Consider the following 129,004-nt stretch of genomic DNA (forward strand, 5'->3'; position numbering starts at 1 on the left):
TGACTTTACCTTACCTCTGACTCCACCTCACCCCTGACTCTACTTTACCCCTGATTTCACCTCACCCCTGACTCCACCTCACCCCTGACTCCACCTCACCCCTGACTCTACCTCACCCCTGACTCCACTTCACCCCTGATTCCACCTCACCCCTGACTCCACCTCACCCCTGACTTCACCTCACCCCTGACTCAACCTCACCCCTGACTCCACTTCACCCCTGACTCCACTTCACCCCTGACTCCACCTGTACTCCTCGCTACAGACCACCTGGCTATATTGTACCTTTGATACCCTTTGGAAATGCTTTAAGAAATTCAATGAACCGTCACAGTTCTTGTATTTATACGGCAGGAGAAGCGATTGTGAATCCAGTAGTAAACGTTCGATAAACTGGCCTGGATATACCTGGTGGAGTCCATCATGACTGCTAGTTTCCTCTTCACTGCAACCTCTTATCAATATTAAAACTAACAGAACACGGATCGGCTTCTTCAAAAACACATTCATTGTGTCTCCGATAAGAGAATTATTTTTACTGGATCTGGTTAGGTACCTTTTGGTGACAACTCCTTCCTAATCGGCTGAATGCAGGGCCATCTTTAACGAAGGGCAAAAGGGGAAGCTGCCCTGGGCCCAGTCCTTTTTGTGCCCGCGCTGCCTGCAAATAGCTCAAAGGTGGATTTGGCTATCACTCAGGAGATGAGGGCAGAATTGAATGTTGGGGGTAATTGGTTGAGTGTTATGTCTGCAGCCTGTGTGGTGACTGGCCAGCTCAGTAAGGTAAACCTTGGCCGGGTAGAGCGCCTGTGTAGGGATTGGTGTAGTATGGGGAAGGGGTCCTATGTAATGATGGGGGTAGTATAGGAGAGGTGGGTCCTGTATAATGATGGGGGGTAGTATAGGAGAGGTGGGTCCTGTGTAATGATGGGGGTAGTATGGGGTTCTGTGTAATGATGGGTAGTATGGGAGAGAGGTCCTATGTTATGTTGGGGGTAGTATGGGGGAATGGGTTCTGTGTAATGGTGGGGTAGTATGGGGAAAAGGTCCTATAATTATGGGGTAGTATGGGAGAGGGGGGTCCTGTGTAATGATGGGGGTAGTATGGGGTAGGGGGTCCTGTGTAATGATGGGGGTAGTATAGGAGAGGTGGGTCCTGTGTAATAATGGGGTAGTATAGGAGAGGTGGGTCCTGTGTAATGACAGGGTAGTATGGGGGAGGGGGTCCTGTGTAATGATGGGGGTAGTATGGGGGAGGGGGTCCTGTGTAATGATGGGGGTAGTATAGGAGAGGTGGGTCCTGTGTAATAATGGGGTAGTATAGGAGAGGTGGGTCCTGTGTAATGATAGGGTAGAATAGGAGAGGTGGGTCCTGTGTAATGACAGGGTAGTATGGGGGAGGGGGTCCTGTGTAATGATGGGGATAGTATAGGAGAGGTGGGTCCTGTGTAATGATAGGGTAGAATAGGAGAGGTGGGTCCTGTGTAATGACAGGGTAGTATGGGGGAGGGGGTCCTGTGTAATGATGGGGATAGTATGGGGGAGGGGGTCCTGTTTAATGATGGAGATAGTATGGAGAAGGTCCTGTGTAATGATGGGGTAGAATGGGGGAGAGGGTTCTGTGTAATGATGGGGGTAGTATGGGGAAAGGGTCCTATAATTATGGGGTAGTATGGGAGAGGTGGGTCCTGTGTAATGATGGGAGTAGTATGAAGGAGGGGGGCCTGTGTAATAATGGGGTAGTATGGGAGAAGGGTCCTGTGTAATGATGGGGGTAGTATGGGGGAGAGGTCCTGTGTAATGGTAGGGGTAGTATGGAGGAGGGGGGACTGTGTGATAATGAGGGTAGTATGGGGTCTTGTGTAATAATGGGGGTAGTATGGGGGAGAGGGTCCTGTGTAATTATGGGGTAGTATGGGGGAGGGGTCCTGTGTAATGGTAGGGGTAGTATGGGGGAGGGGGTCCTGTGTAATAATGGAGACAGTATGGGAGAGGAGGTCGTGATATAATGGGGGAAGCATGGGTGAGGGGGTCCTTTGTAATGATGGGGGTAGTATGGGGAAAAGGTCCTATAAATAAGGGGTAGTATGGGAGAGGAGGGTCATGTGTAATGATGGAGGAGAGGGTCCTGTGTTATGATGGGGGTAGTATGGGGGAGGGGGTCGTGGTATGATGGGGGTAGTATGAGGGAGGGGGTTGTATGATGGGGTAGTATGGGAGAGGGGGTCCTGTGTAATTATGGGGGTAGTATGGGGGAGAGGGTCCTGTGTAATTATGGGGGTAGTATGGGGGAGAGGGTCCTGTGTTATGATGGGGGTAGTATGGGGGAATGGGTTCTGTGTAATTATGGGGGTAGTATGGGGAAAGAGTCCTATAATTATGGGGTAGTATGGGAGAGGGGGGGTCCTGTGTTATGATGGGGGTAGTATGGGGGAGGGGGTGCTAAGTAATGATGGGGGTAGTATAGGGGAGGGGGTCCTGTGTAATGATGGGAGTAGTATGGGGGAGAGGTCCTACGTTATGGGGGAGGGGTTTTGTGTTATGATGGGGGTATATGGGACAGTGGGTCCTGTGTAATTATGGGGTAGTATGGGGGAGGGGGTCCTGTGTAATGATGGAGGAGGAGAGTCCTGTGTAATAATGGGGGTAGTACGGGTTCCTGTGTAATAATTGGGGGTAGTATGGGGTCCTGTGTAATAATGGGGGTAGTATAGGGGAGAGGGTCCTGTGTAATTATGGGGTAGTATGGGGGAGGGGTCCTGTGTAATGGTAGGGGTAGTATGGGGGAGGGGGTCCTGTGTAATAATGGAGATAGTATGGGAGAGGAGGTTGTGGTATAATGGGGGAAGCATGGGGGAGGGGGTCCTTTGTAATGATGGGGGTAGTATGGGGGAGGGGGTCCTGTGTAATGATGGGGGTAGTATGGGGAAAAGGTCCTATAATTAAGGGGTAGTATGGGAGAGGAGGGTCCTGTGTAATGATGGAAGAGAGGGTCCTGTGTAATGATGGAAGAGAGGGTCCTGTGTTATGATGGGGGTAGTATGGGGTCCTGTGTAATGATGGGGGTAGTATGGAGGAGAGGGGTCCTATGTAATGATGGAGGAGGAGAGTCCTTTGTAATAATGGGGGTATTATGGGGTCCTGTGTAATAATGGGGGTAGTATGGAGGAGAGGGTCTTCTGTAATAATTGGGGGTAGTATAGGGGAGGGGGTCCTGTGTAATTATGGGGTAGTATGGGGGAGGGGGTCCTATGTAATGATGGAGGAGGAGAGTCCTTTGTAATAATGGGGGTATTATGGGGTCCTGTGTAATAATGGGGGTAGTATGGAGGAGAGGGTCTTCTGTAATAATTGGGGGTAGTATAGGGAAGGGGGTCCTGTGTAATGATGGAGGAGAGGGTCCTGTGTTATGATGGAGGTAGTATGGGGGAGGGGGTCGTGGTATGATGGGGGTAGTATGGGGGAGGGGGTTGTGGTATGATGGGGGTAGTATAGGGAAGGGGGTCCTATGTAATGATGGAGGAGGAGAGTCCTTTGTAATAATGGGGGTATTATGGGGTCCTGTGTAATAATGGGGGTAGTATGGAGGAGAGGGTCTTCTGTAATAATTGGGGGTAGTATAGGGAAGGGGGTCCTGTGTAATGATGGAGGAGAGGGTCCTGTGTTATGATGGAGGTAGTATGGGGGAGGGGGTCGTGGTATGATGGAGGTAGTATGGGGGAGGGGGTCATGGTATGATGGAGGTAGTATAGGGGAGGGGGTCGTGGTATGATGGGGGTAGTATGGGGGAGGGGGTCGTGGTATGATGGGGGTAGTATAGGGAAGGGGGTCCTGTGTAATGATGGAGGAGAGGGTCCTGTGTTATGATGGAGGTAGTATGGGGGAGGGGGTCGTGGTATGATGGGGGTAGTATGGGGGAGGGGGTTGTGGTATGATGGGGGTAGTATAGGGAAGGGGGTCCTGTGTATTGTGAGAGCGAAATTTCATGGGGGGGCCAAGAAAATGTTTGTCCAGGGTCACTCGATATTGAAGACGGCCCTGGCTGAACGGTGAGCAGGGCCCCATATCGCCATCAGCTGGACGTTCCATTATTGGTGTATTGCACACAGATATTAGGATTTCCTGGAAGATGTCCTCCTAGTTTGGTAGAGAAGATGGGGGAGGGGATAATTGGTGGATATTAGAGAACAAAGGAAACGTTGACGTGTAAAGTGTTAATGGCGCTGTGACGCGGGCGTCTTACCGGTCCCTCTAGATATTTAACTGTGAAGCACCCAAACCTGCAACTTCCATAAAACTCTCTTCCTAAACAGTGACAGACTTTCATCTTACATTAAAAAAAGATCTGAGACTCTCGCTGACTAAAAATATATTTTATGGTAACTTGGAAAATAGAAATCCTCGTTGTCCATTCTTAAGAAGTTGGATCCGGCGTCCGACTCATCTAGGCGATGACACGGAAAATAACGGGAATATCCATGATATGTGCAGTTCTTGAATCCCATCCCAGGTGGAACTATCTATGTAACGTTGTGTACGAATGCTTTTACCAAGGAATAGAGGATGGGCAATCTTAGGAAAAGAATACGTTCCCCCACTTTGGGATGTCTCTAGAGCAGTGATCGGTCCCGACAGTACACACGGTTAGATGTTAAGCCAGACCAGAGTGAAAGAAGGTCAGGACACATTCCATGGAGTCCTGGGATAAAACCCCCATGCCTCACACCATTGGAGGTAGGTTTTCCAGATGCAATGGCAGACCTTGCAAAGGGTGGATTTGCCAAAACTTTAAGAGTATAGGATTTTCAGAATTTGGGACTTATGCTTCAACACTCATGCTGGCAAAACCTTGGAACCTAAGGCAGGGTGGTAGCCCACTCCTTGGAATCGAAGATCCAGGCGATATGAAAGAGCCCACAGAGACTCTGGCAGTAACCAGATGAGGCCTGAGTAGCACATCAGCCCAGACCAGTATGGTGAGATGAGATAAACCAGAATGCTCTTCCATTTTAATCCTGGAGAGCGGATGAGGAAAATGTTATAGAGGAAGAAAGGCAAAGATCAGGTTAAACTAACTCTACAGAATCCTCAGAACTTTCACTGCGAAGGCTGGAGGATCCCTGGACCCAGAGACAACCTCTCCGTTTGTTAAAGCTGGAAAGTGGGAGGTCCATGTCTGGAGTTCATTATCTGCGAGAGAAATCTTGAACCATCTCTGGGTAATGAGACCATACTTTTGAATCCAGATGTTGTCAACTGAAGAAGTCCTCCTTCCAAGTTTGCATGCCTGGAATGTGCATGGCAGCCAGAGCTGGGACATGAAGTTCTGCCCATAACAGAATCTGCTCAGCAATATCGTTTAAATGTGAGACATTTGGTTCCTCGCTGACGGTCAATGGGCTGTCTGGGTTGAAAGGCCCTACAGTCAAGAGACTGAGCTGTGAAGGAATAACCAAAAGACTCCTAATTCCATTAAAGTGAGTGGGAGGGGAGCTTTCACGTGACCATGTCCCCTGCACTGAGAAGGTGTTCATGATTGCTCCCCAGCCCGTCAGGCTGGTATACGCCATAGGAAAATTCAAGACTGATAAAAGGAAGGATTTCCGTAACTCCAGAGCCAGATTGATGGCCCATCAGGTCAAGAATAAGCTGGTCCTGAGCATCAGATGCATTATGAGCTTTCTTGTCCTGTGGAGCCAGGATAAGCTGCAGCTGTAGTTAAATGGGGTTTACAGAACGGAGACAGCCACCCCGCCCAGACCCTCATGTAAAGACGGAGGGCTTAAAATCTTCTGGACTGCAGAGTATGAACATGTGAGTGGAGAGAAAATAGTTTATCAGAAGAAAACCCAAGATTGAGCGGTTCCTAGAGGAAAGCCTAGATATTCCAAGTAGTGAAACAGTTCCAGCGCAGACTTTAGGGGGTTCAGGGTCTTGAGTAGAAACTAATAAGTTCTGTACTGACTGTTCCCTCAGTAGAATGTCATCTATGTATCCCACTATAGGAATGTCCTGTAAGCAAGGGAGAGCAAGTACAAGGGCTGCCACCTTGGTGAAAACCAGAGCGGCAGTGGACAGGGCAACACATTATTGCTGTTGTCTGCTCACAGCAAAACACGGATAGTATTGATGAATTGTAAAGAGGGGGGCATGGAAGTAGGAATCCAGGATGTCTACAGAGGGCAAAAAGGGAGGCTGAGCCTAATCTGGTAGTTTCAATGTGGAATTATTGCATTTGTATGAAGACATTGAGCGCCTCAGATCCAGGAAGGAGTTCATGGCACCTTGCCTTGCAAAGAGTGAACAGTACTGAGAAGAAACCTTGAAACTACCCATACCGGAACAAGGGCTCCTGGGAAAGGAGTTGTGTCAGAACAGCATGGACATCTGCTAGTCTGACACAGGTTTGCGGCAGAGCTTGGAATTCTATCCTTTGGACACCATGTTCTCACTCATACATCTGAGACACTTTCAGTCTAGGTGGCTGCCAGGGTAACACATACGTTCCCCCACTTTGGGATGTGGGGGTGTCCCTAAATGTGAGGAGGACTTACAGGCATTGAGTAACCCTACGGCATTAAACATTTAGAAGTCCAAGGTTTGCAGTGGAACTTTTCATAACCTAGGTTAGAAGGTTACCTAGCCTGAAGCTTAGCCTGTATCCTAGGGGAAAACCGTGCTTTCTTCCAGTGATGTCCCTAATAAGGTTGTCCAGGAAAACACAATGAAGGCGTCCACCATCAAGGGACCCACATTAAAAGTCTATTATCCCTGATGTTCTGCAGATCAGTATTGAGCCAAGGGGTCTTCCACATATGTACAGATAGGAGACCCTGTTCTTCTCACAGTGGATCCCGGAAGAGCTATGCTATACAGAGTACTGGCCGATCCAGAAAACTGCAAATTACAGACACTGTAGTATCAAAGAAGCTCGATTGTTGAAAATCGTTTTAAAAAAAAATGGAAAAACAAGAATTTTGACTTGCTTGTAAATTCCAAATCTTGCAGAATATTATAGGATACAGGCTTGTTATTCATAGACCTTCAGTTATAGTCAAGTACTTTACCCCTATAACCCTATTCCACTCGGTGAGTCCCCAGTATTGTAGCAAGCAATGCAGGGTAACACAGGAACAGAGGGGGGGGGGGTGCTCTCTTGAAATTTATAGGCAAGTCAAAATTCTTATCTTAATTGAATAAGAATGGTGGGCAAAAACAAGGCAAACAGATACTGTATGTACCAAATGCCCCAACAATAACAACGGTCAGCAGACCCAACTTGGGGGGCTGCCGCAAGAACCTTGCAGCCAAAAGCTGCATCTGCAAAAGGTTGGACAGCCATCTGGTAGAATTTGGAGAAGGTATGAGCTGAAGACCACGTGGCAACCTTGCAAAGCTAGGCAACAGAGGCTTGATGGCTGAATGTCTAAGAAACCCCCACCAATCTGATGGTGCAGCATGTAAGAGTGCTGGAGGTGTCCTATCATTCAGAGTGTGTACTCCTCAGATGAGTTATCTTAGGTAGAAGAAAGGTTAGACTTAGACTTGGATGTAAGACTACTTTGTCTTAGAGAAGGATCAGGAATTGCTCTTTACATGGGAGATATGCTAGTTCAGAGACAAGCCTGACAAATGTGAAACTAAGAAGGCCACTTTGTAGTAAAGATCATCCAAAGAGAGGTATCTGATGGGTTCAAATGGTGGTTTCTACAGGACAGAGAAAAACAAATTAAAGCAGAATTTCACCGTTTTCTTACAGGTACCTCACACCTACAGGCAGATTGCTACTGCGATCCAATGGAAGTTCTCCTAACCCCCTCCACATAACCTTATGGGACACAGGTCCCAGAAAGCAGTGGGACCATTCTCAAAGTGCAACAGAGCTCACACATGTGCGGTGGGCAGCTGGCTGTGACGCTACAAGGAATCACAGCTGGCTGCCCACAGTAAACATGGCAGCGCAAGGGACCTGAAGACTGATGAAGAACCGGTTTGGGTGAATACGGTGCTAGACCCCTGGACAGGTAATTTTCCTTTTATTAAAGTGGAAGTAAACCCTCCTATCATTTTCAGCCAAGGGAGCTGCCATCTTGGCCTCTGTTTAATTTTCAACTGCCATGATGCTCCACCTGTGACCAGTTATGACACCAGCCATTGGATGGTTTGACGGTTTGGTTGAGAGCACATCCAATGTGACAGTTAGCATTTCCAGCATGCCGGGAATGTAACTGTTTTTTTAAACTATTATATCCTTGGGTTTACTTCCACTTTAAAAGTCAGCAACTACAGTATTTGTACAGGATTTGTAGCTGCTGATTTCAATCAGGGAGAAGAACTGCTTTAGGATCCCAAGGAAGCACAGGAAGTGCTGTAAAGGAGATCAGATCCAAGAAACACCCTGAATAAAGGTTTTCATCTGGGAAAATTAAAGTATAACTAAAAGGCAAAACTTTTTCTTTAGTTTTGGATTAAGTGGAGATGGATTAGCACCCCGGCCAGTTGTGGTTGCGGTCTTTGCCTCCGTTAGGGATATTCTCCCTCTCTATTTCTCCTGTTTACCATTATCCTTGAAAGTGAAACCCAGACAGAAAGTCTGGCTTGTTTGAAAGAGGTCATTGATCGTCTTTTAGGAGTTTAAAGCGGAGTTCCACCCAAAAGTGGAACTTCCGTTTTAGGTAGGAATAACCCCCTGACATGCCACATATGGCATGTCATTTTTTTTGGGGGGGGGTACCTAGTTTTGACATGTACCCGCTCCCACTTCCGATCGGAGCGCCCTGAGTGGAAGTTCTCCTCTCCCCCTCCCTCCCTGCAATCTTCTGGGACATGTCAGAGGTCCCAGAAGATTGCCGGCCAATCACGACGCGTAGCGCAACTCGCGCATGCACAGTGCGTACCCGGCTGTGAATCCGCAAACTGTCACAGCCGGGTGCCCACACCAGTGATGCCGGCGCCGCAGAGCAGAGAGGGAGAAGAGCGAGGCTTCGGGCGGCCGCATCGCTGGACCGCTGGACAGGTGAGTGTGTTTAGGCTCGAACTCCGCTTTAAGTATTTTGTTTGTGTACCAGGATCTTCTGGGCCAGGTTGCTGCACACTGAAGGAAAGGCAAATACTGTACGAACCGGAACAAGGTCCAGGGAATTATAAAATTATCCAATGCCAGTGCTAGAGGGTCCTTGGTACTGGCAACAAACAGGTAGCTTGTTGTTGTACCTGGAGATCAAGATGTCCACATCTAAGGTTTCCCATTTCTGACCTAGGAGAATGAAGATGTCGGGCTTAAGGGCTCATTTCCTTTGGTCCAGGCGGTGACAGCTGAGGTAACATGCCTTACAATTATCCATTCCTGGCATGATCAGACTTACTTCCACTAAGGCTGCCTGATGCCCACCATGCTGACACCCCTCATATTGTGGGACACTTTTAAGGCTTGGCTACGGGGGATATACATTACCGGTATTGCTGCGGTCCGCAGGAATTCTGTGCAGTCTCAGGAACAGCTGGAGGCGGCCCTCCGCGCTGTGGAGGAGGCGTACACGGCTTCCCCTAATGCTGGCGGATACACGGCCTGGCAGCGTGTACTCTGAGAACTTTCCGTGTGCAGGTCTGCCATGACGCAGAAGTCCCTTCTCTCGACGGCTCAGCACATATTTGAGTTTGGTGACAAAAACGGGCGTCTCCTTACCTGGCTGTCGAGGGAACAGACTGCCTCTACCCTTATGGGCCGTGTCCACTCCATAAATGGTGACCTCTTGACGGACCAGGATGCCATTAACGACCGCTTCCGTCAGTACTACCAGACCCTCTATACTTCTAGGGCGACGTACTGCACCCGTTACCTGGAGCAGTTCCTTGATGGTATACCTTTCCCCAAGCTGGATGTGGTCGCTAGGGACAGACTGGATGGCCCTGTCACTCTGGAGGAGCTTCAGACTGCCTTGGCCCGCATGCAGCCCGGGAAGGCCCCGGGCCCTGACGGGCTATCTATTGAATTTTTTTCATGTTTTTCAGGACTTGATGGCGCCCCGCCTGGTGGAGTTGCTGGGTAAGTTTGAGGAGCTGGATGCCTTGCCGGCTTCGCTGTCTGAGGCCTTGATTATGCTAATACCCAAGCCCGGCAAGGATCTGGAGGATTGTGCCTCGTACCGCCCAATCTCCCTGCTCAATGCCGATGCCAAGCTGTTGGCCAAGGTTTTGGCCCTCTGTCTGGCTACGGTTATTGAGACCTTGTCCATGTACACCAAACGGGCTTCATGCCTGGGAAGGGTACTGATATTATTATCATCCACCGTCTTTTCCTCAATCTGTCTCCTATGCAACTTAACTCAGGTTAAAGGGTAGTGGCCTCCTTGGACGCTGAAAAGGCCTTCGACTCTGTCGAATGGCCTTACCACTGGGCGTGTTGTGTCGCTTAGGTTTTGGACCTACATTCTTGCTCTGGTTGGAGCTACTTTACCACCAGCCTGTGGCACGGGTTCGAACCAATGGTACTATCTCCAATGTGTTCCCACTAAGCAGGAGGCCGAGGCAGGGGTGCCTCCTGTCGCCGGGGCGCTTTTTGCCCTGGCGCTGGAGCCGTTGGCTATGCTACCACGTCATTCTGAAGATGTGCGGGGTTGGTAGATTGGCCCCCTTGAGGAGAAGGTGTCACTGTACACGGATGATACTCTGCTGTACCTTGTCGACGCGGCCTCCTCCTTGCAGGCCGCCCTGGCCATCTTTGAGACTTACGGTGGTTACTCAGGTGTCTGGATTAACTGGGGTAAGTCTGTGCTTTTCCCGCTAGACCCTGATGCCAGGGTCACCAAGGATCTCGGGGCACACTTTGGTAATAATGTACTGCCTGTTTTGACTCATTTGCGTGAACGCTGTGCTGCATGGGCCACTTTGCCTCTGAAAGTCCTGGGCCGCATCAATATTATTAAAATGATTTTTTTGCCAAAATTCCTTTATGTTTTTCGTAACTCCCGCTCATGGATTACTAACGCCGTTTTTGGAGACTTGGAGGGCTGTCTTGGCTCCTTTCTTTGGGCTGGGGCGCAGCCCCACTTGGCGCGGTCTACTATGCAACTCCCGGTTGACTTGGGGGGCCTGGCCCTCCCTAACTTTAAACTGTACTTTTGGGCAGCTATGCTGGTCACTATTCGTTGGTGGTTCTCGGGTTCCCGGTTGCGGCGATTTGCATGGAGGCGATTTGCCTGGTAATCTGGCCTACCATGGCTCGGGTGCATATCTGTCCCTTCCTCTCCACACTAGAGCGACTCTTAAGGTTTGGACAGCGGCTAGGGCCCATTTTCTTAAACCTAACACCTGGTCCCCCTACCACCATCTGTGGGGTAACCCCTCGCTGCCACATCTGTGGATGCTTCCGGATCCGCAGCTGTGGGCTCGGTGTGGTATACAACGGCTACGAGATATTATGCCCCTTGGGACACTTCGCTCGCTTCCGGACTTGAAACGATCGTTCAACTTACCCCGCTGAATCGGCTTCTGCTATCTACAACTGCGACATGCAGTTGGGGCCCAGTTTCCGGTCACCCCTGTCCTGCAGACTGACCGCTTGGAGGACGTGGTGGCGCAGGCAGAATTGCCTAAGCCACTATCGGCCATCTATGCTACCCTGCTAACGATGGACTCACCTAGGCTGGAGAGACTCTGGCAGAGGTGGTCGACGGACATACCTGACCTGAACAGGGAGGATTGGGTGGACTGCTTTATTATGCTAAGAAGGAGATTGGGTCTCTCCTTTAACCCCCCACGACGACCTCGTGAGAGGCCCTGGTTAACGGGGCTCTCCCACTGTATAAACGTACTTATATTCACAGAAACTGCCCCCAGAAGTGAGAAAGTCCGGCAACCCTGGCTGGACTGTTAGACTTATTTTTGTTACTGTTTTGCTTGCCTTGTCTGCCCGATTCTCCTGTATTCTGCTTACTGTACCCCTCTTGTATTATGGGTTATGTGGTACGCCCCCCCCCACTTGGTTTCTCTACCTGTACACCCCCCCCATGTGATGATGTACACTGGCTACACTTTGTTGTATTCTGTATATTTTTTTCCTCATTTTCAATAAAGAGCAACCATGTTTGTAAGAAAAAATGGCTGCCTGATGCCCCGAACCCCATGGTGGTTGATATTGGTTACATCTGAGGGGTTATCTGAGTGTACCCTGACCAAGTGACCCTAAGGCCCCTTTCACACTAGATCAGTTTTTCAGGCGGATCTGAATGGATGCTCCATGCATCTCTATGGGGCATCGGATGTCAGCGGTGAAATGTCCACTGACATCCGATCCGGTCCATCAAATCTGGAAGGAAGGAAACCCTATTTTCCATCCGTCCAGCGGATGGGATCGGATGAGAACAGACAGGCGGTCTGTTCTCATCCGATTCCCCCATAGAGAAGAGCGGGGACCTGACAGCTCCACACACAGCACGGAGACGGAGCTGCCACCCGCCTGCTCAGGGGGGATCGGCGGATCGATCCCCCGCTGAGATAAACGGAGTCCGCCGACTGACTCCCTTGTGTGAAAGGGGCCTTAAGAGGGTGGGTCCAGTGATTCTGAGCTAGTTTTATTGTTGTGAGCTCCAGGATGTTGATTTTTTGGTTCCCTGAACTATGAGAGATTGGAACCTTCAAATCAGTTATCACCCTCCATTAAAATGTCAGAAACAACTTCCCCATTGTCAAGGCCGGATTCAAAATCCACCAAGCTAAAGAGTTCCTTGCTTGGATGAAGAGGCGCATACAGAGGGGCAGCTTGTCCCAGGCCAGTAAGATGTTGTATTGGAGAGGCTTTGAACGAAGGAAAAGGAATGCCCTTAAATGAGGCCCAGAACTCTCCGAGAATTTCACCGAGGGAAGTCTCAGATTTTAGGATCTGAGCAAAGAGAATTTTATTTTCTGGAAGAAAGACTTTAGCCTGGGCTGTGCTCTATAAACCTTCAAAAGAGGTCTCACTGACTCTGAATGGCCACATAGAGAAGGTAATACGAGGAAAGAATTCTATGTATTCATGTTATAACCCTTCTCTCATAGAACGTGACCTCCACTGACAGACAGATTATGGATTGCTGGTGGAAACCTCCTCCATGCTTTCCTGGAAGCATCCCAAAGGTGTTCTATCAGGTTGAGGTCAGGACTCTGTGCAGGCCAGTCAAGTTCCTCCACCCTAAACTCACTCATCTATATTTTGAGGGACCTTTCTTTGTGCACTGGTCCAAATAATTTGGTGGAGGGGGGATTATGGTGTGGGGGTGTTTTTCAGGGGTTGGACTTGGCCCCTTAGTTCTAGTGAAGGGAACTCTTAAGGTGTCAGCATACCAAGACATTTTGGACAATTTCATGCTCCCAACTTTGTGGGAGGAGTTTGGGGATGGCCCCTCCCTGTTCCAACATGACTGCACACCAGTGCACAAAGCAAGGTCCATAAAGACATGGATGAGTGAGTTTGGGGTGGAGGAACGTAACTGGCCTGCACAGAGTCCTGACCTCAACCTGATAGAACACCTTTGGGATGAATTAGAGCACAGACTGCAAGCCAGGCCTTCTCGTCCAACATCAGTGCCTCACTTCACAGATGCGCTTCTGGAAGAATGGTCAAACATTCCCATAGACACACTCCTAAACCTTCTGGACAGCCTTCCCAGAAGAGTTGAAGCTGTTATAGCTGCAGGGGGGGGCAACTCAATATTGGACCCTACAAACTAAGACTGGGATGCCATTAAAGTTGATGTGTGTGTAAAGGCCGGCGTCCCAATACTTTTGGTAATATAGTGTATGTTCACTTGTGCTGTTCCTATCATTTATCCAAGATGGAGATTCCTTAATAATTGTAATAAGAGCAGCAGTTATTTCATTCTTAGCCATAAGGAGCCATTGTCCTCCTCTGGCCAGGGATGAGGGAGATCCTCCTCTGGCCGGGGAGGAGGGAGATCCTCCTCTGGTCGGGGATGAGGGAGATCCTCCTCTGGCCGGGGAGGAGAGAGATCCTCCTCTGGTCGGGGATGAGGGAGATCCTCCTCTGGACGGGGGTGAGGGAGATCCTCCTCTGGTTGGGGATGAGGGAGATCCTCCTCTGTCCGGGGATGAGGGAGATCCTCCTCTGGCCGGGGATGAGGGAGATCCTCCTCTGGCCGGGGATGAGGGAGATCCTCCTCTGGTCGGGGATGAGGGAGATCCTCCTCTGGTCGGGGATGAGGGAGATCCTCCTCTGGCCGGGGGTGAGGGAGATCCTCCTCGGGTCGGGGATGAGGGAGATCCTCCTCTGGCCGGGGATGAGGGAGATCCTCCTCTGGCCGGGGATGAGGGAGATCCTCCTCGGGTCGGGGATGAGGGAGATCCTCCTCTGGCCGGGGGTGAGGGAGATCCTCCTCAGGTCGGGGAGGAGAGAGATCCTCCTCTGGCCGGGGATGAGGGAGATCCTCCTCTGGCCGGGGATGAGGGAGATCCTCCTCGGGTCGGGGATGAGGGAGATCCTCCTCGGGTCGGGGATGAGGGAGATCCTCCTCTGGCCGGGGATGAGGGAGATCCTCCTCTGGCCGGGGATGAGGGAGATCCTCCTCTGGCCGGGGATGAGGGAGATCCTCCTCTGGTCAGGGATGAGGGAGATCCTCCTCTGGCCGGGGATGAGGGAGATCCTCCTCTGGCCGGGGGTGAGGGAGATTCTCCTCTGGTCAGGGATGAGGGAGATCCTCCTCTGGTCGGGGATGAGGGAGATCCTCCTCTGGCCGGGGATGAGGGAGATCCTCCTCTGGCCGGGGATGAGGGAGATCCTCCTCTGGTCAGGGATGAGGGAGATAAGGTCTCTGCTTTGCCAACTTTTTAATGACCAGAATGTCTCCGGCTATCGCTGTGCCCAGTCAACATCCACTTTTTGGTGGAATATTTTGCTAGTAAATGACATCACAGAAACACAAAGAAATTCTTCTCCGGTAAAATCTCCTTATTGAATTCAGTCCAAAAGGTCAAAGGAATTTTAGAAAACTCGAAGCCTTCACAACGCACAAGAATAAAATAAAGATCAGTTCATGTTTTTAACCCTAAAAACAATTCTATTCTACACGTCATTTCATCATCAAAGCGGTCACGGGATACTTTGATCAATAAATTAATTATATAAAAGGTGGCGCTTCCAGCCATTGATCACAGACCGTGTGTGGGGACAACTCCACAGAGAGTTGATGGGAAGAACGTTCGCTCTCCTCTCTGCGGTTTGGAATGTAATGACAGCCGCGCCTGTTTGGGGTGTGAGCGTCGCGATGACACGAGGGGATGAGATGTTTGAAGTAAAATGACTTTACTGAATTCATTATCGCATTATGAGATTATAGGACTTAGCAGCTGACAAAAGGAACCTTGCGTTGGGGATCTGCAGAATCAGCAAAATAAGATTGACTCATCCTCCATATTAATATTCCAGGCGGGAGGCCCATTTCTGTCTGGACTCCGGCAGCTGCTATCATCATTCCTCCATAGTAATACAATGGACTCCTCCCGTACAGAGCTCCCTATCAATATTTCAGGTGGAGGCCCATTTCTGTCTGGACACCGGCAGCTGCCATCATCGTTCCTCCATAGTAATACAATGGACTCCTCCCGTACAGAGCTCCCGATCAATACTCAAGGTGGGGGCCCATTTCTGTCTGGACACCGGCAGCTGCCATCATCGTTCCTCCATAGTAATACAATGGACTCCTCCTGTACAGAGCTCCCGATCAATACTCAAGGTGGGGGCCCATTTCTGTCTGGACTCCGGCAGCTGCCATCATCATTCCTCCATAGTAATACAATGGACTCCTCCCGTACAGAGCTCCCGATCAATACTCAAGGTGGGGGCCCATTTCTGTCTGGACACCGGCAGCTGCCATCATCGTTCCTCCATAGTAATACAATGGACTCCTCCCGTACAGAGCTCCCGATCAATACTCAAGGTGGGGGCCCATTTCTGTCTGGACACCGGCAGCTGCCATCATCGTTCCTCCATAGTAATACAATGGACTCCTCCTGTACAGAGCTCCCTATCAATATTTCAGGTGGAGGCCCATTTCTGTCTGGACACCGGCAGCTGCCATCATCGTTCCTCCATAGTAATACAATGGACTCCTCCCGTACAGAGCTCCCGATCAATACTCAAGGTGGGGGCCCATTTCTGTCTGGACACCGGCAGCTGCCATCATCGTTCCTCCATAGTAATACAATGGACTCCTCCTGTACAGAGCTCCCGATCAATACTCAAGGTGGGGGCCCATTTCTGTCTGGACTCCGGCAGCTGCCATCATCATTCCTCCATAGTAATACAATGGACTCCTCCCGTACAGAGCTCCCGATCAATACTCAAGGTGGGGGCCCATTTCTGTCTGGACACCGGCAGCTGCCATCATCGTTCCTCCATAGTAATACAATGGACTCCTCCCGTACAGAGCTCCCGATCAATACTCAAGGTGGGGGCCCATTTCTGTCTGGACACCGGCAGCTGCCATCATCGTTCCTCCATAGTAATACAATGGACTCCTCCCGTACAGAGCTCCTGATCAATACTCAAGGGGGAGGCCCATTTCTGTCTGGACACCGGCAGCTGCCATCATCGTTCCTCCATAGTAATACAATGGACTCCTCCTGTACAGAGCTCCCGATCAATACTCAAGGTGGGGGCCCATTTCTGTCTGGACTCCGGCAGCTGCCATCATCATTCCTCCATAGTAATACAATGGACTCCTCCCGTACAGAGCTCCCTATCAATATTTCAGGTGGAGGCCCATTTCTGTCTGGACACCGGCAGCTGCCATCATCGTTCCTTCATAGTAATACAATGGACTCCTCCTGTACAGAGCTCCCTATCAATACTCAAGGTGGGGGCCCATTTCTGTCTGGACACCGGCAGCTGCCATCATCATTCCTCCATAGTAATACAATGGACTCCTCCTGTACAGAGCTCCCTATCAATATTTCAGGTGGAGGCCCATTTCTGTCTGGACACCGGCAGCTGCCATCATCGTTCCTTCATAGTAATACAATAGACTTCTGTACAGGCTCCCGATCAATACTCAAGGGGGAGGCCCATTTCTGTCTGGACACCGGCAGCTGCCATCATCGTTCCTTCATAGTAATACAATAGACTTCTGTACAGGCTCCCGATCAATACTCAAGGGGGAGGCCCATTTCTGTCTGGACACCGGCAGCCGCCATCATCATACTTCCATAGTAACCTTCAGATCCTCTGAGGAATCCTTGGCCTCAGCTACACTGGAGTAAGCTGGTCTTATTTCATGTAAGGCGGAGTGCAGCGAATACATGTGGGCCCGATGATGTCCTAAACTCGAGGCCCCACAGATGTAGTCTATACTTCTCGGTGGGGTCTTTACAAAGATTACAAATGGTATTCAGGATATCCATACACAATGGATGGCCAGCAGATTTCTTTTAAGTAATACATGAATGAGGCTGCCTTGATTTTAACGCTGCAGTTCCCTTTAAATGCTGGACTTTACTAGAGGCTCCTGCACTACAGGAGTTGGGAATTCAGCATTGAGTGCCTCCACATCCATCCTATATTTTATATCTACAGCCAACTTTAGGGTCCATCAGTCTGTGGTGGCAATATCTCATTTAAACCTAACCTTTAAAAACATTAAAGAGTCACAATTCATTGCTCCATTATTCCAGGCCTGGGGTTCTTCCTCCCATGATTTCAGGCCTGGTGTCTCCCCTTGCCCCTCCAAGATCCCAGGCCTGGGGGTGTCCTCTCTCCTCCCCCAATATGGTGTCTCCATTCATGCCTCCATTCATCCCTCGCTTTGTCTCTCTCATCACCAGGCCTGGTGTGTGCTTTCATTTCTCCTGAGCCCGGCCCCGCTGCCTATCCCTTTACTATCCCAGTGATTCCACTGTGCCTCATCCTGCTTCACTCATCCTTTCATTTTCCGGAGCCTCCTGCCTCCATTTATCCTTCTATTATCCAGGGTCTGATTCCTCCACCCATTCCTTTATATAGAGAAGAATATACACAATGCTCAAAAATAATAATAGTAATACAAACCAAATAGAAAACATCGCAATGAGCAACAAATTGTGCAAAAAGAGATCATGTGCAAATAAAAGTCATAACAACGCATCACTATAAAAACCGTCCATGATAAATAAATATAATCTATAAATAGTCCATGATCAATAAATATGATCTATAAATAGTCCATGACAAATAAAGAGTCCATATGTGCAATGAATCAATCCATCATAAAAGGGTTCTGTGTAACAATGGACTAATAAGATCCGTCACCAGCAGCCCCCTTACACGCAGGCCTCTTACCAGATGTGCAGGACCATAAACAGTAATGGTCAAACAGACAAAAAACGGTAAAATAACCGGGAGGGCTGCCGTCAATGGATCCCGGGGGGGGAGACTTAAAACAGAAATAAACCAGCATGTTTTTTTTTTTAAAGCCCGTGGTGTGTGAAACACACTCAAAAGACTTACAACCGGTGCATAAAAAAGTGCACACACGCAAAACGTGAGCCACACAAAAAGTGCACAAGACGTACACATAGCCCTCCTCTGAAGAGGAAGGGCCTTAACCCTGATCCCCGGGGCGCAAGGCTCCTGACGGGGACTGAGGTACTCACTTTGGCCCACCCAGCCAAAGCCAGACAGACCCCGTTCTCCAGGGGGACTGCAGAAACAGCCTACCCCGAGTACTAGGTGGGGCTCCCCCGAAGGGAAGGGAGACCCCATGAGAGAGGGCGAACTAAGCCAGAAGGCCATATCCACCCCCTCCCAAGACGTTCAGGGCAGGCCTGAGGACCTACGCCATACTAATGGTGCCAGTGATCAACAAAAAAGGGACAAACGTGAACACACAACAAAGAAAAAAAGAGTGGGGAAGGGGAAGTGCAGAAGTGCAGGGTAGTGTCAAAGTGCAGGACCTTGACAGGCCCCCCCGGCCAGGAATAAAAAATTCCTCTGGTACTGGCCAAAAGGCCCATCCCAAGAGGCAGGTGCGGAAAAAGTGTGTGTGGTGCAGTGACCAAGGTGCCGAAAAACTCAGGTGAGCTTCCCCTCACCAGTGAGAATTAAGGCACCCCTGGGCTGCCACCCCAGGGGCACGTACACCACAGACTTTTTCGTTCCCGACCTCCGGCCAGACCAGTGTAGCCTATCCCCACCAGCAGACATCGGAACCTGGACAGCTTAGGGAAAGCCTACCTTCAACTGGGGACAGGCCTTCTGCAAGGCCAGAATCAAAACCCAGGAGAGAAAGCCCTCCCATCGCCATCCCTGTTCCTCAGCCCATTACATCCAGGAGCAATTCCACCGACCACCCAGTCAGACCGGCTTTCTTGCTCCCTTCAAACTGGTTAGAACAGCTTAACCCATTCGAATCAGAAGGCAGCGGACCCCACATGCTTTCCCGGACATGACCTACTCTCCATACCCCAAGGACGTCTGGGCGCTCCGGGTTTCGGTCATGCCGGTACTAGCTGAGGTCCATACCAACTGATAAGAACAGATACTACACTTGATCTTAGCCAAAAGGCCGAGAAGCTAAACAAACCAGCATGTGTTTTACCAAAATGGAGAGCAGCAGGCTGTCAGCTCACATAATACCGCTTGTGGGCAGCTGGGCGTGCTTAACGTCACTTGTAGGCCACTTACTGACGCGTTTCGTCATCAACAAGATGTCTCTACGGAGGATGGGCGAAGTGACAAACACCGCACACCAGGAGATTTAAATAGCGCCTATGCCTGCTAAAAGAACGAAGGATAGATCGTTATCCCTAAATTCGCACACCTTGGGTCAGCATTATGTGGTTCATTGATGTGCTGACGAGAGCGCCATCATGTGGCTAAAATGCCATAAAACATTGAGGTGCCGTTGACAGCGCCATCTTGTGGACTAAAAAGAAACTGAAAATAATAAGCCAGAAACCTGCTGCAAAAACAAATAATTACACCAAATATAGAACAATACCGCTATTCTATCCATCCTGAGTGCAATATGAATGAACTCAAGGTCATTATTATACCCTGAATGCAACAAACATATAAACCCAATCAAAATATATCAAGAAGTACTTAAAATCAAAAACAAAAAGAGGAAAAATTAGGAACTAATTGATAGAAAATCCAGCCACAGAGGAATGAGGCGGAACGATGTGGGCAATGTTAGATATTGTTGATAAAACAATTTATGTCCCACTGAACGGGACAGAAGATTTGAGGGAATAAATCCACAATTTGATTCCATCTGCAGGGAGACTTCCGATTAGAAGGACCCGGGACACCCACCTGGTCATCTGATTATTAACGGCAACAGCGGAACACCAATGATGGATTCATTGCACATAGGGACTATTTATAGATCATATTTATTTATCATGGACTATTTATAGATCATATTTATTTATCATGGACTATTTTTATATTGATGCGTTGTTATCACTTTTATTTGCACATGATCACTTTTTTCACAATTTGTTGCGCATTGCAATATTTGTATTATTATTATTATTTTTGAGCATTGAGTATATTCTTCTCTATATAAAGGAATGGGTGGAGGAATCAGACCCTGGATAATAGAAGTATACATAAATGGAGGCAGGAGACTCGGGAACATGGAAGAATGAATGGAGGCAGGAGGCTCGGGAACATGGAAGAATGAATGGAGGCAGGAGGCTCGGGAACATGGAAGAATGAATGGAGGCAGGAGGCTCGGGAACATGGAAGAATGAATGGAGGCAGGAGGCTCGGGAAAATGGAAGGATGAATGGAGGCAGGAAGCTCAGGAACATGGAAGGATGAATGGAGGCAGGAGGCTCAGGAACATGGAAGGATGAATGGAGGCAGGAGGCTCGGGAACATGGAAGGATGAGTGAAGCAGGATGGGGGACAGTGAAATCACTGGAGACGCACACACAGGAGAGGAAGGACTCTGCTGGAGTTTTGTGACACGCCAAGGACATGTGACTTACAGCATACTGTGCAGACTTGTACCGAGATATCTACACTGGAACCGATTTCCCCTGAAGACTCCTCTGACCATACATCGTCAGTTCACCACATGGCCCTCTATACCCAACTACCTATATACCCTTAGATACAGATCCACCCTACAAATCGAGGGGCGTCTGACTGGCCTGCTGTAGCTGGGACCCTCGTCATACCTCTAGAGAAATGGCGGCGGTGGTACCCATGTTGTCTCTACTAGGACAGCACTATTACATCCTTCAGCTCCAGCCAAGCAGACCTCCCCCCTCCATCTCCTTGTGTCCCCTCCCCCTCCATCTCCTTGTGTGCATTGATTTTATCTCACACAGCTACTTCATCATTGAGGTTTTCATACAAATCATACAACTCCATCTATATACCCCTGAGGAAAGGTGGTTTCACTTAAAAAGTGTCGGCTTTGGAGGATTTCCCTTCCATCATCTTCACATTCCCGATGAACATTTCTTGCAAGCCGTGTTTATTATTATATAACTCTTCATGTCTATCACACACGGACACGCTTCATTGATGAACATGCATGTATTGTAACGTGTATCCGGACATTTCAGGTGTCCGATTATTTATAATGTTTTATTGATTTGAATGAACCGATCATTTTTTACAATCAGATGTGTGTCGCCCCATAAAGTCCCCCCATATTAGGGGGTTCTCTGTTCATGTCACATCGGGACGATGACAACCCACATACTGGATTTAGAATATTTGGGGACTAATTTTGAGCACCTCGTATATTCTTCTCTAGAATTCTCTGACTGGTGTCACTCTTTATTGGGGTGCTGAATTCTCTGACTGGTGTCACTCTTTATTGGGGTGCTGAATTCTCTGACTGGTGTCACTCTTTATTGGGGTGCTGAATTCTCTGACTGGTGTCACTCTTTATTAGGGTGCTGAATTCTATGCCTGGTGGCACTCTATTGGGGTGCTGCTGAATTCACTGCTTGGTGTCACTCTTTATTGGGGTGCTGCTGAATTCACTGCTTGGTGTCATAGAAACATAGAATGTGTCGGCAGATAAGAACCATTTGGCCCATCTAGTCTGCCCAATATATCTGAATCCTATGAATAGTCCCTGGCCCTATCTTATATGAAGGATAGCCTTATGCCTATCCCATGCATGCTTAAACTCCTTCACTGTATTTGCAGCTACCACTTCTGCAGGAAGGTTATTCCATGCATCCACTACTCTCTCAGTAAAGTAATACTTCCTCATATTACTTTTAAACCTTTGCCCCTCTAATTTAAAACTGTCCTCTTGTGGTAGTTTTTTTTCTTTTAAATATGCTCTCCTCCTTTACCGAGTTGATTCCCTTTATGTATTTAAAAGTTTCTATCATATCCCCTCTGTCTCTTCTTTCTTCCAAGCTATACATGTTAAGGTCCTTTATCCTTTCCTGGTAAGTTTTTTCCTGCAATCCATGTACTAGTTTAGTAGCTCTTCTCTGAACTCTCTCTAGAGTATCTATATCCTTCTGGAGATATGGCCTCCAGTACTGCGCACAATACTCCAAGTGAGGTCTCACCAGTGTTCTGTACAGCGGCATAAGCACTTCTCTCTTTCTACTGCCTATACCTCTCCCTATACATCCAAGCATTCTGCTGGCATTTCGTGCTGCTCTATTACATTGTCCTCCCACCTTTAAGTCTTCTGAAATAATTACTCCTAAATCCCTTTCCTCAGATACTGAGGTCAGGACTGTGTCAAATATTCTATATTCTGCCCTTGGGTTTTTACGCCCCAGGTGCATTATCTTGCACTTATCCACATTAAATTTTAGTTGCCAGAGTTCTGACCATTCTTCTAGTTTTCTTAAATCCTTTTCCATTTGGCGTTTCCCTCCAGGAACATCAACCCTGTTACATATCTTTGTGTCATCAGCAAAAAGACAAACCTTACCATCGAGGCCTTTTGCAATATCACTTATGAAGATATTAAACAAAATTGGTCCCAGTACAGATCCCTGAGGTACCCCACTGGTAACATGACCTTGTTCTGAATGTTCTCTATTGACTACAACCCTCTGTTGTCTGTCACTCAGCCACTGCCTAATCCACTCAACAATATGGGAATCCATGCTCAATGACTGCAGTTTATTGATAAGTCTTCTATGTGGGACAGTGTCAAAAGCCTTACTAAAATCTAGATATGCAATGTCTACTGCACCTCCACCGTCTATTATTTTAGTCACCCAGTCAAAAAAATCTATAAGATTTGTTTGACATGATCTCCCTGAAGTAAACCCATGTTGTTTTTCATCTTGCAATCCATGGGATTTAAGATGTTCCACAATCCTATCCTTTAATAGGTTTTCCATTAATTTGCCTACTATTGATGTCAGACTCACTGGTCTATAGTTGCTCGGTTCCTCCCTACTACCTTTCTTGTGAATGGGCACGACATTTGCCAATTTCCAATCTTCCGGGACGACTCCTGTTACTAATGATTGGTTAAATAAATCTGTTAATGGTTTTGCCAGCTCACCACTAAGCTCTTTTAATAATTTTGGGTGTATCTCATCAGGACCCTGTGACTTATTTGTCTTCACTTTAGACAGCAATCTTAGAACGTCTTCCTCTGTAAAGACACATGCATCAAATGATTCATTAGTCATCCTTTCAAGTGGAGGTCATTCTCCTTTTTCTTCTGTAAAAACTGAACAGAAGTATTCATTAAGGCAGTCGGCTAGCCCTTTATTCTCTTCTACATACCTTCCGTCCTTTGTTTTTAATTTAGTTATTCCTTGTTTTAATTTCCTTTTTTCATTTATATATCTGAAGAATGTCTTATCCCCCTTTTTCATAGACTGAGCTAGTTTTTCTTCTGCCTGCGCTTTAGAAGTTCTTATAACTTGCTTGGCCTCTTTCTGCCTAATCTTGTAGATTTCCTTATCTTCATTGCTCTGGGTTTTTTTATAATTACAAAATGCTAGCTTTTTATTTTTAATGATTTGGGCCACTTCTGCTGAGTACCACAGTGGTCTCTTCCTTTTTTTGCTTTTACTGACAAGTCTAATGCAATTTTCTGTTGCCTTCAATAATGCACCTTTTAAGTAGTCCCATTTCTCCTGGACTCCATGTAATCCGTACCAGTCATCTCTTTATTGGGGTGCTGCTGAATTCTCTGGCTGGTGTCACTCTTTATTGGGGTTCTGCTGAATTCTCTGCCTGGTGTCACTCTTTATTGGGGTGCTGCTGAATTATCTGGCTGGTGTTACTCTTTATTGGGGTGCTGCTGAATTCTCTGACTGGTGTCACTCTTTATTGGGGTGCTGCTGAATTCTCTGACTGGTGTCACTCTTTATTAGGGTGCGGCTGAATTATCTGGCTGGTGTTACTCTTTATTGGGGTGCTGAATTCTCTGACTGGTGTCACTCTTTATTGGGGTGCTGAATTCTATGCCTGGTGTCACTCTATTGGGGTGCTGCTGAATTCACTGCTTGGTGTCACTCTTTATTGGGGTGCTGCTGAATTATCTGGCTGGTGTTACTCTTTATTGGGTGCTGCTGAATTCTCTGGCTGGTGTCACTCTTTATTGGGGTGCTGCTGAATTATCTGGCTGGTCTTACTCTTTATTGGGGTGCTGCTGAATTCTCTGGCTGGTGTCACTCTTTATTGGGGTGCTGCTGAATTCTCTGGCTGGTGTCACTCTTTATTGGGGTGCTGCTGAATTCTCTGGCTGGTGTGACTCTATTGGGGTGCTGCTGAATTCTCTGCCTGGTGTCACACTTTATTGGGGTGCTGCTGAATTCTCTGACTGGTGTCACTCTTTATTGGGGTGCTGCTGAATTCCTTTCTTTTATATTTGTACTGAGTGCGGATTTTACCATTCCTGGCATCACTGCTGATTGCCCCATTATTTTGGATAAGATGGCCCCCACCCTTCCAGTCCCATTGTTCTGAGCTTGGTGTTGTTACCCCAATTTTAGAAAAGTGATGTTTGATACCCCAATATTATGGGCCCCTTTATCCCTGCTGGGAGCTCAGCCTGTAACCCACTATGGGCCCCTTTATCCCTGCTGGGAGTTCAGCCTGTAACCCACTATGGGCCCCTTTATCCCCGCTGGGAGCTCAGCCTGTAGCCTACTATGGGCCCCTTTTTCCCCCTGGAAGCTCAGCCTGTAACCCACTATGGGCCCCTTTATCCCCGCTGGGAGCTCAGCCTGTAACCCACTATGGGCCCCTTTATCCCCGCTGGGAGCTCAGCCTGTAACCCACTATGGGCCCCTTTATCCCCGCTGGGAGCTCAGCCTGTAACCCACTATGGGCCCCTTTATCCCCGCTGGGAGTTCAGCCTGTAACCCACTATGGGCCCCTTTATCCCCGCTGGGAGCTCAGCTTGTAACCCACTATGGGCCCCTTTATCCCCGCTGGGAGCTCAGCCTGTAACCCACTATGGGCCCCTTTATCCCCGCTGGGAGCTCAGCCTGTAACCCACTATGGGCCCCTTTATCCCCGCTGGGAGTTCAGCCTGTAACCCACTATGGGCCCCTTTATCCCCGCTGGGAGCTCAGCCTGTAACCCACTATGGGCCCCTTTATCCCCGCTGGGAGCTCAGCCTGTAACCCACTATGGGCCCCTTTATCCCCGCTGGGAGCTCAGCCTGTAACCCACTATGGGCCCCTTTATCCCCGCTGGGAGTTCAGCCTGTAACCCACTATGGGCCCCTTTATCCCCGCTGGGAGCTCAGCCTGTAACCCACTATCCTCTGAGGAAGGCCCCAGCCTAGCCTTAGCCATTTGTACCCCCTGGGAATTCAGAAATCATTGGTTGTATTTTCAGTCCTGAAGTCCATGTTGGGGTTCTTTCAATCCGATCCCCGGATGTTCTCAGAGATTGGAGGCACCTCAGTAACACGGCTGACTTTCCTGCGGAGTCCTTCCCCAACTCATGGAGGGAATAGAAGAAAGAGCGGAAGGGATTGGATATCTCTTTATTTATATTCGGAGTTCTTATAACTATTATAGAGATAATAAAATTTTATTAACAAAACCCCCCAATGATAAAAACTATAAAAACTGAGAATTCCGGGAAATTCACATCTGGAGTCTTTTTTTAATTCTGGTAATTCGTCTTTCCACCTAAAATCATCGGATTTCTGGTAATATCGGTGTGTTCCCGCACCTTCATGGTGGAGTGTTCAGTCCCGCACAGCCTCTGCAGGAGATCGCACCCCCAGGCCATCTGCAGGAGATCGCACCCCCGGGCCATCTGCAGAGCCTCCCTCCGACGAAGCCCCCGGGGGTTCAGTTGAAAAGTTTGCTCCTTTGGAGAATGTCGGTGGCGGAGGTGAACTGACGCACTTCTCTTCTGAAGTCTCGCAGTTTGCGGAGCTCCTTCTGGTACAATGCCGACGTCGGCTTCTTCAGATAGCGCACTTCGTTCAGCAGCTTATCACACAGATAATGGAGCCACAGAACATTGGAGTGCGGCTTGTACAAGGACCAGCTGTTCCTGGAGGACCAAAAACACGACACCGGTTATATACAGCGCCTTGTAAAAGTATTCACACCCCCTGAAATCTCCCACATTTTCTCATGTTACACCCAGAAATGTATTTTATTGGGATTTTAAGTGATAGACGACACAAAGTGGCCATAATTGTGAAGTGGAAGGAAAATGATAAATGATACAAATAAATCTGTGAAAAGTGTGGCTGCATTTGTATTCACCCCCCGGAGTCAATACTTTGTAGAAGCGCCTTTCCCTGCAATTACAGCTGCGAGTCTTTTTGGGGATGTCTCTACCAGCTTTGCACATCTAGAGAGGACATTTCTCCCCATTCTTCTCTGCAGAATATCTCATCTCTGTCAGATTGGATGGAGAGCGTCTGTGAATTTTCAAGTCTTGCCACAGATTCTCAATGTGATTTAGGTCTGGACTGTGACTGGGCCATTCTAACACATGAAACCATTCCATTGTAGCTCTGGCTGGATGTTTCGGGTCGTTGTCCTGCTGGAAGTTGAATCTCCGCCCCAGTCTCAAGTCTTTTCTTCTAAGATTGTCCTGTATTTGGCTCCATCCATCTTCCCATCAACTCTGACCAGCTTCCCTGTCCCTGCTGAAGAAAACCATCCCCACACCATGATGCTTCCACCACCATGTTTCACAGTGGGGATGGTGTGTTCAGGGTGATGTGCAGTGTTAGTTTTCCCCCACACAGAGTTTTGGTCTCCTCTGAGCAGAGCTCCTTCTTCCACATGTTTGCTGTGTCCCCCACATGGCTTCTCCCAAACTGCAATCAGGACTTCTTATGGCTTTCTTCCACCAATGGCTTTCTTCTTCTCACTCTTCCATAAAGGGCAGATTTGTGGAGTGACGACTAATAGTTGTCCTGTGGACAGATTCTCCCACCTGAGCTGTGGATCTCTGCAGCTCCTCCAGAGTTCCCATGGGCCTCTTGGCTGCTTCTCTGATGAATGCTCTCCTTGCCCGGTCAGTTTAGGTGGACGGCCATGGCTTGGTAGGGGCCCGGCCGGTCAGTTTAGGTGGACGGCCATGTCTTGGTAGGGGCCCGGCCGGTCAGTTTAGGTGGACGGACATGTCTTGGTAGGGGCCCGGCCGGTCAGTTTAGGTGGACGGCCATGTCTTGGTAGGGGCCCGGCCGGTCAGTTTAGGTGGACGGCCATGTCTTGGTAGGGGCCCAGCAGAAGGAGGGAAGGCAGCCACAGCCATATCTGTGGGTCGGCCTCTATACCACCAGGGATCGGACTTGTCTTTAGGGGATTGGATAACACATCCAGGGACACCCGGATCCGTGAATTGGCATTTATTTGCTTATCTCTGGTAAGCAGGTTATTCTGGTGAAGGTCCTTAGTGGATCATTAGTCAACTTGAGTGATCCTTTACGCCTATCTACCCACATTATCTGGTAATTACATTAGGATATAGGTGTTGGCTTATCCTACGGCTTCTATTATTCATTTGGGATTGCTGTCATTGATTTGCCTATATATATCATTTATCTGGTAAGCAGCCTGTGATGGTGGTGGTCCTTACTAGCACTTTTCTTTTCTGACACACACGGGAGAGGTTTCATACAATTTTATACAGTATCACGCTATGTTTTTGTATTTGTTTTTCACTCCAACATTTATACCAGGGCTTGACAAATTTGCCTGAAATCTAGGAGCCAGCTAAAAAAGTTAGGAGCCAGTTTTTTTTTTTTAAACTAACAACCAAGCTTTATTTAATAAAACGGATACTAAATTTACACAAATACCACTAGAACCCCACTCTCCTCTATAGCACAATTGGATGGAAACAGACTGTCTCTCTTTTTCCATCCGATGCCATCTGATCCGATCACCGATCCATAGAGGAGAATGAGGGGTCCGATCAGGTCTGTCTGAAAAACTGTCAGGCGGACCCGATCAGACAGCCCGTGTGAAAGGGGCCTTCGGCTGTGGCACGGCGATAAGGAAAAAAAAAGATATAAAAAAAAAATATGATATATAATATATATATATAATAATTAAAAAAAAAAGAAAAAATGTATTATTTATTTTTTTTTTAATTTAAAAAATAAATTAATAATAATAAAAACACTCCCTGTCCACTTACCTTTAAGCAAAGGTAACTGGACAGAGAGATGAAGCCTGCAAAAACTTCCCATCTCCTTCCAAAGAGCAGATGAGAAGGAAGGCATTGAGAACATGCATTACTCCCAGCCACCACAAGAAGGCGCCAGTTCCCCTAGCCTCTCATCTCACAGAAGAAGGCCGAAAAGCCGGGGCCTCAATTTATGGATGGCGTGGAAGTCCGTGCACTCGGAAAAGAAGGTGGGGGCGCAAAAGGGACAGGACACCTCCTGAAGGGCCCCCCAGGCGCCAGGTTGCTAATTCTAGTCGCAAATGCGACCTGGCGCCCGGGGTTTGTCGAGGCCTGATTTATACAACTGTGATCTTGGGACGGCTATCGCTGGTGAGGAATCCTTCAGAGATTTTCATCTGGCTTGGCTATTTACATGCAAGGCTCAATATACTGCTACATTTGATAAGCAGTAATTTTATTCATTTTCTGCACGGGTGGATATTCGTTTGATTATTTGGACTTTTTGTGGATTTCATTATTCTCACACATATCAAAACAATTTTGGGACTTTTTGTTTGGACTCAATTTGATATATGTTTTGTGTCACTTAGCGCAGCTTCCTTTATCCCTGACCTGTCTGGGGTGTTCCTTGGCCTTCATGATGATGTTTGTTCACTAAGGTTCTCTAACAAACCTCTGAGGGCTTCACAGAACAGCTGTATTTATACTGAGATTAAATGACACACAGGTGGATTCTATTTACAAATTAGGTGACTTCTGAAGGCAATTGGTTCCTCTAGAATTTAATTAGGGACATCAGAGTAAAGGGGGGTGAATACAAATGCAGCCACACTTTTCACAGATTTATTTGTATCATTTATCATTTTCCTTTCACTTCACAATTATGGCCACTTTGTGTCGGTCTATCACATAAAATCCCAATAAAATACATTTACCTTTCTGGGTGTAACTTGACAAAATGTGGGAAATTTCAGGGGGTGTGAATACTTTTTCAAGGCACTGTAGAAACTTTACAGACTCATTCTACAAACACAGGAAAGCCAGAATACTGCAATATAATCAGAGAGAAGCCCCCCCCCCTCCCCAATGCCTATAAAAAAAAGGAGATCACTACAAAAAGAAAGAAAAGGATTTTTCCTACAACTTTCCTGTAAAATCCTTTTCTTGGAGAACATCACGGGACACAGATCCGGTAATAATGACTATCTGGGTTATACGCCACCTATAGGTGAATGGACACTGGCAACCAATAGACAGGAAGTTCTCCCATATAACTCCTCCCATACAGGAAGAACCTCAACAATGAAGATCCTGGAATAAGAGGGGAGGGACCTTTGTGTCCCGGGATGGACTCCAAGAAAAGGATTTTACAGGTAAGCTGTAGGAAAAATCCTATTTTCTTTATCGTACATCACGGGACACAGATCCGGTAATAATGACTATCTGGGTTATACGCCACCTATAGGTGAATGGACACTGGCAACCAATAGACAGGAAGTTCTCCCATATAACTCCTCCCATACAGGAAGAACCTCAACAATGAAGATCCTGGAATAAGAGGGGAGGGACCTTTGTGTCCCGGGATGGACTCCAAGAAAAGGATTTTACAGGTAAGCTGTAGGAAAAATCCTATTTTCTTTATCGTACATCACGGGACACAGAGCCGATAATAATGACTATCTGGGATGTCCTAAAGCAATGCCCTTGAGGGGAGGAGACACAGAATCCCATAACTGCCCCCCTGGGCAAAGAACACTAGGAACTTCTAGTGCTGCTTGCAACACGCTAATAATAAACCGAGTCCCTTCTCCGCCTCTAAGATCCACTTGGTCTTCAGTTCATACATTCACAAGGTATTATAAAGTAGCAGCTTTGTAAATCTGAGCCATAGATCCTGGATGATGAACTGCCCAAGCACCCACCCTCTAGTGAATGCAACAATCTTTCCTATGGAGTCTGAGGATTTGGAAGAAAGGAAGGTAAAACTATATCCTAGTTTAGGCAAAAAGGATGGATGAGGCCGAAGGACCACTTTATCCTGATGAAGGATCAAAAATGGTTCTCTACAGGAAAGAGCCGCTAAATCTGAGACCCTACTGGCCAAGGTTATTGCAACCAAAAAAATAGATTTTTGTAAAATCTTACCGTAAAATCCTTTTCTCTTAAGCTCATTGACAGACGCAGTCCTCTTGATTAATATCAAATTGGGTTATGCTGCCCTCTACAGGAGTAGGACTAGGCCGAAGGAAAACGTAGAAGGTAACACAATATCTTCATTCAGATGAAACTCCGACACCACCTTAGGAAGGATGGATTCGGACAAAGAACCACCTTATCCCTATGAACCACCAGATATGGGGAACGATAAGATAATGCGGCCAGTTCTGACACCCTGCGTGCAGAAGTAATGGCCACCAAGGCGGCCACCTTCTGGGATAACGTAAGCAAGGGAATCTCCCTGATATTTTCAAAGGGAGGTATCTGAAGAACCGACAATACCAAATTAAGATCCCAGGGCGGTAAAGGCACGCGCACTGGCGGAGCCAAGTGCTGCACCCCCTGGATGAAATTCCGCACCAAGGAATGGGTAGCCAAAGGTTTCTGAAAGAAAATTGCTAACGCTGAAACCTGACTAGACAGAAAAAAACTGACATCCTGTAGCAGGGAGAGAGAGGATATACCCTCTGGGACTGCCCCTAAGGTGTGGCCAGAACTTTTTCCTTCTGCCTAGTCCTACTCCTGTAGAGGGCAGCATAAACCAATTTGATATTAATCAAGAGGACTGCGTCTGTCAATGAGCGACAGAGAAAGACCAATTTCCTTACCAAGAATACCAAGGGAATCTGCCCGATAGGTTCTGCAGCACCGAGAGTACAAGATTCAGATCCCAAGGACACAGGGGTGGCTTAATTGGCGGGACCATGCGAATCACACCTTGCATAAATGTCCGCACCAAAGAGTGCATCGTCTCTGGAAATAAAAAAACCAACAAGGCTGAGACTTGACCTTTAATGGTCCCTAAGGGGAGGGGAACCCTTGGGGGAATCAAAAATGGAGAAAGATCTGGGAGTCTTGGTTGATGATAGATTAGGCAACAGCATGCAATGTCAAGCGGCAGCTGCCAAAGCCAGCAGAATATTAGCATGCATAAAGAAAGGGATGCATTCCAGAGATAAGACTATAATCCTTCCACTTTATAAAACTCTGGTCTGACCGCATCTGGAGTATTCTGTCCAGTTCTGGTCGCCAGTCCTCAGGAGGGATGTGTTGGAGCTGGAGAGAGTCCAGAGAAGGGCAACTAAACTAATTAGGGGATTGGAGGACATTAATTATGAAGAGCATCTGCAATCGCTCAATTTATTCTCCCTGGAGAAGAGACGTCTGAGAGGGGACATGATAGCAATTTATAAATATCTCAATGGGGATCTCGGCATAGAAAAAAAGCTGTTCAGTCGAAGGGATTGCATGAGGACTCAAGGGCATACAATGCGATTAGAGGAGAAGTGTTTAACCTCAGGCAACGTGGGGGGTTCTTTACTGTTAGGGCTACCAGATTGTGGAATTCTCTACCACAAGAGGTGGTTTCTGCGGGTAGTATGGTGGCTTTCAAAAGACTCTTAGACGTACATCTCAAGGATCAGAACATTCAGGGGTATGAGAGATGATTACGGCCACACACACCTACACAGGGGGAACTGGATGGACTATTGTCTTTATTCAACCTCACCTACTATGTAACTAATGCCAGTTTTAAGAGCCCCCATACCTGAATAAAAGCAAGAATTCTTCCAATGACATCCTTAGGAGGATACCATTTCTTGGATTCACACCAAGAAATATAGGATTTCCAAACTCTATAATGGATTCTCCTAGAGACCGGTTTCCTGGCATTAATCAATGTAGCCAAAACCATGCCCGAGATCCTTCAAGATTCTGGTTTCAATAGCTTGGCTGTCAAATTCAGTGACCATAAAACAGGATGGAATATGGGACCTCAGGAGAGCAGATCTGGACAACATGGAAGCAACTATGGCTCCCCCATGGCCTCTGCAAACCAAGGCCTCCTGGGCCACGCAGGAGCCACCAGGATCACCGGCTTCCCTTCCACTTGAATTCTGCTCAACAACCGTGGCAGAAGTTGGATGGGAGGAAATGCATACATAAGGCTGAATTGTGACCAAGGAGTAACTAAGGCATCTGTTCCGGTAGCGATCGGATCCATGGTTCTGGACACAATTGTCCAGCTTGTTGTTGAACCTGGATGCCAATAGATGTACGTCGGGTGTACCCCAATGTTGACAGATCAGCGGAAACACCTCAGGATACAAGGACCAATCCCCTGGGCACAATTTCTGGCAACTTAGAAAGTCTGCCTGCCAATTGTCCACCCCCAGGATGAATATTGCTGACAAACATGGAACATACCTCTCTGCCCATGTCAGAGTCCGCAACCTGCTTGTCCAATGACACAGCGCCAAACGGGCTGCCCTGGTTTCCAAGATGTTGATGGGCAAGAGTCTCTGTACCCGAGACCAAGTCCCCTGGACTGAAAGATCCTCCAAGACAGCCCCCCAAAGCATCTGTGGTTACAACCTTCATGGTTACTGGCAAAAAAGATTTTCCTTTGCTTAGGTTGATGAGAAACCATCCACCAAGACAGATCCTGCCTGACCCTCGGGGGAAGAGACATAGGAGAGACCAACGCTTGGACCTTTGTGTTCCAAGCAGAGAGAATACTGTTCTGAAACAGTCTGGAGTGGAATTGAGCAAAAGGAACTAAATCAAAAGAGGCCCAATAGTATCATGCATAGTCGTATGACGGGAAACTTTTTCCTCCCTACAAACCGAACCAGACTTCTTAGGGCTACAACCTTTTTTGATGGCAAAATAACTTTTGCCTGTTGAGAACAAGACCCAGATATTCCAAGACTGGAACAGGTTTTAAGGTTGATTTCTCTAGATTGATAATCCAACCCAAATCCTCTAGGCACTGGATCGTTAGGGATACGTCTTGTGTTAGCCCTAAGCATGAACGATTCTTTAACAGTAGGTCGTTCAGGTAACCCATGACAGAGACACCTCGGGGCCTTAAAAAGGCGAACACCGGGGCCAAGTTTTTTGTAAACACCTGGGGAGCTTTAGCCAGACTGAACAGTAGAGCTACAAACTGGAAATGGCACTGTCCTACTGCAAACCGCAGGACCTCTGAGGGAGCCTGAAAGATTGGTACATGGAGGTATGCATCCTTCATGTCTAGGGAAGCCAGAAAATCTTCTCTTCCTAGAGAGGCTACCACAGAGCTGGTTGATTCCATGCGAAAAAGACCGAACGGTCAGATACTGGTTCAGAGCTTTGAGATCTAGAATGGGTCTTACCTCGCCATTTGGTTTTGGCACTGTAAAGAGGTTTGAGTAAAAACCTGTGAACCTTTCGCTAGTTGGAACCTCCACAATCACGTCCTGTACCCACAAATATTCCGGGGCTAGAACAAGGACTTCCTTTTTACTGGGCACACAGGACATTTGAACCCAAAAACTGAGAAGGAGGAAACTCTCTGAACTCAATCATGTAGCCCCGTGCCACTGTGGACAAGACCCACCGGTCCTGCACCACTCCCCTCCAAGTTTCTGAGAATTGTAGGAGCCCCCCCCCCCCCACCGAAACCAGAGGGGGGCGCCCCCTTATAAAGGAGGATTTGGAACCTGCTTTAATGGGCCTTTGGACCCAAGGTTTTTTCTGACCTTGATTTTGAGGTCTTCTAACCCCTGACGGCTGAGGCCATCAGAACTGCCTAGAAGAGGATATGGACCCTAACACTTGGAGCTTTAAAAGATGGAGGTTTAACCCTTCTTTTACCGGCACAAATGTGCTTTTCCACCTATAATTTTCTGGATATATTTATCCTCACCAAAGAGACGTTCCCCATGGAAAGGAAAAGCTGTCAGAAGGTAATTCTGAGGACCAATTCTTAAGCCACAGAACTCTGCACATATCAACAGAGAGAAGAACAACTCGGAAAATCTATTGGATAGAATCCTTATGGGCATCAACCACAAATCACAAAGCGTGAGGGAACTCCGCCAAATCTTCAGAAGATTCCCCTGGAATAGGCAGACTTCTAGTCACCCTTTTTATAGCGATCCTTTAACCACTTTACCTCTGCTCACAGTAATATTACTGCGGCAGAGTGGCTCGTTATCGTCTGACGACGTAGTACTACGTCGTCAGACACTCCCCCTTCTGGGCGGCGCTTGCGCGCCGCCGGAGGCTCGCTCCTGCTGTTTTCATTCACAGCGGGAGTCGGGCCAGGGGAGGAGCAGCGGCGATCGCCGCTGCTCTGCCCCGATCGTCGGGGATCGAGTCTGGAGATCCGCCCGCTGTGTGTAAACACAGCGGGCGGATCTCCATAGTGACAGGGAGTGACAGATCGGAGTGTTCAGCATAGCTGGACATCCGATCTGTCCATGACTCACTCAGTCACCTCCCCCCCTACACGTCAGTAAGCACCAGGCATACATTAACCCCTCCCTCTCCAATAAAATTAACCCCTTCCCTGCCAGTGTCATTTTTACAGTAACAGTGCATATATATAGCACTGATTACTGCAGTGATGTCACTGGTACCCCCAAAAGTGTAAAAAATGTCAGTCAAGGGTCCGATCTGTCCGCCGCAATGTCGCAGTCCCGCAAAAAAAAAATCGCAGATCGCCGCCATTACGCGTTAAAAAAAAAACACCAAAAATGACAGAAATCTTTCCCTTTGTTAGTAAACGCAATAACTTTTGCGCAAACCAATCAAAATACGCTTATTGCGATTTTTTTTACCAAACATAGGTAGCAGAAAACAAATTGGCCAAAAATTTTTAAAAAAATTGGTTTTTACATCTTTTTTGGGGGGAATTTCATATAAAAAAATGTTAAAAATATTGTTATTTTTTCAAAATAAATGCTCTTTTTTTGTTTATAGCGCTAAAAGTAAAAATCGCACAGGTGATCAAATACCACCAAAAGAAATCTCTGTTTGTGGGAAAAAAAGGACGTAAATTACGTTTGGGTACGGCGTCGCACGACCGCGCAATTGTCTGTGGCCTGGACGGAAGACAGCAAAATCCTCCGGTGGTAAAGTGGTTAAGGACTGGCAAACACCTAGAACCGCTATAGATGGTTGAATAGCAGAGCCAGCAACGGCAAAGCAAGCGTTAAGTAGGGATTCCAACTTTTTATCTGCTGGATCTCCAAGGATCGAGGCAATTAGCATATATGCATGCAGTTCAAGGCAACTAAGCTTTTATGCAATATGCGTTTACGGAAGCATGTAAGCATGCGTTTTATGCAATATGCGTTAATGCAAACAGGTGTTCCCATGAAAACATGCATCCACGTAATTAGCAAGTATGCGTTTATGCAAACATGTAAGTAAGCATGAGTTCATGCAAACACGCACCTATGCAAGCAGGCAGACGTGTTTTATGTAAGTAAGCAGGCATGTAACATGTTTATTATGCTGCACTCGGTCCCATCTGATTTTTCAGGATACGCCAAGCAAATTGACACCAATACAGCCTTAATATTGCTTTAAAAAAGCCTAAAAATAAGTTCCTGCAGACCAAATGCACGCTATTCTGGAGACATAACTCCTTAAAGTGCACTGATACCCGTACAGGGGTGTATCCACAGACAGTACACGCCCCCTGGATTAGGCAGTAAGTATACAAATATACCTTTATGCCTTGACTGGTCACCTGACTCTCCCATAGAAATGTAGCTATGGGCTGACGTTCTGTCTCAGAGGCCTTGCTCATCCTTCAGCCCACATGGTCCCCAAAAAATGGCCGTCCTACTTCTGGTCTATACAGGAGTAGGCCATACTGAGCGAACCTTCGCCCTCTAGTGGCTGGAGGAGACACCGCAGTCCAATACTCCTGAGAAGTACACAGGCCATGCACTGTACACTGCCCTCAGTGGCCACTGGGAGAAAGACCAGAACGACAGATCTCTCTTACCAGTCCGGGGCAGGATCCTTAGAGGTCCCAAACTTCACCCATCATGGCGGGCTTTGTTAGTCAGTGGACCTTCAAGGACTGGGCCCCCCTTTTTAATGGGTTCAACACCCTTGGACACGTAGAGCACCCCCGCTGGCAAACTCCTTGGGATAATAACTAACCAGGGTTCCATTTATCAGGGTCCAGCGCCCAGATGGGTCTCATTACAGGTAAAACCTCAGGTCTTCTTAGCCGAGGCTCGGGCACCATCCTTTTAGCGCTTAGCCATTCGAATGGATCCAATCAGAACGCCCCTAAACTAGGACATCATTCTTAGGATTGAAGAGCTTTAACAGCCATGACCACCACCTCCAAGACACTGGCGAAAAAACTGAGGTTCTCCCTGTATGGGAGGAGTTATATGTGAGGAACTTTCTGTCTATTGGTTGCCAGCGTCCAATCACCTAACTGTAGTGTATAACCCAGATAATCATTATTACCTTCTTTGTGTCCCGCGATGTACGATAAAGAAACTGTCCCTGGAAAATCTGCAGCTGAAGTCTAGAACCCAAGCAACCCTACAGCTGCTGTCTGCACCCCCCTGCCCCCCTAAAGGCACTTTACTATCAGCAACCTGCAGCCACTCTGTGCAATCAGCAGTTGTGGTCCTAAGGTCCTATGGTTGGGTTTTTTTGTGTTGGTTGAACCAGACGGATTTGTGTCTTTTTTCAACCTGGCTAACTATGTAACTATGACTACGCCCTGATATAGGTGCCCCCCGCCCACCCCCGAACCCACCCTGGCCGCCCTACAGTCACTCTTCAAAGTCCAGGCCAACTGACTGAAATCCTCTACAGACCTCAGCCCCTCCATACATCCGCAGACCTCGGCACCCCCATACATCTGCAGGCCCCGGGACCCCCATACATCTGCAGGCCCGGGACCCCCATACATCTGCAGGCCCCGGCACCCCCCATACATCTGCAGGCCCCGACACCCACCATACATCTGCAGGCCCCGACACCCCCCCAGACATCTGCAGACCTCGGCACCCCCATACATCTGCAGGCCCCGGCACCCCCATACATCTGCAGGCCCCGGGACCCCCCAGACATCTGCAGGCCCCGGCACCCCCCAGACATCTGCAGGCCCCGGCACCCCCCAGACATCTGCAGGTCCCGGCACCCCCATAAATCTGCAGGCCCCGGCACCCCCCAGACATCTGCAGGCCCCGGCACCCCCCAGACATCTGCAGGCCCCGGCACCCCCCAGACATCTGCAGGTCCCGGCACCCCCATAAATCTGCAGGCCCCGGCACCCCCCAGACATCTGCAGGTCCCGGCACCCCCCAGACATCTGCAGGTCCCGGCACCCCCATAAATCTGCAGGCCCCGGCACCCCCCAGACATCTGCAGGTCCGGCACCCCCATACATCTGCAGGCCTCGGCCTTTTAGTAAAGGATAGAATATCCCTCTCTATAGGTTGCTCTCTAATCTAACCTACCTTTGTTCACCATCGGCAGGGACCCAACAGCCAAATCTACAGAACATGGCAAAGTTCTCTACCGTCTCTGACAAGGTAATGAAGTCACTCTCCAGAGTCCCCGGGGAACTCTACCCCCACACTCTATGACCCTCGGCAATGCCTTGACAGTTCCCAGTCATCCTTCATCTATGGGCCACGGCCCGCTGAAAAGATGCCTCTCCTATGATCTAGTTGAGTAGACAGTGAATGGAGGCGGCCATGACGTTTATGAATCAGATAAATTGGTAATGTTGCTTCACAAATGTTAAATAACTCTTTGAATGAACTTACTGGTTCTCCTCTCGCATCTTCCGATAGACATCGAACTGCAAATCCCCCTCCCCCAGGAACAGGTCCTCATCCGTAGACAAATCACAGAATACGGTAAGTCCATCTGCAAAAGATAGTAAGATGAGCTTTCGCAAGACGCGAGGTGGTCTACCGGGACACTCTAGAGGAAGGGGGGGAGCAAGGTGGTCTCCCAGGACACTCTAGAGGAAGGGGGGGAGCAAGGTGGTCTACCGGGACACTCTGGAGGAAGAAGGGGGGAGCAAGGTGGTCTCCCGGGACACTCTGGAGGAAGAAGGGGAGGAGCAAGGTGGTCTCCCGGGACACTCTGGAGGAAGAAGGGGGGGAGCAAGGTGGTCTCCCGGGACACTCTGGAGGAAGAAGGGGGGGAGCAAGGTGGTCTCCCGGGACACTCTGGAGGAAGGGGGGAGCTAGGTGGTCTCCCGGGACACTCTGGAAGAAGAAGGGGGGGAGCAAGGTGGTCTCCCGGGACACTCTGGAGGAAGGGGGGGAGCTAGGTGGTCTCCCGGGACACTCTGGAGGAAGGGGGGGAGCTAGGTGGTCTCCCGGGACACTCTAGAGGAAGGGGGGGAGCAAGGTGGTCTCCCAGGACACTCTAGAGGAAGGGGGGGAGCAAGGTGGTCTACCGGGACACTCTGGAGGAAGAAGGGGGGAGCAAGGTGGTCTCCCGGGACACTCTGGAGGAAGAAGGGGAGGAGCAAGGTGGTCTCCCGGGACACTCTGGAGGAAGAAGGGGGGGAGCAAGGTGGTCTCCCGGGACACTCTGGAGGAAGAAGGGGGGGAGCAAGGTGGTCTCCCGGGACACTCTGGAAGAAGAAGGGGGGGAGCAAGGTGGTCTCCCGGGACACTCTGGAGGAAGGGGGGGAGCTAGGTGGTCTACCGGGACACTCTAGAGGAAGGGGGGGAGCAAGGTGGTCTCCCGGGACACTCTAGAGGAAGGGGGGGAGCAAGGTGGTCTCCCAGGACACTCTAGAGGAAGGGGGGGAGCAAGGTGGTCTACCGGGACACTCTGGAGGAAGAAGGGGGGAGCAAGGTGGTCTCCCGGGACACTCTGGAGGAAGAAGGGGAGGAGCAAGGTGGTCTCCCGGGACACTCTGGAGGAAGAAGGGGGGGAGCAAGGTGGTCTCCCGGGACACTCTGGAGGAAGAAGGGGGGGAGCAAGGTGGTCTCCCGGGACACTCTGGAGGAAGGGGGGAGCTAGGTGGTCTCCCGGGACACTCTGGAAGAAGAAGGGGGGGAGCAAGGTGGTCTCCCGGGACACTCTGGAGGAAGGGGGGGAGCTAGGTGGTCTCCCGGGACACTCTGGAGGAAGGGGGGGAGCTAGGTGGTCTCCCGGGACACTCTGGAGGAAGGGGGGGAGCTAGGTGGTCTCCCGGGACACTCTGGAGGAAGGGGGGGAGCAAGGTGGTCTCCCGGGACACTCTGGAGGAGGGGGGGGGGGGTAAGGTGGTCTCCCGGGACACTCTGGAGGAAGAAGGGGAGGAGCAAGGTGGTCTCCCGGGACACTCTGGAGGAAGGGGGGAGCTAGGTGGTCTCCCGGGACACTCTGGAGGAAGAAGGGGGGGAGCAAGGTGGTCTCCCGGGACACTCTGGAGGAAGAAGGGGGGGAGCAAGGTGGTCTCCCGGGACACTCTGGAGGAAGAAGGGGGGGAGCAAGGTGGTCTCCCGGGACACTCTGGAGGAAGGGGGGGGTAAGGTGGTCTCCCGGGACACTCTGGAGGAAGAAGGGGAGGAGCAAGGTGGTCTCCCGGGACACTCTGGAGGAAGAAGGGGAGGAGCAAGGTGGTCTCCCGGGACACTCTGGAGGAAGGGGGGAGCTAGGTGGTCTCCCGGGACACTCTGGAGGAAGAAGGGGGGGAGCAAGGTGGTCTCCCGGGACACTCTGGAGGAAGAAGGGGGGGAGCAAGGTGGTCTCCCGGGACACTCTGGAGGAAGAAGGGGGGGAGCAAGGTGGTCTCCCGGGACACTCTGGAGGAAGAAGGGGGGGAGCAAGGTGGTCTCCCGGGACACTCTGGAGGAAGAAGGGGGGGAGCAAGGTGGTCTCCCGGGACACTCTGGAGGAAGAAGGGGGGGAGCAAGGTGGTCTCCCGGGACACTCTGGAGGAAGAAGGGGGGGAGCAAGGTGGTCTCCCGGGACACTCTGGAGGAAGAAGGGGGGGAGCAAGGTGGTCTCCCGGGACACTCTGGAGGAAGAAGGGGGGGAGCAAGGTGGTCTCCCGGGACACTCTGGAGGAAGAAGGGGGGAGCAAGGTGGTCTCCCGGGACACTCTGGAGGAAGAAGGGGGGAGCAAGGTGGTCTCCCGGGACACTCTGGAGGAAGAAGGGGGGAGCAAGGTGGTCTCCCGGGACACTCTGGAGGAAGAAGGGGGGGGGAGCAAGGTGGTCTCCCGAGACACTCTGGAGGAAGAAGGGGGGGGGAGCAAGGTGGTCTCCCGGGACACTCTGGAGGAAAAAGGGGGGAGCAAGGTGGTCTCCCGGGACACTCTGGAGGAAGAAGGGGGGGAGCAAGGTGGTCTCCCGGGACACTCTGGAGGAAGAAGGGGGGAGCAAGGTGGTCTCCCGGGACACTCTGGAGGAAGAAGGGGGGGAGCAAGGTGGTCTCCCGGGACACTCTGGAGGAAGAAGGGGGGGGAGCAAGGTGGTCTCCCGGGACACTCTGGAGGAAGAAGGGGGGGGAGCAAGGTGGTCTCCCGGGACACTCTGGAGGAAGAAGGGGAGGAGCAAGGTGGTCTCCCGGGACACTCTGGAGGAGGAAGGGGGGGAGCAAGGTGGTCTCCCGGGACACTCTGGAGGAGGAAGGGGGGGAGAAAGGTGGTCTCCCGGGGACACTCTGGAGGAAGAAGGGGGGGGAGAAAGGTGGTCTCCCGGGACACTCTGGAGGAAGAAGGGGGGGGAGAAAGGTGGTCTCCCGGGACACTCTGGAGGAAGAAGGGGGGAGAAAGGTGGTCTCCCGGGACACTCTGGAGGAAGAAGGGGGGGAGCAAGGTGGTCTCCCGGGACACTCTGGAGGAAGGGGGGGAGCAAGGTGGTCTCCCGGGACACTCTGGAGGAAGGGGGGGGGAGCAAGGTGGTCTCCCGGGACACTCTGGAGGAAGGGGGGGAGCAAGGTGGTCTCCCGGGACACTCTGGAGGAAGGGGGGGAGCAAGGTGGTCTCCCGGGACACTCTGGAGGAAGGGGGGGAGCAAGGTGGTCTCCCGGGACACTCTGGAGGAAGGGGGGGAGCAAGGTGGTCTCCCGGGACACTCTGGAGGAAGGGGGGGAGCAAGGTGGTCACCCGGGACACTCTGGAGGAAGGGGGGGGAGCAAGGTGGTCACCCGGGACACTCTTGAGGAAGGGGGGGGAGCAAGGTGGTCACCCGGGACACTCTGGAGGAAGGGGGGGGAGCAAGGTGGTCACCCGGGACACTCTGGAGGAAGGGGGGGGAGCAAGGTGGTCACCCGGGACACTCTGGAGGAAGGGGGGGGGAGCAAGGTGGTCACCCGGGACACTCTGGAGGAAGGGGGGGGGAGCAAGGTGGTAACCCGGGACACTCTGGAGGAAGGGGGGGGGCGAGGTGGTCACCCGGGACACTCTGGAGGAAGGGGGAGGGGGGCGAGGTGGTCTCCTGGGACACTCGGGAGGAAGGGGGGGGGGGGTGCGAGGTCGCCTCCCGGGCACTCTGAAGGGGGGGGGGGCGCGAGGTCGACTCCCAGGCACTCTGGAGGAAGGATCCCCCAGCACAAAGGTCTAACAATACATTGGCAAGAGTGGGGGGCCCTTACGGGAATTATGGGGGGGAGCATTTATTTTAGGTGGAGGGCTATGTTCTCACCTTTATCCAGACGGGAGAGGGTGTAGTCGATGATCTTCACCTGCACTCCGGCACTGGGGATTTGGAAGATCTTGCCCTGTAGAGAGGCAGAGAGCGTCCGGGCGGAACATTTCTCGATGAGGAGATTGCCCCAATGTAAGTCCCTACGGAGGGAATGTGGATACATTACTAATGTCTGAGAGGAACCCGTCCCTACGGAGGGAATGGGGATACATTACTAATGTCTGAGAGGAACCCGTCCCTACGGAGGGAATGGGGATACATTACTAATGTCTGAGAGGAACCCGTCCCTACGGAGGGAATGGGGATACATTACTAATGTCTGAGAGGAACCCGTCCCTACGGAGGGAATGGGGATACATTACTAATGTCTGAGAGGAACCCGTCCCTACAGAGGGAATGCGGATACATTACTAATGTCTGAGAGGAACCCGTCCCTACGGAGGGAATGCAGATACATTACTAATGTCTGAGAGGAACCGTCCCTACGGAGGGAATGGGGATACATTACTAATGTCTGAGAGGAACCCGTCTCTACGGAGGGAATGGGGATACATTACTAATGTCTGAGAGAAACCTGTCCCTACGGAGGGAATGCGGATACATTACTAATGTCTGAGAGGAACCCGTCCCTACGGAGGGAATGCGGATACATTACTAATGTCTGAGAGGAACCCGTCTCTACGGAGGGAATGCGGATACATTACTAATGTCTGAGAGGAACCCGTAACTACGGAGGGAATACAGATACATTACTAACGCCTGAGAGGAACCCGTCCCTATGGAGGGAATGCGGATACATTACTAATGTCTGAGAGTGACCCGTCCCTACGGAGGGAATACGGATACATTACTAATGTCTGAGAGGAACCCGTCCCTACGGAGGGAATGTGGATACATTACTAACGTCTGAGAGGAACCCGTCCCTACGGAGGGAATGTGGATACATTACTAATGTCTGAGAGGAACCCATCCCTACGGAGGGAATGTGGATACATTACTAATGTCTGAGAGGAACCCATCCCTACGGAGGGAATGGGGATACATTACTAACGTCTGAGAGGAACCCGTCCCTATGGAGGGAATGCGGATACATTACTAATGTCTGAGAGGAACCCGTAACTACGGAGGGAATACAGATACATTACTAATGTCTGAGAGGAACCCGTCCCTACGGAGGGAATGGGGATACATTACTAATGTCTGAGAGGAACCCGTCCCTACGGAGGGAATGGGGATACATTACTAATGTCTGAGAGGAACCCGTCCCTACGGAGGGAATGCGGATACATTACTAACGTCTGAGAGGAACCCGTCCCTACGGAGGGAATGCAGATACATTACTAATGTCTGAGAGGAACCCGTCCCTACGGAGGGAATGGGGATACATTACTAATGTCTGAGAGGAACCCGTCTCTACGGAGGGAATGGGGATACATTACTAATGTCTGAGAGGAACCCGTCCCTACGGAGGGAATGCGGATACATTACTAATGTCTGAGAGAAACCTGTCCCTACGGAGGGAATGTGGATACATTACTAATGTCTGAGAGGAACCCGTCCCTACGGAGGGAATGCGGATACATTACTAATGTCTGAGAGGAACCCGTAACTACGGAGGGAATACAGATACATTACTAACGCCTGAGAGGAACCCGTCCCTACGGAGGGAATGCGGATACATTACTAATGTCTGAGAGTGACCCGTCTCTACGGAGGGAATGCGGATACATTACTAATGTCTGAGAGGAACCCGTCCCTATGGAGGGAATGGGGATACATTACTAACGTCTGAGAGGAACCCGTCCCTACGGAGGGAATGCGGATACATTACTAATGTCTGAGAGGAACCCGTAACTACGGAGGGAATACAGATACATTACTAACGCCTGAGAGGAACCCGTCCCTACGGAGGGAATGCGGATACATTACTAATGTCTGAGAGTGACCCGTCCCTACGGAGGGAATACGGATACATTACTAATGTCTGAGAGGAACCCGTCCCTACGGAGGGAATACGGATACATTACTAATGTCTGAGAGGAACCCGTCCCTACGGAGGGAATGCGGATACATTACTAATGTCTGAGAGGAACCCGTCCCTACAGAGGGAATGCGGATACATTACTAACGTCTGAGAGGAACCCGTCCCTACGGAGGGAATGTGGATACATTACTAATGTCTGAGAGGAACCCATCCCTACGGAGGGAATGTGGATACATTACTAATGTCTGAGAGGAACCCGTCCCTACAGAGGGAATGCGGATACATTACTAATGTCTGAGAGGAACCCGTCCCTACAGAGGGAATGCGGATACATTACGAATGTCTGAGAGGAACCCATCCCTACGGAGGGAATGCAGATACATTACTAACGTCTGAGAGGAACCCGTCCCTACGGAGGGAATGTGGATACATTACTAATGTCTGAGAGGAACCCGTCCCTACGGAGGGAATGGGGATACATTACTAATGTCTGAGAGGAACCCGTCCCTACGGAGGGAATGTGGATACATTACTAATGTCTGAGAGGAACCCGTCCCTTCCCAAGATGGCGGCACACACTTACCGGTGCTCAAACCGAAGTTCTTCTTCACCCACTGCCAAAGCCGCGGTCACCTGGTGAAGAATGCTGCGAGAGGCCGACACAGATGGGAGCTGGGGGAAGGGAATGTTTTCTATCAGTTTTTGGGGTTAGTCTTCCCAGTCCCCCCTCCCCCACAAGTAGTTAAGTCAAGTTTACCCACCTTAGAACTCATTCGCTCCAGGTCGTCTCCACCGAATTCAAACTCCAGAACCATGAAAAGCTGTTCTTCACCAAACAAATCTGAGAGAAGAAATCACACGGCCAATCAGAGACTGCGACTCATCTACTGAAATGTCCTCCAGAGAACGGAAGCAAAAAGTGTAACCAACCAATGAGGTCCATATGACTGGAGGAAGTCCCCGCTTACCCCTGACAGGCTTGTATAGGACCCTCCCCAGGGCTCCCCTTTTCTCTGAGGAGGGCAATATTGGGGGGCAAACAGTGGTCTAAGGTGAGGATGGACTGTGAGGAGGGATATTGGGGGGCAAACAGTGGTATAGTGTGAGGATGGACTGTGAGGGGGGATATTGGGGGGCAAAGAGCAGTATAGTGTGAGGATGGACTGTGAGGGGGGGATATTGGGGGGCAAAAAGCGGTATAGTGTGAGGATGGACTGTGAGGAGAGGATATTGGGGGGCAAACAGCGGTATAGTGTGATAATGGACTGTGAGGGGGGATATTGGGGGGCAAACAGCGGTATAGTGTGAAGATGGACTGTGAGGGGGGATATTGGGGGGCAAAGAGCAGTATAGTGTGAGGATGGACTGCGAGGGGGGCATATTGGGGGGCAAACAGCGGTATAGTGTGAAGATGGACTGTGAGGAGGGAATATTGTGGATTGTGTTAAGTCTGCCTGTCCCATTGTTAAATGTTAATGAACTCACATATTGTTTTTGTCCAGATGGCTAGATAATTAGTTCAGGTTAATTCCATTTCTGTATACAATTTCATCTGCATATGACAATATAATCAGGCAACCCCTGACCTGTGTGTGGTAATCTGATCAGGAGGGGGAGGTCCATGCTGTATATAAATTCTGTGTGACTGTTCAATAAAGAGGAGATTCCAGTACAAGCTAAGTTGTGGGCTAGCTTTGTATGGGGGCGGCTGGGAAAATCTGATATCTATGTTCATGACAGAAGACTACAAACATAGTTTGGGTCGGCGGTTCCGTTACAGTTGCTCTCTATTTTTAGGCACTGTGCAGAATTTCTGGAGGCCAATCTGCTGACTGTCTTAAAGCTGAACTAAACCCCCCTATCCTGGAAGCTGCCATCTTAACCTCGGTTTAATCTGTGGTTGCCATGGTGCTGCACATGTGATCAGCTATGACACTATTTGATGATGTGACAGATTGGTTGAGGCCATGTGCAATCCTGGCATTCATGGAATGGAACGGTTTTTTGAAAGGGTTACATCGATGGCTTTAGTTCCGCTTTACTGCTGCTCAGGGGCTCTGGGCTTCAGCAAAATGGCCGCCTCCAGTAAGAAACAGGAGCAATGCTGGAGGCAATTTACAGCACACACTTGTGTTGGTAGGAGAATTATGAATATGAAATGTATGTTCATTAATAAAGAATGCTCTTTTTTATCACATTGTTATGAGTTCCGCATCCATCTATAAAACAATGAAAGCGATTCATGAGACGGAGATTCCTGGACACACCAATGGGACTCTCAGACAGAATATTTGGGAAGTAGAAGGCCAGAATTGGAGGAAAACTTGAAAAGCAAGAACTGGAAATGTTAAGGTCGGGGGGGGGGGGGGGGGTTGAGAAGAAAAGCTCGGGGTTCCGGAATGTGAAATCCTCCCAGGGCGCCCACGACTACTACACTTCACATCTACACTTATCTTCTGTCTGCTGGACTGGACAAATAAATACAGATTGTATTCAGATCCACTAATCAATCACTGACCTCATTGCTGATCAATAAGAGAATCCATAAAATATGAGAGATCATGAAGCGGCTTCCCCCGAGGCCTGCAATGGTTTACACCCCGCCCCCGATGCAGAGCGTCTTCACCTCATCTACCATTGTGACCGGGATTCACAATCTACAATGGTGTCTCACACAGTGACAACGCTTCCCGATACATCAAGAAGAGATTGTAGATGTGACTCCAGGAATCTGATCATTGTATGCCGATATTATAGAAGAACTTCAGTATCTGACAAAAGTAAGTACACCCCTCACGTTCTATCTTTTCATGTGACAACACTGAAGAAATGACACTTTGCTACAATGTAAAGTAGTGAGTGTAAAGCTTGTATAACAGTGTAAATTTACTGTCCCCTCAAAATAACTCAACACACAGCCATTAATGTCTAAACCGCTGGCAACAAAAGTCAGTACACCCCTAAGTGACAATGTCCAAATTGGGCCCAATTAGCCATTTTCCTTTCCCTGTCCTTAGTCTGCTTGTCTTCAGCAAACTGTTTGCAGGCTTTCTTGTGCATCATCTTTAGAAGAGGTTTCCTTCTGGGATGACAGCCATGCAGACCAATTTGATGCAGTGTGCGGCGTATGGTCTGAGCACTGACAGGCTGACCCCTCCCCCACCCCTTCAACCTCTGGAGCAATGCTGGCAGCATTCATACGTCTATTTCCCAAAGACAACCTCTGGATATGACGCGGAGCACGGCACTCAACTTCTTTGGTCGCCCATGGTGAGGCCTGTACTGAGTGGGACCTGTCCTGTTAAACTGCTGTATGGTCTTGGCCACCGTGCTGCAGCTCAGTTTCAGGGTCTTGGCAATCTTCTTATAGCCTAGGCCATCTTTATGTAGAGCAACAACTCTTTTTTTCAGATCCTCAGAGAGTTCTTTGCCATGAGGTGCCATGCTGAACTTCCAGTGACCAGTATGAGAGAGTGAGAGCGATAACACCAAATTTAACACACCTGCCCTCCATTCACACCCGAGACCTTGTAACACTAACGAGTCACTTGACAACGGGGAGGGAAAATGGCTAATTGGGCCCAATTTGGACATTTTCACTTAGGGGTGTACTCACTTTTGTTGCCAGCGGTTTAGACATTAATGGCTGTGTGTTGAGTTATTTTGAGGGGACAGTAAATTTACACTGTTATACAAGCTGTACACTCACTACTTTACATTGTAGCAAAGTCTCATTTCTTCTGTGTTGTCACATGAAAAGATAGAATAAAATATTTACACAAATGTGAGGGGGTGTACTTACTTTTGTAAGATATTGTATATGGATCAATCACACAGAACCATCCGATGCTCTATAATATCTCAGTCAGGACGTCAGTTACTACCTCCTCTGTATGGATAACTGCCTGCTTGTTCGTTCTGAGGTTCTCACTGTTTAGGGGCCCAGAAACCGATGCGGAGGGTTCGGGGGGGGGGATTTGGGTCTCTTTGTTTTTATATTCTTTTGTATGTAATGTAACATTTTTTCCATAAAAATTGAATAAAAAGTAATATTATGAAAGGGGTGCCCAAATCTGCGGTTCTCTCACCTGGCCGCTCGTTCTCTGTGCCTTTCTCCTCTGCAAAGTCATCCCAGGCAGCCAGGAGCTCCGGAGGATAAGATCCCTTCACACAATACGCCCTGCAGGAAGGAATAGGACAGAAGATGGGAGACAAATATGTGGGGGGGGTCACAAATACAAAGGAATGGAATGGATAAAGAGCAGCATGTGAAGACCATCAAAAGAGGAGCCGGTTAATGAAAGATAACCAGACCAATAGAAGAGGAATTGGATAAGGAAGGTAACTTATATCAACAAGATAAGGATGGTAGATAGAAGGTAACCAAGAAAAGCAGAGGAGGATAGGGACATTGAAGGTAACTGGGATCAGCAGTGAAGAATGGTGAATGGAAGGTGACTAAAAACAACAGGACAGGAGAGGGACATACATGGAAGGTAATGGAGAGCAACAAGCAGGATAAATGGGACTAGACGGAGAGGAAGGTTGGATTTAACGTAACAAGGACTAGTACAAGAGAAGAGGGACTTGGAAGGTAACCAGGAATGGTAGAAGAGGAGAGAGACTTGGAAGGTAACCAGGTATGGTAGAAGAGGAGAGAGACTTGGAAGGTAACCAGGAATGGTAGAAGAGGAGAGGGACTTGGAAGGTAACCAGGAATGGTAGAAGAGGAGAGAGACATGGAAGGTAACCAGGAATGGTAGAAGAGAAGAGAGACTTGGAAGGTAACCAGGTATGGTAGAAGAGGAGAGAGACTTGGAAGGTAACCAGGAATGGTAGAAGAGGAGAGAGACTTGGAAGGTAACCAGGAATGGAAGAAGAGGAGAGGGACTTGGAAGGTAACCAGGAATGGTAGAAGAGGAGAGAGACTTGGAAGGTAACCAGGAATGGTAGAAGAGGAGAGAGACTTGGAAGGTAACCAGGAATGGTAGAAGAGGAGAGAGACTTGGAAGGTAACCAGGAATGGTAGAAGAGGAGAGAGACATGGAAGGTAACCAGGAATGGTAGAAGAGAAGAGAGACTTGGAAGGTAACCAGGTATGGTAGAAGAGGAGAGAGACTTGGAAGGTAACCAGGAATGGTAGAAGAGGAGAGAGACTTGGAAGGTAACCGGGAATGGTAGAAGAGGAGAGAGACATGGAAGGTAACCAGGAATGGTAGAAGAGAAGAGAGACTTGGAAGGTAACCAGGTATGGTAGAAGAGGAGAGAGACTTGGAAGATAACCAGGAATGGTAGAAGAGGAGAGGGACATGGAAGGTAACCGGGAATGGTAGAAGAGGAGAGGGACTTGGAAGGTAACCAGGAATGGTAGAAGAGGAGAGAGACTTGGAAGGTAACCGGGAATGGTAGAAGAGGAGAGGGACATGGAAGGTAACCGGGAATGGTAGAAGAGGAGAGGGACTTGGAAGGTAACCAGGAATAGTAGAAGAGGAGAGAGACTTGGAAGGTAACCAGGTATGGTAGAAGAGGAGAGAGACTTGGAAGGTAACCAGGAATGGTAGAAGAGAAGAGGGACTTGGAAGGTAACCAGGAATGGTAGAAGAGGAGAGGGACTTGGAAGATAACCAAGAATGGTAGAAGAGGAGAGAGACTTGGAAGGTAACCGGGAATGGTAGAAGAGGAGAGGGTCTTGGAAGGTAACCAGGAATGATAGAAGAGGAGAGGGACTTGGAAGGTAACCAGGTATGGTAGAAGAGGAGAGAGACTTTGAAGGTAACCAGGAATGGTAGAAGAAGAGGAGAGAGACTTGGAAGGTAACCAGGAATAGTAGAAGAGGAGAGAGACTTGGAAGGTAACCAGGAATAGTAGAAGAGGAGAGAGACTTGGAAGGTAACCAGGAATAGTAGAAGAAGAGGAGAGAGACTTGGAAGGTAACCAGGAATGGTAGAAGAGGAGAGAGACTTGGAAGGTAACCAGGAATAGTAGAAGAGGAGAGAGACTTGGAAGGTAACCAGGAATAGTAGAAGAGGAGAGAGACTTGGAAGGTAACCAGGAATAGTAGAAGAAGAGGAGAGAGACTTGGAAGATAACCAGGAATGGTAGAAGAGGAGAGAGACTTGGAAGGTAACCAGGAATGGTAGAAGAGGTGAGAGACTTGGAAGATAACCAGGAATGGTAGAAGAGAAGAGGGACTTGGAAGGTAACCAGGAATGGTAGAAGAGGAGAGAGACTTGGAAGGTAACCAGGAATGGTAGAAGAGGAGAGAGACTTGGAAGGTAACCAGGAATGGTAGAAGAGGAGAGAGACTTGGAAGGTAACCAGGAATGGTAGAAGAGGAGAGGGACTTGGAAGATAACCAGGAATGGTAGAAGAGGAGAGAGACTTGGAAGGTAACCAGGAATGGTAGAAGAGGAGAGGGACTTGGAAGGTAACCAGGAATGGTAGAAGAGGTGAGAGACATGGAAGATAACCAGGAATGGTAGAAGAGGAGAGAGACTTGGAAGGTAACCAGGAATGGTAGAAGAGGAGAGAGACTTGGAAGGTAACCAGGAATGGTAGAAGAGAAGAGAGACTTGGAAGGTAACCAGGAATGGTAGAAGAGGAGAGGGACTTGGAAGGTAACCAGGAATGGTAGAAGAGGAGAGAGACATGGAAGGTAACCAGGAATGGTAGAAGAGGAGAGAGACTTGGAAGGTAACCAGGAATGGTAGAAGAGGAGAGGGTCTTGGAAGGTAACCAGGAATGGTAGAAGAGGAGAGAGACTTGGAAGGTAACCAGGAATAGTAGAAGAGGAGAGAGACTTGGAAGGTAACCAGGAATAGTAGAAGAGGAGAGAGACTTGGAAGGTAACCAGGAATAGTAGAAGAGGAGAGAGACTTGGAAGGTAACCAGGAATAGTAGAAGAGGAGAGGGACTTGGAAGGTAACCAGGAATAGTAGAAGAAGAGGAGAGAGACTTGGAAGGTAACCAGGAATAGTAGAAGAAGAGGAGAGAGACTTGGAAGGTAACCAGGAATGGTAGAAGAGGTGAGAGACATGGAAGATAACCAGGAATGGTAGAAGAGGAGAGAGACTTGGAAGGTAACCAGGAATGGTAGAAGAGGAGAGGGACTTGGAAGGTAACCAGGAATGGTAGAAGAGGAGAGAGACTTGGAAGGTAACCAGGAATGGTAGAAGAGGAGAGGGTCTTGGAAGGTAACCAGGAATGATAGAAGAGGAGAGGGACTTGGAAGGTAACCAGGTATGGTAGAAGAGGAGAGAGACATGGAAGATAACCAGGAATGGTAGAAGAGGAGAGAGACTTGGAAGGTAACCAGGAATGGTAGAAGAGGAGAGGGACTTGGAAGGTAACCAGGAATGGTAGAAGAGGAGAGGGACTTGGAAGGTAACCAGGAATGGTAACTGGGATCAGCAGAAGAATGGTATATAGAAGATAATTGGAAATGAGCAAAGGAGGAACATGGAAAGTCACTGATTTAGAAGGAATGGTAGTGGTAGTAGTAATTAGGAACAAAAAGAGGAAGAAATGAAGATAATCTGGAAAATCAGAGTAAGGGGATCTAGAAATGGATAAGTATTTGGACTGACACCATATACAAGGAGCAGTATGTAGCACAGACAGACAGAATAGTTATTACTCACGAGTGAAGTTTTATGAATCCGCTGGTCTGATTGTTCTCCCCTCCACTCAGTAAACTTAGTTCTCTGCAGAGAAACACACAAAGCAACACTCAGTGTCCACCATACAGTTACCGGCCACCAAATATGATATGACAGGTGCTCTTCCTCCTGATTAATCTCAAAGTGATGCTGGAAATCATATACTATCCTGGTTTTATCACGAGAGCCAGATGTGTGGAGGCAACAGACAGAGGAAGCCATTCTAAATGGTGAGAATAACATGCATTGTGCGTCTATCACCATAATCACATCTCCATTAGTATCAGCACACTGGAGTGCTCACTATAATCACATCTCCATTAGTACCAGCACACTGGAGTGCTCACCATAATCACATCTCCATTAGTACAGGCACACTGGAGTGCTCACTATAATCACAACTCCATTAGTACCAGCACACTGGAGTGCGCACTATAATTACATCTCCATTAGTACAGGCACACTGGAGTGCTCACCATAATTACATCTCTATTAGTACAGGCACACTGGAGTGCGCACTATAATCACATCTCCATTAGTACCGGCACACTGGAGTGCTCACCATAATAACATCTCCATTAGTACCGGCACACTGGAGTGCTCACCATAATCACATCTCCATTAGTACCAGCACACTGGAGTGCTCACCATAATCACATCTCCATTAGTACCAGCACACTGGAGTGCGCACTATAATCACATCTCCATTAGTACCGGCACACTGGAGTGCGCACTATAATCACATCTCCATTAGTACCGGCACACTGGAGTGCTCACCATAATCACATCTCCATTAGTACCAGCACACTGGAGTGCTCACCATAATCACATCTCCATTAGTACTGGTACACTGGAGTGCTCACCATAATCACATCTCCATTAGTACCGGCACACTGGAGTGCTCACCATAATCACATCTCCATTAGTACCGGCACACTGGAGTGCTCACCATAATCACATCTCCATTAGTACCGGGACACTGGAGTGCGCACTATAATCACATCTCCATTAGTACCGGCACACTGGAGTGCTCAGCACAACCATCGCACCATTTAGAGATACGGGTACCCTAAACTTCTTTTTTGGGAGCCTATTGGAGGACACAGGAAGTCTTCCACTTTGGGTTTATATTGCTGCCTACAGGAGGACTGGACACTGGTAAACAACAAAAACTGTAGGGAAGCTCAGGATAGCCCCGCCTACTCCCAGCATGCCTCCGTTTTGTATCCAGAAATATGGAGAGCAAGATGATAAACACAGAAGGTGGGGCCAGTGTCCCTCAATGTTTTTCTTATTTTAGTATTCATCTTCTGTACGAATTTTGTGCCAACATACAATGAAGTACATTCCAGGATGCATGGAACCAAACATTCAAAGGGCTGGGGTCGCATGAGGACAGAACACATTGTGCATGTACGTGACCACCCAGAGGGGGCTGACCCTGAATCCTTCATAGGTCAGAGGTGATTTAGATGACCCCCCAGAGTGGGCTGACCCTGAACCCTTTATAGGACAGAGGTAATGTGGGTGACCCCCCCAGAGGGGTTTGACCTGGAACCCTTCAAAGGACCGAGGTGATGTAGATCCCCCCCCCCCCCAGAGAGGACAAACCCTGAGCCCTTCATAGGACAGAGGTGATGTAGGTGACCCCTCAGACCCTCATAGGACAAAGTGTCAGGAACCATGAATCAGACGGAGATAGAAAATGCAGTAAAAATCACACCTTTGATGGAATCGTAAAAATGGTACAGAACTGTAAACGTAGTCAAAACATAAGCCAGGGATTGGAAGCAAAAATGGGGAAGTCAGACAGCCAGTGATCAGGAAACCAGAAATCAGCATAGTCAGAGGCAGAGGAACAGGAACAGTGACCAGAAGAGACGTCAGCCGGGCAAAGTCTTTCACAGGAACACATAGAAACTCCAGATATGTCGACAAGGAGAAAGCAGGAAAGGAATGAACAAGGCAGCTCAAATAGCCAGAAGGGGCTGGCTGTAGGCGGGACTGATAAGCAGATAAGGATAACCAGATGAGCCACTGGGGAAACAATGAGTACTGACAATTAACCGACAGTTGAGCAGCCTGAGCACAGAGAAGAGAGCTGCGGCGAATCCAGCCCTGACAATACCCCCTCCTCAACGACCCCTCCCCCTCGGAGGGGCACCAGGTTTGAGGGGAAAATATCTATGGAAAACATGGAGGAGGACAAGAACATGTACGTCTGAGGATGAGACCCAATAGCCCTTTGCCTGGACCGTACCCTCTCCAATGAACTTATGCACCCACGGAAGTCAAATGATGGATTGTATCTTATACTCCTCATGGTTCTCAACCTGAACCAGGCGAGGAAATGGTACCGAGGTAGTGAAGAGGTTTCACACCAAAGGTTTTAATAAGGAAACATATAATAATGAAATACATTGGAAATGCTCACATTAGAAGGAAGGACTAATGTTTAAGCCACTGGGTTGATCCTACAGAGAATACGGAAAGGCCCAATATACCGCGGTGCCAGTTTTAGTGAGAGTACACAAAGTCGCAGGTTATGAGATGACAGCCAGACCCTCTCCCCAACCTGGTAGGAAGGCGCAGGTAGACGTCGGCAGTCAGCATGGAGTCTGTACCCATCACTGGCACATCGTAAGGACTCTTGGACCTGCAACCAAGTGGAACGGAGATCACTGAGATGCTCCTCTAATGCAGGAATTCTTTGAGGAACAAATGTGTCAGGCAACATGGATGGCTGGAAACCATAATTCGCCATAAATGGAGACAATTGGGAAGCGACATTGACAGCACTATTGTGAGCAAGCTCCACCCAAGGTAAGAGGTCTGACGAGTTGTTATGGAAGGCAGAAATAGAGCAACGTAGAAACTGATCCAAGGCTTGGTTGGCTCGTTCTGCGTCCCCATTGGACTGTGGGTGATACGTCGAGGAGAAGGAAAGCTGAATTCCCAACTGTGCACATGAGGCTCTCCAAAACCTGGACACAAACTGGCTACCCCTGTCCGAGAGGATTACCTTGGGTAGCCCATGTAACAGGAAGATTTCCCGAGTGAAAATGGATGCCAATTCTTTGGATGGAGGCAACTTATTAAGTGGAATACAATGAGACCGGTCAACCACCATAAGAATAACTGTGTTGCCCTGGGAGTTAGGTAACTCCACAATAAAATCCATAGACAAGTGAGTTCAAGGCCGCTCTCCATTGGGTATGGGTTGTAGGCGGCCCACTGGAAGGTGTCAAGGTGTCCTACTCTGAGCACTCACAGAACAAGTACCTAAAAGGCGGTTACATCAGCTCTGACTAGGCCACCAGAATTGTTGAGAAATAGACCAGATGAGCTGATTCTTAACAGGGTGACCAGCTGCCTTGGGAGAATGGTATGTCTGGAGCAAAGCAGTGTGGAGATTCTCGGGGGTAAAGCAGTGATCACAAGGTTTTTCAGGAGGAGAATGGATCTGAGCAGCAAGAATTCTGTCACCCAAAGGTGAAGTGAGACTAATGCGAATAGTGGTTAGAATGCGATCTGGAAGTATCACAGGAGTAGGAACAGACTCAATCTTGGAAGAGGAGTAAAACTGTTGTTACAATGCATCAGCCCTTACATTCTTAGCACTGGGTAAGAATGAGAATGTAATTGAAGCTTGACAGAAAAAGAGCCCATCATGCTCTTTTGGGAGATAGGCGTTAGAGTCTTATGGTCAGCCAACATGAGGACCGGCACAGTGGTACCCTCGAGGACATGCCTCCATTCTTGAAGAGCTAAAATGATAGCTAGCAATTCTCTGTCCCCAATCTCATAATTGCATTCTGCAGGAGACAATAGCTTATAAAAGTAGCCACAAGGATGCATAGCGCTCTCAGAGGTAGGACATTGAGACAGGAGGGCGCCTACTCCAGTCTCAAACACATAAACCTCAAGAATGAAGGGTAACGTAGGAATCTGGATGTGCCAGCACAGGAGCTGAAACGAAGGCAGTCTTGAGAGACTCAAAGGCTTTAATGGAATCCGGAGACCAATTCTGTGGGTTACCTTCCTTCCTGGTCATATCAGTCAGGGGTTTGACTAGAGAAGAGAAGTTACTAATACGTTTCAGATAATAATTGGCAAAGCCAAGAAGGCACTATCCATGAACAGGCTGGCAGCCCCAGAATGGATTAGAGGCTGTGTATATCGATGGACGACTCAGACCAAGAAACGGTAACCGGAACTAGAGGCTTATCCTTCAGGATAACTGGGGACGCAAAAACGCCACCTAAGGTCTGTACCGTACAGGACCTTAGGTGTGGGCGTTTCCCAGATGGGTTGGACAAGAATTTAATACGTGACCTGCCTGGCCACAATAAAAGGCACAAATTCTCCCTCCTCCTAAAGGCCCTCTCCTCCGCAGAGAGACGTGTGAAGCCCAACTGCATGGGTTCTACGTCACTGACAGACTCGGCACCAGGAGTCATGGGAGGTAAGGGAGGCAAGGGTGGGAATGCCAAAAATAAAAAAAAAGCCAAAAGTACAGGAGGCTTCCGCAAGCACTCCTTAAAGGAAGGTCTCTCTCAGAGTCTCGAGTCAATGAGAATGGCAAAAGTGATTAACTTCTCCAGATCCGTAGGTAGGTCTCGGGATGCAATCTAATCTTTAATGTTATCCAATAGACCAAGAGAAAAAGCAGCCATGAGAGCCTCATTTTTCCAAGTAACCTCTGCTGCCAGGGTACGGAATTCAATGGCCTAATTGGCAACAGTTCTCATACTCTGTTTGATGGATATGAAGCTCTTGGCAGCAGAAGTGGAGCGAGCGGGAACATCAGTGGGGAACGCCAGGGGTAGCATCTCAAAGTGTATCCCAACCTGGTTGAGAAACCCTCTGCATTAAACTGGATTGCCCCAAAACATTGGGGAAGAGGGGCGGAACCAGACATACCTGCACAGAGACTGGAGCAGCAGCAGGGACAGCCTGCAACACTGGTTGTACAAGAACAGCCACAGTGGGAGGATCCAGGGGAGCAGACGGGGCTGACCCTGAGTCCTTCATAGGACAGAGGTGATGTAGGTGACCCCCCCCCAGAGGGGGCTGACCCTGAGCCCTTCATAGGACAGAGGTGATGTAGGTGACCCCCCCCCCCCAGAGGGGGCTGACCCTGAGCCCTTCATAGGACAGAGGTGATGTAGGTGACCCCCCTCCCCCCAAAGGGGGCTGACCCAAGTCCTTCATAGGACAGAGGTGATGAAGGTGACCCACCCCCCCAAAGGGGGCTGACCCTGAGTCCTTCATAGGACAGAGGTGATGTAGGTGACCCCCCCCCCAAAGGGGGCTGACCCTGAGTCCTTCATAGGACAGAGGTGATGTAGGTGACCCCCCTCCCCCCAAAGGGGGCTGACCCAAGTCCTTCATAGGACAGAGGTGATGTAGGTGACCCCCCCCCCCCCCCAAAGGGAGCTGACCCTGAACCCTTCATAGTAAAGCGGTGATGTAGATCAGTGGTCCTCAACTCCGGTCCTCGGGGCCCACTAACAGGCCAGGTTTGCAAGATAACTAAATTACATGTGATCTCATTTGCTGCTCAGTGATTGCAGTATTCTAGTCTGCATCTACCCAAGGTAATAAAATCTGGCCTGTTAGTGGGCCCCGAGGATCAGGTTTGAGGACCACTGATGTAGATGACCCCTCAGAGGGGACTGACCCTTAACCCTTCATAGGACAGGGGTGATATAGATGATCACTCAGAGAGGACTGACCCCGAGACCTTTATAAGACAGAGGTGATGTAGGTGACCCCCCAGAGGGGACTGACCCTGAGCCCTTCATAGGACAGAGGTGATGTAGGTGACCCCCCAGAGGGGACTGACCCTGAGCCCTTCATAGGACAGAGGTGATGTAGGTGACCCCTCAGAGAGGACCGACCCTGAGCCCTTCATAGGACAGAGGTGATGTAGGTGACCCCTCATAGGGGACCGATCCTGAGCCTTTCATAGGACAGAGGTGATGTAGGTGACCCCTCAGAGAGGACCGACCTTGAGCCCTTCATAGGACAGAGGTGATGTAGGTGACCCCCCAGAGGGGACTGACCCTGAGCCCTTCATAGGACAGAGGTGATGTAGGTGACCCCCCAGAGGGGACTGACCCTGAGCCCTTCATAGGACAGAGGTGATGTAGGTGACCCTTCAGAGAGGACTGACGCTGAGCCCTTCATAGATTCCAGGAGTTATGAGGATCGGAGATGTCCCTTTGTATACAGAAGCATCTGAACAGACAGGAGGGAGCTGACAATAATATGAAGATCATATTCTTTGTAAAATATAATAATATATTACTATACTAATACCTTGTTCAGCATTTCTTCTGTATGCATAAAGGGACATTGTAACTGTAAAACATAATTTGTATGCTGTATTTGTCAGATTCCTCGGAATAAGGCAGCTGGAGTAAAAGTAACTTCTGATAATATGTAGAATTGAGGTTTTTGGATTAGTTAGGCATAGAAAGATCTATTCCCGGAATCTTTGATTAATTAAGGGATTATTTTAATGTCATATTTGATTAGAACTATCCATTTGTTCTTATAATCATTTAGGTTTATGGGGTTTGTGTAACCTTAAAGCGGAGTTCCACCCAAAAGTGGAACTTCCGCTTTAGGTATTCTAACCCCCTGACATGCCACATTTGGCATGTCATTTTTTTTGGGGGGGGGAGCGGGTACCTAGTTTTGACATGTACCCGCTCCCACTTCCGCTCGGAGCGCCGCAGCGCCCTGAGCGGAAGTTCTCCTCTCCCCCTTCCTCCCTGCAATCTTCTGGGACACGTCAGAGGTCCCAGAAGATTGCTGGCCAATCAGACGCGCAGCGCGACTCGCACATGCGCAGTGGGTGCCGGCTGTGAAGCCGCAAACTGTCACAGCCGGGTGCCCACAGCAGTGATGCCGGCGCAGAGGGAGAGGATCGAGGCTTCGGGCGGCCGCATCGCTGGACCGTTGGGACAGGTGAGTGAAATGCCTGGAACTCCGCTTTAAAGACTTTGCCCAATCAGTGATGAGGTCATCTGTGCATGATGATGATTATTGTAAAAGGTCAGTTAGGAAAATTCCACTCTCCCCAATATGTGGCCATAGTTTAGAGCTCTTACCGTAAAATTATTTTCTCTGCCATTCATTGATGGACGCAGCTCTTTTTTGACCGTTGGGTTATACTGCCCACTACAGGAGTAGGACACTAGGCAGAAAAAAGCTTTGACTACGCCCCTAGGGCAGTCCTAGAGGTTATACTCCCACTTCCTGCTATAGGACTTCAGTTTGTAACAAGCAGTGTCAGAAGAATACATAACCCAACTCAAGAGGGGTGGGTGCGGTGTCCGTCAGTGAACATCAGAGAAAGGGATTTTACGGCAAGACAAAAATCCAGTTATCCCTTTCATTCATTGACGGACACGGCTTCATATCTTCTTTACCGTTGGGACGTCCCAAAGCAGTGTCAGCATGAGGGGTGGGAAACGCAGCAAAAAAACAGAATTCCCAAAAGGGCTGAACATAGCCAGCCAGGTAATCCAAGAGCTCAACCAGGAACAACTGGAGCTCACCAACCAAGAAAAAAATACACCCTCAAGAGGTAGGAGCCTCTGCAACAGCGGCCTGCAAAACTCTGCGGCCAAAAGCAGCGTCCGCAGGTGGGAGGACATCCAGCTTGGAAAACTTAGTGAATGTATGCACAGACCACCATATGGCAGCCTTGCACACCTGGACCACTGACGACTGACAGAAGGCCCAGGAGGCAATCAGCGCCCCTGTAGAATGCGTCTTAGCAGAGAGTGGAGGATCCTGACCCTTAATGGAATAGACCTGCACCATCGTCTGCCTGATCCATCTGGAAGTGGTCGCAGCAGATGCAGCCTGCCCCTTATGACACCCATCTGTAAGAACAAACAAGGAATCGTCTCAGTCATTGCCAGGTACACTCCGATGGCCCAAAGCACATCTGCAGAAGCTTCGCCCATTCCGTTAAGACCTGGGAGACCAAGATTATGGCAAACATCTTAAAATTGAACCTGCCACGGTAAAAAGGGAGCAGACCAGAGATTCCGCCTTCCTATCTGCAGGGTCTTAAAAGGATGCCCTCTACTGGCAGCACTGTGACTTTAACCTAGAAACCTGAAAGTCCACTCCTCAAAAGGATACCTTCTAGCGAAATACTTAGGTATTCTAACAATGCGTTTCAGGGAACCCCACTGACTAGCGACAATCTTGGTTGAAATAGGCAAAAAAAGGAGACACCTTAGTCCCCTTGGATGGTCTGCGGGAGCCAAACTGCACCGGCGCAGCTGACGCAGCATTTGCTGTATCCTCCATTTTTAAAGTTTGCCGCACTGATACAAATCAGTGCCTCCACAAGAGCCTTGTGGTGGAAGAGGAATCCTCCTGTCAGAGCACTCGAAGTGCGTGGACGCAGATCCAGTATGGTGACTCGAGTCCGCGGTGGCCAAATCAGCTTCAGAATCGGAGGATGCAGAGGAAGCAGGTGAAGGAGGAGGGAGATTTTTACTGGCTCTCTTCTGAAGAGCTAAATCAACTTTGGAGACCAGTGACTGCAGGACCGCCTTCATTGCCACCAGAGCGGACTGAGACCCAGAGGGTTCCGCAGCTTCCGAGAGTGGGTCCGGTGGTGACATGTGCTTTAGGGGCTCCATGATAACCTGGGGACCGCCAGAAAGTTCTATACAATGAAAAAAAAAAGACTGTAAAAATGCTGAAAAACCCCCACCGATGGCACCACAGGTCCCAGCACACCAAGCAGCGCTGCTATAGCAGAAAGAGGGAGATATATACAGCCCCAGGAGCTCACCAACATCGACTCAGTCGGTCACCGGCTCTTTGGTAGGGACGGATTGCACCTAAATGGGGTGGGTGCAGCCGTACTGGGTGAGAGGATGGCCAAAAAGTTAGAGGGGCTTTTAAACTAGGGAATGGGGGGGAGGGTACAGATGTAGAATTAGCCAGTGGAAAGAAAGTTTCAGAGGGAAGAAATGGGGGCATTAGCGGTAGGGTGTTCGGAGCTCCTAAACCCAGGGTGGGTATGGGGAAAAATCAAGAGAGCAGCCTAAAAACATCAAATGAGGATAAATGTAACCGATCAAAATTACGAGGCTTGTATACCAATGCCAGAAGCCTGGCCAACAAGATGGGAGAGCTGGAGCTGCTGATGTTTGAGGAGGACTTAGATTTTGTGGGGATAACTGAGACTTGGTTTGACAGCTCTCATGACTGGATGGCGACCATTCAGGGGTATTCCCTTTATCGCAGAGATAGAGAAGGTAAAAAAGGGGGAGGGGTATGTCTGTATATTAAGAACAGTATACAGGTAAATATGAGGGATGATATTAATAATGGAGCTATGGACGAGGCAGAATCCCTATGGGTAGAGCTTCAAAGAGAAGGCACGGTGGGGAAGGTAATATTGGGCGTATGCTATAGGCCCCCCAACCAGAGGGAGGAGGGGGAGGCGGACCTCATTTTACAGATTGGATTGGCAGCAAGGATGGGAAATGTCATTATAATGGGGGACTTTAATTATCCTGATATAGACTGGGCAGACGGAGCCGCACACTCAGCCAAGGCTAGGCAGTTCCTAAATGTTTTGCAGGACAATTTTATGGGTCAGATGGTGAATGCACCGACAAGAAACAATGCGGTACTAGACCTACTGATTACCAACAATACAGACCTGATCACGGATATAGAAATACGGGACAACTTAGGAAACAGTGACCATAGGTCAGTTAGTTTCAGTATTAATTACAGTTATGGGAAGAAGAGGGGTAATATAAGGACACTGAATTTCAAAAGAGCCAATTTCCCTAAACTGCACTCGCTGCTAGAAAATATCAAATGGGATAGAACCCTGGGAACAAAGAACACAGAGGAAAAATGGGAGTGCTTCAAGAGCATACTAAACAAAGGGATTGGCCAGTGCATTCCAAAGGGAAATAAATTTAAAAGAGCAAAAACCAAACCTGGGTGGCTAAACTCCAACATAAAAATGTATATTAGTGCTAAAGAAAAGGCCTTCAAAAAATACAAGACTGAGTGGTCATTGGCAGCATTTAAGCATTACAAAGAGTGTAATAAGAAATGTAAAGATGAAATCAAGGCGGCTAAAATAGAACACGAGAGACATATAGCGGAGGAGAGTAAAAAGAACCCCAAGAAGTTCTTTAAGTATATAAACAGTAAGAAAGCGAGGCCAGAACACATTGGCCCCATAAAAGATGATAAAGGAAAAATGGCCACAGAGGACAGAGAAAAGGCGGAAGTGTTAAATAATTTCTTTTCTTCACAAAGGAATCGGGGGGGGGGCTACACGAATCCAGCTTGTAAGGCCGAACTAAATAATACACCCCAGGAAGTGCCGCCATGGCTAACAGAGGATAGACTTAGAGCTAAACTAGAGAAACTTAACATAAATAAATCCCCGGGACCGGATGGCTTGCACCCGAGGGTTCTTAAAGAGCTCAGCCAGGTGATTGCCAGACCATTATTCTTGATCTTTAAGGATAGTTTACAGACGGGTATGGTGCCAGCTGATTGGAAAAAAGCCAACGTGGTACCAATATTTAAAAAGGGGCCGAGATATATCCCGGGTAACTATAGGCCGATCAGCCTAACATCAGTAGTCTGCAAAATTTTGGAGGGGATGATAAGGGACCACATACAAGACTTTAGTAATGAAAACGGTATTATTAGTAGTAATCAGCACGGATTCATGAAAAATCGTTCGTGCCAAACCAATCTATTAACCTTCTACGATGAAGTGAGCTGCCACCTAGATAAAGGTAAGCCTGTGGATGTGGTGTATCTGGATAAAGGAAGGCCTGTGGATGTGGTGTATCTGGATAAAGGAAGGCCTGTGGATGTGGTGTATCTGGATAAAGGAAGACCTGTGGATGTGGTGTATCTGGATAAAGGTAAGCCTGTGGATGTGGTGTATCTGGATAAAGAAAGGTCTGTGGATGTGGTGTATCTGGATAAAGGAAGGTCTGTGGATGTGGTGTATCTGGATAATGGAAGGTCTGTGGATGGGGTGTATCTGGATAAAGGAAGGCCTGTGGATGGGGTGTATCTGGATAAAGGAAGGTCTGTGGATGTGGTGTATCTGGATAATGGAAGGTCTGTGGATGTGGTGTATCTGGATAAAGGAAGGTCTGTGGATGTGGTGTATCTGGATAAAGGAAGGTCTGTGGATGTGGTGTATCTGGATAAAGGAAGGTCTGTGGATGTGGTGTATCTGGATAAAGGAAGGTCTGTGGATGTGGTGTATCTGGATAAAGGAAGGCCTGTGGATGGGGTGTATCTGGATAAAGGAAGGTCTGTGGATGTGGTGTATCTGGACTTTGCAAAGGCCTTTGACACCGTTCCCCACAAACGCTTACTATACAAACTAAGGAAGGTAGGTATGGACCATAAGGTGAGTACCTGGATAGAGAACTGGCTCCAGGGGAGAGTACAGAGGGTGGTGATTAATGGGGAGTACTCGGATTGGGCGGGTGTGGAAAGTGGGGTCCCCCAGGGTTCTGTCCTGGGACCAATCCTGTTTAATTTATTCATAAATGATCTAGAGGAGGGGATATCTAGTACAATCTCAGTATTTGCAGATGATACTAAACTAAGCATGCCAATATCTTCTATGCAGGATGTGGAAACCTTACAAGCGGACCTGAATAAAATAACGGGGTGGGGGGAGGCAACTACATGGCAGATGAGGTTTAATGTTGAAAAATGTAAAGTAATGCACTTGGGGGCCAGAAACCAGAAAGCAAGCTACTCACTAGGGGGGAACCTCTGGGTGAGTCTAGGATGGAAAAGGACCTGGGGGTACTGGTAGACAACAGGCTTGGCAGTGGCATGCAATGCCAAGCCGCTGCAAGCAAAGCCAACAGAATACTGGGATGTATAAAAAAGGGGATTCGCTCCAGAAATAAAGAGATTATTCTCCCACTCTACAAGACTCTGGTCCGGCCACATCTGGAGTATGCTGTCCAGTTCTGGGCACCGGTCCTCAGGAAGGATGTGCTGGAACTGGAGAAAGTCCAGAGAAGGGCAACAAAAATAATTAGGGGAATGGAGGACATCAGCTATGAGGAAAGACTACAAGCACTGAACTTATTCTCTCTGGAGAAGAGACGATTGAGGGGGGATATGATATCAATGTACAAATACTGTACTGGCGACCCTAGCATAAGGAACAAACTATTCAGAGAAGGGGAATACAATAAGACACGTGGCCACTCACTAAAACTAGAGGAAAGGTGGTTTAACCTTAAAGTGCGTAAGGGGTTCTTCACTGTAAGAGCGGTAAGGATGTGGAATTCTCTTCCACAAGCAGTGGTATCAGCAGGGAGCATTGATAGTTTCAAAAAACTATTAGATGGGCACCTTAGAGACCACAACATACAGGGGTATACAATGTACAACTAACAGGGGGTATACAATGTACAATATACAGAGGGTATACAATGTACAACATACAGGGGGTATACAATGTATAACATACAGGTGGTATACAATGTACAACATACAGGGGTATACAATGTACAACATACAGGTGGTATACAATGTACAACATACAGGGGTATACAATGTACAACATACAGGGGGTATACAATGTACAACATACAGGGATATACAATGTACAACATACAGGGGTATACAATGTACAACATACAGGGGTATACACTGTACAACATACAGGGGGTATACAATGTACAACATACAGGGGGTATACAATGTACAACATACAGGGGGTATACAATGTACAACATACAGGGGTATACAATGTACAACATACAGGGGTATACAATGTACAACATACAGGGGTATACAATGTACAACATACAGGGGGTATACAATGTACAACATACAGGGGGTATACAATGTACAACATACAGGGGTATACAATGTACAACATACAGGGGGTATACAATGTACAACATACAGGGGTATACAATGTACAACATACAGGGGGTATACAATGTACAACATACAGGGGGTATACAATGTACAACATACAGGGGGTATACAATGTACAACATACAGGGGTATACAATGTACAACATACAGGCGTATACAATGTACAACATACAGGGGTATACAATGTACAACATACAGGGGTATACAATGTACAACATACAGGGGTATACAATGTACAACATACAGGGGTATACAATGTACAACATACAGGGGTATACAATGTACAACATACAGGGGGTATACAATGTACAACATACAGGGGGTATGCAATGTACAACATACAGGGGGTATACAATGTACAACATACAGGGGTATACAATGTACAACATACAGGGGTATACAATGTACAACATACAGGGGTATACAATGTACAACATACAGGGGTATACAATGTACAACATACAGGGGTATACAATGTACAACATACAGGGGTATACAATGTACAACATACAGGGGTATACAATGTACAACATACAGGGGTATACAATGTACAACATACAGGGGTATACAATGTACAACATACAGGGGTATACAATGTACAATATACAGGGGTATACAATGTATGACATACAGGGGTATACAATGTACGGTTAAAAGCAAACACACATCATAGGTTGAACTGGATGGAATGATGTCTTTTTTCAACCTCATAAACTATGTAACTATGATTTTAGGAGAGGCAGAGAGCGCCAAGCTGCCTGCTGCACGTTGATCAGAAAGAAAACGCAAACAGATGTACCGCCACTAGAGGCCTCCAGCCAAGCAGCGCTCCAATCGGCTAAAAAAAGATGGCCGCCGCATTAACCACCAAAAACATGGCAGCCGAGCTCCCATACAGTAGGCTATGGAAAAATGGCAGTGCCACGTGGCGGGTGTGTGACTCCCAGGGACCCTTCAGGTACTAAACTCTGACAAGGGGGCCTAAACAGGGACCCCCCTTGAGGGTATTTACCACACACATTGTGCAAATGGAGCCCCCTGCAGTCACAGCTCACCTCACACCCACACCAAGTGATAGCGCCGCCACCCCAGAAGGGGGAATAGGGAAGGATGGGGGGGGGGCGGTTTAGTGCAGGGGGAACACCGCTAGTGAGGGGGGGGTGCCATTAAGGTAGGAAGGACACATGGTGGGCTCACCAACCCGGGGAGGGGTCCGTGTCCACCCCAAAATTTCCCAGAGGAGAGGGGGGACACTACTCAGCACACCTTTGGAACCAAACGGGCACCACTCAGGGCAGATCGCCTCCCCATCTTAGATTGGGGGGTGCTGCGGGCCAGGAGGTACACTGCGACTCAGGCCGCGACACGGTTACATGTGTCCTCGCGAGGTGTTTCACTCGCAGGCCAGCCCCCATCCAGTGGGCTATGTCGTGGCAGACCTAGTGTGGAGCTGCGGTCTGCATGGGTTCGCTGGCCAGACTGGGGAGACCATAAGGGTCTAGGATATCCAGTGCGTCACCCAGTCCGGCAGTGGATTGCAGATCTCACAGGAGCAGACTTGATTGTAGAAAGAAAACAACAAAAAGGAAAAAAAAGTTCAGTTTTTAAAAAGAAAAAAATGCCCGGACCAGAGATCCTAGCAAGGAGCCAGGCAGAAAAAACTGAAGTCCTATAGCAGGAAGTGGGAGTATACCCCCTGGGACCGCCCTATAGGCATAGTCAATTTGTTTTACTGCCTAGTGTCCTCGCCCTGTAGGGGGCAGTATAAACCAATGGTCTAAGAAGATATGGAGCTGTGTCCCTCAACGAACGAAAGAGAAATCTGTGCATAAAGATTGCCGTTACCAAACATGAAATGACCGCACTGCGTCTTCTGGTCCCATGACCTCGTATATTCTGAATAAACCACGTACAGATAAAGCAAGCTGATTAGTGTTGAAGTCTTTCATTAAACTTACCACCCCTCAGAGGGGGCTGACCCTGAACCCTTTATAAAACAGAGGGGATGTAGGTGACCCCTCCCCCATCAGATGCTGCGTAGCTTTCACTTACTTTGAAATGATGATTTCTGGAAGAATTTCTGCAAAGCTTTTCTGGGGTTCTCCATTAACATTCTGGGATCCCTCGATGGGTATTATCTGCAAGGAGAAACAGAGTCACACCCCTGAGGAACGACTATAAATTATTCCCATCACCCCAACTCACCAATGTGATGGGAATTTATTATTTTAATCAGGGTGTATAACATTAAGGTTGTGAATGAAGTCACTTTGGTTGGGGGGGGGGGGGGGGGTGTGAATGAAGTCACTTTGGTTGGGGGGGGGGCTGTGGAACCCAGATACTTAATGGGCACTGAGAATATGGTTTGGATTACTTCAAATGGGACAGTAATATTTATCAACCGTATCTCAGAAATATATTCCTGGCCTGTTTGATTCTGAACATGTTCATTGAAAGAGCCAATCACATTGGCCTCTGTTCCATGTTCTTCAATGTCAGAGACGGACAGTCTGTCACTGGTGGTCTCTTCCTATTGTCTGTGTATTGAGGTGGGATGTGGATTCTGTTAAGTCTGTCTGTCCCATTGTTAAATGTTAATGAACTCACCTATTGTTTCTATCCAGATGGCTAGATAATTAGTTCAGGTTAATTCTATTTCTGTATACAATTTCATCTGCATATGATAATGTAATCAGGCACGTGACCTGGTGGGGTAATCTGATCAGGAGGGGGATGTCCTCATGTGTGTGTATATATATTGTGACTGTTCAGTAAAGAGGTTAATGTTTTCAGATACATACAACTGTTGTCGGCTAGTTTTGTATGGGGGCGGCTGGAAAATCTATGTTCAAGACTGGAGGAAGCTGTATACTGCCGGAAACCCACAAAAATAGTGTGGGTCGCGGGTTAGTTACACTGGTTGGCAGTGACAGGAGGTTTCCTGCAGTCTGGGACATCCAAACCTCCACTGGGATCCAAGGTCCGGATAACAGAAGAGGAGAGGTACAGATATCAGCCGCCATGGAAGAGGAATTCGGAAGGAGGTTGTGAGAGATGAGGATACAGCACAGGGGACCGGTGTCAGAGAAGGTCCTCAGCACAGGGGACCGGTGTCAGAGAAGGTCCTCAGCACAGGGGACCGGTGTCAGAGAAGGTCCTCAGCACAGGGGACCGGTGTCAGAGAAGGTCCTGCTGGGATGGTATGATGTGATCCGCTTGGAACTCTGGAAGGTAACGCTAGCCCGTGAGCAGCGTCACCAGGGAAAAATCCTCCCCTCCTTCCAGGAAAGGTACTGGTCGCAGTATGGATTGTGGGTGCTGGTCGCAGTATGGATTGTGGGTGCTGGTCGCAGTATGGATTGTGGGTGCTGGTCGCAGTATGGATTGTGGGTGCTGGTCGCAGTATGGATTGTGGGTGCTGGTCACAGTATGGATTGTGGGTGCTGGTCACAGTATGGATTGTGGGTGCTGGTCACAGTATGGATTGTGGGTGCTGGTCGCAATATGGATTGTGGGTGCTGGTCGCAGTATGGATTGTGGGTGCTGGTCACAGTATGGATTGCGGGTGCTGGTCGCACTATGGATTGTGGGTGCTGGTCGCAATATGGATTGTGGGTGCTGGTCGCAATATGGATTGTGGGTGCTGGTCCCAGTATGGATTGTGGGTGCTGGTCCCAGTATGGATTGTGGGTGCTGGTCCCAGTATGGATTGTGGGTGCTGGTCACAGTATGGATTGTGGGTGCTGGTCGCAGTATGGATTGTGGGTGCTGGTCCCAGTATGGATTGTGGGTGCTGGATTTGAGAGATAAAACGAACAAGGAATGGAAAGCTGAGTTAAGCAGGCTGGTCCAGGAGGAGCTACAGAGCCCTTCTCTGGTATGTAAACCAAGTGTGCCCATGGACAGCGGACGAAAGCCCAACGGAAGGCTTTGGCTATGGAGACCTGGGACTGTCATTAGAGAAATGGTCAGAGGACCCCAACTTTGGGAACTATTTGGAGTGGCGATTAGAGGAAGTTATGGATTCCAGAGAAGAGATCCTGAACATCTCGGAAGTGCTCTGGGCACTGGAAAATATGGAGTTTCTGGCCATTCAGGAATGGGAGATCGCCTACAGACGGCTGCTAGACTCTGCTCAGCACCAACCAGTGTTACCGGGAGAGGAGATTGTAGGTCCCTCGTCTCAGCAGCAGCCAACAGCACTGGGAGTGAAGACGGTCGGTCCCCCTACCCAGCCCCAGCAATGGATTACAGATTTAATGGACTTTTCATCATCGGAGGATGATATGGATAATAAATCACCCGCCAAAGTGTTGGCACTGGGCCCAAGGGCCACCAGCCCATGCCCTGGACTTTCAGCAATTCCAGAGACTGGGGATTTATTAGACTTTTCTGCTGAGGAGAAACATCCCAGTGAGCCTCCAGCAGAAGAGCGGCATCCAGGCCTAGCGCTGCTGACCTCTGCCTGCAACAATTGGTGACCCAGGAAGATGTGTGCAAGGCCACTGACTTTTCAGTTTACGTTCCTGCAGAACAGCGGGCATCAGGGCCTAACATCACTGAGCTCTGCCCAACACCAACAGCAGCTTCAGCCTCCTGAGAGAAGAGGCAGCCGGCCTTTCTACTACACCACTGACAGGGACCTGGGATTTCCTGCCAGCAGCATCTGTGGAGTTACAAGAAACTTCTACAGCTGAAGTGCTGACAACTGGACAGAGGGTCCAAGACCTCCGCCCCACACCTGTGGCAGTTCCAGAGACCCAGGGTGAGAAGGTGACGGTCACTTCCCGGCAGCAGATCAGGATCCAGGGTGAGAAGGAGACGGTCACTCCCCAGCAGCAGATCAGGATCCAGGGGGAGAAGGAGACGGTCACTCCCCAGCAGCAGATCAGGATCCAGGGGGAGAAGGAGACGGTCACTCCCCAGCAGCAGATCAGGATCCAGGGTGAGAAGGTGACGGTCACTCCCCAGCAGCAGATCAGGATCCAGGGTGAGAAGGTGGCGGTCACTCCCCAGCAGCAGATCAGGATCCAGGGGGAGAAGGTGACGGTCACTCCCCAGCAGCAGATCAGGATCCAGGGTGAGAAGGTGACGGTCACTCCCCAGCAGCAGATCAGGATCCAGGGTGAGAAGGTGGCGGTCACTCCCCAGCAGCAGATCAGGATCCAGGGGGAGAAGGTGACGGTCACTCCCCAGCAGCAGATCAGGATCCAGGGGGAGAAGGAGACGGTCACTCCCCAGCAGCAGATCAGGATCCAGGGGGAGAAGAGAGGAGGTTGTCAGTCAGAGCGGAGGAAACTCTTCCCTCCCCAGCCAGGATCTGTACACCTGGGAGACGGTACCAGAGAAAGGTTGTCCCAACCGCCAGATGAGGGTAAGGAAGATGGAGCAGCCGACTCCCCTTCCCAGCAGCAGACGGTGCCCCAGAATGATGACACCAACCCAGCAGAAGAGCCAACAACAGGGCAGAGTGCAGCTGGCCTCTGCCCTCAACTAACAAAAGAAGGGTTACCTGAGAAAGTGGATGGGACTACAGTAGGGCTGAAGGATAGTCGATGTGATATGGACTATCCTGCTGCGAGCGTGGGCGATAGTCACCTCACCGAACATACGATAGTAGGCAGAGAAGTCGGGACGCACAGTGGAGGTAGAAGGTAGCAGAACAGAGCCTGACATCCGTCCCACATGTTCAGTCTGCCTCCTGACTGAGCGGTGAACTAGCTGCAGGGAGGACTGAAAATGTGGAACGGATGTCAGGCTCTGTTCTTCTACCTTAGGTAAGTCTCTCTGCACTGAAGGGGACACGGCATGCTGTAGTAGCTCTGCACTGAATGGGGGCACGCTGTAGTAACTCTGCACTGAATGGGGGCACGCTGTAGTAACTCTGCATTGAATGGGGGCACGCTGTAGTAACTCTGCATTGAATGGGGGCACGCTGTAGTAACTCTGCATTGAATGGGGGCACGCTGTAGTAACTCTGCATTGAATGGGGGCACGCTGTAGTAACTCTGCATTGAATGGGGGCACGCTGTAGTAACTCTGCATTGAATGGGGGCACGCTGTAGTAACTCTGCATTGAATGGGGGCACGCTGTAGTAACTCTGCATTGAATGGGGGCACGCTGTAGTAACTCTGCATTGAATGGGGGCACGCTGTAGTAACTCTGCGCTGAATGGGGGCACGCTGTAGTAACTCTGCGCTGAATGGGGGCACGCTGTAGTAACTCTGCACTGAATGGGGGCACGCTGTAGTAACTCTGCACTGAATGGGGGCACGCTGTAGTAACTCTGCACTGAATGGGGGCACGCTGTAGTAACTTTGCACTGAATGGGGGCACGCTGTAGTAACTCTGCATTGAATGGGGGCACGCTGTAGTAACTCTGCACTGAATGGGGGCACGCTGTAGTAACTCTGCACTGAATGGGGGCACGCTGTAGTAACTCTGCACTGAATGGGGGCACGCTGTAGTAACTCTGCACTGAATGGGGGCACGCTGTAGTAACTCTGCACTGAATGGGGGCACGCTGTAGTAACTCTGCACTGAATGGGGGCACGCTGTAGTAACTCTGCACTGAATGGGGGCACGCTGTAGTAACTCTGCACTGAATGGGGGCACGCTGTAGTAACTCTGCACTGAATGGGGGCACGCTGTAGTAACTCTGCATTGAATGGGGGCACGCTGTAGTAACTCTGCACTGAATGGGGGCACGCTGTAGTAACTCTGCACTGAATGGGGGCACGCTGTAGTAACTCTGCACTGAATGGGGGCACGCTGTAGTAACTCTGCATTGAATGGGGGCACGCTGTAGTAACTCTGCACTGAATGGGGGCACGCTGTAGTAACTCTGCACTGAATGGGGTACGCTGTAGTAACTCTGCACTGAATGGGGGCACGCTGTAGTAACTCTGCACTGAATGGGGGCACGCTGTAGTAACTCTGCACTGAATGGGGGCACGCTGTAGTAACTCTGCACTGAATGGGGGCACGCTGTAGTAACTCTGCACTGAATGGGGGCACGCTGTAGTAACTCTGCACTGAATGGGGGCACGCTGTAGTAACTCTGCACTGAATGGGGGCACGCTGTAGTAACTCTGCACTGAATGGGGGCACGCTGTAGTAACTCTGCATTGAATGGGGGCACGCTGTAGTAACTCTGCATTGAATGGGGGCACGCTGTAGTAACTCTGCATTGAATGGGGGCACGCTGTAGTAACTCTGCACTGAATGGGGGCATGCTGTAGTAACTCTGCACTGAATGGGGGCACGCTGTAGTAACTCTGCACTGAATAGGGGCACGCTGTAGTAAACTCTGCACTGAATGGGGGCACGCTGTAGTAACTCTGCACTGAATGGGGGCACGCTGTAGTAACTCTGCACTGAATGGGGGCACGCTGTAGTAACTCTGCATTGAATGGGGGCACGCTGTAGTAACTCTGCACTGAATGGGGGCACGCTGTAGTAACTCTGCACTGAATGGGGTACGCTGTAGTAACTCTGCACTGAATGGGGTACGCTGTAGTAACTCTGCACTGAATGGGGGGCATGCTGTAGTAACTCTGCACTGAATGGGGGCACACTGTAGTAACTCTACATTGAATGGGGGCACTCTGTAGTAACTCTGCATTGAATGGGGGCACTCTGTAGTAACTCTACATTGAATGGGGGCACACTGTAGTAACTCTGCATTGAATGGGGGCACTCTGTAGTAACTCTACATTGAATGGGGGCACACTGTAGTAACTCTGCATTGAATGGGGGCACACTGTAGTAACTCTACATTGAATGGGGGCATGCTGTAGTAACTCTGCATTGAATGGGGGCACGCTGTAGTAACTCTGCATTGAATGGGGGCACACTGTAGTAACTCTACATTGAATGGGGGCATGCTGTAGTAACTCTGCATTGAATGGGGGCACGCTGTAGTAACTCTGCACTGAATGGGGGCACGCTGTAGTAACTCTGCACTGAATGGGGGCACGCTGTAGTAACTCTGCACTGAATGGGGGCACGCTGTAGTAACTCTGCACTGAATGGGGGCACGCTGTAGTAACTCTGCATTGAATGGGGGCACGCTGTAGTAACTCTGCATTGAATGGGGGCACGCTGTAGTAACTCTGCATTGAATGGGGGCACGCTGTAGTAACTCTGCACTGAATGGGGGCATGCTGTAGTAACTCTGCACTGAATGGGGGCACGCTGTAGTAACTCTGCACTGAATAGGGGCACGCTGTAGTAAACTCTGCACTGAATGGGGGCACGCTGTAGTAACTCTGCACTGAATGGGGGCACGCTGTAGTAACTCTGCACTGAATGGGGGCACGCTGTAGTAACTCTGCATTGAATGGGGGCACGCTGTAGTAACTCTGCACTGAATGGGGGCACGCTGTAGTAACTCTGCACTGAATGGGGTACGCTGTAGTAACTCTGCACTGAATGGGGGGCATGCTGTAGTAACTCTGCACTGAATGGGGGGCATGCTGTAGTAACTCTGCACTGAATGGGGGCACACTGTAGTAACTCTACATTGAATGGGGGCACTCTGTAGTAACTCTACATTGAATGGGGGCACTCTGTAGTAACTCTACATTGAATGGGGGCACACTGTAGTAACTCTGCATTGAATGGGGGCACTCTGTAGTAACTCTACATTGAATGGGGGCACACTGTAGTAACTCTGCATTGAATGGGGGCACACTGTAGTAACTCTACATTGAATGGGGGCATGCTGTAGTAACTCTGCATTGAATGGGGGCACGCTGTAGTAACTCTGCATTGAATGGGGGCACACTGTAGTAACTCTGCACTACTAAAAATGCGCGACGAAGAGGATCCGCCGCAAAAAAATATCGCAATGTGATTTTTTTTCAATATCGTGCAGCCCTAGACTAGTCTTCACTTGTATACCCCAGGGATGCTGGGCAGTCGGCCCAGATTCCCAACAGCCTGAGAAAGTGAGCCCAGCCACCCTGTCCTCTCTCCAGCGGCTGAAAGGACTTCTGGGAGAAGGGCCAGTCCACACTTCTCCCCAGCGGCGGGCATGTGCTACGAGAGAGGCAGAGGTTGGCTGGGTGAGTAACGCTGTGTTCCGGACAATTTGTTTGGAGTACTGTGTGGGTGGAGACATTATGGGACGGGGACTACAGACTAACTTCAAAGTCAACCCGTTTGGGGTCCCCTCCTGTGTTAGTCTTCTTCGGAAAGAGGAGAGATGTGACGGGAGTCACTTTGGTTGGGGGGCGTGGAACACAGCTTACTTTAGAGAGGTTGGGAAATCCCTCTCTGCCCCCTAGGCCTCTCTTATGTCTAAGTCACCCTGTGTCTATTAGGGGCACAGGGTGTCCAAGAAGCCCAGTCTGGCCTGCCCAAACCAGACTTCCACAGACTGAAACGGACACTTAATGGGCACTGGGTGGGAAAATGGTTTGGATTGCTTCAAATGGGTTCTGTGTTTACACTTATGATAATGTGTATTGTACTTCAATGTCAGAGACAGGCTCTCCCTATTGTCTGTGTATTAAGGTGTGATGTGGATTCTGGACCGGAAAGATTTCCCCCTTTCTGACCAGGCCATATTTTGCGATTCGGCACTGCGTTATTTTAACAGACAATTGCGCGGTCGTACGACGCTGTACCTAAATAAAATTGATGTCCTTTATTTGCCCACATATAGCGCTTTCTTTTGGTGGTATTTGATCACCTGTGCGATTTTTATTTTTTGCGCTATAAACAAAAAAAAAAGTGCGACAATTCTGGAAAAAAAAAACAATATTTTTCACATTCTGCTATATAACATTCCCAAAAAAAATTTTTTTACTTTTTAGGCTAATTTGTTTTCTGCTACATCTTTTTGGTAAAAAATAATTGCAATAAGCGTATTTTGATTGGTTTGCGCAAAAAAGTTATCGCGTCTACAAACTACGGGAAAGATATAACGGAATTTTTGTAAAATCTTACCTGTAAAATTCCTTTCTCTGAGTCCTCCGACAATCGCCGCCTCTTCATATTTGTCACATATGGGGTATTAGACTTTGCTCCGAAGGAGTAGCTAGGCAACAGAATATGTTAACAATAAAGCTTTAACATATCCCACCCTCAAGGGGTGGTCCCCTCAGTCAATACCCTCCTACTTCCTGCAACCATATCTCAGTTTTAGTGGAATAGCAGTAGAGTATACAATCAAACCCCAAAAGAGGGGCGGGGGCGGCGACTGTCGGAGGACTCGGAGAAAGGAATTTTACAGGTAAGATTTTACAAAAATTCTGTTTTCTCTTACGTCCTCCGACAGTCGCCGCCTCTTCATATTCGTCACATATGGGGACGTCCCAAAGCAGTGCAAACATGAGGGGTGGGAAACGCATTCGCGCCGAAAGGCAACGCAGTCTCCGCATCAAAGAAGGAACCTTACCAAAGGAAGGAAACCAGCTGGGCAACAGCAAAAATAAGTGCTCAACAGGAGCAACAACCCAGGAAAAGACAAAAAAACCAGGGGATACAAAACTTATCCCAACAGCCAGGAGTCCCCAACAAGGGACCCTAGGGAACAGCCGCACTAAGAACCTTGCGGCCAAAGGAAGCATCCGCCGATGCCTGAACATCTACTTTGTAGAATTTTGTGAAAGTGTGCACGGTCGACCAAGTCGCCGCCTTACACACCTGGGCTACAGAAGCCCCATGACGACAGGCCCAAGACGTACTCAGAGATCTAGTCGAGTGCGCCTTCACAGGCACAGGGGGAACCTTCCCCTGCAAGGCATACGCCTGTTCAATGGTCTGCCTGATCCATTTGGCGATGGTAGAGGCCGAAGCCGCCATGCCCTTCCGAGGACCCTCTGGAAGAACAAACAAGGAATCCGTCTTTCGAAAAGACTCAGTCGACTTAAGGTAAACCCTTATCGCCCGAACAACATCCAGAGAGTGCAATCTCACCTCCTTCGGATGTTTAGGCTTCGTGCATAACGAAGGCAAGACAATATCCTCATTAAGATGGAAGTCCGAAACTCGTTTCGGAAGAAAAGAAGGATTAGGTCGCAAGACCACCTTATCCAAATGAATAACCAGATACGGAGACTTGCAGGACAAAGCTGCCAGCTCCGACACTCTGCGAGCCGAAGTGATCGCCACCAAAAAGGCGACCTTTTTGGACAACATAGACAACGAGATCTCCCTCATCTGTTCAAAAGGAGCACGTTGTAACACAGATAGAACGAGATTCAAGTCCCAAGGGGGCAGAGGATCCCGCCTCGGGGGAACCAGATGCCGCACACCCTGAATAAAGGTGCCAACCAATGGGTTGGAAGCCACGGGACGTTGAAACAGAACGGCCAGAGCAGACACCTGACCCTTTATCGTAGCCAGCGCCAAACGCTGATCAACACCCGTTTGAAGGAAAGACAGCACACGGGACACCGAGTACGTGCGGGGTGAAAACCCCCTGGACTCACACCAGGCAAAATAGGCCTTCCAAGTACGGCAATAAACCTTCCCCGAGGAAGATTTCCTCGCATTGATTAAGGTATGGACGACCTCCGGAGAGAGACCCCTCTCCTTCAGGACCTCGGTCTCAACAGCCAGGCCGTCAAAGCCAGCGACTGTAAAGCAGGATGGTATATCGGTCCTTGAGACAGTAGATCGTCTCGAAGAGGCAGACGCCACGGGGCGTCGACCGCCAGATTCACGAGGTCTGCGTACCAGGACCGGCGAGGCCAGTCCGGTGCCACAAGAATCACCGTGCTGCGTTCCGAGTGTAACCTGCGAAGGAACCTGGACAGCAACTGAATCGGTGGAAACGCGTACATCAGCCTGTACTGATGCCACGGGGCCACTAACGCGTCCGACGCGTCTGCCCGAGGGTCGCGCGTCCTTGCCACGAACCTCTTCACCTTGTTGTTGAGGCGAGACGCGAACAGGTCCACATCTGGAAGACCCCACTTCGCGCACAACGTCTGGAAGACAGCCGGATGGAGAGACCATTCCCCCTGATCCAGGGTCTGGCGACTCAGATAGTCCGCCTGCCAGTTCTCCACTCCCGGAATGTGAACCGCCGTTATCGCCGGGACATGAGTCTCGGCCCAAGACAGAATGTCGGCCACTTCTCGAGCCGCTCGGGCACTCTTGGTGCCCCCTTGGTGGTTGATGTAGGCCACCGCCGTGGCATTGTCCGTCTGCACCCGAACCGGGCAACCCTGCAGCCGGTCCGTCCAGCGATGAAGACAGAGACTTATCGCACGCAATTCCAGAATGTTGATCGGAAGGGAAGACTCCCCCTCCGACCAAGTCCCCTGAGCGGACAGAACGCCCAGAACTCCACCCCAGCCCGACAGGCTGGCATCCGTGGTGATTACCGTCCACGAGATCGGACGAAACGACTTGCCCCCGGACACCAACGGGGACTGGAGCCACCACAGAAGGTTTTCCCTGGTGCGAAGACTCAACGAGATCTGAAGATCCAGAGATTGAGGCCGCCCGTCCCACCTGGACAGGATCTCCGCTTGGAGACCCCGCGTGTGAAACTGCGCGAAAGGAATCGCCTCGAAGGCCGAGACCATCAATCCCAGACATCTCATACACGTCCGCAGAGACGAGTTCGGAACGTCCCTGAGGGACCCGACTTCCTCCCGGAGAGTCCTGAGTTTGTCTTCCGCCTTCGAGTCCAGTATCATTCCCAGATAGGGGTGACGAACCGACGGACTCAGTGTCGACTTTGGAAAATTTATCGTCCAACCAAACTCCTGTAGAGTTTGCATCGTGACAGACAGGTCCTCCTCCAGACCCTGGCTGGTCGCAGACCGAACCAGAATGTCGTCCAGATACCCCAGGACAGAAACGCCCTGGGCCCTCAATAATGCCAGAACCGGTGCAAGCACCTTGGTGAAGACTCGCGGAGCCGAGGCGAGACCAAAGGGCAACGCCACGAACTGGTAGTGATCCTCCGCAATGGCAAATCGAAGGTACCTCTGATGACCCTCGAATATGGGGATGTGAAGGTACGCATCCTTCAAATCGATGGAGGCCATGAATTCCCCCGGAGCCAGGGCAGCCACCACCGACCGCAGGGATTCCATGCGGAACTTGCGAACCCGCACAGAGCGGTTCAGAGCCTTCAAGTCCAGAATCGGACGAACTTTGCCCTCCATTCTGGGCACGGTGAACAGATTGGAATAAAACCCCCGAAACCTGTCCCGATGAGGCACCGGAACCACCACTCCCTGAGCCCTCAGGTCCCGCACCGCCAGGTGCAGGTCCCGCAAGCGCTCTGGAGACAGTTGAAGATTTGAGGGAAAAAATCTGCTCTCCGGCCGAGAGAGAAACACGATCTTGTAACCAGATCGAACGATTTCCAGAACCCATCTGTCCCGCACACGGGCCAACCAGGGCTGAAGAAAACCGAGCAAGCGTCCCCCCACCCCAAAACTGGGTGAGGGCGCCCCTTCAGGCCGAACTGTTATGGGCTGCAGGTCCGGATTGGCCGGACTTCTGTTTACCAGACCAGGGCTTCTTCTGAGAGCCTTGACCTTTGAACGGTTTGCCCTTGTAGTGCGACCGAAAGGCACGAAAGGACCCCTGAGGGGGCCGAAAATTAGCATGCTTCTTCCCAGAAGCCCCCTTAGCCTTGGGGAAATGGGGCAAGAGAGTGCTCTTACCTCCGGTGATCCCCTTAATCAACACATCCAAGGACTCCCCAAAAAGGCGAGACCCATCATAAGGCAGATTGGCTAAGGTCTTACGTGAAGATTGGTCCACCGACCAACATTTCAACCAGACCAGGCGGCGAGACAACACCGCCACGCTGTGCACACGTGCAGCCAACGGAATCAGGTCCAAGTCCGCATCACACAGATACATGACACCCTGGTGGATCTGATCCACCATATCCAGGGTCGCCGGCGAGGCCGAGTCGGCCACTAGGACGCGCCTAAGCATCTGCGTCCAACTTGCGATCGCCTGGGCCGCCATGAGAGAAGCAAACAGAGCCTTAAGCATAGAACCCGTAACAGAATAAGTATGACGGGCAAGAGACTCCAATCTCCTATCCGTGGCATCACGGAAAACAGGGGAACCCTCTGCAGGAATCGCAGTGGCTTTGTTCAAAACCGCAATTGCATGATCCACTGGTGGAGGCACACACCACCTTTCATCAGTGGCAGGCGAAAAAGGATAACGCAGCTTGAATTTACTCGGTACCGCAAAAGGCTTGCGCAGATCGCGCCATTGATCCTTAACAGCGCGCTGAAAATCAGCATTGCAGGGAAAAACCTGCGGCGTCCTGCGTTTCCTCTGCGTCCCATAAGCCGCCAAGGCAGCGGGGGGACACACTTCGTCCTGCAAACGCAGCGTTTGCTTAATGGAAGCAATCAACTCATCCATGATTGCAAGCTCTTCAGGCGAGCCAGGGGGAGAATTATCGACCCCCTCAACTTCAGCCTCCACCTCAGACCCCACTAGATCAAGAGAGGAGCGGGACCCCGATAAGGAGGCCCCTGCCAGAACAGCCCCATCACCTTCACCCTCAGAATCAGAGGAAAGAGCAACTCTGGGCCTTTTAGTAGATTGAGCAGCCACCAGCATTTGCACCTGAGCAGCAAGGCCAGCCACAATAGTGGCCAAATCCCCCCCTGGGGGGGAAACAGCGGTCCCCTGGCTTTCCACCAATACTGTAGGAAATTTGCCCCCCTGAGAATCCATTGCCCCTGTAATGCCAGACAACCAAGGGTTAACTGCCCCTTTTAAGCAAGCGCGGCAAGCGCAGCCCACCGCACCGCACTCAAGCACAATGAGACCCCCACAGGGAATATGCAAACTGAACACAGGCAATGGATAGCAAGAACAGAAGGATAAAACCTGAGGAGACCCCGCTGCTGCTGCTGCCTCGATCGGTGTTCCTGGAAAGAGGAAGTGATGCTGCCAGGGCGCTTCTATGTAAGCCTATGGAGGCTACAAGAAAATGGCCGCCATGCATGTAAACCATGCGGCCGGAGCGGGTGTAGGCAAAATGGCGTCGTTTGGCGCCGAAACCGCCGCTCCACAGTGCATTAAAACACACATTACATTCCAATATTAGAATACATGTCAGATCGCCGCAGCGATCGCTGTATATGCCCAAACATGCCACAAAAACATGCCCCACAGCACACAGCTTCTCACACTGACAAGGCTGACACACACAGTGTCACACAGCTCCCCCCCCCCCTGCAGCCCACAGCATGCAGCCGAGAGATAGGGAGACAAACAGTGTGAATAGAGGCAGGTTACACAGTCCCAGACTGACACCCCCCCAGACAGACAGGTCCCCACATAAATACACTTACCTCACATGGCGTGGGGAACCCGCACAGGCGAACAAGCCGCTGCACATGAGGCAGGGAGAGTCGCAATTCAAGACGCACAAAATGGGGGTTAAGAAACCGCACAGCGTCCAGTGAGGTAGCCACCTCACCAATCATCCCTGCACCGAACAGGGATGGGTCGTTCACTGTGCCAGGAGCGTTACCTGGCTGAACGCTCGATGGCAGACTGGGAAGCCACTGACCCACGACCTGCGACCAGGGGGATCAGCCCGAGACCCAGCCCGCATGATCCTCTTCATCCGAAGAACTAACTAACGCTGACAAAAAGAACAGCTAAGTAAAGGGAGAGAGAAAAACTCAAACAAAATATTAAAAAGAAGAAAGAGTCTGGGACAGAAAGTCCCAGCACAGAGAAAGCCAGCCACTCCTGACAAGCTAGACATTGAAACTGAGATATGGTTGCAGGAAGTAGGAGGGTATTGACTGAGGGGACCACCCCTTGAGGGTGGGATATGTTAAAAGCTTTAATGTTAACATATTCTGTTGCCTAGCTACTCCTTCGGAGCAAAGTCTAATACCCCATATGTGACGAATATGAAGAGGCGGCGACTGTCGGAGGACGTAAGAGAAATATTTTTTTTTTATTTTACTAGTAATGGTGGCGATGTGCGATTTTTTGCAAGACTGCGACATTGTGGCGGACAGATCGGACCCCTAACTGACACTTTTTGGGGGGGGGGGCCAGTTATATTACTACAGTAATCACTGCTAAAAATATGCACTGTCACTGTACTAATGACACTGGCTGGGAAGGGGTTAAATGTGAGCCTAGGGGAGTGATTCTAACTGTGGGGAGGCGTTTGTGAAATGACCATAGAGACCTGTGTTCCTATATAGAAGGCACTCTGATCATTCCAGAGAGAAAAACAGTTAGTTGTGTTTACAACAGCTGATCGTTCTCTCTCAGTGGGGAGCGATCGCGGGTGTCAGGCAACAATCGGAGCCGCCTGCTCGCTGCATCGGCTTCCAAGCTGATGAGCAGGGGCGGGAGCACGCCGCTGGCGGCGCGCTCGCCCCCTAGCCTCCTGTGCGCGACCGACGTATAGCTACGTCGATTTGCCCCAAGAATGGCTGCCTGCCACAGTATAACTGCGGCGGGTGGTCATAAAGCGGTTAAGCCTGTCTGTCACTTTGTTAATGAACTCGCATATTGTTTCTGTCCAGATGGCTAGATAATTAGTTCAGGTTAATTCTATTTCTGTATACAATATCATCTGCATATGATAATGTAATCAGGCACCTGACCTGTGTGTGGTAATCTGATCAGGAGGGGGAGGTCCATGCTGTATATAAATTCTGTGTGACTGTTCAATAAAGAGAAGGTTCCAGTACAAGTATCCCACCATAGTCCCCCTATAGATACATCTCACCATAGCCCCCCTATACATATATCCCACCATAGACCCCCTATAGATTTGACCTCCATACCTCTCCATCTGTACTGACCTTTAGAGCAACCAGCTCGTTCCCCCGCAGCGTTCGAAACACTTCACCGTACACCCCCTCCCCCACCTTCTGGCAGAGGTGAAGCTGATCCTGCGTCAAGCATTGCTGGAAAGTAATTGGCTTCTCCTGTTGACATTCAGCCAAAACCTTTTCCGCATCGGTCAGATCATCACAGCACAGCGACGCCGGAGAGAGCAGGAGCTGCAGGAAGAGAGAGAGATACATCAGGAGGAACACAGAGGCAATGGAAAGAGCAGGAGCTGCAGGCAGAGAGATACGTCAGGAGGAACACAGACGATGGAGAGAGCAGGAGCTGCAGGCAGAGAGATATGTCAGGAGGAACACAGAGGCAATGGAAAGAGCAGGAGCTGCAGGCAGAGAGATATGTCAGGAGGAACACAGACACAATGGAAAGAGCAGGAGCTGCAGGCAGAGAGATATGTCAGGAGGAACACAGACACAATGGAAAGAGCAGGAGCTGCAGGCAGAGAGATATGTCAGGAGGAACACAGAGACAATGGAAAGAGCAGGAGCTGCAGGCAGAGAGATACATCAGGAGGAACACAGACACAATGGAAAGAGCAGGAGCTCCAGGCAGAGAGATATGTCAGGAGGAACACAGACGATGGAGAGAGCAGGAGCTGCAGGCAGAGAGATATGTCAGGAGGAACACAGAGGCAATGGAAAGAGCAGGAGCTGTAGGCAGAGAGATACGTCAGGAGGAACACAGAGGCAATGGAAAGAGCAGGAGCTGCAGGCAGAGAGATACGTCAGGAGGAACACAGAGGCAATGGAAAGAGCAGGAGCTGCAGGCAGAGAGATACGTCAGGAGGAACACAGAGGCAATGGAAAGAGCAGGAGCTGCAGGCAGAGAGATACGTCAGGAGGAACACAGAGGCAATGGAAAGAGCAGGAGCTGCAGGCAGAGAGATATGTCAGGAGGAACACAGACACAATGGAAAGAGCAGGAGCTGCAGGCAGAGAGATACGTCAGGAGGAACACAGACGATGGAGAGAGCAGGAGCTGCAGGCAGAGAGATATGTCAGGAGGAACACAGAGGCAATGGAAAGAGCAGGAGCTGCAGGCAGAGAGATACGTCAGGAGGAACACAGACGATGGAGAGAGCAGGAGCTGCAGTCAGAGAGATATGTCAAGAGGAACACAGAGGCAATGGAAAGAGCAGGAGCTGCAGGAAGAGAGAGAGATATGTCAGGAGGAACACAGAGGCAATGGAAAGAGCAGGAGCTGCAGGCAGAGAGATACGTCAGGAGGAACACAGAGGCAATGGAAAGAGCAGGAGCTGCAGGCAGAGAGATACGTCAGGAGGAACACAGAGGCAATGGAAAGAGCAGGAGCTGCAGGCAGAGAGATATGTCAGGAGGAACACAGACACAATGGAAAGAGCAGGAGCTGCAGGCAGAAAGATACGTCAGGAGGAACACAGAGGCAATGGAAAGAGCAGGAGCTGCAGGCAGAAAGATATGTCAGGAGGAACACAGAGGCAATGGAAAGAGCAGGAGCTGCAGGCAGAGAGATACGTCAGGAGGAACACAGAGGCAATGGAAAGAGCAGGAGCTGCAGGCAGAGAGATACGTCAGGAGGAACACAGACACAATGGAAAGAGCAGGAGCTGCAGGCAGAGAGATATGTCAGGAGGAACACAGACGATGGAGAGAGCAGGAGCTGCAGGCAGAGAGATATGTCAGGAGGAACACAGAGGCAATGGAAAGAGCAGGAGCTGCAGGAAGAGAGAGAGATATGTCAGGAGGAACACAGAGGCAATGGAAAGAGCAGGAGCTGCAGGCAGAGAGATACGTCAGGAGGAACACAGACACAATGGAAAGAGCAGGAGCTGCAGGCAGAGAGATACGTCAGGAGGAACACAGACGATGGAGAGAGCAGGAGCTGCAGGCAGAGAGATATGTCAGGAGGAACACAGAGGCAATGGAAAGAGCAGGAGCTGCAGGCAGAGAGATACGTCAGGAGGAACACAGAGGCAATGGAAAGAGCAGGAGCTGCAGGCAGAGAGATATGTCAGGAGGAACACAGAGGCAATGGAAAGAGCAGGAGCTGCAGGCAGAGAGATATGTCAGGAGGAACACAGACACAATGGAAAGAGCAGGAGCTGCAGGCAGAGAGATATGTCAGGAGGAACACAGAGGCAATGGAAAGAGCAGGAGCTGCAGGCAGAGAGATATGTCAGGAGGAACACAGAGGCAATGGAAAGAGCAGGAGCTGCAGGCAGAGAGATACGTCAGGAGGAACACAGAGGCAATGGAAAGAGCAGCAGCTGCAGGCAGAGAGATATGTCAGGAGGAACACAGACACAATGGAAAGAGCAGGAGCTGCAGGCAGAGAGATATGTCAGGAGGAACACAGAGGCAATGGAAAGAGCAGGAGCTGCAGGCAGAGAGATATGTCAGGAGGAACACAGAGGCAATGGAAAGAGCAGGAGCTGCAGGCAGAGAGATACGTCAGGAGGAACACAGAGGCAATGGAAAGAGCAGGAGCTGCAGGCAGAGAGATACGTCAGGAGGAACACAGAGGCAATGGAAAGAGCAGGAGCTGCAGGCAGAGAGATATGTCAGGAGGAACACAGACACAATGGAAAGAGCAGGAGCTGCAGGCAGAAAGATACGTCAGGAGGAACACAGAGGCAATGGAAAGAGCAGGAGCTGCAGGCAGAAAGATATGTCAGGAGGAACACAGAGGCAATGGAAAGAGCAGGAGCTGCAGGCAGAGAGATACGTCAGGAGGAACACAGAGGCAATGGAAAGAGCAGGAGCTGCAGGCAGAGAGATACGTCAGGAGGAACACAGAGGCAATGGAAAGAGCAGGAGCTGCAGGCAGAGAGATACGTCAGGAGGAACACAGACACAATGGAAAGAGCAGGAGCTGCAGGCAGAGAGATATGTCAGGAGGAACACAGACGATGGAGAGAGCAGGAGCTGCAGGCAGAGAGATATGTCAGGAGGAACACAGAGGCAATGGAAAGAGCAGGAGCTGCAGGAAGAGAGAGAGATATGTCAGGAGGAACACAGAGGCAATGGAAAGAGCAGGAGCTGCAGGCAGAGAGATACGTCAGGAGGAACACAGACACAATGGAAAGAGCAGGAGCTGCAGGCAGAGAGATACGTCAGGAGGAACACAGACGATGGAGAGAGCAGGAGCTGCAGGCAGAGAGATATGTCAGGAGGAACACAGAGGCAATGGAAAGAGCAGGAGCTGCAGGCAGAGAGATACGTCAGGAGGAACACAGAGGCAATGGAAAGAGCAGGAGCTGCAGGCAGAGAGATATGTCAGGAGGAACACAGAGGCAATGGAAAGAGCAGGAGCTGCAGGCAGAGAGATACGTCAGGAGGAACACAGAGGCAATGGAAAGAGCAGCAGCTGCAGGCAGAGAGATATGTCAGGAGGAACACAGACACAATGGAAAGAGCAGGAGCTGCAGGCAGAGAGATACGTCAGGAGGAACACAGAGGCAATGGAAAGAGCAGGAGCTGCAGGCAGAGAGATATGTCAGGAGGAACACAGAGGCAATGGAAAGAGCAGGAGCTGCAGGCAGAGAGATACGTCAGGAGGAACACAGACGATGGAGAGAGCAGGAGCTGCAGGCAGAGAGATATGTCAGGAGGAACACAGAGGCAATGGAAAGAGCAGGAGCTGCAGGCAGAGAGATACGTCAGGAGGAACACAGAGACAATGGAAAGAGCAGGAGCTGCAGGCAGAGAGATACGTCAGGAGGAACAAAGAGACAATGGAAAGAGCAGGAGCTGCAGGCAGAGAGATATGTCAGGAGGAACACAGAGGCAATGGAAAGAGCAGGAGCTGCAGGCAGAGAGATATGTCAGGAGGAACACAGACGATGGAGAGAGCAGGAGCTGCATGCAGAGAGATATGTCAGGAGGAACACAGAGGCAATGAAAAGAGCAGGAGCTGCAGGCAGAGAGATATGTCAGGAGGAACACAGAGACAATGGAAAGAGCAGGAGCTGCAGGCAGAGAGATACGTCAGGAGGAACACAGACACAATGGAAAGAGCAGGAGCTCCAGGCAGAGAGATATGTCAGGAGGAACACAGACGATGGAGAGAGCAGGAGCTGCAGGCAGAGAGATATGTCAGGAGGAACACAGAGGCAATGGAAAGAGCAGGAGCTGCAGGCAGAGAGATATGTCAGGAGGAACACAGAGACGATGGAAAGAGCAGGAGCTGCAGGCAGAGAGATATGTCAGGAGGAACACAGAGGCAATGGAAAGAGCAGGAGCTGCAGGCAGAGATATACATCAGGAGGAACACAGAGGCAATGGAAAGAGCAGGAGCTGCAGGCAGAGAGATATGTCAGGAGGAACACAGACGATGGAGAGAGCAGGAGCTGCATGCAGAGAGATATGTCAGGAGGAACACAGAGGCAATGGAAAGAGCAGGAGCTGCAGGCAGAGAGATATGTCAGGAGGAACACAGAGGCAATGGAAAGAGCAGGAGCTGCAGGCAGAGAGATACGTCAGGAGGAACACAGAGACAATGGAAAGAGCAGGAGCTGCAGGCAGAGAGATACGTCAGGAGGAACAGACACAATGGAAAGAGCAGGAGCTCCAGGCAGAGAGATACGTCAGGAGGAACACAGAGGCAATGGAAAGAGCAGGAGCTGCAGGCAGAGAGATATGTCAGGAGGAACACAGACGATGGAGAGAGCAGGAGCTGCAGGCAGAGAGATATGTCAGGAGGAACACAGAGACGATGGAAAGAGCAGGAGCTGCAGGCAGAGAGATATGTCAGGAGGAACACAGAGGCAATGGAAAGAGCAGGAGCTGCAGGCAGAGAGATATGTCAGGAGGAACACAGAGACGATGGAAAGAGCAGGAGCTGCAGGCAGAGAGATATGTCAGGAGGAACACAGAGGCAATGGAAAGAGCAGGAGCTGAAGGCAGAGAGATATGTCAGGAGGAACACAGAGACAATGGAAAGAGCAGGAGCTGCAGGCAGAGAGATATGTCAGGAGGAACACAGAGGCAATGGAAAGAGCAGGAGCTGCAGGCAGAGAGATACGTCAGGAGGAACACAGAGGCAATGGAAAGAGCAGGAGCTGCAGGCAGAGAGATATGTCAGGAGGAACACAGAGGCAATGGAAAGAGCAGGAGCTGCAGGCAGAGAGATACGTCAGGAGGAACACAGACACAATGGAAAGAGCAGGAGCTGCAGGCAGAGAGATACGTCAGGAGGAACACAGACGATGGAGAGAGCAGGAGCTGCAGGCAGAGAGATATGTCAGGAGGAACACAGAGACGATGGAAAGAGCAGGAGCTGCAGGCAGAGAGATATGTCAGGAGGAACACAGAGGCAATGGAAAGAGCAGGAGCTGCAGGCAGAGAGATATGTCAGGAGGAACACAGAGACGATGGAAAGAGCAGGAGCTGCAGGCAGAGAGATATGTCAGGAGGAACACAGAGACAATGGAAAGAGCAGGAGCTGCAGGCAGAGAGATACGTCAGGAGGAACACAGAGGCGATGGAGAAAGCAGAGGCTGGGGCCTGGGAGAGAGATGTCAGGAGGAACACAGAGGCGATGGAGAGAGCAGAGGCTGGGGCCTGGGAGAGAGATGTCAGGAGGAACACAGAGACAATGGAGAGCAGGAGCTGCAGGCAGAGAGAGAGATACGTCAGGAGGAACACAGAGACAATGGAGAGAGCAGAGGCTGGGGCCTTGGAGAGAGACGTCAGGAGGAATACAGAGGCGATGGAGAGAGCAGAGGCTGGGGCCTGGGAGAGAGACGTCAGGAGGAACACAGAGACAATGGAGAGAGCAGAGGCTGGGGCCTGGGAGAGAGACACGTCAGGAGGAACACAGAGGCAATGGAGAGAGCAGAGGCTGGGGCCTGGGAGAGAGACGTCAGGAGGAACACAGAGGCAATGGAGAGAGCAGAGGCTGGGGCCTGGGAGAGACATACGTCAGGAGGAACACAGAGGCAATGGAGAGAGCAGAGGCTGGGGCCTGGGAGAGAGACACGTCAGGAGGAACACAGAGGCAATGGAGAGAGCAGAGGCTGGGGCCTGGGAGAGAGACGTCAGGAGGAACACAGAGGCAATGGAGAGAGCAGAGGCTGGGGCCTGGGAGAGACATACGTCAGGAGGAACACAGAGACAATGGAGAGAGCAGAGGCTGGGGCCTGGGAGAGAGACGTCAGGAGGAACACAGAGGCGATGGAGAGAGCAGAGGCTGGGGCCTGGGAGAGAGACGTCAGGAGGAACACAGAGGCAATGGAGAGAGCAGAGGCTGGGGCCTGGGAGAGACATACGTCAGGAGGAACACAGAGGCGATGGAGAGAGCAGAGGCTGGGGCCTGGGAGAGAGACGTCAGGAGGAACACAGAGGCGATGGAGAGAGCAGAGGCTGGGGCCTGGGAGAGACATACGTCAGGAGGAACACAGAGACAATGGAGAGAGCAGAGGCTGGGGCCTTGGAGAGAGACGTCAGGAGGAACACAGAGACAATGGAGAGCAGGAGCTGCAGGCAGAGAGAGAGATACGTCAGGAGGAACACAGAGACAATGGAGAGAGCAGAGGCTGGGGCCTGGGAGAGACATATGTCAGGAGGAACACAGAGGCGATGGAGAGAGCAGAGGCTGGGGCCTGGGAGAGAGACGTCAGGAGGAACACAGAGGCGATGGAGAGAGCAGAGGCTGGGGCCTGGGAGAGAGACGTCAGGAGGAACACAGAGACAATGGAGAGAGCAGAGGCTGGGGCCTGGGAGAGACATACGTCAGGAGGAACACAGAGACAATGGAGAGAGCAGAGGCTGGGGCCTGGGAGAGAGACGTCAGGAGGAACACAGAGGCGATGGAGAGAGCAGAGGCTGAGGCCTTGGAGAGAGACGTCAGGAGGAACACAGAGACAATGGAGAGCAGGAGCTGCAGGCAGAGAGAGAGATACGTCAGGAGGAACACAGAGACAATGGAGAGAGCAGAGGCTGGGGCCTGGGAGAGAGACGTCAGGAGGAACACAGAGGCGATGGAGAGAGCAGAGGCTGGGGCCTGGGAGAGACATACGTCAGGAGGAACACAGAGACAATGGAGAGAGCAGAGGCTGGGGCCTTGGAGAGACATACGTCAGGAGGAACACAGAGACAATGGAGAGAGCAGAGGCTGGGGCCTGGGAGAGAGACGTCAGGAGGAACACAGAGACAATGGAGAGAGCAGAGGCTGGGGCCTGGGAGAGAGACGTCAGGAGGAACACAGAGGCGATGGAGAGAGCAGAGGCTGGGGCCTGGGAGAGAGACGTCAGGAGGAACACAGAGACAATGGAGAGAGCAGAGGCTGGGGCCTTGGAGAGACATACGTCAGGAGGAACACAGAGACAATGGAGAGAGCAGAGGCTGGGGCCTGGGAGAGAGACGTCAGGAGGAACACAGAGACAATGGAGAGAGCAGAGGCTGGGGCCTGGGAGAGAGATGTCAGGAGGAACACAGAGGCGATGGAGAGAGCAGAGGCTGGGGCCTGGGAGAGAGACGTCAGGAGGAACACAGAGACAATGGAGAGAGCAGAGGCTGGGGCCTGGGAGAGAGACGTCAGGAGGAACACAGAGACAATGGAGAGAGCAGAGGCTGGGGCCTGGGAGAGAGACGTCAGGAGGAACACAGAGGCGATGGAGAGAGCAGAGGCTGGGGCCTGGGAGAGAGATGTCAGGAGGAACACAGAGGCGATGGAGAGAGCAGAGGCTGGGGCCTGGGAGAGAGACGTCAGGAGGAACACAGAGGCGATGGAGAGAGCAGAGGCTGGGGCCTGGGAGAGAGACGTCAGGAGGAACACAGAGGCGATGGAGAGAGCAGAGGCTGGGGCCTGGGAGAGAGATGTCAGGAGGAACACAGAGGCGATGGAGAGAGCAGAGGCTGGGGCCTGGGAGAGACATACGTCAGGAGGAACACAGAGACAATGGAGAGAGCAGAGGCTGGGGCCTGGGAGAGAGACGTCAGGAGGAACACAGAGGCGATGGAGAGAGCAGAGGCTGGGGTCTTGGAGAGAGACGTCAGGAGGAACACAGAGACAATGGAGAGAGCAGAGGCTGGGGCCTTGGAGAGAGACGTCAGGAGGAACACAGAGACAATGGAGAGCAGGAGCTGCAGGCAGAGAGAGAGATACGTCAGGAGGAACACAGAGACAATGGAGAGAGCAGAGGCTGGGGCCTTGGAGAGACATACGTCAGGAGGAACACAGAGACAATGGAGAGAGCAGAGGCTGGGGCCTGGGAGAGAGACGTCAGGAGGAACACAGAGGCGATGGAGAGAGCAGAGGCTGGGGCCTGGGAGAGACATACGTCAGGAGGAACACAGAGACAATGGAGAGAGCAGAGGCTGGGGCCTTGGAGAGACATACGTCAGGAGGAACACAGAGACAATGGAGAGAGCAGAGGCTGGGGCCTGGGAGAGAGACGTCAGGAGGAACACAGAGACAATGGAGAGAGCAGAGGCTGGGGCCTGGGAGAGAGACGTCAGGAGGAACACAGAGGCAATGGAGAGAGCAGAGGCTGGGGCCTGGGAGAGAGACGTCAGGAGGAACACAGAGACAATGGAGAGAGCAGAGGCTGGGGCCTGGGAGAGACATATGTCAGGAGGAACACAGAGGCGATGGAGAGAGCAGAGGCTGGGGCCTGGGAGAGAGACGTCAGGAGGAACACAGAGACAATGGAGAGAGCAGAGGCTGGGGCCTGGGAGAGACATATGTCAGGAGGAACACAGAGGCGATGGAGAGAGCAGAGGCTGGGGCCTGGGAGAGAGACGTCAGGAGGAACACAGAGGTGATGGAGAGAGCAGAGGCTGGGGCCTGGGAGAGAGACGTCAGGAGGAACACAGAGACAATGGAGAGAGCAGAGGCTGGGGCCTGGGAGAGACATACGTCAGGAGGAACACAGAGACAATGGAGAGAGCAGAGGCTGGGGCCTGGGAGAGAGACGTCAGGAGGAACACAGAGGCGATGGAGAGAGCAGAGGCTGGGGCCTTGGAGAGAGACGTCAGGAGGAACACAGAGACAATGGAGAGCAGGAGCTGCAGGCAGAGAGAGAGATACGTCAGGAGGAACACAGAGACAATGGAGAGAGCAGAGGCTGGGGCCTTGGAGAGACATACGTCAGGAGGAACACAGAGACAATGGAGAGAGCAGAGGCTGGGGCCTTGGAGAGACATACGTCAGGAGGAACACAGAGGCAATGGAGAGAGCAGAGGCTGGGGCCTGGGAGAGAGACGTCAGGAGGAACACAGAGGCGATGGAGAGAGCAGAGGCTGGGGCCTGGGAGAGAGACGTCAGGAGGAACACAGAGACAATGGAGAGAGCAGAGGCTGGGGCCTGGGAGAGACATACGTCAGGAGGAACACAGAGACAATGGAGAGAGCAGAGGCTGGGGCCTGGGAGAGAGACGTCAGGAGGAACACAGAGGCGATGGAGAGAGCAGAGGCTGGGGCCTGGGAGAGACATACGTCAGGAGGAACACAGAGACAATGGAGAGAGCAGAGGCTGGGGCCTGGGAGAGACATACGTCAGGAGGAACACAGAGACAATGGAGAGAGCAGAGGCTGGGGCCTGGGAGAGACATACGTCAGGAGGAACACAGAGACAATGGAGAGAGCAGAGGCTGGGGCCTGGTAGAGACATACGTCAGGAGGAACACAGAGACAATGGAGAGAGCAGAGGCTGGGGCCTGGTAGAGACATACGTCAGGAGGAACACAGAGACAATGGAGAGAGCAGAGGCTGGGGCCTTGGAGAGACATACGTCAGGAGGAACACAGAGGCAATGGAGAGAGCAGAGGCTGGGGCCTGGGAGAGAGACGTCAGGAGGAACACAGAGACAATGGAGAGAGCAGAGGCTGGGGCCTGGGAGAGACATACGTCAGGAGGAACACAGAGACAATGGAGAGAGCAGAGGCTGGGGCCTGGGAGAGAGACGTCAGGAGGAACACAGAGACAATGGAGAGAGCAGAGGCTGGGGCCTGGGAGAGACATACGTCAGGAGGAACACAGAGGCGATGGAGAGAGCAGAGGCTGGGGCCTGGGAGAGAGATACGTCAGGAGGAACACAGAGGCGATGGAGAGAGCAGAGGCTGGGGCCTGGGAGAGAGACGTCAGGAGGAACACAGAGACAATGGAGAGAGCAGAGGCTGGGGCCTGGGAGAGAGACGTCAGGAGGAACACAGAGACAATGGAGAGAGCAGAGGCTGGGGCCTTGGAGAGAGACGTCAGGAGGAACACAGAGACAATGGAGAGCAGGAGCTGCAGGCAGAGAGAGAGATACGTCAGGAGGAACACAGAGACAATGGAGAGAGCAGAGGCTGGGGCCTTGGAGAGACATACGTCAGGAGGAACACAGAGACAATGGAGAGAGCAGAGGCTGGGGCCTGGGAGAGAGACGTCAGGAGGAACACAGAGGCGATGGAGAGAGCAGAGGCTGGGGCCTGGGAGAGACATACGTCAGGAGGAACACAGAGACAATGGAGAGAGCAGAGGCTGGGGCCTTGGAGAGACATACGTCAGGAGGAACACAGAGACAATGGAGAGAGCAGAGGCTGGGGCCTGGGAGAGAGACGTCAGGAGGAACACAGAGACAATGGAGAGAGCAGAGGCTGGGGCCTGGGAGAGAGACGTCAGGAGGAACACAGAGACAATGGAGAGAGCAGAGGCTGGGGCCTGGGAGAGACATATGTCAGGAGGAACACAGAGGCGATGGAGAGAGCAGAGGCTGGGGCCTGGGAGAGAGACGTCAGGAGGAACACAGAGGCGATGGAGAGAGCAGAGGCTGGGGCCTGGGAGAGAGACGTCAGGAGGAACACAGAGACAATGGAGAGAGCAGAGGCTGGGGCCTGGGAGAGACATACGTCAGGAGGAACACAGAGACAATGGAGAGAGCAGAGGCTGGGGCCTGGGAGAGAGACGTCAGGAGGAACACAGAGGCGATGGAGAGAGCAGAGGCTGGGGCCTTGGAGAGAGACGTCAGGAGGAACACAGAGACAATGGAGAGCAGGAGCTGCAGGCAGAGAGAGAGATACGTCAGGAGGAACACAGAGACAATGGAGAGAGCAGAGGCTGGGGCCTTGGAGAGAGACGTCAGGAGGAACACAGAGACAATGGAGAGAGCAGAGGCTGGGGCCTGGGAGAGACATACGTCAGGAGGAACACAGAGACAATGGAGAGAGCAGAGGCTGGGGCCTGGTAGAGAGACGTCAGGAGGAACACAGAGACAATGGAGAGAGCAGAGGCTGGGGCCTGGGAGAGACATACGTCAGGAGGAACACAGAGGCGATGGAGAGAGCAGAGGCTGGGGCCTTGGAGAGACATACGTCAGGAGGAACACAGAGACAATGGAGAGAGCAGAGGCTGGGGCCTGGGAGAGAGACGTCAGGAGGAACACAGAGGCGATGGAGAGAGCAGAGGCTGGGGCCTGGGAGAGAGACGTCAGGAGGAACACAGAGACAATGGAGAGAGCAGAGGCTGGGGCCTGGGAGAGAGACGTCAGGAGGAACACAGAGGCGATGGAGAGAGCAGAGGCTGGGGCCTGGGAGAGACATACGTCAGGAGGAACACAGAGACAATGGAGAGAGCAGAGGCTGGGGCCTGGGAGAGACATACGTCAGGAGGAACACAGAGACAATGGAGAGAGCAGAGGCTGGGGCCTGGGAGAGACATACGTCAGGAGGAACACAGAGACAATGGAGAGAGCAGAGGCTGGGGCCTGGTAGAGACATACGTCAGGAGGAACACAGAGACAATGGAGAGAGCAGAGGCTGGGGCCTGGTAGAGACATACGTCAGGAGGAACACAGAGACAATGGAGAGAGCAGAGGCTGGGGCCTTGGAGAGACATACGTCAGGAGGAACACAGAGGCAATGGAGAGAGCAGAGGCTGGGGCCTGGGAGAGAGACGTCAGGAGGAACACAGAGGCGATGGAGAGAGCAGAGGCTGGGGCCTGGGAGAGACATACGTCAGGAGGAACACAGAGACAATGGAGAGAGCAGAGGCTGGGGCCTGGGAGAGAGACGTCAGGAGGAACACAGAGACAATGGAGAGAGCAGAGGCTGGGGCCTGGGAGAGAGACGTCAGGAGGAACACAGAGACAATGGAGAGAGCAGAGGCTGGGGCCTGGGAGAGAGACGTCAGGAGGAACACAGAGGCGATGGAGAGAGCAGAGGCTGGGGCCTGGGAGAGACATACGTCAGGAGGAACACAGAGACAATGGAGAGAGCAGAGGCTGGGGCCTGGGAGAGAGACGTCAGGAGGAACACAGAGACAATGGAGAGAGCAGAGGCTGGGGCCTTGGAGAGACATACGTCAGGAGGAACACAGAGGCAATGGAGAGAGCAGAGGCTGGGGCCTGGGAGAGAGACGTCAGGAGGAACACAGAGGCAATGGAGAGAGCAGAGGCTGGGGCCTGGGAGAGAGACGTCAGGAGGAACACAGAGGCGATGGAGAGAGCAGAGGCTGGGGCCTGGGAGAGACATACGTCAGGAGGAACACAGAGACAATGGAGAGAGCAGAGGCTGGGGCCTGGGAGAGAGACGTCAGGAGGAACACAGAGACAATGGAGAGAGCAGAGGCTGGGGCCTGGGAGAGAGACGTCAGGAGGAACACAGAGACAATGGAGAGAGCAGAGGCTGGGGCCTGGGAGAGAGACGTCAGGAGGAACACAGAGACAATGGAGAGAGCAGAGGCTGCAGGCAGAGAGAGATATGTCAGGAGGAATACATTCTGGTTATATATGGAAGACATCATATACCCTGAACCCCCAAATCACTTCTAGAATGTTCTTCATAGACCCCCCAGTAAGGTATGCTCTGGTGGAAAGACGTCTACTGCCGACTCTGCATAACAACTTACCATAGATCCTGGGACAGCGACACCAGGGACCAATCCCTGCACTGCTCCCCAGTATTACCACCCTCCAGTAACACGCCATGTAGAATATCCAATCACACACCAGTAACCTGGCCGGTCTGAGAGAAGGACTTCCTTTTAAAGATCTTTTGGCAGTCCCCTTCCTGTTATTGTAGGAGGAGCCATCTCTCATTTCCAGTAGGAGGAGCCATCTCTCATTTCCAGTAGGAGGAGCCATCTCTCATTTCCAGTAGGAGGAGCCATCTCTCATTTCCGGTCTTGAAAGACATTTTGGAAAAATACATTTTTTAGGGTCCTGTTTTTGGCTCCACCCCCCCCCCCCCCATGGAAATTGTCATTTGTCAGGACCAGGAGCAGCAAATTGTCTCATCTACCCGGGAGACGGCAGAGGAGGGGCTTACCAGAGAAGAGGAGGGGCTTACCAGAGAAGAGGAGGGGCTTACCAGAGAAGAGGAGGGGCTTACCAGAGAAGAGGAGGGGCTTACCAGAGAAGAGGAATTGCTGTGTGCACTCCGGTTCCCAGATCTCCTGTCAGTGGGGTGGAAGGATGGAAGGCCGGCCTCAACTGAGAGGAGGAAGAGAAAGACACAAATAAAAAAAGAAAGCCAACACCGGGGCCCCACATAATCCAGAACTAAACCTCCCACAGAAACCCCACATAATCCAGAACCAAACCTCCCACCGGGGCCCCATAATCCAGAAATAAACCTCCCACCGGGGCCCCATAATCCAGAACCAAACCTCCCACAGGGGCCCCACATAATCCAGAACTAAACCTCCCACAGGGGCCCCACATAATCCAGAACTAAACCTCCCACAGAGACCCCACATAATCCAGAACCAAACCTCCCTCAGAGACCCCACATAATCCAGAACCAAACCTCCCACAGGGGCCCCATAATCCAGAACCAAACCTCCCACAGGGGCCCCATAATCCAGAACCAAACCTCCCACCGGGGCCCCATAATCCAGAAATAAACCTCCCACCGGGGCCCCATAATCCAGAACCAAACCTCCCACAGGGGCCCCACATAATCCAGAACTAAACCTCCCACAGGGGCCCCACATAATCCAGAACTAAACCTCCCACAGAGACCCCACATAATCCAGAACCAAACCTCCCTCAGAGACCCCACATAATCCAGAACCAAACCTCCCACAGGGGCCCCATAATCCAGAACCAAACCTCCCACAGGGGCCCCATAATCCAGAACCAAACCTCCCACAGAGACCCCACATAATCCAGAACCAAACCTCCCACAGAGACCCCACATAATCCAGAACCAAACCTTCCACAGGGGCCCCACATAATCCAGAACTAAACCTCCCACCGGGGCCCCATAATCCAGAACCAAACCTCCCACAGGGGCCCCACATAATCCAGAACCAAACCTCCCACCGGGGCCCCATAATCCAGAACTAAACCTCCCACCGGGGCCCCACATAATCCAGAACCAAACCTCCCCCAGGGGCCCCACATAATCCAGAACCAAACCTTCCACTGGGGCCCCACATAATCCAGAACCAAACCTCCCACCGGGGCCCCACATAATCCAGAACCAAACCTCCCACCGGGGCCCCACATAATCCAGAACCAAACCTCCCACCGGGGCCCCACATAATCCAGAACCAAACCTCCCCCAGGGGCCCCACATAATCCAGAACCAAACCTCCCACCGGGGCCCCACATAATCCAGAACCAAACCTCCCCCAGGGGCCCCACATAATCCAGAACCAAACCTCCCACCGGGGGCCCCACATAATCCAGAACCAAACCTCCCACCGGGGCCCCACATAATCCAGAACCAAACCTTCCACAGGGGCCCCACATAATCCAGAACCAAACCTCCCACAGAGGCCCCACATAATCCAGAACCAAACCTCCCTCAGAGACCCCACATAACCCAGAACAAAACCTCCCACCGGGGCCCCACATAATCCAGAACCAAACCTCCCACAGAGGCCCCACATAATCCAGAACCAAACCTCCCCCAGGGGCCCCACATAATCCAGAACTAAACCTCCCACAGGGGCCCCACATAATCCAGAACTAAACCTCCCACAGAGGCCCCACATAATCCAGAACCAAACCTCCCACCGGGGCCCCACATAATCCAGAACCAAACCTCCCACCGGGGCCCCACATAATCCAGAACCAAACCTCCCACCGGGGCCCCACATAATCCAGAACCAAACCTCCCACAGGGGCCCCACATAATCCAGAACCAAACCTCCCACAGAGGCCCCACATAATCCAGAACCAAACCTCCCTCAGAGACCCCACATAATCCAGAACCAAACCTCCCTCAGAGACCCCACATAATCCAGAACCAAACCTCCCACCGGGGCCCCACATAATCCAGAACCAAACCTCCCACCGGGGCCCCACATAATCCAGAACCAAACCTCCCACAGAGGCCCCACATAATCCAGAACCAAACCTCCCCCAGGGGCCCCACATAATCCAGAACTAAACCTCCCACAGGGGCCCCACATAATCCAGAACTAAACCTCCCACAGAGGCCCCACATAATCCAGAACCAAACCTCCCACCGGGGCCCCACATAATCCAGAACCAAACCTCCCACCGGGGCCCCACATAATCCAGAACCAAACCTCCCACCGGGGCCCCACATAATCCAGAACCAAACCTCCCACCGGGGCCCCACATAATCCAGAACTAAACCTCCCACAGAGGCCCCACATAATCCAGAACCAAACCTCCCACGGGGCCCCACATAATCCAGAACCAAACCTCCCACCGGGGCCCCACATAATCCAGAACCAAACCTCCCACCGGGGCCCCACATAATCCAGAACCAAACCTCCCACCGGGGCCCCACATAATCCAGAACCAAACCTCCCACCGGGGCCCCACATAATCCAGAACCAAACCTCCCACAGGGGCCCCACATAATCCAGAACCAAACCTCCCACCGGGGCCCCATAATCCAGAACCAAACCTCCCACAGGGGCCCCACATAATCCAGAACCAAACCTCCCACCGGGGCCCCACATAATCCAGAAATAAACCTCCCACAGGGGCCCCATAATCCAGAACCAAACCTCCCACAGAGACCCCACATAATCCAGAACTAAACCTCCCACCGGGGCCCCACATAATCCAGAACCAAACCTCCCCCAGGGGCCCCACATAATCCAGAACCAAACCTCCCACCGGGCCCCACATAATCCAGAACCAAACCTCCCCCAGGGGCCCCACATAATCCAGAACCAAACCTCCCACCGGGGGCCCCACATAATCCAGAACCAAACCTCCCACCGGGGCCCCACATAATCCAGAACCAAACCTTCCATAGGGGCCCCACATAATCCAGAACCAAACCTCCCACAGAGGCCCCACATAATCCAGAACCAAACCTCCCTCAGAGACCCCACATAACCCAGAACCAAACCTCCCTCAGAGACCCCACATAATCCAGAAACAAACCTCCCACCGGGGCCCCACATAATCCAGAACCAAACCTCCCACAGAGGCCCCACATAATCCAGAACCAAACCTCCCACCGGGGCCCCACATAATCCAGAACCAAACCTCCCACAGAGGCCCCACATAATCCAGAACCAAACCTCCCCCAGGGGCCCCACATAATCCAGAACTAAACCTCCCACAGGGGCCCCACATAATCCAGAACTAAACCTCCCACAGAGGCCCCACATAATCCAGAACCAAACCTCCCACCGGGGCCCCACATAATCCAGAACCAAACCTCCCACCGGGGCCCCACATAATCCAGAACCAAACCTCCCACCGGGGCCCCACATAATCCAGAACCAAACCTCCCACCGGGGCCCCACATAATCCAGAACTAAACCTCCCACAGAGGCCCCACATAATCCAGAACCAAACCTCCCACCGGGGCCCCACATAATCCAGAACCAAACCTCCCACCGGGGCCCCACATAATCCAGAACCAAACCTCCCACCGGGGCCCCACATAATCCAGAACCAAACCTCCCACCGGGGCCCCACATAATCCAGAACCAAACCTCCCACCGGGGCCCCACATAATCCAGAACCAAACCTCCCACAGGGGCCCCACATAATCCAGAACCAAACCTCCCACAGAGGCCCCACATAATCCAGAACCAAACCTCCCACCGGGGCCCCACATAATCCAGAACCAAACCTCCCACCGGGGCCCCACATAATCCAGAAATAAACCTCCCACAGGGGCCCCATAATCTAGAACCAAACCTCCCACAGAGACCCCACATAATCCAGAACTAAACCTCCCACCGGGGCCCCACATAATCCAGAACCAAACCTCCAACCGGGGGCCCCACATAATCCAGAACCAAACCTCCCACCGGGGCCCCACATAATCCAGAACCAAACCTTCCACAGGGGCCCCACATAATCCAGAACCAAACCTCCCTCAGAGACCCCACATAATCCAGAACCAAACCTCCCACAGGGTCCCACATAATCCAGAACTAAACCTCCCACAGGGGCCCCACATAATCCAGAACTAAACCTCCCACAGAGGCCCCACATAATCCAGAACCAAACCTCCCACCGGGGCCCCACATAATCCAGAACCAAACCTCCCACCGGGGCCCCACATAATCCAGAACCAAACCTCCCACCGGGGCCCCACATAATCCAGAACCAAACCTCCCACCGGGGCCCCACATAATCCAGAACTAAACCTCCCACAGAGGCCCCACATAATCCAGAACCAAACCTCCCACCGGGGCCCCACATAATCCAGAACCAAACCTCCCACCGGGGCCCCACATAATCCAGAACCAAACCTCCCACCGGGGCCCCACATAATCCAGAACCAAACCTCCCACCGGGGCCCCACATAATCCAGAACCAAACCTCCCACCGGGGCCCCACATAATCCAGAACCAAACCTCCCACAGGGGCCCCACATAATCCAGAACCAAACCTCCCACAGAGGCCCCACATAATCCAGAACCAAACCTCCCACCGGGGCCCCACATAATCCAGAACCAAACCTCCCACCGGGGCCCCACATAATCCAGAAATAAACCTCCCACAGGGGCCCCATAATCTAGAACCAAACCTCCCACAGAGACCCCACATAATCCAGAACTAAACCTCCCACCGGGGCCCCACATAATCCAGAACCAAACCTCCAACCGGGGGCCCCACATAATCCAGAACCAAACCTCCCACCGGGGCCCCACATAATCCAGAACCAAACCTTCCACAGGGGCCCCACATAATCCAGAACCAAACCTCCCTCAGAGACCCCACATAATCCAGAACCAAACCTCCCACAGGGTCCCACATAATCCAGAACTAAACCTCCCACAGGGGCCCCACATAATCCAGAACTAAACCTCCCACAGAGGCCCCACATAATCCAGAACCAAACCTCCCACCGGGGCCCCACATAATCCAGAACTAAACCTCCCACAGGGGCCCCACATAATCCAGAACTAAACCTCCCACAGGGGCCCCACATAATCCAGAACCAAACCTCCCACAGGGGCCCCACATAATCCAGAACTAAACCTCCCACAGGGGCCCCACATAATCCAGAACTAAACCTCCCACAGGGGCCCCACATAATCCAGAACTAAACATCCCACAGGGGCCCCACAAAATCCAGAACTAAACCTCCCACAGAGGCCCCACATAATCCAGAACTAAACCTCCCACAGAGGCCCCACATAATCCAGAACTACACCTCCCACAGGGGCCCCACATAATCCAGAACCAAACCTCCCTCAGAGGCCCCACATAATCCAAAACCAAACCTCCCACCGGGGCCCCACATAATCCAAAACCAAACCTCCCACCGGGGCCCCACATAATCCAGAAATAAACCTCCCACAGGGGCCCCACATAATCCAGAACCAAACCTCCCACCGGGGCCCCACATAATCCAGAAATAAACCTCCCACAGGGGCCCCACATAATCCAGAACCAAACCTCCCACAGAGGCCCCACATAATCCAGAACCAAACCTCCCACCGGGGCCCCACATAATCCAGAAATAAACCTCCCACAGGGGCCCCATAATCCAGAACCAAACCTCCCACAGAGACCCCACATAATCCAGAACTAAACCTCCCACCGGGGCCCCACATAATCCAGAACCAAACCTCCCACCGGGGGCCCCACATAATCCAGAACCAAACCTTCCACAGGGGCCCCACATAATCCAGAACCAAACCTCCCACAGAGGCCCCACATAATCCAGAACCAAACCTCCCTCAGAGACCCCACATAACCCAGAACCAAACCTCCCACAGGGTCCCACATAATCCAGAACCAAACCTCCCACAGAGGCCCCACATAATCCAGAACCAAACCTCCCCCAGGGGCCCCACATAATCCAGAACTAAACCTCCCACAGGGGCCCCACATAATCCAGAACTAAACCTCCCACAGAGGCCCCACATAATCCAGAACCAAACCTCCCACCGGGGCCCCACATAATCCAGAACTAAACCTCCCACAGGGGCCCCACATAATCCAGAACTAAACCTCCCACAGGGGCCCCACATAATCCAGAACTAAACCTCCCACAGGGGCCCCACATAATCCAGAACCAAACCTCCCACAGGGGCCCCACATAATCCAGAACCAAACCTCCCACCGGGGCCCCACATAATCCAGAACTAAACCTCCCACAGGGGCCCCACATAATCCAGAACTAAACCTCCCACAGGGGCCCCACATAATCCAGAACTAAACCTCCCACAGAGGCCCCACATAATCCAGAACTAAACCTCCCACAGAGGCCCCACATAATCCAGAACTAAACCTCCCACAGGGGCCCCACATAATCCAGAACCAAACCTCCCACAGGGGCCCCACATAATTCAGAACCAAACCTCCCACAGGGGCCCCACATAATCCAGAACCAAACCTCCCACCGGGGCCCCACATAATCCAAAACCAAACCTCCCTCAGAGACCCCACATAACCCAGAACCAAACCTCCCTCAGAGACCCCACATAATCCAGAACCAAACCTCCCACAGGGGCCCCACATAATCCAGAACCAAACCTCCCTCAGAGGCCCCACATAATCCAGAACCAAACCTCCCACCGGGGCCCCACATAATCCAAAACCAAACCTCCCACAGGGGCCCCACATAATCCAGAACCAAACCTCCCTCAGAGACCCCACATAACCCAAAACCAAACCTCCCTCAGAGACCCCACATAACCCAGAACAAAACCTCCCTCAGAGACCCCACATAATCCAGAACCAAACCTCCCACAGGGGCCCCACATAATCCAGAACCAAACCTCCTTCAGAGACCCCACATAATCCAGAACCAAACCTCCCACAGGGGCCCCACATAATCCAGAACCAAACCTCCCTCAGAGACCCCACATAATCCAGAACCAAACCTCCCACAGGGGCCCCACATAATCCAGAACCAAACCTCCCTCAGAGGCCCCACATAATCCAGAACCAAACCTCCCACCGGGGCCCCACATAATCCAAAACCAAACCTCCCACAGGGGCCCCACATAATCCAGAACCAAACCTCCCTCAGAGACCCCACATAACCCAGAACCAAACCTCCCTCAGAGACCCCACATAACCCAAAACCAAACCTCCCTCAGAGACCCCACATAATCCAGAACCAAACCTCCCTCAGAGACCCCACATAATCCAGAACCAAACCTCCCACCGGGGCCCCACATAATCCAGAACCAAACCTCCCTCAGAGACCCCACATAACCCAGAACAAAACCTCCCTCAGAGACCCCACATAATCCAGAACCAAACCTCCCACAGGGGCCCCACATAATCCAGAACCAAACCTCCCTCAGAGACCCCACATAACCCAGAACCAAACCTCCCTCAGAGACCCCACATAATCCAGAACCAAACCTCCCACAGGGGCCCCACATAATCCAGAACCAAACCTCCCTCAGAGGCCCCACATAATCCAGAACCAAACCTCCCACCGGGGCCCCACATAATCCAAAACCAAACCTCCCACAGGGGCCCCACATAATCCAGAACTAAACCTCCCACAGGGGCCCCACATAATCCAGAACCAAACCTCCCTCAGAGACCCCACATAACCCAGAACAAAACCTCCCTCAGAGACCCCACATAATCCAGAACCAAACCTCCCACAGGGGCCCCACATAATCCAGAACCAAACCTCCCTCAGAGACCCCACATAATCCAGAACCAAACCTCCCTCAGAGACCCCACATAACCCAGAACAAAACCTCCCTCAGAGACCCCACATAATCCAGAACCAAACCTCCCACAGGGGCCCCACATAATCCAGAACCAAACCTCCCTCAGAGGCCCCACATAATCCAGAACCAAACCTCCCTCAGAGACCCCACATAACCCAGAACCAAACCTCCCTCAGAGACCCCACATAATCCAGAACCAAACCTCCCACAGGGGCCCCACATAATCCAGAACCAAACCTCCCTCAGAGGCCCCACATAATCCAGAACCAAACCTCCCTCAGAGAACCCACATAACCCAGAACCAAACCTCCCACAGGGGCCCCACATAATCCAGAACCAAACCTCCCTCAGAGGCCCCACATAATCCAGAACCAAACCTCCCACCGGGGCCCCACATAATCCAAAACCAAACCTCCCACAGGGGCCCCACATAATCCAGAACTAAACCTCCCACAGGGGCCCCACATAATCCAGAACCAAACCTCCCTCAGAGACCCCACATAACCCAGAACCAAACCTCCCTCAGAGACCCCACATAACCCAGAACAAAACCTCCCTCAGAGACCCCACATAATCCAGAACAAAACCTCCCACAGGGGCCCCACATAATCCAGAACCAAACCTCCCTCAGAGGCCCCACATAATCCAGAACCAAACCTCCCTCAGAGACCCCACATAACCCAGAACCAAACCTCCCTCAGAGACCCCACATAACCCAGAACCAAACCTCCCTCAGAGACCCCACATAATCCAGAACCAAACCTCCCACAGGGGCCCCACATAATCCAGAACCAAACCTCCCACAGGGGCCCCACATAATCCAGAACCAAACCTCCCTCAGAGGCCCCACATAATCCAGAACCAAACCTCCCTCAGAGAACCCACATAACCCAGAACAAAACCTCCCTCAGAGACCCCACATAATCCAGAACCAAACCTCCCGCTGGGGTCTCAATGAAGAACCCAACCTCCTAGAGATCTTAGCTTTGGCTCAGCTGACACTGCAGGGAGATTTCCTGACCTCTCTTCTTGCGGTGGAGTGACAGAGCGGCTCGGAGTCGTGCCCAGCGCTGAAGATCCTTCTGAGTATCCCGAACAGAAAGGGATTCTGTGGACAGGTCGAGATTCCGCACAGCCGTAGAGTTGAGGAAGGAGGAGGTGAGCAGGGAAGGAGAGAAATGAAGAGGGGAAAGCGCTCCGCACCCCATGACATCCTGAGGGGGAAGGGAACACGGTTCAAACATCACTGCAATATATATATATCCAGATACAACTGTTCTTTAGAATAAATAAAGCTGGGATTGACTCTTTACCACCCCTCCCCCATAACTCTCACCTCCCTCCCCCCCCCCCCCCAAACACTTACCTTCCTCCTTCTCTGCCCCAGAACTCTTACCTCCAACTTTAGCTCTTACCTCCTCCAGCCCCCCCCCCCCACCCCTCCTTCCCCCTGGAACTCTTACCTACTAGTACTTTCACCTCCTCCAACTACAACCCCCCCCCCCCCGCAAACACAAACATTTACCTCCTCTGTACCCCTCCCCCAGAACTCTTACCTCATCCAACTCCCCCCCCCACCCAATTAACTCTTACCCCCCCTGCCCCCTCCTTCCCCCTGGAACTCTTAACTACACCCCCCCCCCACAAACATTTACCTCCTCCGTACCCCTCCCCCAGAACTCTTACCTCCTCCGTACCCCTCCCCCAGAACTCTTACCTCCTCCGTACCCCTCCCCCAGAACTCTTACCTCCTCCGTACCCCTCCCCCAGAACTCTTACCTCCTCCGTACCCCTCCCCCAGAACTCTTACCTCCTCCGTACCCCTCCCCCAGAACTCTTACCTCCTCTGTACCCCTCCCCCAGAACTCTTACCTCCTCCGTACCCCTCCCCCAGAACTCTTACCTCCTCCGTACCCCTCCCCCAGAACTCTTACCTCCTCCGTACCCCTCCCCCAGAACTCTTACCTCCTCCGTACCCCTCCCCCAGAACTCTTACCTCCTCCGTACCCCTCCCCCAGAACTCTTACCTCCTTGTCCCCATAGTCCAGGAAGGAAAGCTGCTTCTGGGCCTTGGTGGACTTTTTCCTGCGGTTTCCCCATCTCTTCACACTGAAGCCACTAATACAGACTTTCCTCCCCGTGGTCTCCTGAGGAGCCGCAGAGTTCTGAATTCGGCTCTTTGGCATAGAGGAGACCACCAGGGGGGTCTTCATTCCCGTCTCTAGAGTCAGTGAGGTGAGATCGGTGCCGAAGGCCCGCAGACGCGGCTTAACGCTCTGAGTCTTATCCTGAAAATATTTAGTAACGGAATGGCGGTCCAGCTGTACAACCGGCTGCATCTGGCTGAGACTCATGTCCCTCATAGGCAGAATTAAACTTCTCACATCCACGTTATGAACCACTGGAGGTCCCTGTGGACATTTCTCCAGGACAACCTCCTTCTGCCTTTCCAGATAACCACTAACTGCGTCTGGATGCAACTTTACAACCGGTTGGAAAGTTCTTCTTCTGAAATACTTCCATTTATCTGCCGAATTCCCCTTCAGGAACCTGCTGGATGGGCTGTCATCCAACATGGCGGCCTCCTCCACAGAGGTGTGGGGCAAATCCTCAGAAGAGAAGAGTTCAGGACTGGCACAGAAGGCATTGCTGTCCTCCCGTCTGTGCTTCTCACCCATGCAGATAAGAGACGGAGAGGAGGGAACACTGACCGGAGACAAAAGGCACAAAGAGGATCTTCCATTGGAGATCTTAATGCTCAGACATTTTACCCCGGATCCTAGCGCATTGGCAGAACTCGGATTGATGGGTGACCCAAGCTTGGACTCATCCATATAGCTTTTCTCATCAGTTCTGCTGCATGGTTCAGCCACTCTGCTCTGATCTTCCCTAGGATCAGAAATGCCATCGCCACTATGCCGCTGCGCCATTCTTCTGGTATCGTCCTCATACGACAGGTCCTCTTTCTTCTCTCCATCAGTAGAATGGGCCTCAGAGCAGCATCTGACAACACTGTCCTCCAGGGGATCACAAAGTGCCAGCTGCCTGACAAAAGACTTCTCTGTCCTCGGCATGGCGGTCAGCAGAACAGAGGGGGTGCTGGAGAGAAGAGGAGCTTTCTGGAGAGGACTGGGCAGGACGTCCGCAGAGGAGTCCAGAATACTGATGGCTTCCGTACACAACTTCCGCTTCTTAACTTCAACGTCATGGATAGAGTCCAAAGTCAAAGGTGTGCGCTGCGGAGGAAACACCAGAAGATAGAAAATATGGGTCGATCTACTCACCCCTCCATGGGCTGCAATCTTATGGGCTATACTGCTCACCCCCGAACCCATATGGGCTATACTACTCACACCTCCCCCGAACCCATATGGGCTATGCTACTCACCCCTCCATGGGCTGCAATCTTATGGGCTATACTGCTCACCCCCGAACCCATATGGGCTACACTTCTCACACCTCCATCCCTACATAGGCTGCAATGCTATGGGCAATACTACTCACCCCCGAACCCATATGGGCTATACTACTCACACCTCCATCCCTACATAGGCTGCAATGCTATGGGTGATCCTGCTCACCCCCGAACCCATATGGGCTATACTACTCACACCTCCATCCCTACATGGACTGCAATGCTATGGGTGATCCTATTCACCCCCGAACCCATATGGGCTACACTACTCACACCTCCATCCCTACATGGACTGCAATGCTATGGGTGATCCTGCTCACCCCCGAACCCATATGGGCTACACTACTCACACCTCCATCCCTACATGGACTGCAATGCTATGGGTGTTCCTACTCACCCCCGAACCCATATGGGCTACACTACGCACACCTCCATCCCTACATGGACTGCAATGCTATGGGCAATACTACTCACCCCCAAACCCATATGGGCTATACTACTCACACCTCCCCCGAACCCATATGGGCTACACTGCTCACACCTCCATCCCTACATAGGCTGCAATGCTATGGGTGATCCTGCTCACCCCCGAACCCATATGGGCTACACTACTCACACCTCCATCCTTACATGGGCTGCAATGCTATGGGTGTTCCTACTCACCCCCGAACGCATATGGGCTACACTGCTCACACCTCCATCCCTATATGGACTGCAATGTTATGGGCAATACTGCTCACCCCCGAACCCATATGGGGTGCACTACTCACACCTCCATCCCTACATGGGCTGCAATGCTATGGGTGATCCTGCTCACCCCCGAACCCATATGGGGTGCACTGCTATGGACTATACTGCTCACACCTGATGTCCATGTGGACCATACAGCCTCCAATACAAATCAGTAGTACTGGCAGTCCTCTGCTTCCTCCTATATGAGCCGTATACGGTGACATCATGGAGATCACTCTGGATCTAGAGTACAGGTCTATAGAGCTCCCAGGCAGAGGGCAGACATGGTCCAAGTAAGACCCCGCACACCATGTGACCTCACTACCCAATCACATGATGACCTGCTCTGGATCCCCTTAGTGAGCGGCCCAGTAGAGGTTTAGCACCGTATTCACAGAGATCTTACCGCTGGCCTTCTGGCTTTCCCGCTCAGAGGCTTCATATTGGCCGGCGGAGCTTTACGCCGGAAGGTCACAAACTTCCGAAAAGGTGTTGTGAAGATGAGAGGAGAATTACAACTCCTGGGGAGAGAAGTGATTGGAGGGCGTTCAGTCAATGTACAACCAATCAGAAAAGACATTCACCAATACCAAAAATTCACCAGCAAGTTAGTCACCAACCCCACGAACTGCGCACTTCCAGGTTCTCCCTTCTGCATGCCGCCAATGACAGCTACCCTCCCCCCCATGCAAATTTCTGTCCCCATCTGTAACCGATAACTACAACATGTGTGTAAGACTGACCCTACATTCTCCAATCCCCTTCCACCTACCCATAGAGTGTACTGCCCATCGTAATACCCTCTACATGCTGCCCACCGTCATATCCTCTACATACTGCCCACCGTCATATCCTCTACATACTGCCCACCGTCATACCCTCTACATACTGCCCACCGTCATATCCTCTACATACTGCCCACCGTCATACCCTCCACTGCTCTACATACTGCCCACCGTCATACCCTCTACATACTGCCCACCGTCATATCCTCTACATACTGCCCACCGTCATACCCTCTACTGCTCTACATACTGCCCACCGTCATATCCTCTACATACTGCCCACCGTCATACCCTCTACTGCTCTACATACTGCCCACCGTCATATCCTCTACTGCTCTACATACTGCCCACCGTCATATCCTCTACATACTGCCCACCGTCATACCCTCTACATACTGCCCACCGTCATATCCTCTACATACTGCCCACCGTCATACCCTCTACATACTGCCCACCGTCATATCCTCTACATACTGCCCACCGTCATATCCTCTACATACTGCCCACCGTCATATTCTCTACATACTGCCCACCATCATACCCTCTACATACTGCCCACCGTCATATCCTCTACATATTGCCCACCGTCATATCCTCTACATACTGCCCACCGTCATATCCTCTACATACTGCCCACCGTCATATCCTCTACATACTGCCCACCGTCATATCCTCTACATACTGCCCACCATCATACCCTCTACATACTGCCCACCGTCATATCCTCTACTGCTCTACATACTGCCCACCGTCATATCCTCTACTGCTCTACATACTGCCCACCGTCATATCCTCTACTGCTCTACATACTGCCCACCGTCATACCCTCTACATACTGCCCACCGTCATACCCTCTACATACTGCCCACCGTCATACCCTCTACTGCTCTACATACTGCCCATCGTAATACCCTCTACATACTGCCCACCGTCGTACCCTCTACATACTGCCCACCATCATACCCTCTACATACTGCCCACCGTCATATCCTCTACATACTGCCCACCGTCATACCCTCTACATACTGCCCACCGTCATACCCTCTACATACTGCCCACCATCATACCCTCTACATACTGCCCACCGTCATACCCTCTACATACTGCCCACCGTCATACCCTCTACATACTGCCCACCGTCATATCCTCTACATACTGCCCACCGTCATATCCTCTACTGCTCTACATACTGCCCACTGCCATACCCTCTACTGCTCTACATACTGCCCACCGTCATACCCTCTACATACTGCCCGTCATACCCTCTACTGCTCTACATACTGCCAATCGTCATACCCTTCACTGCTCTACATACTGCCCACCGTAATACCCTCTACATACTGCCCACCGTCATATCCTCTACATACTGCCCACCGTCATATCCTCTACATACTGCCCACCGTCATACCCTCTACATACTGCCCACCGTCATATCCTCTACATACTGCCCACCGTCATACCCTCCACTGCTCTACATACTGCCCACCGTCATACCCTCTACATACTGCCCACCGTCATATCCTCTACATACTGCCCACCGTCATACCCTCTACTGCTCTACATACTGCCCACCGTCATATCCTCTACTGCTCTACATACTGCCCACCGTCATATCCTCTACATACTGCCCACCGTCATACCCTCTACATACTGCCCACCGTCATATCCTCTACATACTGCCCACCGTCATATCCTCTACATACTGCCCACCGTCATATTCTCTACATACTGCCCACCATCATACCCTCTACATACTGCCCACCGTCATATCCTCTACATATTGCCCACCGTCATATCCTCTACATACTGCCCACCGTCATATCCTCTACATACTGCCCACCGTCATATCCTCTACATACTGCCCACCATCATACCCTCTACATACTGCCCACCGTCATATCCTCTACTGCTCTACATACTGCCCACCGTCATATCCTCTACTGCTCTACATACTGCCCACCGTCATATCCTCTACTGCTCTACATACTGCCCACCGTCATACCCTCTACATACTGCCCACCGTCATACCCTCTACATACTGCCCACCGTCATACCCTCTACTGCTCTACATACTGCCCATCGTAATACCCTCTACATACTGCCCACCGTCGTACCCTCTACATACTGCCCACCATCATACCCTCTACATACTGCCCACCGTCATATCCTCTACATACTGCCCACCGTCATACCCTCTACATACTGCCCACCGTCATACCCTCTACATACTGCCCACCATCATACCCTCTACATACTGCCCACCGTCATACCCTCTACATACTGCCCACCATCATACCCTCTACATACTGCCCACCGTCATATCCTCTACATACTGCCCACCGTCATATCCTCTACTGCTCTACATACTGCCCATCGTAATACCCTCTACATACTGCCCACCGTCATATCCTCTACATACTGCCCATCGTAATACCCTCTACATACTGCCCACCGTCATACCCTCTACTGCTCTACATACTGCCCACCGTCATACCCTCTACATACTGCCCACCGTCATACCCTCTACATACTGCCCACCGTCATACCCTCTACTGCTCTACATACTGCCCACCGTCATACCCTCTACATACTGCCCACCGTCATACCCTCTACATACTGCCCACCGTCATATCCTCTACTGCTCTACATACTGCCCACCGTCATACCCTCTACATACTGCCCACCGTCATATCCTCTACTGCTCTACATACTGCCCATCGTAATATCCTCTACTGCTCTACATACTGCCCACCGTCATACCCTCTACATACTGCCCACCATCATACCCTCTACATACTGCCCACCATCATACCCTCTACATACTGCCCACCGTCATACCCTCTACATACTGCCCACCGTCATACCCTCTACTGCTCTACATACTGCCCACCGTCATACCCTCTACATACTGCCCACCGTCATACCCTCTAAATACTGCCCATCTTAATACCCTCTACTGCTCTACATACTGCCCACTGTCATACCCTCTACTGCTCTACATACTGCCCACCATCATATCCTCTACTGCTCTACATACTGCCCACCGTCATACCCTCTACATACTGCCCACCGTCATACCCTCTACTGCTCTACATACTGCCAATCGTCATACCCTTCACTGCTCTACATACTGCCCACCGTTATACCCTCTACTGCTCTACATACTGCCCACTGTCATAACCTCTACATACTGCCCACCGTCATACCCTCTACTGCTCTACATACTGCCCACCGTCATACCCTCTACATAATGCCCACCATCATACCCTCTACATACTGCCCACCGTCATACCCTCTACATACTGCCCACCGTCATACCCTCTACATACTGCCCACCGTCATACCCTCTACATACTGCCCACCGTCATACCCTCTACATACTGCCCACCGTCATACCCTCTACATACTGCCCACCATCATACCCTCTACATACTGCCCACCGTCATATCCTCTACATACTGCCCACCGTCATATCCTCTACATACTGCCCACCATCATACCCTCTACATACTGCCCACCGTCCTACCCTCTACTGCTCTACATACTGCCCACCGTCATATCCTCTACATACTGCCCACCATCATACCCTCTACTGCTCTACATACTGCCCATCGTAATACCCTCTACTGCTCTACATACTGCCCACCGTCATATCCTCTACTGCTCTACATACTGCCCACCGTCATACCCTCTACATACTGCCCACCATCATACCCTCTACATACTGCCCACCGTCATACCCTCTACTTCTCTACATACTGCCCACCGTCATACCCTCTACATACTGCCCACCATCATACCCTCTACATACTGCCCACCGTCATACCCTCTACTTCTCTACATACTGCCCACCGTCATACCCTCTACTTCTCTACATACTGCCCACCGTCATACCCTCTACATACTGCCCACCGTCATATCCTCTACATACTGCCCACCGTCATACCCTCTACATACTGCCCACCGTCATACCCTCTACATACTGCCCACCGTCATACCCTCTACTTCTCTACATACTGCCCACCGTCATACCCTCTACATACTGCCCACCGTCATACCCTCTACATACTGCCCACCGTCATACCCTCTACATACTGCCCACCGTCATATCCTCTACATACTGCCCACCGTCATACCCTCTACATACTGCCCACCGTCATATCCTCTACATACTGCCCACCGTCATATCCTCTACATACTGCCCACCGTCATACCCTCTACATACTGCCCACCGTCATACCCTCTACATACTGCCCACCATCATACCCTCTACATACTGCCCACTGTCACCCTCTACATACTGCCCACCGTCATACCCTCTACATACTGCCCACCGTCATACCCTCTACATACTGCCCCCTGTCATACCCTCTACATACTGCCCACCATCATACCCTCTACATACTGCCCACTGTCACCCTCTACATACTGCCCACCGTCATACCCTCTACATACTGCCCACCGTCATACCCTCTACTGCTCTACATACTGCCCATCGTAATACCCTCTACTGCTCTACATACTGCCCACCGTCATATGCTCTACATACTGCCCACCGTCATACCCTCTAAATACTGCCCACCGTCATACCCTCTACTGCTCTACATACTGCCCATCGTAATACCCTCTACTGCTCTACATACTGCCCATCGTAATACCCTCTACTGCTCTACATACTGCCCACCGTCATACCCTCTACATACTGCCCACCGTCATACCCTCTACTGCTCTACATACTGCCCACTGTCATACCCTCTACTTCTCTACATACTGCCCACCGTCATATCCTCTACTGCTCTACATACTGCCCACCGTCATATCCTCTACTGCTCTACATACTGCCCACTGCCATACCCTCTACTGCTCTACATACTGCCCACCGTCATACCCTCTACATACTGCCCGTCATACCCTCTACATACTGCCCACCGTCATACCCTCTAAATACTGCCCATCTTAATACCCTCTACTGCACTACATACTGCCCACTGCCATACCCTCTACTGCTCTACATACTGCCCACCGTCATACCCTCTACATACTGCCCGTCATACCCTCTACATACTGCCCCCCGTCATACCCTCTAAATACTGCCCATCTTAATACCCTCTACTGCACTACATACTGCCCACTGTCATACCCTCTACTGCTCTACATACTGCCCACCATCAGATCCTCTACTGCTCTACATACTGCCCACCGTCATACCCTCTACATACTGCCCACCGTCATACCCTCCACTGCTCTACATACTGCCCACCATCATACCCTCCACTGCTCTACATACTGCCAACTGTCATACCCTCTTACTGCTCTACATACTGCCCACCGTCATACCTTCTAAGACTCTATATAAAGCCCACCGTCATACCCTCCACTGCTCTACATACTGTCAACCATCATACCCTCTTACTGCTCTACATACTGCCCACCGTCATACCCTCCCCTGCTCTACATACTGCCCACCGTCATACCCTCCCCTGCTCTACATACTGCCCACCATCATACCCTCCACTGCTCTACATACTGCCCACCGTCATATCCTCTACTGCTCTACATACTGCCCACTGTCATACCCTCCACTGCTCTACATACTGCCCACCGTCATACCCTCCCCTGCTCTACATACTGCCCACCATCATACCCTCCACTGCTCTACATACTGTCAACCATCATACCCTCCACTGCTCTACATACTGCCCACCGTCATATCCTCTACTGCTCTACATACTGCCCACCGTCATATCCTCTACTGCTCTACATACTGCCCACCGTCATACCCTCCCCTGCTCTACATACTGCCCACCGTCATATCCTCTACTGCTCTACATACTGCCCACCATCATACCCTCCACTGCTCTACATACTGCCCACCATCATACCCTCCACTGCTCTACATACTGTAAACCATCATACCCTCCACTGCTCTACATACTGCCCACCGTCATATCCTCTACTGCTCTACATACTGCCCACCGTCATACCCTCCCCTGCTCTACATACTGCCCACCGTCATACCCTCCACTGCTCTACATACTGTCAACCATCATACCCTCCCCTGCTCTACATACTGCCCACCATCATACCCTCCACTGCTCTACATACTGTCAACCATCATACCCTCCACTGCTCTACATACTGCCCACCGTCATATCCTCTACTGCTCTACATACTGCCCACCGTCATATCCTCTACTGCTCTACATACTGCCCACCGTCATACCCTCCCCTGCTCTACATACTGCCCACCGTCATACCCTCCACTGCTCTACATACTGTAAACCATCATACCCTCCACTGCTCTACATACTGCCCACCGTCATATCCTCTACTGCTCTACATACTGCCCACCGTCATATCCTCCACTGCTCTACATACTGCCCACCGTCATACCCTCTACTGCTCTACATACTGCCCACCGTCATACCTTCTAAGACTCTATATAAAGCTCACCGTCATACCCTCCACTGCTCTACATACTGCCCACCGTCATACCCTCTACTGCTCTACATACTGCCCACCGTCATACCTTCTAAGACTCTATATAAAGCTCACCGTCATACCCTCTACGACTCTACATACTGCCCACTGTCAACTCCAGTTTTAACTCCGGGACTAACCTCTCTTGGCCATACTTCTTGTGACCCGTGTTCAGCTGGCAGCAGGCTGAAGTTTGCCGTTTACTGACAGACTCTGGAGGGATCCTCCCAGATTCATGTCCGGCAGCTGGTTTACACTCTCAGAGAACCTCTAAGAACCTGAGCCAGCCGCTGCCACTCCCTCCACAGGCCAGCGCTCCAGTGAGCTCTGGAGAGGCGGAGCAAAGACTCAGGGACTGAGAGGAGAGCTGAGTGATCAGTGGTCACGTGATCAGTCAGTTCTCCGCCTTAGAGCCAGCGGGGGAGGGACCCTGCATCCACCTAGGGGAGAATGTGTGGTAGTTTTTTTTAATCCCGTCCCCTAAATTTTTCTATTGGCCAGCCTGGAGACCCCCCCCCCCTCTAATATAGGCAAACAGCAGCAGTGCAGACCTGGAGGCGAGCGTCTCATTCTCCTTATCAGACACTTCACATGGAGACTTGGACTTCTCCCGCCTCTTGGGAGGAGCCGCCTTCTTCTTCCTCTTCTTCCTGGAGACTGTGGCCTTCTCAGGAGGCTTCAGCTTCTTCCTGCAGCCGACCTTCTTCCTACTAAACAGACAAGAGTCACCTTCATGGCAGGATCACCCCAAACTTTCTAAACAAAGAGGGCGGAACTGTGGTCAGTGATCGTAAATGCCCGGGCCTGGGGTAGTCCGGGATCAATAAAATTAAACAATGCCCCACGGATGGGGAGCTGTCTGAGGTAAAATGACCTAGTGCCTGTGTATTGTGGGAGGAAGAATAGTGCCCCATCATTGGTGTCAGTGGGAGGAATAGTGCCCCATCATTGGTGTCAGTGGGAGGAATAGTGCCCCATCATTGGTGTCAGTGGGAGGAATAGTATCCCATCATAGGTGTCAGTGGGAGGAATAGTGCCCCATCATTGGTGTCAGTGGGAGGAATAGTGCCCCATCATTGGTGTTAGTGGGAGGAATAGTGCCCCATCATTGGTGTCAGTGGGAGGAATAGTGTCCCATCATTGGTGTCAGTGGGAGGAATAGTGCCCCATCATTGGTGTCAGTGGGAGGAATAGTGCCCCATCATTGGTGTCAGTGGGAGGAATAGTGCCCCATCATTGGTGTCAGTGGGAGGAATAGTGCCCCATCATTGGTGTCAGTGGGAGGAATAGTGTCCCATCATTGGTGTCAGTGGGAGGAATAGTGCCCCATCATTGGTGTCAGTGGGAGGAATAGTGCCCCATCATTGGTGTCAGTGGGAGGAATAGTGCCCCATCATTGGTGTTAGTGGGAGGAATAGTGCCCCATCATTGGTGTTAGTGGGAGGAATAGTGCCCCATCATTGGTGTCAGTGGGAGGAATAGTGCCCCATCATTGGTGTCAGTGGAAGGAATAGTGTCCCATCATTGGTGTCAGTGGGAGGAATAGTGTCCCATCGCTGGTATCAGTGGGAGGAATAGTGTCCCATCATTGGTGTCAGTGGGAGGAATAGTGTCCCATCATTGGTGTCAGTGGGAGGAATAGTGTCCCATCATTGGTGTCAGTGGGAGGAATAGTGTCCCATCATTGGTGTCAGTGGGAGGAATAGTGCCCCATCATTGGTGTCAGTGGGAGGAATAGTGTCCCATCATTGGTGTCAGTGGGAGGAATAGTGCCCCATCATTGGTGTCAGTGGGAGGAATAGTGCCCCATCATTGGTGTCAGTGGGAGGAATAGTGCCCCATCATTGGTGTCAGTGGGAGGAATAGTGCCCCATCATTGGTGTCAGTGGGAGGAATAGTGTCCCATCATTGGTGTCAGTGGGAGGAATAGTGCCCCATCATTGGTGTCAGTGGGAGGAATAGTGCCCCATCATTGGTATCAGTGGGAGGAATAGTGCTCCATCATTGGGGTCAATGAGAGGAATAGTGCCCCATCATTGGGGTCAATGAGAGGAGGAGATGAAGGGTGGCAGGATGAGATGGGGGGGTTGGGATGAGGGGGGAGGAGGAGTAGGGAGAGAAACGAGGGGGGAGGAGTAGTAAGAGGAGAAGGTGGTATAAGGAGATGGGGGAGATAGGAGATGAGGGGGGTAGGAGGAGACGAAGGGGGGGGGGAGGTAGGAGGAGACGAAAAGGGGGGGAGGTAGGAGGAGACGAGAAGGGGGGGAGGTAGGAGGAGACGAGAAGGGGGGGAGGTAGGAGGAGACGAGAAGGGGGGGAGGTAGGAGGAGACGAGAAGGGGGGGAGGTAGGAGGAGACGAGAAGGGGGGGAGGTAGGAGGAGACGAGAAGGGGGGGAGGTAGGAGGAGACGAGAAGGGGGGGTAGGAGGAGATGAGAAGGGGGGAGGTAGGAGATGAGAAGGGGGGGAGGTAGGAGATGAGAAGGGGGGGGAGGTAGGAGGAGATGAGAAGGGGGGGGGGAGGTAGGAGGAGATGAGAAGGGGGGAAGTAGGAGGAGATGAGAAGGGGGGGGAGGTAGGAGGAGATGAGAAGGGGGGGAGGTAGGAGGAGATGAGAAGGGGGGGGGTAGCAGGAGATGAGAAGGGGGGGAGGTATGAGGAGATGAGAAGGGGGGGAGGTAGGAGGAGATGAGAAGGGGGGGAGGTAGGAGGAGATGAGAAGGGGGGAGGTAGGAGGAGACGAGAGGGGGGGTGTAGGAGGAGATGAGAGGGGGGGGAGGTAGGAGGAGATGAGAGGGGGGGGAGGTAGGAGGAGATGAGAGGGGGGAGGTAGGAGGAGATGAGAGGGGGGGGAGGTGACGAAGGGGGGAGGTAGGAGGAGACGAAGGGGGAGGTAGGAGGAGACGAAGGGGGGGAGGTAGGAGGAGACGAAAGGGGGGGAGGTAGGAGGAGACGAAAGGGGGGGGAGGTAGGAGGAGACGAAAGGGGGGGAGGTAGGAGGAGACGAAAGGGGGGGAGGTAGGAGGAGACGAAAGGGGGGGAGGAGGAGCGGAGTAGGGGGAGTAGGAGAGGTGGAGCGGAGTAGGGGGAGATGAAGGGGGGAGGTAGTTGGAGATGAAGGGGGGGAAGGAGCGGAGTAGGGGGGAGTAGGAGAGGTGGAGCGGAGTAGGGGGAGATGAAGGGAGGGGAATTTAACATAACTGTGACCCCACACCGTGTTTGTGGGCTTCCGTCAGTATACGGCTTCCTTCAGTCTTGAACATAGATATCAGATTTTCCAGCCACCCCCATACAAAGCTAGCCAACACTTAGCTTGTTCTGGAACCTTCTTCTTTATTGAACAGTCACACAGAATTTATATACAGCATGGACCTCCCCCCTCCTGATCAGATTACCACACACAGGTCAGGGGTTGCCTGATTACATTATCATATGCAGATGAAATTGTATACAGAAATAGAATTAACCTGAACTAATTATCTAGCCATCTGGACAGAACAATATGTGAATTAACTAACAATTAACAATGGGACAGACAGGCTTAACAGAATCCACATCCCACCTCAATACACAGACAATAGGAAGAGACCACCAGTGACAGACATAGAAGAACATGGAACAGAGGACAATGTGATTGATTCTGAAGATGTTCATTGAAAGAGCTAAACAGACCAGGAATCCTCCCACTCTTCATGGCCGACAAATATCACTCCAAACTACATTCCCAGTGTCCATTAAGTATCCGTCTTTCACTCCCAGTGACAGTGAGTACCGTCACAGAGAAGTAGGAAGAGATGAAGGGGGGTGGAAGGAGGAGAAGAGGGGGAGAGGTGGGAGGAGAAGAGGGGGGAGGAGGTAGGAGGAGAAGAGGGGGGAGGTAGGAGGAGAAGAGGGGGGAGGTAGGAGGAGAAGAGGGTGGGAAGGTAGGAAAGAGGAGATGTGGGGGGGGGGGGAAAGGAGATGTGGGGGGGGGGGGGGAGAAAAAGGAGATGTGGGGGGAGGAGGAGAAAGAGGAGATGAGGGGGGTAGGAGATGGGAGGTAGGAGATGAGGGGGGTAGGAGGACATGAGAGGGGGGGAGGTAAGAGGACATGAGAGGGGGGGGGAGGTAGGAGGACATGAGAGGGGGGGTAGGAGGACATGAGAGGGGGGGAGGTAGGAGGACATGAGAGGGGGGGAGGTAAGAGGACATGTGAGGGGGGGAGGTAAGAGGACATGAGAGGGGGGGGGAGGTGTAGGAGGACATGAGAGGGGGGGGGAGGTGTAGGAGGACATGAGAGGGGGGGAGGTGTAGGAGGACATGAGAGGGGGGGGAGGTAGGAGAACATGAGAGGGGGCGGAGGTAGGAGGACATGAGAGGGGGGCGGAGGTAGGAGGACATGAGAGGGGGGCGGAGGTAGGAGGACATGAGAGGGGGGGAGGTAGGAGGACATGAGAGGGGGGGGAGGTAGGAGGACATGAGAGGGGGGGAGGTAGGAGGACATGAGAGGGGGGGGAGGTAGGAGGACATGAGAGGGGGGGAGGTGTAGGAGGACATGAGAGGGGGGGAGGTGTAGGAGGACATGAGAGGGGGGGAGGTGTAGGAGGACATGAGAGGGGGGGAGGTGTAGGAGGACATGAGAGGGGGGGAGGTAGGAGGACATGAGAGGGGGGGGGGGTAGGAGGACATGAGAGGGGGGGGGGTAGGAGGACATGAGAGGGGGGGAGGTAGGAGGACATGAGAGGGGGGGGTAGGAGGACATGAGAGGGGGGGGAGGTAGGAGGACATGAGAGGGGGGGAGGTAGGAGGACATGAGAGGGGGGGAGGTAGGAGGACATGAGAGGGGGGGAGGTAGGAGGACATGAGAGGGGGGGAGGTAGGAGGACATGAGAGGGGGGGAGGTAGGAGGACATGAGAGGGGGGGAGGTAGGAGGACATGAGAGGGGGGGAGGTAGGAGGACATGAGAGGGGGGGGGTAGGAGGACATGAGAGGGGGGGAGGTAGGAGGAGATGAGAAGGGGGGGAGGTAGGAGGAGATGAGAAGGGGGGGGAGGTAGGAGGAGATGAGAAGGGGGGGGGGGGGGGTAGGAGGAGATGAGAAGGGGGGGGAGGTAGGAGATGAGAAGGGGGGGAGGTAGGAGATGAGAAGGGGGGGGGGGGGGGTAGGAGATGAGAAGGGGGGGGGGAGGTAGGAGGAGATGAGAAGGGGGGGGAGGTAGGAGGAGATGAGAAGGGGGGGGGAGGTAGGAGGAGATGAGAAGGGGGGAGGTAGGAGGAGATGAGAAGGGGGGGGAGGTAGGAGGAGATGAGAAGGGGGGGAGATAGGAGGAGATGAGAAGGGGGGAGGTAGGAGGAGATGAGAGGGGGGGGGGGGTGTAGGAGGAGATGAGAGGGGGGGGAGGTAGGAGATGAGAAGGGGGGGGAGGTAGGAGGAGATGAGAAGGGGGGGGAGGTAGGAGGAGATGAGAAGGGGGGGGAGGTAGGAGGAGATGAGAAGGGGGGGGAGGTAGGAGGAGATGAGAAGGGGGGAGGTAGGAGGAGATGAGAAGGGGGGAGGTAGGAGGAGATGAGAAGGGGGGGGAGGTAGGAGGAGATGAGAAGGGGGGGAGGTAGGAGGAGATGAGAAGGGGGGAGGTAGGAGGAGATGAGAGGGGGGGGGGGGTGTAGGAGGAGATGAGAGGGGGGGGGAGGTAGGAGGAGATGAGAGGGGGGGGTAGGAGGACATGAGAGGGGGGGGGCAGGAGGACATGAGAGGGGGGGAGGTAGGAGGACATGAGAGGGGGGGAGGTAGGAGGAGACGAAAGGGGGGGGAGGTAGGAGGAGACGAAAGGGGGGGAGGTAGGAGGAGACGAAAGGGGGGGAGGTAGGAGGAGACGAAAGGGGGGGAGGTAGGAGGAGACGAAAGGGGGGGAGGTAGGAGGAGACGAAAGGGGGGGGAGGAGGAGCGGAGTAGGGGGAGTAGGAGAGGTGGAGCGGAGTAGGGGGAGTAGGAGAGGTGGAGCGGAGTAGGGGGAGTAGGAGAGGTGGAGCGGAGTAGGGGAGATGAAGGGGGGAGGTAGGTGGAGATGAAGGGGGGGAAGGAGCAGAGTAGGGGGAGAAGGAGAGGTGGAGCGGAGTAGGGGGAGATGAAGGGAGGGGAATTTAACATAACTGTGACCCCACACCGTGTTTGTGGGCTTCCGTCAGTATACGGCTTCCTTCAGTCTTGAACATAGATATCAGATTTTCCAGCCACCCCCATACAAAGCTAGCCAACACTTAGCTTGTTCTGGAACCTTCTTCTTTATTGAACAGTCACACAGAATTTATATACAGCATGGACCTCCCCCCTCCTGATCAGATTACCACACACAGGTCAGGGGTTGCCTGATTACATTATCATATGCAGATGAAATTGTATACAGAAATAGAATTAACCTGAACTAATTATCTAGCCATCTGGACAGAACAATATGTGAATTAACTAACAATTAACAATGGGACAGACAGGCTTAACAGAATCCACATCCCACCTCAATACACAGACAATAGGAAGAGACCACCAGTGACAGACATAGAAGAACATGGAACAGAGGACAATGTGATTGATTCTGAAGATGTTCATTGAAAGAGCTAAACAGACCAGGAATCCTCCCACTCTTCATGGCCGACAAATATCACTCCAAACTACATTCCCAGTGTCCATTAAGTATCCGTCTTTCACTCCCAGTGACAGTGAGTACCGTCACAGAGAAGTAGGAAGAGATGAAGGGGGGTGGAAGGAGGAGAAGAGGGGGAGAGGTGGGAGGAGATGAGGGTGGGAAGGTAGGAAAGAGGAGATGTGGGGGGGGGGGGGGAAGGAGATTTGGGGGGGGGGAGGGGGAGAAAAAGGAGATGTGGGGGGAGGAGGAGAAAGAGGAGATGAGGGGGGTAGGAGATGGGAGGTAGGAGTTGAGGGGGGTAGGAGGACATGAGAGGGGGGGGGAGGTAAGAGGACATGAGAGGGGGGGGAGGTAAGAGGACATGAGAGGGGGGTGAGGTAAGAGGACATGAGAGGGGGGGAGGTGTAGGAGGACATGAGAGGGGGGGGGAGGTAGGAGGACATGAGAGGGGGGGAGGTAGGAGGACATGAGAGGGGGGGGGAGGTAGGAGGACATGAGAGGGGGGGGGAGGTAGGAGGACATGAGAGGGGGGGGGAGGTAGGAGGACATGAGAGGGGGGGAGGTAGGAGGACATGAGAGGGGGGGAGGTAGGAGGACATGAGAGGGGGGGAGGTGTAGGAGGACATGAGAGGGGGGGAGGTGTAGGAGGACATGAGAGGGGGGGAGGTGTAGGAGGACATGAGAGGGGGGGAGGTAGGAGGACATGAGAGGGGGGGGGTAGGAGGACATGAGAGGGGGGGGGGGTAGGAGGACATGAGAGGGGGGGAGGTAGGAGGACATGAGAGGGGGGGGTAGGAGGACATGAGAGGGGGGGGGGCAGGAGGACATGAGAGGGGGGGAGGTAGGAGGACATGAGAGGGGGGGGAGGTAGGAGGACATGAGAAGGGGGGGGAGGTAGGAGGACATGAGAGGGGGGGGGGTAGGAGGACATGAGAGGGGGGGGAGGTAGGAGGAGATGGAGGGGGTAGGAGGAAATAGGGAGGTAGGAGGAGGTGATGGGAGGAGGAGATGAGGGGGAGGGGAGGAGATGGGGGGGAGGGGAGGAGATGGGGGGGGGAGATGATGAGGGGAGGGGGAGATGAGGGGGTAGGAGGGGGAGATGAGGAGGGGGAGATGTGGGGTGGGGGGGGGGGGTAGGGGAGAGTGGGAGATGGAGGGGGGAAATATGTGGGGGGGCAGATATCGGGGGGGATGGGAGATGAGGAGGGGGGAGTGATAAGAGTGGGGGGGCAGATATGGGGGGGTGGGAGATGAGGAGGGGGGAGTGATGTGAGAGGGGGGCAGATATGGGGGGGTGGGAGATGAGGAGGGGGGGAGTGATGTGAGAGGGGGGGCAGATATGGGGGGGTGGGAGATGAGGAGGGGGGGAGTGATGTGAGAGGGGGGGGGCAGATATGGGGGGGGGTGGGAGATGAGGGGGGGTAGTGATGAGAGAGGGGGGCAGATATGGGGGGGTGGGAGATGAGGGGGGGGTAGTGATGAGAGGGGGGGGCAGATATGGGGGGGTGGGAGATGATGAGGGGGGGGAGTGATGTGAGAGGGGGGGCAGATATGGGGGGGTGGGAGATGATGAGGGGGGGAGTGATGTGAGAGGGGGGGCAGATATGGGGGGGTGGGAGATGAGGAGGGGGGGAGTGATGAGAGAGGGGGGGCAGATATGGGGGGTGGGAGATGAGGAGGGGGGGGAGTGATGTGAGAGGGGGGGGCAGATATGGGGGGGTGGGAGATGATGAGGGGGGGGAGTGATGTGAGAGGAGGGGGGCAGATATGGGGGGGTGGGAGATGAGGAGGGGGGGGAGTGATGTGAGAGGGGGGGCAGATATGGGGGGGTGGGAGATGAGGAGGGGGGGAGTGATGTGAGAGGGGGGGCAGATATGGGGGGGTGGGAGATGAGGAGGGGGGGAGTGATGTGAGAGGGGGGGCAGATATGGGGGGGTGGGAGATGAGGAGGGGGGGGAGTGATGTGAGAGGGGGGGCAGATATGGGGGGGTGGGAGATGATGAGGGGGGGAGGGAGATGAGGAGGGGGAGTGATGTGAGAGGGGGGGCAGATATGGGGGGGTGGGAGATGAGGAGGGGGGGGGGAGTGATGTGAGAGGGGGGGCAGATATGGGGGGGTGGGAGATGAGGAGGGGGGGAGTGATGTGAGAGGGGGGGGCAGATATGGGGGGGGGGGGTGGGAGATGAGGGGGGGTAGTAATGAGAGAGGGGGGCAGATATGGGGGGGGTGGGAGATGAGGGGGGGGGGAGTGATGTGAGTGGGGGGGCAGATATGGGGGGGGGGGTGGGAGATGATGAGGGGGGGAGTGATGTGAGAGGGGGGGCAGATATGGGGGGGTGGGAGATGAGGAGGGGGGGAGTGATGTGAGTGGGGGGGGCAGATATGGGGGGGTGGGAGATGATGAGGGGGGGGAGTGATGTGAGAGGGGGGGCAGATATGGGGGGGTGGGAGATGAGGAGGGGGGGAGTGATGTGAGAGGGGGGGCAGATATGGGGGGGGTGGGAGATGAGGAGGGGGGGGAGTGATGTGAGAGGGGGGGCAGATATGGGGGGGTGGGAGATGATGAGGGGGGGAGGGAGATGAGGAGGGGGAGTGATGTGAGAGGGGGGGCAGATATGGGGGGGTGGGAGATGAGGAGGGGGGGAGTGATGTGAGAGGGGGGGCAGATATGGGGGGGGTGGGAGATGAGGAGTGGGGGGAGTGATGTGAGAGGGGGGGGCAGATATGGGGGGGGTGGGAGATGAGGGGGGGTAGTGATGAGAGAGGGGGGCAGATATGGGGGGGGGTGGGAGATGAGGGGGGGGGGAGTGATGTGAGTGGGGGGGCAGATATGGGGGGGTGGGAGATGAGGAGGGGGGGGGGAAGTGATGTGAGAGGGGGGGCAGATATGGGGGGGTGGGAGATGAGGAGGGGGGGAGTGATGTGAGAGGGGGGGCAGATATGGGGGGGTGGGAGATGATGAGGGGGGGAGGGAGATGAGGAGGGGGAGTGATGTGAGAGGGGGGGCAGATATGGGGGGGTGGGAGATGAGGAGGGGGGGGAGTGATGTGAGAGGGGGGGCAGATATGGGGGGGTGGGAGCTGAGGAGGGGGGGAGTGATGTGAGAGGGGGGGGCAGATATGGGGGGGGGTGGGAGATGAGGGGGGGGTAGTGATGAGAGAGGGGGGCAGATATGGGGGGGGTGGGAGATGAGGGGGGGGGGAGTGATGTGAGAGGGGGGGCAGATATGGGGGGGGTGGGAGATGAGGAGGGGGGGGAGTGATGTGAGAGGGGGGGGGCAGATATGGGGGGGTGGGAGCTGAGGAGGGGGGGAGTGATGTGAGAGGGGGGGGGCAGATATGGGGGGGGGGGTGGGAGATGAGGGGGGGTAGTGATGAGAGAGGGGGGCAGATATGGGGGGGGGTGGGAGATGATGAGGGGGGGAGTGATGTGAGAGGGGGGGCAGATATGGGGGGGGTGGGAGATGAGGAGGGGGGGGGAGTGATGTGAGAGGGGGGGCAGATATGGGGGGGTGGGAGATGAGGAGGGGGGGAGTGATGTGAGAGGGGGGGCAGATATGGGGGGGTGGGAGATGATGAGGGGGGGAGGGAGATGAGGAGGGGGAGTGATGTGAGAGGGGGGGCAGATATGGGGGGGGTGGGAGATGAGGAGGGGGGGGAGTGATGTGAGAGGGGGGGCAGATATGGGGGGGTGGGAGCTGAGGAGGGGGGGAGTGATGTGAGAGGGGGGGGGGCAGATATGGGGGGGGGGGGGTGGGAGATGAGGGGGGGGTAGTGATGAGAGAGGGGGGCAGATATGGGGGGGGTGGGAGATGAGGGGGGGGAGTGATGTGAGAGGGGGGGCAGATATGGGGGGGGTGGGAGATGAGGAGGGGGGGGAGTGATGTGAGAGGGGGGGCAGATATGGGGGGGTGGGAGATGAGGAGGGGGGGAGTGATGTGAGAGGGGGGGGCAGATATGGGGGGGGGGGGTGGGAGATGAGGGGGGGTAGTGATGAGAGAGAGGGGCAGATATGGGGGGGTGGGAGATGAGGGGGGGGGGGAGTGATGTGAGAGGGGGGGCAGATATGGGGGGGGGTGGGAGATGAGGAGGGGGGGGAGTGATGTGAGAGGGGGGGGCAGATATGGGGGGGTGGGAGCTGAGGAGGGGGGGAGTGATGTGAGAGGGGGGGGGCAGATATGGGGGGGGGGGTGGGAGATGAGGGGGGGTAGTGATGAGAGAGGGGGGGCAGATATGGGGGGGTGGGAGATGAGGAGGGGGGGGAGTGATGTGAGAGGGGGGGCAGATATGGGGGGGTGGGAGATGAGGAGGGGGGGGAGTGATGTGAGAGGGGGGGCAGATATGGGGGGGTGGGAGATGAGGAGGGGGGGGAGTGATGTGAGAGGGGGGGCAGATATGGGGGGGGGGGTGGGAGATGAGGGGGGGGGAGTGATGTGAGTGGGGGGGCAGATATGGGGGGGGTGGGAGATGAGGAGGGGGGGGAGTGATGTGAGAGGGGGGGCAGATATGGGGGGGAGGTGGGAGATGAGGGGGGGGGGGGAGTGATGTGAGTGGGGGGGCAGATATGGGGGGGGTGGGAGATGAGGAGGGGGGGAGTGATGTGAGAGGGGGGGGGCAGATATGGGGGGGGGGTGGGAGATGAGGGGGGGTAGTGATGAGAGAGGGGGGCAGATATGGGGGGGTGGGAGATGAGGAGGGGGGGGGAGTGATGTGAGAGGGGGGGGGCAGATATGGGGGGGGGGGGTGGGAGATGAGGGGGGGTAGTGATGAGAGAGGGGGGCAGATATGGGGGGGTGGGAGATGAGGAGGGGGGGGAGTGATGTGAGAGGGGGGGGCAGATATGGGGGGGTGGGAGATGAGGAGGGGGGGGAGTGATGTGAGAGGGGGGGGCAGATATGGGGGGGGGGTGGGAGATGAGGGGGGGGGGGAGTGATGTGAGTGGGGGGGCAGATATGGGGGGGGTGGGAGATGAGGAGGGGGGGGAGTGATGTGAGAGGGGGGGCAGATATGGGGGGGGGGGTGGGAGATGAGGGGGGGGGGGAGTGATGTGAGTGGGGGGGCAGATATGGGGGGGTGGGAGATGAGGAGGGGGGGAGTGATGTGAGAGGGGGGGGGCAGATATGGGGGGGGGGGTGGGAGATGAGGGGGGGTAGTGATGAGAGAGGGGGGCAGATATGGGGGGGGTGGGAGATGAGGGGGGGGGGGGAGTGATGTGAGAGGGGGGCAGATATGGGGGGGGTGGGAGATGAGGGGGGGGGGGAGTGATGTGAGAGGGGGGGGGCAGATATGGGGGGGGGGTGGGAGATGAGGAGGGGGGGGAGTGATGTGAGAGGGGGGGGCAGATATGGGGGGGGGAGGAGATGAGGAGGGGGGGGAGTGATAAGAGTGGGGGGGCAGATATGGGGGGGTAAGGGGGAGGGGTAGATGTGAGGGGGAGGGGTGATAATATACAGGAAGATATTTCGGTAAACATTGAATAAAGTGTCAGGAAGTGATAGGAGGAGATCGGAGGGGGAGGGGCTGTCATACCGGATCGGTGTCCGGGTATTCGGTGACATCTCGGAGAGTTGCGGAGAGGAATTCCCATTGCAGGCCCCGCCCCCAAACTTCCTGTACTGACATTAACCCTTCCCTTCCCTCCCCCACACACAGCTTCCTGGAGATATTAAATCTATTCCCAGCCCCCATCATCCTCATCCTCATCATCCTCAACCCCATCATCCTCAACCCCCATCATCATCCTCATCATCCTCATCCTCAACCCCCATTATCATCCTCAACCCCCATCATCCTCATCCCCCATCCTCATCCCTCATCATCCGCATCCCCCATCCTCAACCTCATCATCCTCAACCCCCATTATCATCCTCAACCCTCATCATCCTCATCCTCAACCCCCATCATCCTCATCCCCCATTATCATCCTCAACCCCCATCATCATCCTCATCCCTCATCATCCTCATCCTCAACCCCCATTATCATCCTCAACCCCCATCATCCTCATCCTCAACCCCCATTATCATCCTCAACCCCCATCATCCTCATCCCTCATCATCCTCATCCCCCATTATCATCCTCAACCCTCATCATCCTCATCCTCAACCCCCATCATCCTCATCCCCCATTATCATCCTCAACCCCCATCATCATCCTCATCCTCAACCCCATCATCCTCATCCCCCATTATCATCCTCAACCCCCATCATAATCCTCATCCCTCATCATCCTCATCCTCATCCCCCATTATCATCCTCAACCCCCATCCTCAACCCCCATCATCCTCAACCCCCATCATCCTCATCCCCCATTATCATCCTCAACCCCCATCATCATCATCCTCATCCTCAACCCTCATCATCCTCATCCCCCATTATCATCCTCAACCCTCATCATCCTCAACCCCCATCATCATCCTCAACCCCCATCATCATCCTCAACCCCCATTATCATCCTCAACCCCCATCATCCTCATCTTCAACCCTCATCATCCTCATCCTCAACCCTCATCATCCTCATCCCCCATTATCATCCTCAACCCCCATCCTCAACCCCCATCATCATCATCCTCAACCCTCATCATCCTCATCCTCAACCCCCATCATCCTAACCCACCCAACCCTCATCATCCTCATCCTCAACCCTCATCATCCTCATCCTCAACCCCCATCATCCTAATCCTCAACCCTCATCATCCTCAACCCTCATCATCCTCAACCCCCATTATCATCCTCAACCCCCATCATCCTCATCCTCAACCCCCATTATCATCCTCAACCCCCATCATCCTCATCCCCCATCCTCATCCCTCATCATCCGCATCCCCCATCCTCAACCCTCATCATCCTCAACCCCCATTATCATCCTCAACCCTCATCATCCTCATCCTCAACCCCCATCATCCTCATCCCCCATTATCATCCTCAACCCCCATCATCATCCTCATCCCTCATCATCTCATCCTCAACCCCCATTATCATCCTCAACCCCCATCATCCTCATCCTCAACCCCCATTATCATCCTCAACCCCCATCATCCTCATCCCTCATCATCCTCAACCCCCATTATCATCCTCAACCCTCATCATCCTCAACCTCAACCCCCATCCTCATCCCCCATTATCATCCCAACCCCCATCATCATCCTCATCCTCAACCCTCATCATCCTCATCCTCAACCCCCATCATCCTCATCCCCCATTATCATCCTCAACCCCCATCATAATCCTCATCCCTCATCATCCTCATCCTCATCCCCCATTATCATCCTCAACCCCCATCCTCAACCCCCATCATCCTCAACCCCCATCATCCTCATCCCCCATTATCATCCTCAACCCCCATCATCATCATCCTCATCCTCAACCCTCATCATCCTCATCCCCCATTATCATCCTCAACCCTCATCATCCTCAACCCCCATCATCATCCTCAACCCCCATCATCCTCATCTTCAACCCTCATCAACCTCATCCTCAACCCTCATCATCCTCATCCCCCATTATCATCCTCACCCCCATCCTCAACCCCATCATCATCCTCATCCTCAACCCTCATCATCCTCATCCTCAACCCCCATCATCCTAATCCTCAACCCTCATCATCCTCATCCTCAACCCTCATCATCCTCATCCTCAACCCCCATCATCCTAATCCTCAACCCTCATCATCCTCAACCCTCATCATCCTCAACCCCCATTATCATCCTCAACCCCCATCATCCTCATCCTCAACCCTCATCATCCTCATCCCCCATTATCATCCTCAACCCCCATCATCATCCTCATCCTCAACCCTCATCATCCTCATCCTCAACCTCATCCCCCATTATCATCCTCAACCCCCATCATCCTCATCCTCAACCCTCATCGTCAACCCTCATCATCCTCATCCCTCATCATCCTCATCCTCAACCCTCATCATCCTCAACCCCCATCCTCAACCCCCATCATCATCCTCATCCTCAACCCTCATCATCCTCAACCCTCATCATCCTCATCCTCAACCCTCATCATCCTCAACCCCCATTATCATCCTCAACCCCCATCATCATCCTCAACCCCCATCATCATCCTCATCCTCAACCCTCCTCATCCTCAACCCCCATCATCCTCATCCTCAACCCTCATCATTCTCATCCTCAACCCCCATCATCATCCTCATCCTCAACCCCCATCATCATCCTCAACCCCCATCATCATCCTCATCCTCATCCTCAACCCTCCTCATCCTCAACCCCCATCATCCTCATCCTCAACCCTCATCATCCTCATCCTCAACCCCCATCATCTCATCCCCCATTATCATCCTCAACCCCCATCATCATCCTCAACCCTCATCATCCTCAACCCTCATCATCCTC

General features: G+C 51.9%; 1 protein-coding gene across 1 annotated transcript; it reads right to left on the reverse strand.

Moving 5' to 3' along the window:
• Positions 1-26,244: 26,244 nt before the first annotated feature.
• Positions 26,245-114,670, reverse strand: HASPIN (histone H3 associated protein kinase; the record flags this gene model as incomplete). The annotated part of the gene is made up of 14 exons (XM_082258341.1): positions 114,578-114,670; positions 107,169-107,283; positions 104,643-105,851; positions 103,637-103,829; positions 94,923-95,002; positions 81,568-81,768; positions 66,829-66,914; positions 51,808-51,870; positions 48,256-48,347; positions 44,929-45,008; positions 44,751-44,839; positions 42,181-42,323; positions 38,350-38,452; positions 26,245-26,452 (listed from the first exon to the last, which is right to left on the reverse strand). Exons 2-14 carry the CDS (start codon positions 107,202-107,204, stop codon positions 26,245-26,247), a joined length of 2,583 nt encoding a protein of 860 aa, XP_082114467.1. The 5' UTR covers positions 107,205-107,283; positions 114,578-114,670.
• Between the last annotated feature and the right edge of the window lie 14,334 nt (positions 114,671-129,004).

The sequence above is a fragment of the Pelophylax lessonae genome (genome assembly GCF_965119305.1).
Source record: "Pelophylax lessonae genome assembly, chromosome: 5".
NCBI classification, from domain to species: domain Eukaryota; kingdom Metazoa; phylum Chordata; class Amphibia; order Anura; family Ranidae; genus Pelophylax; species Pelophylax lessonae.